Below are 144179 nucleotides of genomic sequence, written 5' to 3'. Positions count from 1 at the left end.
CATACCCTTAGTGATGAGTGAGTTCTCGCTCTGAGTTCACAAAAGATCTGGCTGTTTAAAAGAGCCTGGCACCTCCCCTACCCTTGCTTCCGCTTTTGCCATATGACACGCTGGCTCCCCCCTTTGCTTTCCACCATGATGAAAGCTACCTGAGGCCTCCCAAGAAGCTTGTACAGCCTGTGGAACCGTGAGCCAATTAAACCTCTTTTCTTTATAAATTAACCAGTCTCAGAAATTCCTTTATAGCAACACAAGAATGGACTAACACGCAACTGAAAACGACCTATTTACAGTTTAGGTAATTAGATAAAACTTTGAAGATTATTTAAGGGAAACAGAATTGATCAAGAAGACTTTACCTTTCCCTGAAAAAGGAAATTATTTTTACTTTTGCTTAAACTGCCCCAGGCCTCCTATGGCAGGGCCAACTGGGGCAGGCAGTGGGAGGCTCAGTTCCTATCCAGTGGCGTCAGAGCAGAGAAACTGCCTTAAAAGTCTAAGATATTTTCCTCTTCCCATTTGAATTTAAGTAAAGACATTTTTTAAAAAGTGGAGAGAGGTCTTTCTACTTTTTTCCTATTGCAAAACAATGTCAAAGTCTTTGTTCTTAACCTGCTAGAATATTTTGATAAATATTGAAAAAAATTGGATTTAATTAGTTATAATCAACGATTGAAATCATCCATAGAGTCCTTGACCAGACTCTCATGGTAAATATTTTGAAGAAAAGGACAGCAGAGAACTTATAAAACTATTGTTTTTTTCTTAGGATTTAAAGAACATTTTCAGCCTGGGAAACATGGTGAAATCCCATCTCTTCAAAAAATATAAAAATTAGCTGGGCATGGTGGCATGTGCCTATAGTACCAGCTACTCAGGAGGCTGAGGTGGGAGGATCACTTGATCCTGGGAGGTCAAGGCTACAGTGAGCTGTGATCACGCCACTTCACTCCAGCCTGGGTGGTAGAGCAAGCCCCTGTCTCAAAAAAAAGAAAAAAGAACATTTTCAATATTTCTGAATTCAGTTTAAAATTGTTAAAAGGAAAAAAGGATTTGAATTTATTATTGAAGGTTTAAATATTCCTACATATAGGAATGCATTCATCCATTTTATAAAACATCTATTTTTCTCTTGCTTCCTTTTCCATTTCAGAGAATTATAGAATTTCAGAACTGAAAACACCTTTGAGTTTTGGGGGTCTTTAGGTTTATTTTGAGACAGGGTCTCACTCTGTTGCCCAGGCTGGAGTGCAGTGATGTGATCACAACTCACTGCAGCCTCAACCTCCTGGACTCAAGCAATTCTCCCACCTCAGCCTCCTAGGTAGCTGGTACCACATGTGCACACCACTGTGCTGGCTAATTTTTAAAATTTTTTGTAGAGTTAGGGTCTCATCATGTTTTCCAGGCTGGTCACAAACTCCTGAGCTTAAGCTGTCCTCCTGCCTCAGCCTCCCAAAGTGTTGGGATTATGGGGTGAGCCACCATGCCCAGCGACTTTTGAGATTTTTAAGCAGTTTCTTTTTGTGTCATAGACCCCTTTGGCATTCTGGTGAAGCCTACTGACCCCCTCTGGAATAATTTTTCAATGCATAAAATAAAATGCACAAAATCCTAAAAATGTAAATGATGCTGAAATAGTCATCAATATATATTTTTGATTATTATTTTTAATTGTGGCAAAATACATAGTATAAAATTGACCTACTTAACCATTTTTAAGTGTACTGTTCAGTGGCATTAAGTACATGCCCATTGTTGTGCAAATGTCACCACCATCTATCTCCAGATCTCTTCCTGTATTGCAAAACTGAAACCTATTCCCATTAAACAATAACTCCCCATTCTTCTCTCCCTGCTAGCCCTTGGCAACCACCTTTCTACTTTCTGTCTCTATGAATTTGGCTATTCTAATTACCTCATATAAGCGAAATCATAAAGTCCTTGTCCTTTTGTGACTGGCTTATTTCACTTAGCATAATGTCCTCAAGGCTCATCCATGTTGCAACGTGTCAGATTTTCCTTCCCTTTTTAAGGCTGAATAATATTCCAATGTATGTATCTACAATATATTGTTTACCCATTCATCTTTCAATGAACAGCTGGGTTGTTTCCATGTTTTGGCTATTGTGAATAATGTTGCTATGAACATTAGCAGACAAATACCTGTTCAAGTCCCTGTTTACAATGCTTTTGAGTATATATCCAGGAATGGAATTGGTGGATCACACATTAATTCTAACTTTAATGTTTTGAAGAACTATCATCTGTTTTCCATAGTGGCTGCACCATTTTACATTCCCACCAGCAGTGTACAAGCTTTCCAATTTTTCCACATCCTCATCAATACCTGTTATTTTCTGTTTTTTGGTAGTAGCTATCCTAATAGATATGAGGTGGAGTTTTCAATATATTTTTAAAAACCAATTTGTTATATAGTAATTTATAAGCTTTTACTAACATATGAGTTAAAAAAAACTCTAGCAGCTGGTCTAATAGCTACCATAATATCAAAGCAATGATAAGCCTTAAGAATATTTTGAGATATCTGCAACAACTGCCATATAATATGAATGTATCTGTGATTTCTGTTTGCCAAAACACAGCTAATACATTGCTAATTCTACTCTGGTTTGTTACTTACAGCACAACTGAAGGAAATGCCTATTTGCAATGAGAAATTAGTGAAAATAAAAAACAATTTTCCCAGCACTTTGGGAGGCCGAGGCAGGAGGATTGCTTGAGGCCGGGAGTTAGAGATCAGCCAGGGCAACGTGGCAAGACCTTATCTCTACAAAAGATTTTAAAAATTATCTGGGCGTGATGGCATATGCCTGTAGTCCCAGCTACTTGGGAGGCTGAGGTGGGAGGATCGCTTGAGCCTGGGAGGTCGAGGTCACAGTGAACTGTGACTGTGCCATTGCACTCCAGCCTGGGTGACAGAGGAAGACCCTGTGTCAAGAAAAAAAATAACAAACACAATTTTTTCTCCATACAAGTTTATGGACCCCACATACTATCTTTGAACACCTTGTGGGTCATGAACTCCAGGTTAAGAAATACTGATCTAGTTTCTCCCTTGTTTTATAGGTGAGGGAAGCAAAGCCTCCAGGGGTTAAGTGATCTGCCAAGAGCCAGCTAGTTGGTGGTAGAGCCAGGACTAGAACTCAACCACCCAGTTCCTAATCCTGTGTGCTCCTTGTCCTAGACATCCCATGCAAAATGATCCATATCTGAGCAATCTCTATATGCACCAAAGCCCTTAGCTCATTTTCCTGAACATTGTAGTTCTCAGTAAATATAGAGGATGAATGGTGTAGATTATGGACGAGAGAGACCAAAGCTGTCCACATAATCAGACTCCTTTGCTGAGCATCTTCATGTGGGGGCATATTTTTCTATCCGGCAGCAAGACAGAAATTATTATTTTGCTTGTATGAATGAAGAAAAGGAGATTAAAAATTAAAGATGTTTTGGTTCCAACATGCATAATGAACATTTTTTTCAAGTAAATTCATGAAAGCCTGGTGTTTTATTTATTTATTTTTCTCTGTAGTCTAATCTTGGGAAAAGCCTGGTGTTTTTAAAAGTTGTCTGACATTAATATTTAGACATAAGTCTTAGAAAATAGTCTCAGGCCAGGCGGGGTGGCTCATGCCTGTAATCCCAGCACTTTGGGAGGCTGAGAAGGGCAGATCACCTGAGCTCAGGAGTTCAAGACCAGCCTGGCCAACATGGTGAAATGCCGTCTCTACTAAAAATACAAAAATTAGCCGGGTATGGTGGTGCACACCTATAATCCCAGCTACTTGGGAGGCTGAGGCAGGAGAATTGCTTGAACCTGGGAGGTGAAGGTTACAGTGAGCCGAGATCAGGCCGCCACTGCACTCCAGCCTGGGCAACAGAGTAAGACTCCATCTCAAAAAAAAAAAAAAAAAAAAAAGAAAGAAAAGAAAATAGCTTCAGATTTCAAACTATTTTTAAAAATATTCTTTGTCATTTAAGTCATGTGTTTTAGAAGATATCTCAACATTGTATGTATGTCCCTATATCTGCTCTTACCCATTCTTCAGTTTCTAAGACATTAAGAGAGGACTTGCTACAGCCTGGAAGCGAAATAAACAGAAGTAAAGGCGCAAAGAAAAATAAGACAATGGACTCAGCCTTTCTTTACATTTCCTTATGTCATCTTTAGACCCTTATTTACCAACTGAAGTAATTTGATTTAACTTGTTAGTAGTTTTAAGTTTGTTCTTAAAACCTATGATGACATGATAAAACTTAAAAGATGACAATTCTTCTAAAGTAGATATCTACTGATTGGTATACATATTTAGATTAGTTAGATTTATCATTCATATGATACTAATTCTGCTGCAGTTGAATATTTGATACCAGTTTTTCTAGTCCATATTGAGCTGACTGATATAAACAACTTTCTGTGTCTTTGATTGTGAGAGAAGCTACAGAAACTTCTAAGCTTTCCGCTTCAGTTTTTATCTGTCTGACAACAGGGTGCTTACCTGTTCATTTGCCAAATGGCTAGACTGATGTTTGTTTTTGGAGGGAATCGCCTCCATATTTGACATATCTGTAGGCTTGGTGTGCCTAGTCTGAGGCACAGGGCCACATCTCTTAAGATTGCTTCCTGTGTCATGGCCAAGGGACAGGTGTTCTTTTGTCTAAACAAGTGGACTTTTCCCTAGAAAGATTTTAAACTCTCTGGCAGAAAGAGTAATTTGGCATCACTTTTATTTTGCTTCCTTGGCTTTGGGGAGTAATATAAAATCCCTCCCGGCACCCCGATCCCGCTTTTTTTCCGAGACACAGTCTCGCTCTGTCGCCCAGGCTGGAGTGCAGTGGCACGATCTCGGCTCACTGCAACTTCCGCCTTCCGGGTTCAAGCTATTCTACTGCTTCAGCCTCTTGACTAGCTGGGATTACAGGCAAGCACCACCACACCGGCTAATTTTTTGTATTTTTAGGAGAGACAGGGTTTTGCCATGTTGTCCAGGCTGGTCTTGAGCTCCTGGCATCTGCCCACCTCGGCCTCCGAGAGTGCAAGGATTACAGACGTGACCCACCGCACCGGACCTCAAAAACCCTTTAGATTTTTAAGCTTCCAGCTTCTTAGACGCTTCTAGTGTTTGCTCTCTGGCAGGCAAGTCCTATCTGGTTCATGAATCCTATTGATATGACAGCACGAGTCATATTTTTACGTTTTAATATTTGACAATCTCGAGGTATTTTAAGATGAATAAATGCACAGATTTTCACAAGGCGAGGAAGCGACCTCACAAGCTTGCCAATACCACATGTGGTGATGTACTTAAGAAACCTGCTGTTCTTGAAACATGTTTGACAAGAGTGCTGAGCCCTGTGGCATATATTCAACTCTGATTTTTAAGGTCCAGAATTACCATTTTATTTGATCTACAGCCCAGCTGTTTTCTTTTTCTTTTGTTCTTGGCACCTGAATAGGCTTGTCTGCTAAAAATTATGAAAAAAATATATTGCCCTGGATTCCACTGTGTTCTGGCAGATCATCAGCATTCTAAGCAGGTCAATGTACATCTCCCTTTAAATCAGGCCTGCTACTGTGTATTTCCAGATTGAAAAATAATAATCATAAAATCAGTAGGTGGGTTATACCCCAACATTAAACAGTTAATTCTAACAGGCTGTGAAGTCCATGCTGGAACCTGTGAGGGGTCTTAACCTGTGAGGGCATTTTAACCTTTGCACCTTTGAATTCTGATAAAAGAGGGCTGCTGACCAAAGATCAAATACCCAGCAGCAATCTCCGCAACCTCCACACATGAGGATTTAGAAGCAGAAAGGGAAGATGGGACCTAAACTCTGTTTATGCAAAATGATTCAAAAGACAGACAAGTTCCCTTTTTTATCCTCCTCTTCTGCCCACTCCAATCATCTCTTCCACAGATGTTTGCCTTTCCAGCAATAGCACTGTCCTCTCCCTTTGTTTTAATTGAAATGTCTCACACTCCTGAGAAGCTGCAGCGGGAGATGGGACCAGCCAGTGTGATTGACATCATCGGCCCCTTTCCTTTCCCTGGGTCAGCAGTGTGCAGAAGAGCAAGGGCAATGGGGCCCTGGAGATGGTCTTGGGTTAAGCTATCATTCATGCATTGCCAGTCAGTCATTCAACACATATCTATTGAGCACCTACTACTGTAGCATTGTTCTAGATGCTGGAGTACAGTGGTACGGAGTGAATAAGAAAAACAAAAGGTTCCTTCTCTAATGGAGCTCACATTCTAGTGGAAAGAAAAACAAATTACAGAACAAGGTAAGTTCATATAGTGAGAAACACTGTGATGAGGTAACATGGAATCTGTAAAGGATACCTGTCTGGTTTTGAAACCCAAAATATAGGTTTAGGCTCTGTCACACTGGCTGCCTGGCTGTGGCTTGGCTTTGCTCCTGTGGTTCCCTGCTGTGGAACACTCTTTCCCCAGATTTCCAATGTGACTCATTCTTAGACAGGGCTTCCTTTACCCACCTATTTAAGAATGCAACCCCCCACCCACTACCTTGCTGTATATCTGTCCTCAGCATTTGTCACCTTCTAAGACGCTGCTATGGTCTAAATTCTTATGTCCCCTCCCAAATTCATATGCTGAAACCGAACTCAGAAGGCGATGGGATTAAGGGGTGGGCACTTTGGGGAGTGATTAGATCATGACAGAGGAGACTTCATGGAGTGGGTTTGCGCCCTGATAAAAGAGGCCTGAGGAAACTTTTTTCTTTTTTTTTTCTTTTTTTTTTTTTTTGAGATGGAATCTCACTCTGTCATCCAGGCTGGAGTACAGTGGCACAATCTTGCCTCACTGCAACCTCCACCTCCCGGGTTCAAGCCATTCTCCTGCCTTAGCCTCCCGAGTAGCTGGGACTACAGCCATGTGCCACCATGCCCAGCTAATTTTTGTAGTTTTAGTAGAAACGGGGTTTTGCCGTGTTGGCCAGGCTGGTCTCGAACTCCTGACCTCAAGTAATCCACCCACCTCAGCCTCCCAAAGTGCTGGGATTACAGGCGTGAGCCCCTGTGCCTGGCCAGCCTGAGGAATCTTGATTGCCCCTTCCACCAAGTGAGGATGCAGCCAGAAGCCAGCAGCCCACAACCCAGAGAGAGCCCTTGCCAGAACCTGACCATGCTGGCGCCCTGAGGTCACACTTCCCAGCCTGTAGAAATGTGAGAAATAGTTTTCTATTGTTTATAAGCCACCCAGCCTATGGTATTTTGTTATAGCAGCCCAAAAGGATGAAGATACATACTATATAATTCATTTTCACCAATTTATTTAACATATTTGATTTACGGGAATGGAAGTTTCATCATGATGTGAATTTATGTCTTTTTTGTTCATTGCTATATCCCTGGCTTCTAGAACTCAATGCTTGATAAGAAATTGTTTAATGAATTAATAAAATAAAATTTCTGAGAAGTTGCGATTTTTAAAAATAAATTTAATTCTGTAAGCATTTTAAACACATGAAGAATTTCCTTTTAAAGTAAATTACCTTTATTAAATATTCAAACAGAGTGGTATGAACATTGTCAGAAGTGTTATAGAGGAATTCCTGCACTGGGCAGTTTAAAATTTGAATATTTAAATCACATGTTAATGTATCTGCTTCTCATACTGGCATGTTCATACATGTACAGACCACTGAGGGTGGGGGAAGCTGTGTGTGTAGCCCAGATCCTAAACCCCTTTGGGGTTTCCCTTCTTGCTCTTTTATTTTCTCATTGTAATTGCTGTCATTTTGGGTTCCTAAAACCGTGCTTCTTCCAACAAGGGGTCCCACTGTTTAAAATGAACTAATTTTTAGAAAACAACAATTTAAAATGTGAACATTGACTGAATGTTTGCTCTTAAAGATCCATTGTTAGTTGTGTAAGCTGTGGTCATTGTATTATGGTATTTGAAAAAATCATTGTCTTTCAGAGATACATACAGAGATATTTAGGGATGAAATGATATGATGTTTGGAAAGCAGAACTGTGCATGTCTTAATGGTTATTGGGGCTGGGTGATTGGTACATAAAGCTTATTACACTGTCTACTTTTATATCTGTTAAAAATTCTTCATAATAATTTTTTTTAACTACTGGGTAAAGTAGTATTGGATTATAGCCTAAACTGCAAAATAAATATCCATGAGTCAATAGTGATATAAATAAATGTGGGAGAAGCAACAAATCTCCCATTCAGAGCTCCAGCTAACTAATGTAGATACTCCATCGTTAAGGAGGTAAAGTCTTCACTTCCTAGTGTGGGCTGCACATAGTGACTTCCTTCCAAACAGCATAATGGAAAGGGGGAGAAAAAAAGAGCATCTTTACAGTGGATAAACCTGACAAATACTACCTCAAGCCAGTGATTAAGGTCAACATCAACAGTGGTGAAGTTATATTGATAATAAGTGCCCTTGATATGATATAATGAAAATGACACTTTACCTCTTTGATCTTCCTCCTAAAAACATATTAACCCAGTCTCATCTTGAGAAAGATGTCAGATACACTCAGATTGAAGAATGTTCTACAAAACGCCTGACTCTTTGAAATTGTCAAGATCATCACAAATGAGTAAAGTCTGAGAAACTGTCATAGCCAAAGGATTCTAAGGAGATATTAACAAACAAATGTGATGTGTCCTGGATGGAATCCTGGAACAGAAAAAGGACATTAGGTAAAAACTAAGAAAACGTGAATAATGTGTGGAGTTCAGTTAATAATGATGTATCAATATTTGTTATTTATTTATTTATTTATTTGTTTTTACTCTTTGGAGACAGAGTCTCACTCTGTCGCCCAGGCTGGAGTGCAGTGACACAATCTCAGCTCACTGCAACCTCCGCCTTCCAGGTTCAAGTGATTCTCCTGCCTCAGCCTCTCAAGTAGCTGGGATTACAGGTACCTGCCACCACACCTGGATAATTTTTGTATGTTTAGTAGAGACAGGGTTTCACCATATCTGCCAGCCTGGTCTCAAACTCCTGACCTTAGGTGATCCACCTATCTTGGCCTCCCAAAGTGCTGGGATTACAAGTGTGAGCCACCACAGCCGGCCAATATTTGTTAATTGTGCAAAACGTACCACAGTAATGAAATATATTAATAATAGGAGAAACTGGGTATATGGACATTCTCTGTACTATCTTCACAATAATTTTCTCAGTCTAAAAGCATCCTAAAATAGGAAGTATATATATTTTTAAAACCTATTGGTTGCAGTACGATGTATTGAAGTTCTTAGAATTGGTCATTTCTACTTTGAATATTTTCCCCCCAGCAATCCCTCATCCTTATCTAAAACTGTTTTAAGTACATTTGTGTGAGAAAGATTAAAAAGGGGTGTATTAGTCCATTCTCAGGCTGCTATAAAGAACTACCTGAGACTGGGTAATTTATGAAGAAAAGAGGTTTAATTGACTCACAGTTCTTTAGGCTTAAAAGGGAGCATAACTGGGAGGCCTCAGGAAACTTACAATCACGGCGGAAGGTGAGGGGAAGCAAGCATCTTCCTCACATGGCAGCAGGAGAGAGAGAGAAGGAGGAAGTGCTACACACTTTTAAACCATCAGATCTGGTGAGAACTCACCCACTATCACGAGAACAGCAAGGGAGAAATCTGCCACCATGATCCAGTCACCTCCCACCAGGCCCGTCCTCCAATTCGACTTGAGAGTTGGACGGGGACACAAATGCAAACCATTTCAGGGGGAGAAATGGAAAGTGAGTGGAAGTTGACATTTTATAGTCATTCTGTCTTTGTAAGTTTGAGTCCTCTTTGCTTCAGGAGAAGGAACAGGTAGGTGGCTGCTAACCTAAGATTCACTGCTGGCTCTTGCCTCAGGGTTGCAGCCTTTTTGGCAGGCCTGCATCTTCCTGATGGTGGGAGTTGCAGGGGATTGTAAGGAGAAAATTGTGCTATTAACACAGTAATGTTGTTTTCTAGTAATTCAAGCAGACTGAGCCTAATCCCTTTCCCCCATCTCTTGCAACAGTTCTTTTCACTTATAGCTTTGTCATGGTAAACAGCGAACACCTCTTAGAGAACTCTCTTGAAAAACCTTGGTAGCAATTTTACTAGAGGAATAAAAAAGATGGTGAAGTTAGGGGATAAAGATAAATTATGCAAAGAAAGCTTTTTTTTTTAACTTTTCCTCAAAATGAGGAGGGAGATATATTAAAAGAATAGTGAATTCATAGGCTTCTGAGTCACAACTGGCTCCATTTGCCTGAATGCTAGCTTCTTGCTCAGGCATTTATGCTGTATCTCCTTCATCCCCACCTGGTAATGCCTGCTTAGAGAGAAACACTAGGCTAGCAGTGAATGATGCTCATGCACTTAGATGATCTTTTTTGTATTTCTTAGCTGCAGAGAGAATGCAGCTCAATATTCTGAGTCTTCCTGTCACTCAGCAAGGTCCTGGGTGGGGCTTGAAAAACAACCAGACTGCATTAGGATCATGGCCTGAGAGAGAGGTTGGTCCCCTGGGTGGGGTTGTTCCTGCATGGACAAGGTTGAACAAACTTACATAAAGACAACTGTCTTTTTTTTTTAAGAAAGGAAATGGGTGAGTCCTTGAACCAATTTTTCAATGTCTTTGGAAGCTCTAGGTATTTGTTTTTTCTAAACGTATTCTTTGGAGAAGCCTGGAGAGAAAAGGAAAGTGGTCCAAGTGCACACAGATTGTAAACCCACAACTCCCATCAACAGCAGCAAAGAAATCATCTTGACTCAAGCAGGCCACCTCTGAGATAGGAAATGAAGCCTCAGGGGGACATAGGGAATGAAAGTCCCTGAGTCAGAATGATACGCTGCTCCCAGGAGACACACAAAATGGCACTGAGTCCTGTCTTCCCCCAAGGGGGACACTTTCTAAATGGCAGAAAAGTAGATATTGTGCTGGGCAATCAATCAAGTAATTGGATAAGCTCTGATTATCTGTAGTTTTTCTCATTTGATCAGAAAGTCATTAAATGATATTGCCTAAAAAGAACGCTAGGACAGTGAATTTCTTTTGAAATACAGAAAGGCTTTCCAAGCATGGCATTAAAAACAGAACATAAGGGAAAAGGTCAATTAATTTGTCCAAGTAAAAACTAAAACTGTATTTTTTTTTTTTAGAAAACATTATAAACAATACTAAAGGAAAGGCAAATGACAACCTCTTTTATTCTAATTTTTCATTGACACATAATAATTGTGCATATTTATGGGATATAGTGTGTTTCAATGCATGTATACAGTGTGTAATGATCCAATTAGGGTAATTTGCATACCCATCACCTCAGACATTGATCATTTCTCATTTTAATTCTCAAAATTAAAATTTTGGTGTGCACATCCAAAATTTTCTCTTCTAGCTCTTTTGAAATATACAATACATTATTCTTAACCATAGTAACCCTACTGTGCAACGGAATACTAGAATTTATTCCTCCTATCTGTACTTTGAATCCATTGACCAACTTCTCCTCATCCTCTCTCCCCTCTTCCCTTCCCAGCCTCTGGTAATCACTATTCTACTCTCTACTTCTACGAGATCAACTTTTTTAGATTCCACGTATGAGTGAGATCATGCAGTATTTGCCCTTCTGCACCTGGCTTATTTCACTTAACATAATATTCTCCAGTCTTATCCATGTTGCTGCAAATGACAGGATTTCATTCTTTTTTTAAGTCTGAATAGTATTCCCTTGTATAAATATAGCACATTTTCTTTATGCATTCATCCACTGATGGACACATCAGTTGATTCCATGTCTTGGCTGTTGTGAATAGTGCTACAGTAAACATGGGAGTGCGGATGTCTCTTTGACATATTGATTTCATTTTCTTGGGGTGTATACCCAGTAGTGGGATTGCTAGATCATGTGGTAGTTCTATTTTTAATTTTTTGAGGAATCTCTCTACTGTTTTTTATAATGGTGGTACTAATTTTCCTTCCCACCAACAGTGTATAAGAGTTTCTTTCTCCGCATCCTCACCAGCATTTATTTTTTGTCTTTTTAATAATAGCCATTCTAACTGGAGTGAAATGATATTTTTTGTGGTTTTAATTTGCATTTCCCTGATGATTATGACGTTGAAGGATTTTTTCATATACCTCAGGTATTATGTCTTCTTTTGAGAAACATCTATTCAGATCTTTTGCCCATTGTAAAAATTCGATTTTTTTTGCTATTGAGTTGTTTGAATTTCTTATGTATTCTGAATATTAACACCTTCTCACATATATAGTTTGCAAATATTTTCTCCCATTCTATAGGTTATCTCTTAATTCTGTTGATAGTTTCATTTGCTGTGCAGAAGCTTTTTAGTTTTATGTAATTCCATTTGTCTATCAAATGACAACCTTGAGTAATGTTTCCCACATACATAGCAGACAAAAGATTTAAAATCTTAATGCAAGGAACTCTTACAAATAAAAGAGTATAATAGAAAAATATGTAAGTATGGGCCGGGTGTGGTGGCTCATGCCTGTAATCCCAGCACTTTGGGAGGCCGAGGCAGGTGGCTCACTAGAGGTCAAGAGGTCGAGACCAGCCTGGTCAACATGATGAAACCCTGTCTCTACTGAAAATAAAAAAATTAGCTGGGCATGGTGGCACATGCTTGTAATTCCAGCTACTTGGGAAATTGAGGCAGGAGAGTTGCTTGAACCTGGGAGGCAGAGGTTGCAGTGAGCCAAGATCACACCACTGCACTCCATCCTGGGCGACAGAGTGATACTTTGTCTCAAAAATAAAAATAAAATAAAATAAAGAAAAATATGTAAGCAAATGAATTATTTTTAAAACAAAAATGCTCACACTTTGGGAGGCTGAGGAGGGTGTATCAGTTGAGCTCAGGAGTTCAAGACCAGCCTGGGCAACATGGTGAAACCCTGTCTCTACCAAAAATACACACACACACACACACACACACACACACACACACACACAAGCCAGGTTTGGTGGCAGACGCCTGTGGTCCCAGCTACTTGGGAGGCTGAGGTGGGACAATCGCTTGAGCCCAGAAGGCAGAGGTTGCAGTGAGCCGAGATCGCGCCACTGCACTCCAGCCTAGATGACAGAGTGAGACCCTGTCTCTAAATAAATAAAGAAATAAAACAAAAATGCAAAGTACCAATAATTTTATTTTAAAATTCTATAAAACTAGTAAGCAAGAAAATGCATATTAAAACAATCATGAGGAAACATTTCCACCAAATAAATTACAAAGAAAAATATAACCAACATTAGTAAAAGTTCATTAAGAAGTAGTGTTTCTATATACGCAGAACATAATTTGGTATGTTTCTAAAGTTTGGCAATATGTATCAAAAGCCTTAAAAATAAGTTTTCCATTTGGCCTAGGAAGTATCATAAGGAAATAATTTAACATGTGTACAAAAGTATGTATTTAAGAATGTTCAGGCCAGGCGCAGTGGCTCACGCCTGTAATCCCAGCACTTTGGGAGGCCAAGGCGGGTGGATCCCTTGAATCAAGGAGTTTGAGACCAGCCTGGGCAACATGGCAAAACTCTGTCTCTACAAAGAGTATAAAAATTAGCCAGGCATGGTGGCAGGTACCTGTAGTTCCAGTTACCTGGGTGGCTGAGGTGGGAGAATCACCGGAGTCCCGGAGGTCGAGGCTGCAGTGAGCCATGATCACACCACTACACTCCAGCCTGGGCAACAGATTAAAAAAAAACAAAGAATGTTCAAGTCAACATTGTTTATGATGGCAAAACAGAGCCCCTGAGTCAGAATAACACCCAACAATCAGGAATAGGTGAGGTAAATTGCATTGCAATGTGGGTTAGTGGTTCAGAGCCTGGACCCTGAGACTGCCTGGGTTCAAATTCTGGCTCTCTGCCTAATAACTGTGTGGAATCTCTGTGCTTCCGTTTCCTCTTTTGTAAAATGAGGATAATTTTATAGTATCTGACTCAATAAATTATTGTGAGAATGAGTTACTCCATGTAAAGTGTCTGCTGCCTTCTAAGTGTTAGCTACTATTATTTTTTCTGTGCATACAACATGGCCATTAAATATGCTGTAAAAGAACATCTGAAAACATGGGGAAATGGACACAATATATTAAGTGAAATAAGCAGATCACAAAAGAGTATTCATAATATAGATAACAATGTTATAAATACATTATATGTATATAGGCAAAGAAAAAAGACTGGCAACAGACTAAATGTTAACAGTGTTTATTTCTGAGTGATAAGGGCTTGGGATGATTTTATTTCTTCTCAGTTCTTTTCAGTATTTTACAAATTTTCAGTATAACAATATTTTTGATTGTTTTCTAAATTTTTAAATGTCTCATTTATTCTATGTATTTTTTGCCTATTATTTTTTCTGCTTCAGATGATCTACAGGAATATTTTTGCTTTTAATTGGAAATTTAAAAAATAAGAATCCAGTTTTAAATGAGAGTGACTTAGATGTGGGTCTGTTTCATGTTCAGTGTCTGACTGGTAGAATGAGGTGGAACATTCTTCCTGCTTTTCATTGATACCCCTGCCTCTTCCTTTCCCTGGCCCAAGGCTGGGCTCCACTCTAGTCCTGGAGGAGCAGATGAAGCTGGTGGGAATCTGGGTCTTGTGATAATCCCAGGCAAGGAAGTGGAGCCAGGGGCAGGCATCTCCAGAGTGAAACTGTGATGAGTGGGGGCCCCTGCTGGGTCGCTAACTGCTAAGCAGTGGGAGGTTGCAAAGCCTCTGGTACCTAAAGGAGCTCCTGCTGGGGCAGGGCCTGGTGTTAAATTTGTTATAAAATGCTCATTTTCCTGTTGCTGTAATGAATAGCAAGAAATATTATGCAAGTAGCATTCCTCCCCACCTCTAGATTTGGCAAGGTCTTTAAGTGACTTGATACCCTGCACTTGCCTTATTGCCCAGAATTGCTAAATGATAGCTTTACTCATGCATCCTTGGGGGAGAACTGGACAGGAGAGAGAAGCCTGAGATCCTAATTGGTCGATGCCCCAGCATTGACGTCTGTGAATAAAACAGGTTTTTCCCTTTCTCTTTAGCTGAAAGCAAAAGATAATTTAGGCGTGTCTAGGCCTCTGAGTCACTGATGGGCTAGTTTCAGTCTTTCCTGCGGCTTTCTCAGTGTTTTCGTCTCTTATTTCTGGAGGCTGGCATATTGTGAGTGATCCACAAATTTTGTTGATTGGATGAACAGATAAATGAAAAATGAAGAGGATGAGTAAATGAATAGATAGATGGATGGATGACTGGCTGTGGAACGAGGATCTCTAGGTTGACTTGCTTCTTGAATTCCCTAATCTTTCCTCTTTTTTTCTTGAGACGGAATCTTGCTCTGTTCCCCAGGCTGGAGTGCAGTGGTGCGATCTCGGCTCACTGCAACCTCCGCCTCCCAGGTTCAAGCTATTTTCTTGCCTCAGCCTCCTGAGTAGCTGGGACTACAGTTGTGCACCACCACACCCAGCCAATTTTTGTATTTTTAATAGAGATGGGGTTTCACTATGTTGGCCAGGCTGGTTTCAAACTCCTGACCTCAGGTGATCTGTCCACTTTGGCCTCCTAAAGTGCTGGGATAACAGGCGTGAGCCACTGTACCTGGCCTTTTTTGTTGTTTTTTTTTTTTAACAGGGTCTTGCCTCTGTCATCCAGGCTGGAGTACAGGGGCACAATCACAGCTCACTGTGGCCTCGACCTCCTGGGCTCAAGAGATCCTCCCACTTCAGCCTCTTGAGTAGCTGGGACCACAGGTGTACACCACCATGCCTGGCTAATTTATTACAGTTTTTTGTAGAGATAGGGTCTCACCATGTTGCCCACGCTGGTCTCAAATTCCTGGGCTCAAGCAATCCTCATGCCTCGGCCCCTCAAAGTGTTGGGATTACAGGCATTAGCCACTATGCCCCGCCCTTTCCTCTCCTTTCAGCTTCCCAGAAGGAAGGGCTGCACCCCACCTACCTCTGCTCTTTATCACAGTCTCTCCTGCTCTCAACACTGAAGCCAAGACAATGCATACTAAACTAACCCAGAGAGAGTCTAAAGCTAGCTATTTGGTGCAAATAAAATAGTTGTTTGCTAGCTGTGGGTTTAAAAGGTGATTTCCATGTAAAGTCTCTTGAAATTAGGACAATCAGCAAAATTTTCAAACCAAATGCCAAATCTACAGAAGCAAAGCTGGGGTTCAGTAGAAATCTGGGTTGACAAATGCTCAGTACTTGGAGGAGCTGTCACTGGAGCATTCCAGTGTTCAGGACTGGGAAAACCAGTTTCCTGAAATCTCTAGATCTGGTCAACAGTTTGTTTACAAGCCAGAACGCAGACATTCACCGAGAAAACTGGGCTTTAGACCACTAATTCACTCCCAGGGAAATGCAGCACAAAGGAGAAACCACTGATTAGGGCCTGATGGCTCCAGGAGGACTAGGGACCAGGGTGCTCTGAAGGCTATAGTGCCTACCCCTCAAGGGCAGCAACCACAAGCGAGGGTTAAGTGGTGCTGTATGAAGAGCAGGTAAGCAGCCAAGCAGAGTTGACACACTCTCCATGGAAGCTATTCCTTTCATTTTCTCCTCAATCCGTGAACATTTCCAATGTTTCCTTCGTCCTCTGGTTACTAACATGCCTCAGACTCTCTTATAATCCCACCCCCCAAAATTCCTAAATTTCTCTCACCTTGAACTGCTGACACTCATTTTTCCTTTTACTACCAAAATTCTCACAAAAAGAGGTATCTACACTCCATGTTTCTCCACTTCCTCATAACTCTCTTATTCTGTGACTTTCTCTGATGCTTTTTAACTGAAATTGCTGCCAAAGATGACCACAACTTCACCAAGTTCCCAAATCAGCCATCTCCAATTCATTGTTATTCTTCTTGACATTTTGTTAGCGTTTGACACTGATGACCACTGCTATCACTTCCTTTTTGACCTCAGGGACTTCTCAGTATCTTGATTTCCTATCCCTGGGGCCTTTCTCTATTTCCTTCTCTGACTAATTTCTCTCCCACTGCTTGCCGACCTCACTGAGTGGGACAGTGTACTCCAGTGGTCGCAAGTCTGCACTTGGCAGTGCTCAAGCCAGTCCCTGGCACATTGTGAGCATTAGAAAGATGTAAGCTTACAAGGAAAGAATCTACCCACTCTGGGCTGTCCCTCCTCAGTGCTCTCATCTACCTAAGGGTTTCCCCACCTCACTCTGCAACCCCTTCCACTGCAGTGCTGGAATCTGTTAAAGCAGGAGGGGCACGTTTCCTCCATGGATCTGACAACTCCAAGGGGAGGAACCCCATCTTTCTCACTTTTGTAGCCCCAGTGAGTAGCACAGTGTAGACTACCAGAGAGTCTCATGTTTTTATTTGCTTGTTTGTAGGAAAAATGAAATAACTCAGTGTGGGTAACCTAAATATCTGTCTCCAGGAGGCCTTTGCTTTTTCTTTTTCTTTTTTTTTTTTTGAGACAGAGCTTTGCACTTGTTGCCCAGACTGGAGTGCAATGGCACGATCTCACCTCACTGCAACCTCTGCCCCCCAGGTTCAAGTGATTCTCCTGCCTCAGCCTCCCAAGTAGCTGGGATTACAGGCACCCGCCATTACGCCTGGCCAGCTTTCATATCTTTAGTAGAGATGGGGTTCCACCATGTTGCCAAGGCTGGTCTCAAACTCCTGACCTCAGGTGATCCACCCCCCTTGGCATCCCAAAGTGCTGGGGTTACAGGCGTGAGCCACCATGCCCAGCTGAGCCCTTTCGTTTTAAAGCTGCAGATTAATGTCTCTGCCGGCCTGCTGGACATTTACACATAAGTGTTTCAGTTTAACTAAAACCAAACTCATGGTTCAGAACTGCCATTCTCTCAGAAAGACTCAGAATTGCAGCATGATCATTGTCCTCTCTCCAGCACCCCTGACATACAGATACCCGGTCCTGGGGTGTCTTCTTCCCCTGTTCCTTCATCTAACCTACACTTTCTATCCCTGGAACTCCAACCTGGCCAAGGTTTGCACACCTCAATCGATACAGTGGCCTCCTACCTGTTCTCTTTACCTCCTGACTCACTCCACTGTTCCATCAAAGCATATTGCCACCAAATCAACCATAAAGCACCATCTTGGTTCTGATGTCTGTATCCCTAATTAGCTACCAAATATCATTCAGGTGGTAATGAGTCAACACAGGCCTCTGGCCTCCCTTCACATCCTCCAGTTCCATTCCTCCTGACATGAAGACTGAGACTTCCTTTCTCCAAAGACACACTGGACATTCCTATCCTGTGGCTTTACTCCAGTCATTCCTTCTTTTTGGAATATTTCCCTTGCTTTTGCCCTAGCCAGCTCCCAGCTGTCATTCAGGTAACCACCACCTGCTTTCCTGTATAGTTTGTACCTCTGGGCATAAATGAGTGCTATATCAGTTTGTGTCTTGCTCTCCCTTGAGGGAAGGGACTGTATTCACACTGCCTTGCACGTTTCAGGACATAAACATTCATTTGCATGATTGAATGGATCACTTTATCACAACTTTGCATCCAGAGATCTGTGGTTTCCACAGCTACCAGTACCAGCTCATTTCCACCCTAGATGGGTCTGTGATAGTTGGGCCCCACAGAAAAAAGATCCTATTCAAGTTATCCCATAACCCATTTTTTTCTTTTTACCTGCATCCTTGCAGTCCACCTGTTTTCACCATAACCCATTTTGCAGTCGAAGTTCCAAACTTCCCAGGAACCAAGGTACATTATAAGGCAGCAAACAAGAGAAACAGTAGATATTTTGCCAACAGGAGGCGCTGTTCTTGACAGGCTAAAATCTGACGCCACCTAGCTTTAACACCAATCCTAGTTTCAAGGGAGCACTTGAGGTATTCAGTAGGAGGTCGTGGTTAATTCAGAATAGCTGCAGGGGATCTCCAGGAGAGAAGACGACTTGCATTAGCCTGTACTTAGTAGAGTTTTATAGATAGTGATTAAACCCTTGTTAAAAAGCAATTATTAAACAACTAAACACCTGCGAATGACCCCTTGAAGTGTGCAGTCTGAAGACAGCAGCATCCAATCATCTGTGAGCTTGCTGGAAATGCAGTCTCAAGTCCCGTCCCTAGCCAACTGAATCAGAATCTGCATTTTACATGACCCTCTAATGATTTGTGTCCACATCAAAGAAGCACTGCCATAAACATTCTTTATTAATCTCTTTAAAAACATATTCTAAGAGTCAGTGTTATAAAAGTTGTCAGCAACCTACTGCTCTACAGGGACTTGCTTTGTCCTCAAAGGGCAAACTGTGGGAAATACTCATGAAATGAAAGGTGTCACTATTGACCTGTCCCATCCCTCCCAGTTGCTATCTGGTCCCTTCTCTTCCTGGCTCAAGTCAAGGGGCAGTTGTGATCTGAGAGGCTGTTGAAATAGAGGTGGTGGGGAGGAGCAGGGAGAAGTGGCGGGGTTGTATGGAGATGCGACCACCTTTCCTCACAAATCTTCCTGCACTCTGTGGAGTAACTCTCCTGCTCCCACTGCAGCAAGTCAGACGCGGCCAGAGCAAGAAGCCTTGGCAGCAAGGAGTGCTGGGTGTTTTCTGAAGGACCACCAGCCCAGCTGGTTGAAGAGAAAGGCTTCCCCAAACCTGGAAACAACGTAAACGTCCACCAACAGATGAACAAGTAAAGAAATTATGGTATAGCCATATGATGGAATACTACTCAGCACGAAAACAGAATAAATTGTTGATACATGCAGCGATATAGATAAATCTCAAGATAATTTTTCTAAGTGAAAGCAGACAGACCAGAGAGAGAAAGAGGGAGAGAGAGAGAGAACACATACTGTATGATTGTATTTACGTAAAACTCTAGAAAATGCAGACTAATCCCTAGTGACAGGCAACAGATTGGTGCTTCTTGGGAATGGGGGGCAGGCAAGGGCAGGAAGGAGGGATGACCGAGAGGGCTCAAGGAGACTTTTGGGGGCAATGGATGTGTTCTCTATCTTGATTTGGTGGTGATGGTTACCTGGGTATATATGAATGTCAAAATTTATCAAATCGTACAGTTAAATGCTCAGCTTATTTCATGTCAATTATGCCTTAATAATGCCATCTAATAAACAAAGAGAGAGAGAGAAAGCTGCTGGTCAGATTAGCCAAGATCTAGGAACAAACGACAAGAGAAGAAGAATGGAGAGAAGCCTGGAAGCCCAGAGCTGGGGCAAGGTGGAAGCAGGAAGTCAGGTGCACATCCTGGCCCCCACTGGCCTCCGTGCTGTAGGGAGGTGGTCTGCCTCAGTAGGGCTCCACCCTGGGCATGGCTGACTGGACAGGAACTCATCTGGCAGAGCAATCCAGGCCCCACTTCATCTCTGGTCCAAAGGATTCTTTCCAGAACCAGTGGAAGGCTAGCTTCCAGAAACATAAGCTTCCTGTGATGGAGAGAAGCCACCTTCCCAAACTGGCTCTGAAATGGACCTTGCCCATCATGGAAACAAGGGACATTTGGGGCCTATCCATTTGGAGTGATGCCTGGCTCTGTCTTTTCTAAGTCAAAGTCAGATGGCTGTTTGGCTGAAGAGTGCAGCATTGCTCACAAGGACAGTGGCCCCATGCAGTGTCATGCAGTACTTTTTTGGGATGAGGGAAGAATGGAGTTAGCTGGATTTGGGGGCCTACTTAAGCTTGTCAGGTGCTGACCACCTGGTAGGCAGGGCTGCCTCCAATCCCTTTCACCCTGGAGCCTAGGTGAGAAACGGCTTATGATGGCCATGCTCAACCTCAGTGACTTCCACTTTCTGTGTGATCACTGAGGATATGTCACTGTGTATAAAGGGCAGCCCTGACAGAGCCCCTTCCCTGTCTATTTAGCTAGCATCCCAAGCTGGCTTTCTTTACTAGTGTTACTTCTGCTAACTAAGCAGCCATAGCAATTTCCTCCAGGGCTGGAAGCCTGTGGGAAAACTGCATTTGTCTTCAGTGGCTCTGAGAGGGGAGAGAGAAGCATGGACAAGCCCCACTGAAGAAGACTGAACATAGATATGGCATCACAGGAGTGTACACGGTCTGCTGAAGACAAATGCCAATGCTGGCTTCATATTTTGACGATTAAAGTGTAATTTCCATATGGTAAAATTCATCCTAAGTGAATAGGTCAGTGAGTTTTGATGAATGTGTACCATAGTGTAACCATCACTAAAATTAAGATATAGATCCACTCCATTACTCCCAGGATTTTCTCAGATTCTTCTAGTCAATCCCTCTCCCCTACCCCCAGTCCCTGGCAACTACTGGTCTGTTTTCTGTCCCTAAACATTTTCTTTTGCACAAATAAAACTCCAGAAAATGCAGACTAAACCATAAATGTGTAATCAAATACTATGCAGACTTTTGAGTCTGGCTTCTCTCATTTAGCATGTTTTTGAGGTTTATCCATGTTGCAGCATGAATCACTAATTCATTCCTTCATATTACTAAGTAATATTTCATTGTACAGATGTACCATAGTTTGTTCATCCATTTCAGTTGAAGGACATTTGGGTTTCCAGACCTTCACAATTTTGAATAAAGCCACCATTAACATTCATGCAAAGGTTGTTATGTGAACAAAGGATTTTATTTCAGTTAGGAGTGAGATTGTTGGGTCACATGGTAAATGCATGTTTAACTGTAAAAAAAAACTGTTAAACTGTTTTCCAAAGTGGTTGTACCATTTTATATTCCAATTAGCAGTAGAAGAGAGTTCCAACTGCTTCACAACATCCTGACCAGCACTTAGCATTTATTGTTAGTTTTTATTTATTTATTCATTTATTTAAATATTTTTTTTTGAGACAAGGTCTTGTTCTGTCACCCAGGCTGAAGTACAGTGGCAGAATCATGGCTCACTGTAGTCTCCACCTCCCAGGCTCAAGCAATCCTCCTGCCTCAGCCTCCTGAGAGGCTGGAACTACAGGCCTGTGCCACTCACCGTGTGTGGCTAATTTTAAAATATTTTGTAGAGACAGTGGTCTTACTATGTTACCCAGGCTGGTCTTGAAATTCTGACTCAAGAGACCTCACTGGTATGAGCCATTGTGCCCAGCCAGTTTTTTTTAAAAAGCCATTTGGATGGTCGTGATGGCTTATGCCTATAATCCCAGCACTTTAGGAAGCCAAGGAGGGCAGATCACTTGAGTCCAGGAGTTCGAGACCAGCCTGAGCAATGTGTTGAAACCCCATCTCTAAAAAAAATATTAAAAAATGGGTGTGGTGGTTGGTGCATGCCCATAGTCCCAGCTATTTGGGAGGCTGAGGTGAGAGAATCACCTGAGCCCGAGCCCAGGAGGAAGAGGTTGCAGCCAGCCGAGATTGCACCACTGCACTCCAGCCTGGGTGACAGAATGAGAGCCATCCTAGTAGCTATGTGGTGGTATCCTGTTGTGTTTTTTGTTTGTTTGTTTGAGATGGAGTCTTGCTGTGTTACCCAGGCCGGAGTGTAGTAGCTCAATCTCAGCTCACTGCAACCTCTGCCTTCCAGGGTTAAGTGATCCTCTTTCCTCAGCCTCTCAAGTAGCTGGGACTAAAGGAACACACCACCATGCCTGGCTAATTTTTTTTGTACTTTTTGGTAGAGACAGGGTTTCTCCATGTTGGTCAGGCTGGTCTCGAACTCCTGACCTCAGGTGGTCTGCCTGCCTCGGCCTCCCAAAGTGCTGGGATTATAGGTGTTAGCCACCGTGCCTGGCCTTGTTGTAGTTTTCATTTGCATTTTGCCAATGGTAAGTGATGTTGAACATCTTTTCATGTGCTAGTTTGCCATCCATTAAGCATTTACACATTAGGCCAGTGGCTTGATTGGGGTTTCTGAGGGAATGTCAAGGCAGGGCAGGGTGGACAGTGTGGTATTGGCTGGTTTGGATATAATTTTGGTGGGCTCCGAGCTGTAGTGGTGGTCCTAGGTTCCTGATACCAGGCCTAGGGATGATTAAATAGTGGAATATTGCCTCCTGAGGGCCAGGTAGAGGAGATATGGCTCTGGATTGGTTAGTCTGCTTATCAAAGGCATGTTCCCCACTGGATCCTTTGCTACCTGTAAGAATTGGCTAGCTCCTGGAGGGGCAGTCTCTCCCCAGCCAGAAAGGTTAAGATATCAAAACACCACAATATACAGAAAATGTTAAAAATATTTACAATACACCGTGGGAAACCTGCTACAGTGTTGAATTTGCAGTAGAAGAAAAACTGCAGTGGAGAGTGGAAGATCAGCAAAAGATCATCTCAGAGAGGACGTGAGTCTGGGTTGGAGTTGGTTCAACATTAGGACCAAGATATTATTCAGGAGAAATATTTTCAGCAAGCACCCAGTGGAAATGTAGCAGTGTGGTGCCTGGCTCTCAGCCATCAGATGCCCAGCTGCCAATAGATGTCATGCTCCCTAACCTGCGAGGGAGGGGCTGTGAAGTCATTTTTAATCTGCATGCTCCACTCCCACAAGACAGTCTGACAGTGATGGATACGGCTCAAGAGAAATGCTGAGAATGCCACAGGCTGACTCTCCCAGATAAAGAACATGAAATGATTTCATTACTTTTGCTCTCCCTGAGAGCTCTCTAGAAAACAATCATTGGTTTAAGCAACCAGCCTTCAGGCCAGAACCAGCAGGCCTAGGGAAGGAGTGACTTTTTTGTTTTTCTCAGGAGGATTGTCTAGGTGAAGTGCTTAGGGCATGAGACCTGGGCCAGAAATTGCTTTTACTCTCATGGTCCTATTTTGAAGATTTATTTGCAGGCTTAGGGATGTTCTAGTTCCCCATCCTCATCCCTTACATGAATTCACATGAAAGAAGTCATATTTCTTCCCTTTCTAGCCCCAATGGCATTAGAGGTCACAGTTGGTTTTATTCTTGGGGATACAGGAATAGCCACCCACTCCCTTTAACTGGGTGCATGGTTTGGCCCAAGGCATGGGGTGTGACCGAATGAATTTACCCCAACCCAGGCCATTCACCTGATGGTTTGTGTTCTGCTGGAGAAAGATCTCCACTGGAAAAGGCCTGGACCTGAGGCTCATTCCAAAGGGCCCTGGCTTAACACTGCAGAATCCTCCTTCCAACCTGCACAGCTTTGAGCCTTCACTGTACCAGGGTCTCTAGCAGACTTACACGGATAGAGAATTTACTACTCTGTCGAGGGCTTTGAACTGTAGCTATTAATTTTTGAATGTTTTAAAGGCACTACTGCAAAGTGTAAGTTTTGTTCATTGATTTCTTTAAGTATTTATTGTGGTATATATGCTGTTGTTATAAATCATTTAGATTTATGAGTTGGTGTATTCCACTCTTAATGCATGCCCTGCAGAGCCTAAGAACCCTAAAGAGATAATTATTATATATGCTCAGTTCTTAGATGTCCTTGAATAGTGTTCTCACCATGCATAGAAAACATGAGCCCCAGGGGAGTTTTGGTAGCCAGCTTGTTTTCTCCTTGAATTGGTCATAGGTGGGAGGATGTTTTTTTCCTTCCTGCTCCCAAAGAACTCTTCTTTTCTTGCATAGAGAAGAATACAGAACTAAATATTTAATTAGGAGAATAAACACCAGGAGCTTGTAAAGAACTCAGTGTGAAGAGAGAAGGATAAGAAGTTTAAGGCAGGTGAAGAAGCTTTCTTACACATATCCATCAAGAAAAATCATAACTTTTTGTCCAGTCGTGGTGGCTCACGCCTGTAATCCCAGCATTGAGGAAGTTTGAGCTGGATGGATGGCCTGGGCTGAGGAGTTTGAGACCAGCCTGGGCAACATGGTGAAACTGTCTCTAATAAAGAGACAGAAAAAAAGAAGAAAAATCATAACATTTAGAAAAGCGAAATAAAGAAAATGTAAAAGTCACCCATAATTTCACCACTCTGAGTTCATCATTGCTCACATTTTGGTGTATACTCTTCTAGGCTGTGTAGGTTGCAATGTGTGAATGTGCATTTTTGCATGCATGTGGTTTTTTTTTTTTAACAAAAAGTAGTACACTGTGCATGATTGTAACTTGCTTTTAAAAATTCAAATATATTGCCTGACAAAGACAAGTAAAAATAAAATAAAATAAAATTCAAATATATCACAACCATTTTTTATGTCCATGTACAACAGCATATGGATGTGCTACAATTTACCCAACTAATTCCCTCTAGGTTAGGTCTTTGCATCGAACTAAATAGACAACTAATAAGTCCTAAATGATTCTGGCACCAAAGTTCAGAAAAGAGCTTTATGAATTAGAAAGAAATTAAGGGCAATGCCCATAGGCCGAAGACGGGAGGCTCACTAACCCTGAAGACTGGGGGAGAGAAATGTGCTGAGGGGCTAAAAATTAGGGTGGATAAAATGCAAGTTAGGGAATGGATCTAAAATAGTTGAATCTGTGATGTCAAAAAAATATAGTTTGGAAGCTGAATATTCTAGTTGTCTTCCTAGGAAAGTTGTGTAACCCTTTTGAGCCTCAATTTCTTCCTCTGTAAAATGGGAATAATTGTTTCTCTATCAGAGTGACTGTAAACATACAATAAGGAGTTATATAAGACTCTGAACACTGCCTGTCATAGAATAAGTGCTCAATATTTCTTAGTTCTCCTTCTCCACTTCTACCTCTTTGGGTTGTATTGCTCTGGGAAAGTGTGTGGAAGCGAGGCTTGGACTCTGCACTGTGAGTGGACTTGTGTGCTAATGTGTTCTGATAACACAGGGGCCAGTTGCTTGGAAGGTGGTCAGAAATTAGTGAGTTTCATGCAGATGATTTTTCAAGTTGAATAAAACTTCTCTGAGTCTGAGGTCTTAATGAAAATTCTCTGGGTCTGAGGTCTTACTGAAGTGTTTTCCTTTCACAGCTTTAGTTGGCTGGCAGGTGTGGTGTAACACAGTCATTCTCAGAGTGTGGTTCCCAGACAGCAGCAGCATTACCTGGAGCTTGTTGGAAATGCAAATTCTCAGGCCCCACCCAAGACCTACAGAATCAGAAACTCTGGGGCTGGATCCAGCAATCCGTGTTTCAACAAGCCCTGCAGGTGATTCTGATCTCAGAGATTGACTAGTGTGGCAAGAGTCCCGGAAACCCAGAATCCCTAGGTCTGGAATATACTCTAGCTCACCATTCACTGTGGGGCCTTGGGCAGGTCACCTCCTTCCTCTAAACCTTCATTTTCTCACCTGGACGATGGGAAGATAATATCTTCCTCGTGACCTCAAATGATTGTTTCACAGGCCCAATGAGTTTAGAAAGGAGAAAGACGTTCAATTAATGTGTTCTAGAAATGGCAGGTATACTTATTATTCTTGGTTCTTAGGCAGGGCAATGTAGAAAACATCCCTATGTGATGAAGAATGGTTCTATTTTGATCGTTAAAAGAAGAGTCTGTGCCCTCCTTGGAAAATCTCGTTGGATGCTTTAACAGCCACCACAGCAGTTTCTCATGGGTAAACCTAAATCCCCGTGCAAGGCCAGCCAGTATCTCAAAATGTAAGGATGATATCAGCCACTGGGAAGAAAAATATTCTGGCAAAGTAAAAAGCTCTTAGACATGAAGAGTAATGTTTATGATTTGTTCTCCTTTTTCAGTCCTTAGTGAAAATAGAGAACAGCAAGTCACCCCTTAGAGGTGCACACCCCTCATCTACATGAATGGTATTACGTTGTCTCAGCCCTCCTTTCTTTCCGGCCGCACAGTTGTGCTTTCTTTCACCTCTGCTCAAAGGCTTCATTGTGCTCCCCTTTATTAGTCATCTGGGTTTCTCTTCTCTGAACCCTTTCCAGTTTCTTTAGCCACAGCCTCCTATGACGTTCAGTCCTCTTTAGTTCTGGAGCCCAGTATATACTTATTAGGCTGGTGCAAAAGTAATTGCTGTTTTTGCAATTAAAAGTAATAGAACCATCAGAGAGGGTGACCACCATCAGAGAGGATGACCTCATCGTTCTAGCACACTCCACGGACAAAGCACTGCCCTGATGCCTCAGATCAAGGCTATGGCTCCTGGAGAAGCACTGGTGTGGATCAGTTTTACCCTAACTTCTCTTGTCATTCATGTTTTATTTTCATTTCCCTTTGTGTACTATCTTTTGTTTGTGTCTAACAGTCTTTTCTATTCTCCCAACTTCTTTGATTTCCTAAATAGAAAGTAAATTTAATATATTTATATTTGCACAGATATTTAGAATAAATGCACATAAAAAGGTTGGAAGGAGAAACACCAGTATCTTAAAAGTAATTTTCCTTGGAAAGTGAGATTACAAGTGATTTCATTTGTTTTCTTCTTGCTTCTCTGAATATTTTTTTTGATGGTTGACACATCTATTGTTTAATTTAAAAAAAAAAAGAAAAGAAAATTGGAAGATTAACTCTCTGCATGCTCACAAAACAAAGAAAATATAAAATGCTTGTGTTAAGTGAGGTCTCATAGACCCACATGAAAGTGTCTTCTCCTGTAAGACACAAAGCTGTGCTTGGCCATAGGACTGTTCAGCACTATCTCAGTTTTAGCCCTTGGAACTAGGCAAACCAGGACAGGTGGTCGCCCTCTCTCCCACCCCCCTCCATCCTCTTTTTGTCTGTTAAACCGCCATGGCTGCCCACTGGTCTGTTAGGGCCCATCTGTCTTGTATCTTCCTTTGTCATTTCTAGGGAAGTTCAGCTCAATGGAGCCTTGAGGTAGGAAGACACCTCAGGAGCAATATTTGTGTCTGCTGGTCCAGGTGAGGCTTAGCGGGAGTCAGAAGGCACATATGAAGAAGCAATGGAACCAAGTTCCCTACCAGGGAGAGAGGGAGAGCAAAGCCTTTGGTCCACCGTGAAAAGATGAAGGTCCAGTGGAAGAATCAATGTTGCGACGGGAGCTATTGAGAGGGCTTTGTGGACACACCTCTTGAGAGCGTGAAGAGAGAGTAAGCAAAGTCCACGCTTTCTTCCCACTGACATTATTTGGGAACTTTTGTTACCTGTATTTCTCTCTTCTATTTTAAATATGTTATATTTTCTTATCCAGAGATCTGAGTTTACGAATGTTTCACTCTAAATCAGTGGTTCTCAATGCTGGCTGCCCAGGAAAATCACCTGAGAACCTTCTAAAATGCTCAGGCCCCATCCTAGACCACTAAAATATATATTATTTTCATTTTTCATATGTGTGTATATATATGTATATACACACAAATATCTAATAATTACATATAACATATAATTATGTATAAAAGAATTTACTTATAATATTATAATTACATAGTATATAGAGATGCTCCTTGCTTATGATGGGTATATGTCCCAATAAGCCCACCATAAGTTGAAAATATCATAAGCCGAAAATCCATCTAATATCTCAATAAACCCAGTGTAAAGTAAAAAAAATCATATGTTGAACCATTATAAGTTGGGGACCATCTGTATAATATTTTATACATATGTAAAATTAGGGTTGCTCCCTATGAGGTGGACTGGCCCAGGCTGGAAGTGAGGACATTATGTTCCCGTCAGTGTTTATTTATTTATTTATTTATTTACTTATTTATTTTTAAGAGACAGAGTCTCACTGTTGCCCAGGCTGGAGTGCAGTGGCGAGATCATGGCTCACTGCAGTCTCAACCTCCTGTGCTCAAGCGATCCCCTTACTCAGTCTCCCAAAGTGTTGGGATTATAATCATAAGCCACCATGCCCAGCCCCATCAGTGTTCAGAAAGCACAGGAGACGTCAGTCGAGAATTTCAACATTGGCTATGCTTTTCCATACTGAGAGCCACAATCTGGGATCCAGATGGAGTAATTTGAGGGTCAGATGCTGGTATACAGGGCAGGTATACGTAGACCTGCTGGAGAAAAGATGTGAGCTGCATGCATACTTGTTTTATGTTTTCTCCAAAGCTTATAGCCAGGCTGTTGAGGAACATGGGCAGCAAGTGTGAGGTCAAGGAAGCTATCAAGAGCAAGAGGCCTCTCCAACCCTCAGCTCTCAACCCGGAAGCTCTAAGCCAATGGTTCAAAACCATGGTTGTACAATGGGAGCACCTAAGAGATTTCCTAAAAATACAGAGGCCAGGTCCTCACCCTCAGGATTCTGACTTGCTTGGTTTGAGGAAGGGGCTGGTTTATCCACATTATTTAAATATTCTCCAGGTAATTCTAAAGTGTAGCCAGAATGAGAAACGCTCATTTTAACTTTGGTAGGGCAACCAAAGGTGGTCGGTCAGGACATGGGGCAGGGGAATGGGGAGGGGTAAAGTGGCTCAGAGAACCGTGTTTGCCCAGCAGAAGGATGTTAACCCTGGAATCGGTCTAGATGCTGATTTTTATTTGGCCCTTTTGCCTACTGATTTTTTTTTCATTTTACAATTTTTTTTTTTTTGACACAGAGTCTCGCTCTGTTGCTCAGGCTGGAGTGCAGCGGCACAATCTCGGCTCACTGCAACCTCTGCCTCCTGGGTTCAAGCAATTCTCCTGCCTCAGCCTGCCAAGTAGCTGGGATTACAGGCATGTACCACCAACCTGGCTAATTTTTGTATTTTTAATAGAGACAGGGTTTCACCATGTTGGCCAGGCTGGTCTTGAACTCCTGACCTCAGGTGATCTCCCCTCCTGGGCCTCTCAAAGTGCTGGGATTACAGGCATGAGCCACCGCGCTGGCCTCATTTTATAATTTTTAATGTTTTAAAGTGTCTATTTTTCTTTTGGATTCACAGGTGTTAGCTACATCAGCTCCTGAGGATTCTGTTGGTTCTGGAGGACTTGTTAAAACAGATTGCTGGGCTCCACCCCCAAGGCTTCTGATTCAGTAGCCCTGGGGTGGAGCCCAGTATTTGCATTTCTAGCAAGTTCCCAGTTTATACTGGTGCTTCTTGCCAAAGAACCATCCTTTGAGAATTGCTGGGCTTAATTTATTTTATCGTTTCATCTTTTTGGTATCTTATTTTTCCGGATTTAATGTTTCAGTTAGATCTCAATTTTCCTCAGCTTTTGTTTTCCTGTTCTCATTAAACTATGCGATACTTAAATTTTTTCTTAATCTGTATTTTAATCTAGATTCTTATACTAATTTTAACTCTAATTTTTACTCCATTTTTGTTTTACTAGTCATTTCCCCCACTTTTTAAAGTAGTTTTTGAGAATTCAATACATTGTTATTAACTATTCTCACCCTGTTCTAAAATAAGTTCATGATAGCTCTCTTGAACTTATTGTCTATCTAACTGAAATTTTGTATCCTTTGACCAACATCTCCCCAACCCCCATCAGTAGTTTTTAAATTTGCCCTTTTAAACTATATATGACAGACACCCTTAGTTGCCCACTCAAGAATCATTTTGCACCCACTTCTTTCTGTTAACCAAACCCCTATTTTGTTGAGGTATTGGGTAACAATGTGTTTCATGTGCCCCTCTCCAGTCTCAGGGGTGATTCTTGATTAGGCTAAACCAATTAGGTAATTCCATTTCCGTTGCCAGTGACAATGGTGATGGAGTGTGAAGGGAAGCCAGCTAGTGGTCTCTGAGAGTTTTTCTTATAACTCAGAAACAACATCTTTTCCAAACTTCAGACACTGTTGTGTAAGGGTTTGATCCTTGGAAGAGAAATAGTCACCTGGCATCTATGAGGAAGCAAACCTTAGGACCAAAAGTCAATAAAATTTTGAAGATGGCAGAGCAGAAAGACAGAAGGAACCCATGTCCTTGATGATGTTGTTTAGGCATTCATTGGACCAGTAAGCCCTGAAACTGCCTTATCTGCAGACTTTTTTTTTTTGTTAAAGAGATGGAGTCTCGTTATGTTGCCCAGGCTGGACCTGAACTACTGGGCTCAAGCAATCCTCCTGCCTCAGACTCACTAGTAGCTGGGACTACAGGTGTGCCACCATGCCTGACTGGGACTTTTTTTTATGTGAGATTCTCTTTGTTTTTTAAGCATTTTAAGTGAGGTCTTCTTGAAGCCAAAAGCATCCTCAATGAAGTATGTCATTTTAACCTTCTTAAAATAACTATATTTTTATTTGTCTGTAGATATTTATAGTTATATCTCATAATAAGTTCCTTGAGGTTGGGAATCATGACATTTTACCTGGAGTTTCCCAAGATCTTGAATACAGTACAATGTTGTTTGAGTGAACAGGTGAATTATTTCATTTGCATAAACATTAAGATTTACTTCATGTCCATTTCCTGCTAATGACTGGGAACACTAAAATAAAATTGAGCACTTTTTTTTCTTTTTTTTCTTTTTTGAGACAGGGTCTGTCTGTTGCCCAGACTGGAATGCAGTGATGCTATCTTGGCTCACTGCAACCTCTGCCTCTCAAGCTCAAGAGATCTCCCACCTCAGCCTCCGCAGTAGCTGGGACCACAGGTGTGTGCCTCCAAGCTTGGCTAATTTTTGTATTTTTTTGTAGAGCAGGGTTTCATCACATTCCCCAGGCTGGTCTTGAACTCCTGGGCTCAAGTGATCTTTCGACCTCAGCCTCCCAAAATGCTGGGATTACAGGTGTGAGCCACCGTGCCTGGCCCATGTGGCACTTTTGATTGTACAAAACAAAAACAAAGTGTCTAACTGCCTTAAGGGGAAAAGAAAGAGGGACTTTATTATAAGGCTGTCTGTGGATGGACCTAGCGCACTCTCAGCCCTACCGCTGATTCTCTCTGTTTCGCCCTCTCATCTGACCCAGGTGTTCTCTCTCGTTGTCCTCTCCTTCTAGCTCCATGTTTGTGAGTTTCACCCTTTTCACTGCCAATTGGCCAATGGGCCACAAATCCTTCAGTCCAGATTTCAGAAGGACAAGTTAGATTTGCTCATTATCACTCTTCTGGAGCAGAAGACCTCAGGCCCGCTACCTTGTGGATCACTGGACAGCTTTGGGTCAAGTGCCATCTTTGATCTAAGCAGTGTTTACTTTAGAACAATAAAGTATCCTGATGCATCTTCTCTGAAACTGTAAGAGGAAGTTAGGAATAAAAGGCACCATGATTAATGTGTTTAGAAGGGCAATTTAGATAATAACTCTGGAAAGAATTGTATTGTGGTGAATAGTGGGTGACTTTTATTTTCTGCCTTTTACTTATCTGCATTTTTCCAGTTTATCTACAGTGAGCATGTAGTACCTGAAAAAGTATTAAAATGTTTATTAAAATATGAGTTGTAAGTAATTAAAAGGTAAAGACAGTCACTATTGGGTTTGGTGTACAGCATGATACCATGAGTAATTAAGTGCTTTCCTTTCTTACACTTTTTAGGGTGATGAACTCCATTTCAGAGACAGCAAATGTAAATGACACTAGATACCCTGTGTACACACTGTAGGCTATTTTGGTTCATTTGAATGTAGCATTGTAGTAATAAATCTATTTGTGTTAGCGTCAGGTGATGGCTGCTCGTAAGAGTGTTTGTGCTATGACTTCACTTACTATGTATTTAAATAGGCACCCAAAAGGACAGCCTGTGCAGGATGCTATTTCCATCTGCTTCCAATTTCTCTGTAAGTTCTGTCATCCAAATTGTAGCAGAGTACTCAGCCCTCAGTGAAAACCCACCAACATCAAATGCAATGCTTTTAAAAGCAATCAGTTTTATAATATGGGCAAGAGGAATAAATGTGATTTCAAAGAAAATGTCCTTCATGGAGTGGAGACTTTCCAAAACACTGGTCAAGTCATGTCACTACTGCCCTTCAAAATGTCTAGGGCTCGTGGTTGCTGACTCTGATCTACAATACCAAAATAGATGCTCCTTTACCAGTTATGATTGACCCCAAGGTTAAGGAAACAAAAGTTTCCTACAGGTTGAGGGTTCAGGACCTGGCTGGCGTATAGAAATGTCTAAATTTCTATAGCTACAAACACACACACACACACACACATACACACACACACACTCTTATTAAACACACTAACAATACCCCTCCTAACTCTGATTTACAACCCAGGCCACTGTTACTCTGACTGGACGGAGGACCGGCCTTACAAACATTCTTTTCTGATAAGCAATTGCAGACCTTAAGCCAGTTTCAGGCAGCTTATAAAGGCTGCATACAAATTGTTTTTGTGTCCTATAGTTCACTTTTTGATGTAAACAGCCAAATTCCACCTCATTTTAATGCTAAAACCCCACCCCAAAGTGAACACAGGATGTATATTACATATGCTTACCCATTGTGCATGCACTTTGCTCCCCTTATAAATACGTACAACTTTTGCCCCCAAACCTGCTGAATATGTGTGATACAGGCTGTGCAAGGCATAAAACCCAACCTGTCCTTCCCCTCTTCAAAGAGATAGCACCTTCAATCCACACTTTATCTTCTCAGCTTGTAAACCAGTTATCTCCAATAAAGCTCTCCTTTCTACAGTTTGGCCAATTAAGTGTTTTTTTGGGTGACACCACCTAATCTGGTTCTATTTTTCACTTGATCTCCAGGATCGTGTCTCTGCTTTCCAACCTCGCTGCTGCCACATCTCTTTCAACACCTCCACTTTCTAACTGCGTGTAATTGTCCTTCCTTGAACAAGCCAAGCGCTTTCAGGTCTCTGTGTACCAAAAACTCCTGTGGGTGTATGACAAAATGTGACCAAGAGCCACCACCAAAGGGAACCCATTGTAGCTGTTTCACTGGCACTTGAGCAATTTTCCATCAGTCCCTTTCAGTAATGTCACCCCGACACTGTGACTTTTCTACTTTTGCTTCATTGTCAGCCCCTCTCCCTGTCACCTTCTGGGGCATGGCACATATTCATCCAAGCATTTAGTTCAAAGATGACTTTGGTATGCCACATGGGACAGGAGAGTCAGCAGAGTGTGGAGACAGGGCCAAACACCTGGACTCCAGGCTGTATGCCCTTGGATCAGTCTCTGAACTTCTACTTCCTCAGCAGCCACAGAGAAATAGAGACGTCTGCCCTGCCAACCCACTAGGTTTGTGATGAGGAGCAAATGGATACGGAAACACCTAGTAAACTGTAAAGCACACACAATGTGAGCCATTAACAGCTCAGCAATCTCATTATTCACTTTTTAGTACAGGGTTTCTCACGCTCCATACTTCTGACATATTTGGGGTGAAATAATTCTTTGTGGTTGGGGGCTGGCCTCTGTGTTACAGGATGTCTACCCACTAGATGCCAGTAGCACCACCAAATTGTGACAACTGAAAATGTCACACTCCAGACATTAACAAATACCCCAGTCGAGAACCACTGGGGTTTGGAATGAGCTTTGAGAGTTGCATTCTGGTCACCCTTCCGTCTTTTCCCTCCAACTGTGCCTCCAGGCTCACCCACAGTCTTTTCTGGTCATCAAATAAGGCTTTAAAAAAATTCCATGTTGGGATGCCTTCCCCTATCCCACACTGATATTTCATAAAGATATGCTTCCAGTTATCTATGTACGGACTCAGTAGCTTCTCTGGATTCTGTCCACAGAATCTTCTGAAACAAAACTTCATGGCCGGGTGCCGTGGCTCACGCCTGTAATCCGAACACTTTGGGAGGCTGAGGCCGGTGGATCACCTGAGGTCAGGAGTTCAAGACCAGCCTGGCCAACATGGTGAAACCCTGTCTCTACTAAAAATACACACACACACACACACACAATTAGTCAGGCGTGGTGATGGGAGCCTGTAATCCCAGCTACTCGGGAGCCTAAGACAGGAGAATCGCTTGAACCTGGGAAGCAGAGGTTGCAGTGAGCCGAGATCGTGTCATCGCACTGCAGCCTGGGCAACAGAGCGAGACTCCATCTCAAAACAAAACAAAACAAAAAAAACTTCACTTCCTGACTTAAAGATGCTTTCTCATTTCTTTCTCATCCCTTTGGTTTTTGTTTACTAGGCAATCCTACTTTTGACTTATAATTTCTGACTTTGATACATAGTTTCTCTTAAAAATCCAAGTTTTTTTAATTGAGTCATCTGTCTTCTTTTCCACTGGCATCACCAACCTACCTATGGGCCCAAAAGTCATTCCATAATTGTACGTCTTTTTTTTTCTCCTTACACATCTTTTCTTATTTGGTTTTTAACATTAAGAAGGTAATACACAGTATTAATCTTTTTTCAAATAGTACAGAAGTGTATTAGGGGAAACCTGCTTCCTTTATTTTCCCTCCTCCTCCTCCCTGCCCTGTCTCACCTCAGCTTTCAATCTCCTTCTCCAGAGGTACACTCTTAATTCCTGGAGGATCTCATCCTTCCAGTTTTCTATGCATATGCAAGCATATATTTTCTCCTTGCTTTTTCAACATGCTAATGTTTTTATGTGAAGACAATGCTTTTTCTCTTATTTTGTCCCCAGCCAGAAAAATCCTCAATCCCTAAAGATGATCAAGGAAGGAGGTTTTATGAGTGCTCTGCAAGCATCTAAAATAAGCTTCCTCTCCTGCCAAAGCCCCACAGGAGCATGGCATGCACTGTAATTGATGACAGCCTGAACAACCTCCAGACATAACCAAGCAAACACCTTTAGGTATTCACACAAAAAAGCCAGGCATTCAAACCTCCATCCTATTGGGTCTGATTTTTTTTTTTTTTTTTTTTTTTTTTTTTTAAGAGACAATGTGGCAATGTGTTTTGCAAAGGACCCTGGGGAGAAAGGACAGACAGGTTTATGCAATGGAGAAAAACAACTCAACACCAGAGGAGGAGAATGTAGGCAGGGTGTGTGTACTGGGCTCATTCCAGTGAAAGGCCTCCCTTGCAAAGGTTCAGGAGTTAATCTCCTAGCAGGGAGACAGTAAGAATTATTTTGTTTGTCCCTGATTCAGTAACTTGTGACCATCTACAAACGTAGGTGCCCATATGCAAGAAGAGACTTTTTTTAATCTCATTTGAATAAGGGCCATTTTAAGATTCTTTAATTCTTGTATTCATTTAACATGTATTACTTGGCGCTAGGCTCTCCTGGAGGGCAGAGCTTTGAGTAGAAGGAAGTCATAAAGTTAACTCAGGTATGGATCCTGCTATCCAGAAGCATTCCCAGAAGCATATTATCAATTAGTGCAGAAAGAGATCATCTAAATTATATCATCTGAATATAATGTGATAAAGATCACGAGTACAGCTTAAATGCTGCAAGTGCTATTAATATCCTTTCAGTCCAACAAACACTTCTGTGAACACGGGTTCTAACACAACTGTCCAGTGACTCAGGAATCCAGGAGTGCCATGGGTGAAAACATAGCATGACCCAGCTGAATATAATTGCTGGCTCTAGACTGAGCAGTGGTTCCTGCAGGAGAAGGGAAAAAGATGACCGTGGCAAGTTAAGTGTGAACAGTCTTATCTTCCAAAGGCTTTACAGTATAACCTGAGAGCCAATTTCTCAAAGTTTTTCTCTGCTTACCAAAAGCAGTTCTTATTTTCTTCTCTGACTTTCTTTACTCAGGTTTGCAACTCCTGAATGAAGAATCCTAAGGGACAAATCAATTTGCTATTGCTGCACTAATGCTACGGAACACTCTTACATCCCTCTATAGCTCATAACCATAACCATTTCGTTTCATGCTCATGGGTCTGCAGCTGAGGTTTGGTTGACTTAGGCTATACTAGGCTGGAGTCTGGGTTTCTGATTTTGTGTTCTGCTTCACATTATGGGGCTCATCTTCAAAGATCATAGAAATGCAAGATCACAGAAAAACAAGAAGGCAAGTCAAAGTCTGGGATGGCTCTTAGGGACCTTTGCCCACACCCAGCACACTGTCTCTCCCATCCACATATCTTTGATCAGAGCAAGTCATACATGGCCTGGCCCAGCATCAGAAAGGCAGGGACATAAACTTTGCCAACTCTAGTGGAAGGAACTACCAAGTTGCAAGGACATAGATGAACAACTGTAATTCAGAAAAGGCATGAAGAACTGGGAACAATGATCTAATCTACTCCAACGGATTGCCATTTTTCACGAAGAGAGAATATAATAATGAGATACGTAAGCAAGTGACCTCTTGCTGCATAGCAAAGTTGTTGTGGACCTTTGGGTGCTAAAGCATGGTTACCAACACCAGTGCTTATTGTTATGTGTTCGTAGCTGAGATGATCATCACTGTAGACATGAAGACTTTTGTTCCTGGCCTCAGATAAGCTTTGCACTTGCTGCTTTGCAGATAGCGAAGCAACCATGTCATGTTTCTTTTCGGTGTATTTACCTGTTTATTTCCTTCCTCCTGCCCTGATTTCACAACTGTCATGCTTCTCCAACCCACCCTGTTTATGGCTGTCTATTTCAATTCAGTGATACCCAGCTGTTTGGCAGTTCTGGAAGGCACCACCCTCTATTCTTATCCTGACAGGACTGTGATGTTGCTGTAAATACGGGCCTTCGTTTCTGGATCTCAGTGATGATGGAAAGGCTTGAGGACCTGGCTGGGTTGTTTGTAGCAGGTCCATGTCTTTAGAAGCTGAGGTCTACCTTTGCCTCTGAAAATCTTTGTATCTGCCTCCTCACCAGGAATCTGATAGACTCATGGAATGTGAGTGCTGTGTCTTAGAGATCATCTACTCAGCCCTACTGTTTTATATATAAGGCAAATGAAGGCAAGAGAATCTAATTAGTGAAAGAACTAAGACTGGGACCTTGGACTTCTGGTGCTCAATCCAGCGGACCCACCATGTCTCACCACATCCATCTTTCCCTGGAGAGAGTGTGTTGCATTGTTACTGAAATTATCATGAATATAAGTGGCAGGATAGTAAATGAAATTCTATAAACATAATATGCATTTGGGAGTCCTGGACACTCTCTGTTTGTACACCTACCTGAACCCATCCAAACTAGGAAATTAGACCATTTGATCTACAAAAAGGAGGCCATTCTAAAATATAAACATAAGGAGTTAATTCTTAGCTCTTGGTCCTCTAAGGACTGAAAAACCAATGTTGTATTTTAGAGACAACTTTCCCTATCAACTCTTTGGCATGCGGGAGGCAATTCTAGAAAAAAACGGAAGTGGGGGTAAAGGGTGGAGCAAGGGAGGGATCCGGAAATAACTGAAGTTAACCCCAAATAATTGGGAAATCACTAAACTGATTGTATTAGTAAGTGACTGCATTTGGTTTACCACTAGCAGAAGAATTGGAATTCAAAGTTGATGCTGTAATAGAAAACTAGAGCAAGTTACCATTTTCCCATATCTGAATTTGTTACCTGTGAATTCTATACCTCCGGCCAGTTAGCAGGATTGTAATACCAACTGCTAGTACAGGAAACAAAGTGGAATAATACTGCTAGTTAATATGTATAGAAAAAGATCTGGAAGAACTTAAAAACAGAATAATTTTGATTCTGCTTTTTATGTATTTTTAGTTTTTCCACAACAAACATGTATTGTCTCTGTAATATGAAAAATAAGTTATTTAAATTGAAAACCTGTTACCTTCTCTCACCTGATACAATATCCTCTCAAATTTTGCTTATTTCTGGCACCACCCACATATATACCCTGGCAGTGGAGTTCCCCCTAGCATCTTTCCTAATTTATTTTATTTTGTTTTATTATTTTTTGAGATAGGGGCTCCCTCAGTTGCCCAGGCTGGAGTGCAATGATGCAATCATAGCTCACAGCAGCCTTGAACTCCCAGGCTCCAGTGATCCTCCTGCCTCAGCCTCCTGAGTAGCTGGGACTACAGGTAGGTGCCACCATGCACGGCTAATTTTTTTATATTTTGTAGAGACGGGATCTCACTGTATTGCCCAGGCTTTTTTTTATAATTTGCTACATCCTCCAAATCTTTGTTCCTTTGTTTTTTCTAGTTCCATTGGTGTTGAAGATTTAGTTGGCAAGGGCACTATCAACTGTGAATCGGGAAAGTCAAATTCAACAGAAAAGCAAAAGAAGCATTGAGGCCATCAATCTGCATGTATCATTCTGGAGTGTACTTTGGTATAAATACTATGTATTTATTAATGAGGTATGTCCTACTTACGAAATAGAGAGACTTGGCGGGAAAAGTCCTTAAGATATGATTTGATCAAAAACAAAACAGCAATAGAAGAAGAAGTCTAGTTCCTTTTAACAGATGCAGGAGACCACAGATGAGTGAGACGAGGGTAATCAAGGTGGGGAGACAGAGACACAGCCAGGTCTTCTGGATGTATTCCGATGGGTGTTACGTGGGTGGCAGTAAAGGATGAGCATTTTGTTCAGCTTGGGTTAGGGGGAGGAGGAAGCCTTCTAAGATAGCTCTCTGGTGGAGATGTCTTCTGAATTAGGGCTAGACAGATGAGTTACAGTTAGCCAGGAAAAGAAATATTCCTAGAAATGGTAAAGACACCTGGGCTAATAAAAGTTACACAACCAAGTTTAAACTTTTAGTTCCAGGCTTCCTGGCAGTCAAGGCAAAACAGAAAAATACAATGTGCTTTTTATTTCTTACCTTTGGAGAAAAGGGACCTTTCTAGGAACTAGCAATAATTTCCAGGAACTAACTTACAATTGATTCTCAAGTTTTATGTATCATGCATAAAAATTCCTTCAAACATTACAAATACAGAGTTCTGGACCTCAGCTCTAGGGATTCTGACTCAATAGTTCTGGCATAGGGTCCAGGACTCCGCATTTTAACAAGCTCCCCTGAATAGTTCTAACATAGGTGGCCCCCTCCAGTGCACTTAAAAAAATACTGCTGTAAAGGGATTTTCCCCCCATTTACTCACTTCTCTGTTCTCTGTCCTAAATGCTGAGGATAGACTGGAGAGCAAGACAGAGAATGCCATTGCTCTCAGAGGGCAATTAGAGGAGGACCATGGATGTTCACCAGTGAGCTGATGCTCTGTCTCTTGGATGCACCACAGCACCCTCTAGCCCAGAGCTCTGCACTGTGTCCCACGTGTCAACTGCCACTTTAGCTCCTAATCACAATCCTTTACAGTTTCATGTTGTGGTGACCAGGCCATCTACCTAGGCCCTGGAAGACCCTGTCATGGAAGCCCCTAGGATTACCCAAACCTTGCAACAGCTTCTCTGAAGAGTATTGGCAGCCAGGATGCGGAGACAGAGACCCCCAAGGGTGGAGATAGGCTGGCCAAGATGAAGCCGGCTGTGCAGGCTCCAGCTGCTCCCATTTCACACGCAGTGAAATCGCTGTCAGCCCCTCTCCTGGCTGTGGCTTCTCTGCACACCCTAAATTTCAGCCTAATCCTTCCGCCCCAGCCTCTGCCCTGCCCGGCTACCTCTCTGGGCATTCCTTCAGAACCTGGGACTTCAATCCGCCTCCTCCCTGCACCTTCCTAGCTGGCTTCAGAGTGATACACAGACCCCGTCTGATGTTACTATTATCTTGTCTGAGGGCCAGCCCACAGCCAACCAAACACCCAGGAGCCATCCACTGCCACTAGCTGGCATTTAGACAGAGAAAGAAGCCCCAGAATATTTGTGTGTGAGTGTCGATGTGAGAGTGTGTGTGTGTGAGCATGTGTGCACATTTCTGAGTATGTGAGTGTGCCTGTGGGTGTGTATTGGGAGACTGGGTGTACAAATGGACAGTGGCCAAATAATATATGCAAAAACAGAACCCTGACTCCCAGCTTGCAGCAACCAACCACGGAAACCAATTCACTATCTTCAGTAGCAAGTCTAGGAAGCCAGCCTGCTAGAAATCAAACTTGTAGGAGGTCAGAGCACCTTCTGACAGACTCCCTCATTTTTATCTCCTCTTCTGATCTAGCAGCAGCGAAATATGCACCCCCTCACCAATCACTAGAACTTGCTGCTGGTTCCTCATGCCAGCAGCCTCCCTTCAGGCCATACCTGAGCCTTCCTATGTTTTTTTTTTTTTGAGACGGACTCTTGCTTTGTTGCCCAGGCTGGAGGGCAATGGCGGGATCTCGGCTCACTGCAACCTCCACCTCTCAGGTACAAGTGATTCTCCCGCCTCAGCCTCCTGAGTAGCTGGGATTACAGGTACCCTGCATCATGCCTGGCTAATTTTTGTATTTTTGTAGAGATGGGGCTTTACTATATTGGCCAGGCTGGTCTTGAACTCCTGACCTCAGGTGATCTGCCCACCTTGGTCTCCCAAAGTGCTGGGATTACAGCATGAGCCACTGCACCCGGCCCCGACCCTTCCTTTTTATCCACTATAAAGTTTTCCCATTCCTTGGCCTGCCTTTGGGTCTCTGCCAAAATGCAGCGATGGTGACTGACTCTCTTGCTATGGCAAGCTCTGAATTAAATATCCATTGCTTGGTTTCATTTGCTTGTGATCATTTAGTCTTCATTTATTTCCACCATGTGCATGAATGTGTGTGTGAGAGACAGCTGTGTGTGTATCTGAGTGCATGTGCACATCTGTGTGTATTGGGAATGGCAGGATTGGAGTGTGAAGAGGAATGCAGAGAAGGCTGTCTGCACCCACTGGAAGATCCTATCATTTCTCTGGATTTGTTCCCTTGGAGTCCCTCTTCCTTTATGGGCCATGGAGTTGGTGGTGGGGAGGCGGCGGGGGGAAGGGAGGGAAGATTGGATGAGAGTCACTTCTGTAGTACAGACAGTTGATTGTAAAAGTCACACTCCTTTGTGTAAAGTAATAAAGAGTCCCTAGACGTGGTTCCCAGTGTCCCTTCCTGCCCTTCTGAACATGATGATGCACCATACTTCTTTCCTGCTTTCAGACAGCCAGTGGCAGGCTCCAAAGTGACATTACCCCTGCCTGTGTGCCACTCACTCCGAGGTTCCCCTGTGCCCGACATCTGGGACTGAGGCCCTGACTTCCTGCCACCAGTGCATCGGGATTTAATCTGAGGCCGGATGGCTATTTGCCTAAATTAATGGTTGCTAAAATTAAAACAGAGGTAAATAGCCCTTTACCTACCACACAGCCTCCCTGGGATTTGAACTGCAGCAAAGAGATCATTGAGGTGCTACCATTTGCTGATCAATCATGGTAATTTTCTTCCCCCTAAGATCAGCTTAATCATACTAAGGGTCTTAGAGAGCACAGGGGTCAAAAGAAAATTACATGGTTGGGCAGGATTTCTCTGCAGCACTGGTTTATTTTGTACCCCACTCTGATTTAGTGTTGCACTGCCCAGAAGCAATGCATAGTGCACTTGTTGAAACTGTAATGAACTGTTTGGCCATGTCATGGGGCTCAGCAGAGGTCCACAGAATAAGACAGTCTGTGGTCCAATCCACAGATACCTGACTGCAAAAGCTTCCACAGGGAACTGAAGTTTAAGATGAAAGAAACGAAGGCTGACAGCCTTGCCCTTGCCAAACATTTGCCTCCAGCCTGGGATTCAACAATGTTTTAATAACATTTAATAATATTTTAATAGGGCATAAATGGTAAAATGGAGAGAACTCCCAAGCCCTGGGCCTGCTCTCTTGCACGTGTGTGTCACAGCTGCAGAAACACGTGCTTGTACAGGAATAATTGCCACCCCAACTAAGTACCAGCGGGTCTTGGAGCCCGTGGTCTATTCACATGCTCAGCAAGTGTTTAATTAATAGTTCTTTCTCTGTTGCTTTCAAATCAATCACCCAGTTTTGAGCATGTCTGTTTTCTCCTGCTGTTTGTTCTGTATTGTCACCTATGGTGCAAAAAGCATATTTTATCAAGAGTTGACTTAATTGCCAGTTTAAAACATTAAAGTGCATACTGTAAATCCATTAACAAACTGATCATTACATCAATCACCAACCTATTTCTTGTGGATAATAACTGAGATAAACAGTGACTAATGACATTGAAAAGCAGCAATACATTAAAGAAAAAATTAACAGCTATGTCAGGGGCTAAGGAATTCCAGTCACCTCATATGTTTGCACCAACCAGATCACTGAAGACAAACGACGGGAAGTGGTGACTCAGATGGTAATCTTCAGGGAAAGGTTTAGAGATGAGATGTGTCTGATGCCTCAACACTACCCCTCTCTCCATCTGTCTGTCTCTCTTGGCACCACGATTATGAAACTGCATTCTGAATGCTTAGGCCCTAAACCTAAACCAAGGGAAGGACCTCCAACAGAACACCCAACACACACTAATCTCCCCTGTATACTAGACACGACCTTTCTGTATTGTTTTGATTGGATAGGATTTCCACCATTATTCTATTTCAATTCAGTCCTGTTTTGTTTGTTGTCTGAGAACTTGATCGTCAAGTAAGAAGGAAGGAAGGTGAGATGCAGATTCACCGCTACCTCCACCCTCAGAGCATATCCTCCTTTGGAAATGGACCTTGAAAAGATCATTTCTCTCTGGGGAAGCGGAACATAACCTTCAGGTGTGGGTGTGGCATCCACCTCCATCTGGCGAGGGCCTTGGTGGGAGGAGGGCATTCGAGGGTGGAGAAAGGAGAATGGGCCTGGCAGGAGAGAAGTGGTCTGGCAGTTTTCTGATGATGCAGTTGTCCCTGCTGTCTGGCCTGCGCTATCCAACACAGCAGCCACTAGCCACTTGGAGTTATTAAAATTTCATAAAAATTCAATAAAGTTTAAAATTCCATCAGCACTAGCCTCATTTCAAATGCTCAGCGGCCAGCGTGGTTGATACTGTACTGGACGGCGCAGACTTGGAACATTTCCATCAGGGCAGAAAGTTCTACAGGACAGCTTCTTCCTAGGCTCTAGGCAGCCCCGGAGCCTCACCTGGGGGATAAGCAAAATCACAGAGTGAGAATGCGTGTGGTCCAGGACCCCTCCCAGTCCCAGATACCGAATGACATCTGAGCAAGGGACTCTGTTGTCCCGGGGACGGTTTCAAAAGCTGGAGGCCGAGACTCCAAAGGGCTGGAGAGGCGTGCTAATAGAATCAGTGCTTCAACAGCAACTTCTCTTTTGCAATCCTTGCTGGTCTGACAGGCTCCTGCAGAATTACATCACTTCCTAAAAAACAGGCACACACCTCTCCTTCAAGTCAGCACCGACCCAAACAAGCAGGAAACAGGAAATGTTCACGTTTCAGAGAGGCTGCAGCTCGGCGCAGCATCCTGAGCGCGCCTCTGCCGAGGCGAGCGGACATGCAGGCTCCCCGCGCAGCCCTAGTCTTCGCCCTGGTGATCGCGCTCGTTCCCGTCGGCCGGGGTAAGCCGCCTCCACTTCCTACTCCTGGGAAGGAGGATCGCAAAACCTGGTAGGGTGCCCGAGGCTACAGAACTCTGCCGGGGGGGTGACACCCAGAAAATCTAATCCTTTCTGTGAAAGAAGTGGAGAAAATTAAAACTCCTTTTTTGGGGGGGTGGGATGGAGAGGGGACTTCGCTTTCGCTGCAGCTGTCTAAACTGGCTCCAGCTCTCTCACTTCATTTAATCCTCTTTCAGTCTTTGTCCTCTAGGATGTGTGCGTCCCTGTAATTTACCAGCTTTAATGGGCATATTAAGAAAACCATAAACTTTTTGGCAGTTTATGTAAAAAAAAAAAGCTTCAATCGGCTGAAACAGAGACATGATTAATTTGCTTTTAATGGTGTGGGCTGAGAAGTCTGCTGGTTCCAAAATCTCCTGGAAAAACTGGGGTGTGAAAATTTACTACTAGAAAGCATACTAAAGAAACGACATAAACTTAAAAAAAAAAAGGAAAAGGGAAATTATCCGAAGAGGTACCAAAGAGCTATGTGTTAGAGGGTATCCCTCTAACACATCAAGTAAGGTCTTTCATCCACTTTTATTGCACCTTGTTATTTTTACAGATTTTTTTTTGCATTGATTGTTACTAATGAAGATTTGTTTGAAAAAGTAATATGATTGGAACCAATCAAAGGTATTGGAAAAAACAAAATATTGAATCTCATTATTATGGGCTAAAAGCAACAACTGATTTACACCCTTGCCAGTTGCTACAACAAGCACAAGCACCCTCAGCTGCCTCTCTTGTTGACTTGCCCTTGGGCAAATACACTCGCTGCCCGTTGTTTCTGTCGATGAACACCGACTGCTTCTAGTGTAGGGCAGTATTTACCAAGCAAAAGGAAAGTTCTCAAGCTACAGTTCTTTAGATAGAGTGAGGGACATCAGCCACAACCTAACAGATGTGACAACTTCCTGGAGGTCAGCAGCCAGCACCCAGCCACCCCACCCCATCAATTTCTCTTCCCCTGGGTGTTCTCCATGTGGTCCCCCAGGCATCTGAGGTAGAAAACAAAGTGGAAGGCAAATCATTCCAGCTGAAAAGATGTCTGGTTAAATTGAGTTTAGTGTTCAGAGTGGGTTTGGAAGTTGATGTGTTGTTTTATGCCCAGTGTTTTGGAGCTGGAAGGGAACTTGAAGATGATGCAGCTGAAACCATATTGGGCACACAGGTGAAGAAACAGAGGTGGAAGAAGGGAGATGTCTGGGTCTTGCTGCTAGTCAGCTCTTCTGGCTTCTACTCCAGAGTTCTTTGAGCTCCTCCACCCCCCCACCACCACTGCCCCCCTCCCCCCACCGCCGCCCCGAGAACCGATCACTGTCTCTGCCAAGAGTTCTGGAACCTTTCATAGTAGGACATCAGGGAAGAAAAGCCTAGCCATCCTCCTTCCACCTCTTCTATTGCGCAACGCTGCCACAGGTGCCGCAAACACTCCCTTAATACTAATTTATCTTGCCTGAACTTTTTTTTTAGCTTCTAAAAAATGATTGAGTCCTAGTGTCTGCAATTCAGGAGATGCAAAAAGAGAATCCGAAGAGACTCGGTTAAAGTTGCCTTTCTGACACCTGAATCCGATCATACACATCTTCCCCCTTAAGGACCCCTCATTTATGCCCTTTCACTTGTTCCTCATTTTTGCCCCTTAGACTCTCACTGCAACCTCCTTCCCAGTGGCACCTCCTTTCAGTTGTCTTCCCACCCCCGGCTCTTGCCTATAATGAATACATTCTTTTTCCTACCTAGCAAATTCTTGTGTCACCTTAAAAGTATCAAACTAAATGTGATCTCCTCCTTGATGTCTCCTTTCTCTGCCCCTTCCCTGGAGCTCTACTTGTACCTGCTGCTGTGCCCCCATAGACCTAAACTTCTGCTAATCACTTTGAACCATATTTGTGTCCATGCCTCCTAACTGGCTGTGAACAACTCCAGGGAAAATCCTCTGTAGTTCACCTTTGACTTTCCAAAATCCTGTAAGGGCTCAGCATAAATTAGAAAATAATTGTTGATAAATATGAAAATCATCCCTAGAATGGATATGAGGCTGATTACAAAACAAAACAAAACAAAACAAAACAAAAAAACCTGATAGCTCCTGTAAACAGGTAGTGTTGGAATGTAAAGAGAAGTCAAAGATGAAAAGTTGCATTTCAGTAGAGTGCAGGGATTACCTAAATAATCCAACATGCTCATTGGGCCCTGCCGGGATTCCCAATGTCTGAAAAATGCCCACTTGCAAAAAGCTGTTGAATAAAAGCTATGACTTTGAGATGATTCATCATGGAAAAGGTGATTTTAAATTAAAGATTTTTAAGATTAATTAATGTACACTACTTTTAGCTAATAGTGCCTAAGGCTTCAGGATATGAGTTACTTTCTGGGTGTCACAGGTATATTTCCTTGAATTTTTCAAAAAATACCTGGGGATGTTTGTTAGAAGAATCCAACCTACTGAACGGCCTGACGCTTTGTGAGTATACTCTGAGATGCATCTCAAATTAAGCCTTTATTAACAACGAGCAGGCAACATAAGATAATATCTGCAGTTGCATGAGACCAGCACTCTTAGCTCTGAGTCAGAGACCTCTTCTCTTTTTAGAGATAGATAGTCTGACATAGAATTGAGTTCTACCCCAAGAGAAATAATTCACTTGGAAGTCACCAGGAGAGAAATAAGAAAGCAGCTTTTCTGGGACTATAATCAAATGGGTGAGCATAGTTAAAGGAAAGCTTGGGCCTAGGTGTCTTGGCCAGTGTAGGATCCTAAGAAATTTCAAACTCAAGGAGACATTCTGCTCATGGAGTAAAGCGGGGCAGGGGTGTCCCCATCTCTGTTCTTTATGCCCTGTCAATGTCAGCTTAATACTATCAGAAAACCAAAAGCAATTTCCTAAATATCAAAAGCATGGGATTTATTAGTTGCCACAAGCAGAATTGTTGCAGAAGGGAGAGCTAAAGGCCATGAGGCAGAAACAAGGATGCTGTGAGTGTTTTGGTGGCCAAACAGAGAGAAATGGGAGATTTTCTGGGCTGGTTCAGAAGAATAAGAATTATGTAAGTATTGGATGAATCTTGACAAGGAGAGAAAGAATAGTAGAAAATACTAGCTATGTAAGTAAGGCTACACATTCTGACACTGGTATGGCATATCTTATTTTAATGAACACGGCTGACATCTGCTGTTTCCTGGGACAGTCCCAATTTCAAGTATTAATAACAATGGTAGCTAACATATATAGAACTCATTATACGTCAGGCACTGTTCTAAACGCTACATACACTAACTCATTTAATTCTCAGAACAACCTTATAAGGTAGGCACTATTATCCCTGTTTTTACATTTGAGAAAACTGAGGCACAGACAGGCTAAGTGACTTGCCCAAGGTCACACAGCTAATTAGTGAATCTAAGTAAGATTCTGCCTCAGGAGTCCATACTGTAATCGTACTCCATACTACCTCTGGGTTTCCAGGCTCTGGCCAGGCTACTCGTCTAGTTTTGGGTTTAGAAAACTGTGGTTGTTGAACCTTTCCAGCTGTAGGTGCAGCACAGAACTCTTGACTAGGCTTTGCGGTTGCTGCATGTCAATTATAGAGCTGCATTTGTTTGCACTGGATCAGAGACTGGCTGAAAGGAAGAGGAATGATGAGAGTTGGGTTAAAACTCAGACTGCTGAGGAGGAAGGGAGGGGCTGAAAGAGGTGCAGAGTGAGCACAAGAGAATCTGGGGATTTAAGACTAGAAGCAGGAAAAACGGAATGTTGAAGTCACTGGGTAAGAGGCTTCAGGGTGTGGGAACCAGCGAGGAAAAGAACAGCCTTATGTCAGGCAGTCACTGTGGGAGAGCCCTACTGAGAACTGGCCATTACGACCAAATACTCTAAGGGACTCCCCCAGAAAACAGACAGAGAGGATGAGCTTTAAAGTCCTTCTGTGTCTGAAATTTGGAATCTCAGAAAACCAGAAGAGAGAAGATATTGACTGGGATGGGCTCAATTCTGTAACGAAACAATGCAAACTGCAGCTTGCCTATTCGTATGTAGTTTGTACCACTCTTAAATGTTGGCAAAGATATGGAGAGACAGGAACTCTGCACTACTGGTCTGAGGGTAGATTAGTGCAATCACCTTGTCTATCTTGATGGTCAAGCCATCCACTGGGCTTTTAATTTTAGTCATCATTATTTGGCATTTCTAGAAAATTTATTCTTTTTTTTTCTTTCTGAGACAGAGTTTCACTCTTGTTGCCCAGGCTGGAGTGCAATGGCACGATCTTGGCTCACCGCAACCTCTGCCTCGCGGGTTCAAGCGATTCTCCTGCCTCAGCCTCCTGAGTAGCTGGGATTACAGGCATGCGCCAGCACACCCGGCTGATTTTGTATTTTTAGTAGAGATGGGGTTTCTCCATGTTGGTCAGCCTGGTCTCAAACTCCTGACCGCAGGAGATCCACCCTCCTTGGCCTCCCAAAGTGCTAGGATTACAGGCGTGAGCCACCGCACCTGGCCTATGTGTTCTTTTTTTATACACATTGTGCTTTGGGTTTTTTTTCCCTTGTGTTATTTATTCCTTCTTTTATGTCATTATTTTAAACATCTTATTATCTATTTGGTAACTTTTAGCTAAAGTTTGTGTAGACATAATCTTGCTGCTTGTCATATCTGTTGCCTCACGTTCTTTTTTTTTTTTTTTTTGAGATGGAGTCTCGCTCTGCTGCCCAGGCTGGAGTGCAGTGGTGTGATCTCGGCTCACTGCAACCTCCACTTCCTGAGTTCAAGCCAATTCTCCTGCCTCAGCCTCCCCAGTAGCTGGGATTACAGGTGCATGCCACCACACCTGGCTGATTTTTGTATTTTTAGTACAGACAGGGTTTCATTATGTTGGCCAGGCTGGTCTTGAACTCCTGACTTCAGGTGATCCACTCACCTCGGCCACCCAAAGTGCTGGGATTACAGGTATGAGCCACCGCGCCTGGCCTTGCCTCCCATTCTTGATGGAAATCCTGGGGGCCCTGAGAGCAGAACCTGGTACACCGAGGATGGCTTACCCTACTTAATAGAACCCCAAATTATCTGATCCCGTCACCAAGCTACTATAAAGTGCTCTAAGCCCCAATTCTTTTCTAATATAACCCCAGCCTTGTCATCACAAACTAGGATTTGCAAGAAACTGATACAGGGGTGTGCTTAAGGGAGCCCTTGATTGGACCTCAGGCTCAATGCCCAGCCTTGAATGGGAAGTGGCAGGCATCAGAGGTCAGCTTCCAAGAGCTGCAGGAGGAAGCAACAAAGCCTCCATGAGGGGGTAAGCTGGCAGACCAGAGCCGGCAGTGGAGCCAAGCCAGGCGCCAGAAGTAGGTAACCAAGGAGACTGAACTGGTTGCCCTCAAGAAAGAAGAAAGGAATAGACTAATCCAAATTGAAAATCAGAGGAGGGCCCAGGTTCCTCAGGTGTCAGGATGATGGCAAGATCAGCCTGGGGTAGCTGACCTGACTCTGAACTTTGCCAAAGTCATTTCAGTGACTTTTTTTTCTTATACCATGGTCTGAAGTTTTAGCTTTAACTGTTGACCCAGTGAATGGACAGGAGCTCCCTGAAAACATTATATAGCCTGTTATCTCCCTGGGCCCACACCTTTGTTGAGGAAATCCCCATTGGTAGATATAACTCCAAATTTCAACTTTCTCTAAGCATTTAAAAATACATATCTCTTCTAAGCCTTAGGCATTTTCTTGCTTTCTTGAGATTTCTTTATGCATTTAAAAGATTGCCTGTTATGTTTTATTCAACATTTCTAGGTGTTGCACATTGGGAGAATTTTCAGGTTACCACATTTATCAGATTATATGAAAGAGGAAATTTTTCTATACAACCATTCTGGAGAATAATTTGGAAATATTACATAAGCAGAAGATGTTCATGCTCCACAATCCCAAGAATTGACTCCTAGCTCACTCACAAATGTGCAGTCAAAAGATATGGCTGAGGTTGTTGATGACAGCATTGTTTGTAAAAATGAAAAACAAAACAAAACAAAATGAAAGCAACCTAAATATCTATCAACAAAAGGAAAAATAAAATTTAGTATAGTCACGGAATGAGTACAACATAACAAGTAAAATTAATGAATTCCAGCCAAATGTATCAAGGTGAATCAGTCTCAAAAGTCATGTTGATACATGTATCAAATGTATCAAGCCAAATGTATCAAAAGTCATGTTGACGAAAAAGTCAGTTAAAGATTATTATGCCACCAGGCATGGTGGCTCAGGACTGTAATCCCAGCACTTTGGGAGGCAGAGGCAGGCGGATCACTTGAGGTCAGGAGTTCGAGACTAGCTTGACCAATGTGGTGAAATTCCATCTCTACTAAAAATACAAAAATTAGCTGGGCATGGTGGCGCATGCCTGTAGTCCCAGCTACTCGGGAGGCTAAGGCAGGAGAATTGCTTGAACCTGGGAGGCAATAGTTGCAGTGAGCTGAGATTGTGTCACTTCACTCCAGCCTGGGTAACAGAGTGAGATTCTGTCTCAAAACAAATAAAGAAGTAAATAAAATTATTATGCAGAGGCGGGGTGGGGAAAAAAAAGAAAAAAAGATTACTGTGCATAGAATAATTATACTTATTTAAACATTTTTAAACATCCAAAATTATGCTATATATTGCTTAGGGACATAGACATGTTTGAAAAGTGGGAATGATACACAGTAACTTTAAGACAATAATTACCTTTGACGAGTGAGGAAGAGAAATGAGATCAGGGAGGGGTATAATGAGGGCTTCAATTATATCCAAAATATTGTTTCTGTCAGCGAAAAGATGGTAGTCCAGGGCTCAGCAAACTAAGACCCATGGGCCAAACCCAGCCAGCTTCCTTTATTTCCAAGCTAAGATTGATTTTTACATTTGTAAATGGTTATATCTTTAATGTTTATATAAATAAGTGCTTTCATAATAGCTGGTATTTGCCTCTTGGCCTGCAAAATCTAAAATGTTTACTCTCTAGCCTTTTAAGAGAAAGTTTGCCAACCTCTGCTCTTGTCAATATGGAAAAATTTAAGATAATTAGGGGATGAGTGCCTTGTTACTTGTTAAATCATTCTCTATTCTTTTCAGTAGGTGTACTTTCATAATGGAAAATAATGAGAGAGCCTGTGAGTTCTTCTTGCTCTCCTCCATCTTTCTTTTCCACATCTCCCAGTATCTTTGAAGATGGTCAATACACTCTCATTTTCTCACATTCCATTCATTTCTCAATCCTCTGCCATGTGGCTACTGTGTCAGGTACAGATTTCAGATCGCTCTGTCTCCATCATCAGTGCCTCCTAAAAGCTAAACCCAAAAGACCCATTTCTGTGCTTATTTTATGTTTTTCTCCATAGCACTTGTCCTAATTAATCAGTAATTGCAGCTCTCTTATCCTTGATCTTCACGATGCTCTTTTCTTCTGGGTCCCCTCCTCGATGCTCTTTTCTTCTGGGTCCCCTCCTCGATGCTCTTTTCTTCTGGGTCCCCTCCTCGATGCTCTTTTCTTCTGGGTCCCCTCCTCGATGCTCTTTTCTTCTGGGTCCCCTCCTGTGACTCTGATTGCTTCTTTCCAGTGTTTGGTTATGAATCTTTCTCTACCACCTGCTCATTTCATGTCAGTGTTCTTTTTCTTTTCTCACTCCTTACACCAGTCCTGAGTCATGACAACCCTTTTTTTTTTTTTTAAGGGTTTCACTTTGTCACCCAGGCTGTATAGTACAGTGGCACGATCTTGGATTCAAGCCTCTGGGTTCAAGCAATCCTCCCACCTCAGCCTCCTGAGTAGCTGGGACTACAGGCACATGCCACTACGCCTGGCTAATTTTTGCTTTTTTTTTTTTTGTACAGATAGGGTCTCTCTATGTTGCTCAGCTGGTCTTGAATTTTTGGGCTCAAGCCATCCTCCCACTTAGGCGTCCCAAAGTGCTGGGATTATAGGCGTGAGACATTGAGCCCAGCCACACCCACTTTCATGTCACTCCTGGGTTGAGGATTCCCAAATAACCACCTCCAGCCAGACCTATCTGCCCAACCTGGTATTTTCATCACCAGGTTTCCCTGGACATGTCACAGGGGCCTTAAACTCAGTTCCAAAACAATACTCATTCTTTGCTCCCTGCCAGTTCAGACTCCTGTGGGCTCTCACCTAGGCTATTTTGATAACTTCTTAACCAGTCTTCTTGCCTCTACTCTCATCTGCAACCCATTTTCACATAACCTCCAGAGTGATGGTTCTGCAATAAAAATCGAATCATTTCCTCCTGTACTCATGCCTCAGTGGTTCTTCATCTCCTTGAGATAGAGTCCAATCCCCTTGGCATCATTACAAGCTAATGATGAGCTGGTCTTGAGTTCCTTTCCTGCTTTACATTTGTTACTTCCTGCTTCCCACTGTGAGCCCTATAATACAGCCACTTGAGTGTGCCAAGCTCTGTCGGGCCACTGAGTCTTTCTGTATGCTGTGCCCTCAACTGTAATGCCTTTCTCTTCCCTCTTTGCTTGAAGAACTCCCAAGTTTCAACTGACTGGTCCACTCCTCTGCATCAAATACCTGAGTACCCCTTAGCCTCAAACGCAATGAAGGTCTTCCTTTCCCATGTGCTCATGAGACTTTGTATGCAAACACATGATGGCTTTTATTAATCTGTATTATAATTACTGATTTGCATGCCATCGTCCCTACTTAACAGCCACTTCCCTGGGAGGCAGAAGCTGGTCTCATTCACCTTCACTTGCCAAAGCTTAGAATGGCGACTTGCACGTTAATAGGCACACAACAAAAGTGTAGTGGCTAACTAAATGAATGCATAAACAACATGAAATTTATCAAATGCCCCGAGATTTACTTGTATTTATGAGGAGATTATAATCATTTAAATAATAAAATCAAAATATAGCAATACTTGGATAAATGTTATTTTTAGTTAACCCAGCTTTATAATTTTATTCCAGAATATTAGCTAACTATCTCAAATCTTTTATTTATTTAGTTGGTTATTTTATTTTATTTTTATTTTTTTGAGATGGAGTCTCACTTGTTGCCCAGGCTGGAGTGTAGTGGTGAGATCTCTGCTCCTGCAACCTCTGGCTCCCAGGTTCAAGCGATTCTCCTGCCTCAGCCTCCCGAGTAGCTGGGATTACAGGCACCTGCCACCAAGCCCAGCTAATTTTTTTGTATTTTCAGTAGAGATGGTGTTTTACCATGTTGACCAGGCCGGTCTTAAACTCCTGACCTCAAGTAATCCACCTACTTTGGCCTCCCAAAGTGCTGGGATTACAGATTACAGGCGTGAGCCACCGCACGCGGCCTCCCAAATCTTTTAATGTATGAACAGTTCACTTCTGCCCCTTCAAACCAAAGCAACTATTGCACTCCACCCCCGCCAGCCTTCCTGGAGAAAATACTATGTAGCTGCAGAGAAAACGTTTTTACCCACCTTCTGAAAATATGAACACAAGTTCAGACCCAGGAAAATACACATTAAGTGGCAAAATTATTTACAGAAAGGACACACAGTTACAAGCATTTTGGGGAGACATTTGAAAGGAAAACAAAGGAAATACAAGTTCCATAGATACTTAACCTTAAGCCAGTAAGAGCTGATTTGATAACTTTAACTAAACTTTTTGTAATATAAAACTCATGGGAAAATCTACTTCAGTTGTTGAGGAAAACAGAAATATTTCCTGAGTAATTAAAGAAGGTGGTTAAAAGAAGAATTACCTAACAGAACAGTATTCTGGTCATTGTTCTGGCTTCTTTTCCTTAAAACCAATAAATCTAGTTTGTTTTTGAATTTTTTCTGTTTCATATGAGTTAAAACCATCATTGTTATTTTCTACTTCACACTACACCGTAATTTTCAGAAATGGGATTTCAATGGTTGCCAAGGTTTGCTGACATGTTGTTATTATTCCCTGACAACACTAAATTCATTCATTTAAAAGTTGACTTATTCTTTTCTAAGACTTATACTTGTTTGCTTATTTGTTTATGATTAAGATTGCCAAATTTAGCAAATAAAAATATAGGACAACCAGTTAAATGTGAATTTCAGATAAGCAATGCTTTTCTTTAGTATAAGGATGTCCTTCACAATTTAGTATAAGTATTTAGTACAAATATTACATGGGACATACTAATACTAAAATTGTTTCATTGTTTATCTGATACCCAAATTTAACTAGGCATCCTGTAGTTTACCTAGTAATTTTATTTCAGATTGTGATTATCTTTTATCAGGCAAAGACCATCTCTGTGTTGGTTCTGGTTCATCACTAACATCATAGACATGTTGGTTATGTACAGCTACATATTAGAATAATGTTTAGGCTGAGTCCTAGATCAGCCATTCAAATAAAAAGAGACCATTTCTGAAAAAAAAAATACTGATAATTACATAGAATAAAACCAGGAATTCAAGAGCAGATCAACTTTTAAAAAATCTATGAATGTAATCACATTAAAAACTAAGTTAGGAAAAAATAATAAGTTTGTATTAATAAATGCACAAGAGAGGTTGACAAAGAGAGTGAGACTAGCACCACATCGATAGCTCCACCCATGATAGGAAAATTCAGAGTGCTTGAGCCTAGGAGACTGTTCAGGATGGAAAGGCAGGATTGATTCTCTTTGAAGGTAAAACAGGACCAGAAGCCCAGTTGCTTTAGGGATCTGTTCGGGGCTTAGCTGATCCAGGGAAATGCGACCCACGATTCTTCAAAACCTCAGCAACTTGTTTCCTTCTTCAGCCTCTTGTAGGAAAGCATCAAACGCTGTTGCTCCTGTGCTCCTGCTTAGGCTGGCGATGGGTACTCTGGTGCACATCCTCTCCCTGTTGTTCCTCCTTCACTCTTGGTGACGACCAAGCCTCTGGGGTGGCAGCCCACAGCGTTCCCTGGTTTCCTGTTCTTTATCACGAGCACACACCTACCAGTTGTTGTTTTGTTTGTCTCTGTCTTCCAGTTTTTCTCTCTGGCAATGCTGAGCTTGTGCTGAGCTGAGCAAGGAGTGGGATGCCTATGTACCCCATGAAAGAGCTCCTCACCTATGGAATGGGGTGGCGGTGTCTTCCCATCCTGCCTCAGAGGCCAGGGAGACGGCAGATGTCTTGAGGCAAGGGCATGGCTGGAAGTATCTGTTTTCATGTTACTCTTTTCAATTGTAATTTTGAAATTGGCCCTTGAAAAGAAGAAATATAATAAAATAAGTAGAAATATAATAAAATTAGGAAAGTATTCAGTTTGGCAATAACGGTCATTTAATAATCCTTTTTTTTTTTCATTTCAAAGCACTTTCATGTTGCTTATCTCATTGATGGTACGAAAAACTTTTTTAAGGTTTTAAAATATATTTATATTCTGTCTCCTAAAAATACACATTCTTTAAAACTGCCAGGTGCTACAGGCTACCATAGGATTCCAGTGTATAAAAAGGTAATCAGGTTGTCAAAAATGCAGCTTCCCCAAGTGAGTGACTTCAAACCAGAAACAGCCTTGGGGCCTGAGCAAATCTGATTAAATGTAAGCAAGCTTCCTCTTAAAAAGACATCAAAATAAAAGTTTAAAATGAAAAAGACATTGGAACATTGTGGGTCTCCCCATTGTAAAACATGTTTTAATCTGATAGTAAATTACAGTTGCAGGTGTGCTTCTCAATTCAAGGAGGTAAAGATACAACAAACTCTCACAAGTAATTTCCCAGAGCAGACTACTGGCTGAAAGTGTTTTACCAGACAACCTCCTCAAAACTAGAAAAAAGAATCCTTTCTTTATGTTCTTTTGATGCAAGGCATCATCACCTCTAGTTATCTGGTGGTTGAAGAGAAAAAGTGTACAAAACACAGGCATTGCTTGATGATCTCAAATACCTTTCTATACTTACAAGCTGCCATTAACCTTCGATGCTTCTGCCTTATATCTGTTCAACCACCTATTTACTCTGTCCATAACTTCTTCAAGTAAATTAGTCAGAAAAAACATATTAGGTGAAGGCTTTCACTTAATAAAATCAGCAAATATGTAGAACAACTGAGCTTATAAGAAAACAGCAATCCCTCCTCTTCTCGAGTCCTGCTCCCAGAGAGAATCAAGTCACCTGAACTTTACATGGGGGCAAATGCATGAACCACCCTCATTGCTCCTGCCAAAAAAAAAAAAAACTATAAACATGAAATCTCATCATTTAGGATGCATAAGTTGTTATTAAGCAATTCCTCCATTCCCTAGTATGTTTGAAAAATTTAGCTTTTTGAGGGAAAACCACTTTAGATTTCTCTTTCTTTGTGACTAGAGATACACCGCGTATGTATGACTGAAAGGAAGTTGTTAGGGGAAGGAGGAGATCAGACTCTGGAGAAAAAGGTGAGAGCCTGACTGGCAATTTCACCACAGACCCACCAGGCCTATTGGACATTTCCTTCAGTCATTCCTTCAATACACAGCAGATGGGTTTGCAGGTGCTGGGGATACATACAAAACAGTGAAGGAGACAGATGGTAGACAAGCACACAAATGAAGTAATACCAGATAATAAATAATAAGTTAGTACCGTTTGGAAATGAAGTGAACTAGAGAAAAGTGCAGAGCACTTCAGAGCAGCATCTGTAGTCCATGAACATCAGTGTCCTCGTAGCACTGTCTGCAGGCCATGAGCAATGGTGTCCCATCACCACCATCTATAGTCCATGAGCATTGGGGTCCCAGTGCCACTGTCTGTGGTCCATGAGCAACAGTGTCCCAGTGGTGTCATCTATCCACTTGGAGTTAGTATGTCTCTATGCAAACACAACCTCCCACAGCCAGGCTGTGTCCTGAAGAGTCTGGCATGGTTATTCTCATTTTAGTCCCATTCTGTCCCTGACCACATCACAATCAGATTCCATACATGCTGAACAATTGATTTTTAAAAAGAGATCAACTGAAGAGTTAAACTGTTTAATGGTGCATACTCCAAAATGCAAATTCTGGTAGGACTTGGTGGCTCATGCCTGTAATCCTGGCACTTTGGGAGGCTGAAGCAGGAGGATAGCTTGAGCCCAGTAGTTTGAGACCAGCCTGGGTAACAAAGTGAGACTCCTTGTCTCTACAAAATTTAATTCTGTTCCCAAAGGCTTCTGTGGAGGGTTCTCTAATCGCATTTAAAACTAATGAGGATTGTCTTCTTGAACAATGACAAATTAAAATAAAGTCCACTCAGTTATTATTTAACTCAGTCATTCTCAACCTAACATACATACTTACTAGAGTTATTTGGGGAGCTTTTAAGAAATACTGTTACCCAGGCCACACCCTCAGATATTCTCAAATAACTAATTTGGTTAGGGCTTAAAAACTTCCCAGGTGATGCTGATGCACAGTAAATGTGGAGAACAACAACAGGTGTGACTGATAATTGGCCACAACTAAATGAGATTGTTTGAGCAACTTCAACCAGTATGCCCTGCAGACCAGCGGCATCAGCAGAACCTGATTACTTGTTCAAAATGCAAATTCTGGTAGGACTTGGTGGCTCATGCCTGTAATCCTGGCACTTTGGGAGGCTGAGGCAGGAGGATTGCTTGAGCCCAGTAGTTTAAGACCAGCCTGGGTAACAAAGTGAGACTCCCTGTTTCTACAGAAAATGCAAAAATTAGTCAGGTGTCGTGGTGCACGTCTATAGTCCCACCTACTTGGTGGGCTGAGGTGGGAGGTTTGCTTGAGCCCAGGAGTACAAGGCTGCAGTGAGCCATGTTCATACCACTGCACTCCAGGCTGGGCAGCCGAGCGACACCCTGTCTCAAAAAAAAAAAAAGCAAATTCTTGGGCCTCCTCCCAGACCTATTACATCAGAAACTATAAGACTACGCCCAGCAATCTGTGTTTTTAGAAGGGCTGTAGGTGTTTCCAATACACACTGAGGTTTGAGGACCACTGGCTTAAAGCACCAATCAAAGCTATTGCTGATAGCTGTTCTATTAGCCATAACATTTTCTGGATATGCAGGGTTTAAACCCTGGCATGCATCTCTCTAATTCAGACTTATTCAGGAAAGTGTGATGGTTACAGTCCACTCTCATATCCTAGCTAGACTCTTCCAGGTTCTTGAGACTTCAGTGATGATTTTTAAGCTATTGTGTTCTGGTGATACAGTTGGCAGCTGCTAGGCAAGCCTTTGGCATCCAGCTCCTTGACCTCTGATTTTTCTCAAATTCACCAAGGAGCATAGAGAACAAGACAGGGAATGATCTGGTGTGGCTCAGGGGAGGCCAGAAGTGGGCAGAGTCTAGAGAAGTGAGTCTCAACTTCCGCTGCGTCCTGGAGCCACAAGGAGAACTGTAAAAATTATTGAGACCTGGGTTCTACCCCTAAATATTTTGATTGATTGATATTTAGAACAGGGTCTTGCTCTGTTACCCAGGCTAGAGTGCACTGGTGTGATCATAGCTCATTCAACCTTGGACTAGACTCAAGTGATCCTCCTGCTTCAGCCTCCCTAGAAGCTGTACCCTCAGGTATTTTGATGTAATGGGTTTGGGGTATGGTCTCAGTGATTCTATGTGCAGACTAGGCTGAGAACCACTGGAAGACTTCTTGGTTTGTTTTTCTCTCTTCCTTCTAATGCTAATCAGGCTCTTCATTGTATACTGAGGTACAGAGAAGAATGAAAAGGAGTCAGGCTTTTGGGTTTGATTTCTTGATCATCCTGAAATTCAAACATGTCAGTTACTCCACAAAGCAGGGAAGAGTTTGAAGGCTTGACATCTGACATGTTTTCTTTCATTTCACCGTCTTAACTATAAAATTGTTTAAATAATTTGCGCATGGAGTTCACATAATTGACAAATGAAAGAATGGGGCATCTGACTGTGGTCCCACATACTTCATGACATCCTGAGTTTAGTAGTATTCTCTTGTCATTGCTTTATTTCACATTGTATTATTAATGTGACAGTATTTCAGTCAATTTATAATACTTTCTTCTTCTAACTTTAAAAGCTAGAGCTTGGTTGCAGTTTTTAACATATTTTTGTGTTTATTAATTAAGCTTTAAAAAAATTTTACTTTAAATTTCAGTGTGCAGGTTTGTTACTTAGGTATACGTGTGCCATGGCGGTTTGCTGCACCTATCAACCCATCATATAGGTTTTAAGCCCTGCATGCATTAGGTATTTGTCCTAATACTCTCCCTCCGCTTGCACCCCACCCCCTGACAGGCCCCAGTGTGTGATGTTCCCCTCCCTGTGTCCATGTATTCTCATTGTTCAACTCCCACTTATGAGTGAGAACATGTGGTGTTTGGTTTTCTGTTCCTGTGTTAGTTTGCTGAGAATGATGGCTTCCAGCTTCATCCATGTCCCTGCAAAGGGCCTGATCTCATTCTTTTATATGGTTGCATAGTATTCCACGGTGTATATGTACCACATTTTCTTTATCCAGTCTATCATTGATGGGCATTTGGGTTGGTTCCATGTCTTTGCTATTGTAAATAGTGCATGTACTTGTTGGTTGCACATTTGTTTCACTTTCAGAAAAAGAGAAGTTAGCTAGTTTGCTTCCTGGAGAAGCAGAGTCATTTCCACTTAGTGATGATACCCTGAGCAGGGATAATGGGGACACTGTGCTGCCCAGCTGTTGGGGCTGCCAGGCGTTACCTCAAACATTTCTTCCCATTTACAAGGATTTCCCCATACATCCTCACCAGATGTGTGAAAGATGAGTCCCAGATGTGTTTGTGTGAATATTGTCTATAAGTATGTGTAAGTGACTCTGTACAGTGCAGTTTATTATCGAGTGATCTCAAGATTTTTGGATTAAGAATAAAGTGAAGTATTGCAGCTTAGTTTCATCATTCACATGACTGACCACTTCCATTATCTCTTTAAAATGCTACATTATCTGAGCAGAGAGAAAGAGAAATGGTGAAACGGAGGGAGACTTCCTGGGAGAGTTTGTGTTGGGGTCACTTGAGTTGACTGTGACTTGGCCACCTAACAGGAGGGGCTTCTGCCAAATCTGCAGCTGATGAGGCTACCAGCCTCGGCCCTCACACCCAGTGATCTGGGAGTTGGGTCTCATGCAGGGCATGAAGCCACGCAAGACTGACCTTTATACACCTTTCTGCTTCTAACCTGTTGTCTTCCTTATTTCTTCTCTTCTATTCTTTTGCTTGTTAATGCCTCTGTCTTTGCCCTCTAACCCTGTGTCCTATTTCTGTCTTCTGCAGCTTTGCTAGTTTTACCTCTAGCCCCACCTCTTTTACCCTGAAATATGCCCAAATTTAGATAAGGAAGTAAAGTAGCAGTAAAATGAGGAAGTTATACCAGGCAGATTAACCTTCTGGGGAACAGCAGAGAAACAGGCAAGTACAGAGATGGGGGAAAGAGAACAGGTGATGGATGAAGAAAATAACAAAGACACAAATACCTGGCCTATGTGTGGTGCTTTGTGGCTCCTAAAGCATTTTAACAGTTCTTATTTCATTTACTTTCATATGAACACTATGGGCTAGACAGAGCAGAAGGCTTACTTTTTTGGCTTTTAGGAAATGGAGAATTAGAGAGGGAGGGAATTCTTCCCAGGCCCCAAGGGTGCAGAGGGCAGCAGCCAGTCTCAAGCCCAGCTCTTCTGAATTCAAATCCTGTCTTCCTTCCACGATGCTATGGTTCTGTCCTTGGAGTCCTGGAGCGCAGCACAGGAAGTACCCCTGCATGTTCTGGAGGGTTCACCTCCAGACTTATTTCCTATGAGAGAGTTCTGCCTTCCTCCACAGTGGCTGGACTCCCAAGGTTGTAAAAGATCACTTTCACCCAAGAAGCCCAGGATGCCGCCTGCAGGAAATCTCCATGGATGATTATGGGCCCTAGTAAGTGTTTCTTTAAAAAGGCTGTAGCCCTACAGAGGGTGTGTGAGGCTGTACAGCGGTTTTAGGGGGCCCCATGTCCACTGGATTAAGAGTGGCTGTTAACCCATAGGCCATGGGAGGGACACCTGTTATGTTTCGGGGGAAAATCCCTCGAGCTGCCCTCTGCATCCATACTTTTGTGGCCTTTGGCACCTCCTCTGGTTTCCACCTTGTTGGTGTACACTTCTGGTTTTCTTCCTAACTCTTACCCTTGTCACCTTGGCAACCCACTCCTGGCTGCAGATCTGATTCTATGGCTCATCGTTGTTTGCCAGCTCACCTTTTGATGACATTTGATTCCTCCTTGCACAAACTCTTGGAGCTGATCCCCAGTGTTTTCAACTTTCCTCCCTTTGACATCCCAGACTCCCTGCACACCTGGTTCTTCCCTTAGTTTCTGCCAATTCTCATTATGTGAAAACTGGAGTACTAGGGTTGTCTTAGAGAATTTTTCAGATCAGACCACCAAGAGTAGTTTGATGCTGTCCCCCCTTACCCTGCACCTAACACCCTCTCATGCTCTCCCCATTTTTAGATACACTGTAGAACTTGCTTGCCTGTGTGCAAACTGAAGGATGAACAGAGAGGTTTATTGCAGTATTGTTGGAAACACAACAGAACCTAAATCTCTATCAATAGGAATAGATTATAATACAAACAATGGGGAAAAAAGCTCTCTATACAGTCGTGGAATGATCTTCAAGATAAAATTTTAAGTGAAAAAAGCAAGGGGCAGAAAGTATATAAATTGTGCTACCATTTGTGTCAAAAAGAGAAAACAGGAAACAATACTTGTATATGCATAGAGTTTCTCTCAAAGGAGCAGAAACAGTGGTTACTTCTGGGGAAGGAAACTGAGTAACTTGGGGAAAGGGTGGTAGTGAAACTTCCTTTCTGAACTAAGAACCATGTGCAGATTACCTATTCAAAAACTTTACTTAAAAACAAGGTAGAACACTTTGGAATCAACAGAGACGTGGAAATAGATGGGACCTTGGGGATCACTCCTTAGTTGTACAGATTAGAGCATTAAGTCATTAAGGGAAAAGTAATTTGTCCAAATTCTGTAAGTACGAAGTGGCAGAGCTATGACCAGACCCTCATCTGTTATTTGTCACCTATGCTTGAGGAAATGCACCTTCAAAACTCAGTAGAAATGAACAATATAAATGACAGGATTGCACCCCAGGGCAAGAGATTCAAGATTCAGTTTCTTCATCTGTAAAATGTGGGCAATAAAGTTGTGAAGATCGAATTAGACAGCACATGTTTATCCTAGCAGCTAGTACATACTAAGCATTCAATACATCCCAGTTACTGTTATTGATTATTTTGAAGCTATCATAGAGTTGGGGAGAGAGAGATCGAGAACAATCCCTTGATTCTCATTTATTTAGCCACTAGAGAATCTGAGAGAGCAAATGATGCTTAATACAGAAAACATATGTGAGGGCATGTGGGAGGGGGACATTGCAGAGAGAACTTTCAGCCTCTTTAACTCCACCGTTCCATCACCATTCCTCCAATGCTGTGAACGGCGTTGTCTCATGCTGAAAAGTAAATGTACATAGGCCAGGACCATCTGTTATGCTTCTTTCCATTTCTCTTTTATTCCCGATTGTCTAGATGTCCCCATTATTCTTGTTAGCTTGTTTCCTTTCCTATTTTCTCTTTTCCTGGGGCCATGGGTCAAATCGTGACTAAGAGTGCAAAGTGTTCTTCTAGGGACTTCATTCACCTTCCTCAGAGAGGCGCTGAAAAGACCCTGTCCTTCTGGGCAGCTTTGCTGGCAACACATCTGAGCTGAGCAGCCTTAGCATGAGCCCCAGTAAAGCCGAGGTTTCTGGGAACCCTTTCCTCTATCCTGCCTTCTGCCAGAAAGCCACCTCCTAGTATAGGCGGAGGAATGGGAGCAGGAGGTTCCCTCTCATTCACCACTTTATGGCCAGACTTTATGATCTGCAAGCATTGCATTCCTCCCTGAGGGAGGGAAAACACTGTGTGGGGTTATAAGCTCTGGTTCTGCCATCGGCCCCCTGGTTTCAAATCATCACTCCTCCATGTGAGCTCTGTGATCTTGGGCAAGTTGTGTAACCTCTTTGCCCTAATGTCTGTCTGAAAAAATGGTGAGGACGAAATGAGATAATCAATAATCTGGGTACAAGGCAGAGCATAGAGATTGGTTCTTAGTAAATTCTCAAAAAAAGATGCTGAAATAGTAGCAGCAGCTACAGTATTCATAGAAGTAACCAAAAGAAGTAAAGTGAAGGGTGGGCGGGGTCTGGATACTCAAGGAAGGTTCACTGACCTCTAGGTATAAGGATTACTACCACCAACCACACCAACCACCAACCCCATTCCCCACCCCACACCCAACCTCATCATACCCATATGTACCAGTCTTCACTGGCCGAAGTTACCAGTGAAAGATGCTATTTGATCTGGCTGCAATAGTTCTGCAAGCAGAATCATTTTAATGAGGAGGTTTTCTGGAAGACAAATGTCCTTTACTAGTCTGGGGTGATACATGATATATCAAAGGCTTTAACATATATGTGAATACATTATTGACTTACCCAATTTTAAAGACTTATACAGTAGTACCCTCATCCACGGTTTTGTTTTTTGTGGTTTCAGTTACCCATGATCAACCGTGGCCAAAAATAGTACAGTACAATAAGATATTTTGAGAGAGAGAGAGAGAGACAGATCACATGCACATAATTTTATTATAGTATATTGTTGTAATTGTTCTGTTTTATTACTAGTTATTCATTGCTTACTGTGCCTAATTTATAAATTAAACTTCATCATAAGTATGTTTAGAAAAAACACAGTGTATGTGGGGTTCAGTACTACCCATAATTTCAGGCATCTTCTAGGGCCTTGAAACATGTTCCACTTGGATAATGGGGGACTACTGTAAACGTAGGACAAAGCCACTTAACTCAGAAGGCAGAGATCAATAAGTGGTAGATTTTTATTGACACATAATATTTTACATACTTATAGGGCACATGTGATATTTTTTGTTACACGGATAGAATCTATAATGATTAAGTCAGTGTATTTGGGGTATCCATCACTTTGAGTATTTATCATTTCTATGTGCTGAGGACATTTCAAGTCCTGTCTTCTAGGTACTTTGAAATATAAAATATATTATTGTTAACTACAGTCATCCTACTCTACTATTGAACATTATAATTTATACTGTCTATCTAACTGTATGTTTCTACCCTTTAACCAACCTCTCTTCTTCCCCTACTCTTACCCACACATCCTTCCCAGCCTCTGATATTTATAATTCTACTCTCTACCTTTGTAAGATCAACTTTTTTAGCTCCCACATATGAGCAAGAACATAAGATATTTGTCTTTCTGTGCCTATCTTATTTTACTTAAAATAATGACCTCCAGCTCCATCTATGTTGCAGCATAAAACATGATTTCATTGTTTTTTATGACTGAATAGTATTCCATTGTGTATATATACCACATTTTCTTTATCCATTCATCCATTGATAGATACTTCGGTTGATTTCATATCTTGGCTATTGTGAATAGTGCTGCAATGAACATGCGAGTGCAATTATTCCTTTGATATATTGATTTATTTTCATTTGGATAAATACCCAGTAGTGAGATTGAGGATTGTATGGTAGTTCTCTTGTTAGTTTTTTTAAGAAATTGCCATACTGTTTTCCATAGTGGCTGTACTAATTTACATTCCCACCAACAGTGTATAAGAGTTCCCTTATCTCTGCATTCTTGCCAGCATCTACTGCTTTTGCCTTTTCAACAATAACCTTTTTTTTTTCTTTTGAGATGGAATCTTGCTCTGTCACCCAGGCTGGAGTGCAGTGGTGTGATCTCAGTTAACTGCAACCTCCAGCTTCTGGGTTGAAGAGATCCTCCTGCCTCAGCCTCCCAAGTAGCTGGAACTACAGACATGTGCCACCATGCCCGGCTAGTTTTTGTATTTTTAGTAAAGCTAAAAATTTTGTATTTTTAGCTGGCCAGGCTGGTCTCAAACTCCTGACTTCAGGTGATCCTCCTGTCTTGACCTCCAAAAATGCTGAGATTATAGGCATGAGCCACTGTGCCCAAAAATAACCATTCAATGAAATGATATCTCATTGTAGTGTTGATTGTTTTTTGTTTGTTTGTTTTTAGTCTCTATTTCATTTAGTTCTGCTCTGATCTTTATTATTTCTTTCCTTCTACTAATCTTGGGTTTGATTTACTCTTGCTTTTCTAGTTCCTTGAGATGCATCACTAGATTGTGTTTAAAATCTTTCTACTTCTTTGATGTAGGTATTTGTTACTATAAACTTCCCTCTTAGCACTGCTTTTGCTGTATCCCATAGGTTTTAGCATGGTGTGTTTCCATTTTTATTTGTTTCAAGCCTTTTTTAAAAAATTTCCTCCTTAATTTCTTTCTTGACTCAATGGTCATTCAGGAGCATGTTATTTAATTTCCATGTATTTGCACAGTCTCCAAAGTTCTTATTATTGACTTGTAGTTTTATTCCATTGTGGTCTGAGAATATATTTGATATGATTTCAATTTTTAAAAATGTGTTAAGCTTGTTTTGTGTTCTAACATTGTTTTCATGATGATAAATATTGTTCTTTTGCTTTTCAGTGGACTCCCTTAAGCATTTCTTTTAGGGCCAATCTAGTGGTAATGAATTCCCTCAGCTTTTGCATGTCTGGGAAAGACTTTGTTTTTGAAGGATAACTTTGCTGGGTATAGAATCCTTGATTGACAGGGTTTTTGTTGTCGTTGTTTTGTTTTCTTTCAGCCCTTTGACTATATCATCCCGTTCTCTCCTGGCCTGTAAGATTTCCGCTGAGAAATTAACTGTTAGTCTGACAAGGGTTCCTTTATAGGTGACTACATGCGTTTCTCTTGCTGATTTTAGATTCTTTCTTTGTCTTTGTTGTTTGACAGTTTGACTATAATGTGCTGTGGAGAAGTCCTTTGTTGAATTGTATTTATTTGGAGAATTCTGGGCTTCCTGTATCTGGACGTCTAAATCTCTTGCTAAACTTGGGAAGTTTTCATCTATTGTTTCATTAAACAGGTCTTCTTTTTCTTTTTCTTTTTCTTTTTAGGCAGGATCTGGCTCTGTTGCTGAGGCTGAAGTATAGTGGCACTATCTCAGCTCACTGCAACCTCTGCCTCCATGGCTCAGACGGTCCTCCTGCCTAAGCCTCCTGAGTAGCTGGGTTTTCAGGAGCATGCCAACTCACCCAGCTAATTTTTGTATTTTTAGTAGAGATGGGGTTTTGCCATGTTGCCCAGGCTGGCCTTGAACTCATGAGCTCAAGCAATCTGCCCTCCTTGGCCTCCCAAAGTGTTGGGATTACAGACATGAGCCACTGCATCTGGCCTTGTTACATTAAATAGGTTTTCTAACACTCATTTTATCTTTGCCTTCTTGCTTTATGGTATCTCGTATGTCACACAGGCTTTTCTCATTCTTTTTTCTTTATCTTTATCTGACTAGATTATTTCAAAAGACCTGTCTTCAAATTCTGAGATTCTTCCTTCTGCTTGATTTAGTCTATTGTTGAAGCTTTCAAGTGTATTTTATTTTATTTTATGAATTCTTCAGGCCCAGAATTTGTTTGGTCCTTTTTTATTATCTCTATCTCTTTGGTGAATTTCTCTCATTCATACCCTGAATTGTTTTCTAATTTTGGGTATTGTTTTTCTGTATCCTCTCATGGCTGGAGTGCAATGGCATGATCTCGGCTCACCGCAACTTCCACCTGCCAGGTTCAAACGATTCTCCTGCCTCAGCCTCCCGAGTAAATGGGATTACAGGCATGCACCACCACGCCTGGCTAATTTTGTATTTTTGGTAGAGATGAGGTTTCTCCATGTTGGTCAGGCTGGTCTTGAACTCCTGACCTCTGGTGATCCGCCTGCCTCAGCCTCCCAAAATGCTGGGATTACAGGCATGAGTCACTGTGCCCGGCCTCTGAATTTACTTTCACAGGAGAGGAAAAAGTTCTCCCCTATGAAAGTAAGGTGTTTCTATGGTGTTGGTTAGGTAGAGTGCTTTGGCTTTGATTCTGGGTAGGTACATTAATTAGTGTAGTCTCTGTATGATTTATTCTGCTGGAACCAGTGCCGGTAGTATCTGTGGATTCCCCAGAAGCTTAGGATGTAGTTGTTAGTGGAGGCTGTGGTGAAGTATTGCTGGGGACTAGGATACCAGGTGGGCCAGTCTTCAGGCCCCAGTGGTGACAGAGGTGGGTTGAGCATATCTGTCCTTGGATCCCAAGGCAGCATACACTGGCACTGGTGTTAGTGTGTCCAGGCAGGCTGGTTCTTGGGCTTCCAGGTGTCTTGCTTGGGTGCTAGAAATGGTCGTGGTTAGCCAGGCAGGTAGGCAGATTGGCGTGGGTGTTGGCAGTATCAGTGGTAGGACAACACTCTGGGTCCCAAGTACCCGTGCTGGTGTTGGCAGTGGTTGCAATGGACTGGGCAGGCCAGTCCCCAGGCCTGTAGCTGTTACATGAGGGTGGATGCCAACTATGATGGCAGCAGCAGAGTGGGTAGTCCCAACCTCAGGCATCTGGGAGGAATGCTGTGGTGCCAGTGGTGATGGACTGGACTGTGCTGGGCAATCACCAGGCCCCAAATGGCACACTCAAGTACTGCACTGGGAGAGAGCTGGCCTGTGCAGACCTGTTCTTTGACTCTCTGGTGGGGCATGCAGTATCTGGCTGTAATAGGCAGGGGTGAAGCAATCCCCAGGCTGCTGACAGAAAGCTCTGGTGAAGGCAGCAGTGACTACACTGTTGCCCGCTACTGCAGAGGATGCGATTGCTTTCAGTGGGAGCAACCATAGGCAGCCAGCTGGGGCAGGGGCATGCTTTGCTCATGCTTTGGCCCTAGCAGCAGCAGTTTACAGCAGCAATAGCTGTGGACAGTGGAGTTTGTCCTTGAGGCACATAAACATGTGTGAGCGCCCCTCTGCTGGCCGGGGGTGGGGGGGAGGGGTGCTGCCAGTGGCTGCTACCTTGGCCCTGGCAGCAGCAGCCAGCAGCGGTGGTGGCTGCAGGCAGGGGCTCTAGAGACGTGGAGATGCAGGGGCTGTTGGGCCCTAGGGCAAGATACAGTCTGGTGGGGGCTGGGCCCTCAAAGTGGCACTGTGCTGCAGCCACTAGGGCTCAGGGGTGTGTGGGACTCTGCATAAAGTCCCTCTCTGGAGCAATGCCATTGCACAGTCTACAGGCAGCTCTCAGTGTTAGTCTCAGGGCCTGTGAGAGTTGAGGGGCTCTCCCATGGCTAGGCTGCAGGAGTCGGCAGTGGAAATATGGACCACTTACCCTTTCCCCACATTGGAGAGCTTCTCCTGGCTCCCAGCCAGTCTCAGCCAAGAAGGATGCCTTATTTCCCTCTCCTTCCTTGCTTGAAGTGTTGTCTGTTACTACTCTGCTGAATTCCAGTGTTCTCCCTTAAATGGTCAATTCAAAATGTAGCTTATCTACTCACTATTTTTGTTATTTTTTGTGAAGAGATGAGTACCAGATGCATCTAGTCAGCCATCTTGAAGCCCCTCCTCTCTTCAAAAATCGGTAGTTTTTTTTTCAATCCTGCCTTTGGCATATACATGTGAGAAACACCAGTGAGTTTCCTCTGCAGTTTGTAATTGATTCTGATGGTTTGGGGTTGCGTTTCCTAAAGGGATTATCAAATGAATTCCCTGATGTGGGAGACTGAAGTATTTATTCGTACAGTCAACACAATTAGATTCTTACTGTCTTAGCTCAGATGCCATAACAACATACCACAGACTGCGAGACTTAAACAACAGACATTTATTTCTCGCAGTTCTGGAGGCTGGGAAGTTCAAGATCAAAGGTGCTAGAAGATTCAGTATTTGCTGAGAACTCTCTTCCTGGCCTGCAGTCGCCACCTTTCCGTATCCGCACATGGCAGGAGAGAACTCTGGTTTTCTTATCTTCTCATAGGAGCAATAATCCCATCATAGGGTCCCCACTCTCATGACCTCATCTAAACCTAATGACCTCTCAAAGGCCTCACCTCTTAGCCCTAATCCGTCACATTGAGGATTAGGGCTTCAATATATGAATTTGAGGGGGAATGCAAACATTCAATTCATAGCAGTGACCAAGCATTTTTATTGTTTCAACCAAAATCCAAGGACTCCGTTGTCATGGGATTATGAAGATAGATGAACTACTGAATTGGCTCTGCAATGTCCAGTTTGATCATGCTATAAAGTAATTGCCTAACCTATACTGCAGAGTGTGGCTTCTTGCATAGTTCCTTTCACCTTAGAATAACTGTCTTATAAATTATCTCATTTGATAAGTTTTCTGTAGCATCAACTTACAAGGTATTTTCCTCAGTTGGCCCCTTCTGAAAGGTAGACAACATTATATGATATTAGGACAAAGACCTTCAGCTTACCTTACCATGCCTACTGCTTAGACAGGTAAGGAAAAGTTTTTCAGATAGTCATCAAGTCAGTAGTCCTTTCTCATCCTGATGGTTTTTATTTTCCTTTTCTTTTTTCTTTTTCTTTTTTTTTTGAGATGGTGTGTCTCTCTTGTTGCCTAGGCTGAAGTGCAATGGCACGATCGTGGCTGACTGCAACCTCTGCTTCCTGGGTTCAAGTGATTCTCTTGCCTCAGCCTCCCAAGTAGCTGGGATTACAGGCATGCACCACCACGCCCAGCTGATTTTTGTATTTTTAGTAAAGACAGGGTTTCACCATGTTGGTCAGGCTGGTCTCAAACTCCTGACCTCAGGTGACCTGCCCTCCTTGGCCTCCCAAAGTGTTGGGATTATAGGTGTGAGCCACTACGCCCAGCCAGGATGGTTTTTCAATATACTCTGAGGTTCAAATAGAATAAAGTTACTTACAGTTTGACAGTAGGGAAAGCTCTACAGATGCATGTAATAAATAAATTTAAATATTGATATCGTTTCCTTAGTCCCTAAGGGAACTGCCCCTTGAGAATTTTACTTTACCAATGAGATATGTATCATATTTTTATTTAGAGTCCAGGAGGATTTCTGTCAGATAATCTCAGAAGCAGACTCAGCTCTATGCAGAAAGTGAGACCTTAAACTGAAATCTGAGCAGTCAATTCATTTTCTTTCTTTCTTTCTTTCTTTCTCTTTCTTTCTTTCTTTTCTTACTTTCTCTCTCTCTTTTTTTTTTTTTTTTTGGACAGAGTCTTGCTCTGTTGCCAGGCTGGAGTGCAATGGTGCAATCTCGGCTCACTGCAACCTCCACCTCCTGGTTTCAAGTGATTCTCCCACCTCAGCCTCCCAAGTGGCTGAGATTACAGGCAGCTGCCACTATGCCCAGCTAATTTTTGTATTTTAGTAGAGATGGGGTTTCACCATGTTGGTCAGGCTGGTCTCGAACTCCTGACCTCAGTTGATCTGCCCACCTCAGCCTCCCATAGTGCTGGGATTACAGGCGTGAACCACCATGCCCGGCACAGTCAATTCATTTTAAAAGAATTATTTTCCATTGATAGGTAACCTTTTATTTAAATATTGGGACACAGACAGGTGCAGTGGCTCACACCTGCAATTCTAGCACTTTGGTAGGCTGAGGCAGATGGATCACTTGAGGCATGGAGTTCGAGACCAGCCTGGTCAACATGGTGAAACCCTGTCTCTACTAAAAATACAAAAATTAGCTGAGTATGGTGGCACGTGCCTGTAATCCCAGCTACTCTGGAAGCTGAGGCACGAGAATCGCTTGAATCCAGGAGGTGGAGGTTGCAGTGAGCTGAGATCATGCCACTGCGCTCCAGCCTGGGTAATGGAGCAAGACTCTGCCTCAAAAAAAAAAAAAAAAAAAAAAAAAAAAGGACACAGAGTGCATTTCTTTACATCTAAAAGTGCTGTATGGCATGTACTTAACTTTTAGTAAATGTGAATTTAAATTTATTCAGACATTTTATTAAAATATTATCATACCCTATAGGAGATGTCCTGTAATATCACATAAATTGGCTTGGAAAATCACCCTTAACATGAGGAAGCTTCTGAATCCACTTTGCTTAAGCATATCTAAAATGTCTGGTCAATGCAAAACTGCCTATGTTTGTGCAAGGTTTTTCTCTGAGCTCTGATTCCATATTCAATATACTCCCAGCTTGAGCTTCATTTATGTTAAATCAATGTTCTGTGTCACACTTAGCTTGGAGGCCAAGTATAGTGGGTCAAATTTATCACAGAATGTATCTAGGAATAATTTTAAAATCATTGACAATATAACATACTAACTTTGTCTCTATGGCAATTTCAATTTTGTATCTGTTCCCACAGGTAACTATGAGGAATTAGAAAACTCAGGAGACACAACTGAGGAATCTGAAAGACCAAATAAAGTGGCTATTCCAAGCACGTTTGCTGCAGTGACCATCAAAGAAACATTAACTGCAAATGTAAATTCTACAAACATTGTTCCAGACAAAAATCAGTTAGAGTTTATACTGATGGTGTTGATCCCATTGATTTTATTGGTCCTCTTACTTTTATCCATGGTATTCCTTGCAACATACTATAAAAGGAAAAGAACTAAACAAGGTAAATATTTGGTGTATTCCCATTTCCAGAAAATTGCTTCATGTGTTAGTGAACAATCAATAAAACAAAATATTCTTTGCTTTGATACAGAACCTTCTAGCCAAGGATCTCAGAGTGCTTTACAGACATGTGAGTATTATCCTAAAACCTGCCTACAGGTGGGGGTGGGATTGGAGAAGGAGCAGAGATGTTTTAAAATTAAGCAACAAGGACTACATATAATAGTAATGATAAATAATACAGTTCAATGAAATTTTCCAGAAGTGAATATATGCATATTCTTTTCTTAAAAAAAAAAGTTTAATTGAATTTTAAAATACAGGCGTGCCTTGTTTGGTTGCACTTTGCTTTATTGCACTTTATAGGTATTGCTTTTTTTTTTTTTTTTTTTTTTAACAAATTGAAGTTTTGTGGCAACCATTGCATCGAACCAGTCTATTAGTATCATTTTTTCAACAGCACATGTTTACTTTATGTCTCTGCATTACATTTTGATAATTCTCACAATATTTCAAATGTTTTCAATACTACTATGCCTGTTATGGTGATCTGTGATCAGTGATCTTTGATATTACTGTTGTAATTGTTTTGGGGTGCCTGAAACCATGCTCACGGAAGACAGTGAACTTAATTGATAAACATTGTGTGTGTTCTGACTGCTTCACCAACAGGCCATTCCCTGTCTCTCTCCCTGTCTTCAGTCCTCTCTATTCCCTGATACAGAGCAATATTAGGCCAGTTCATAACCCTACAATGGCATGTAAGTGTTCAAATGGAAGGAAGAGTCACATATCTCTCATTTTAAGTGAAAAGCTAGAAATGATTAAGCCTTGTGAGGAAGGCAAGTTGAAAGCTGAGATAGGCTGAAAACCAGGCCTCTTGTGCCAAACATTTAGCCAAGTTGTAAATGCAAAGAAAAAGTTCTTGAAGGAAACTAAAAGTGCTACTCAGTGAACATACAATGATAGGAAAGTAAAGCAGTATTATTGTTGATATAGAGAAAGTTTCAGTGGTCTGGGTAGAAGATCAAACCAGTGACAGCATTCTCTTAAGCCTAAGCCTAATCCAGAGCAAGGCCTTAATTCTCCTTAATTCTACAAAGGCTGAGAGAGGTGAGGAAGCTGCAGAAGAAAAATTGGAAGCTAGCAGAGGGTGGTTCATGAGGTTTAAGGGAAAAGCCATTTCTATAACATAACAGTGCAAGATGAAGCAGCAAGGACTGATGTAGGAGCTGCAGCAAGTTATCTAGAAGACCTAGTTCAAATCATTGATGAAGGCGGCTGCACTCAACCATAGATTTTCAATGTAGATGAAACAGTCCTCTATTGGAAGAAGATGCCATCTGACTGGGTATAGTGGCTCATGCCTGTAATCTCAGCACTATGGGAAGCTGAGGCAGCTCATTTGAGGTCAGGAGTTCGAGACCAGCCTGTCCCTACTTAAAAAAAAAAAAAAAATGCCATCTAAGACTTTAATAGCTAGAGAGGAGAAGTCACTGCCTGGCTTCAAAGCTTCAAAAGATATGCTGACTCCCTTGTTAGAAGCTAATGTAGTTGGTGACTTTAAGTTAAAGTCAATTCTTATTTACCATTCTGAAAATCTGACAGCTCTTAAGAATTATGCTAAATTTACTCTACCTGTGCTCTATAAGTGGAACAACCAAGCCTGGATGTTAGCACATTTGTTTATAGCATGGTTTACTGAATATTTTAAGTCCACTGTTAAGATCTACTGCTCAAAATACAAGATTCAACTAAAAATATTACTGCTCATTGACAATGCACCTGGTCACCCAAGAGGCCTGATGGAGATGTACAAGGAGACTAATGTTTTCATGCCTGTTGATACAACATCCATTCTGCAGCCCATGGATTAACGAGTCATTCTGAATTTCAAGTCTTATTGTTTAAGACATGCATTTTGTAAGGCCATAGCTGCCACAGATGGTGAGTCCTCTGATAAATCTGGGAAGGAACCTTCTGGGAAGAATTTACCATTCTAGATGCCATTAAGAACATTTCCGATTCATAGGAGGAGGTCAAAATATCAGCATCAACAGTATTTTGGAAGAAGTTGATTCCAAGACCCATGAATGACTTTGAGGGTTTCAAGACTTGAGTGGAGGGGTCACTGCAGATGTGGTAGAAAAAGCAAGAGAACTAGGATAAGAAGTGAAGCCTGAAGATGCCATGGAATTGCTGCAATCTCATGATAAAACATTAAGTGGCTGAGAAATTGCTTCTTCCGAACGAACAAAGAAAGTGTTGGTTTTTTGTTTTTTTTTTTGAGATGGAATCTACTCCTAGTGGAGATGCCATGAACATTGTTGAAATGACAACAGAGGATTTAGAATATTCCATAAACATAGTTGGTAGAGCAGCGGCAGGTTTTGTGAGAATCGTCTCCAATCGTGAAAGAATTCTATTGCGGATAAAATGCTATCAAACAAAGCATCGTATGCTACAGAGAAATCTTTGTGAAAGAGAATCAATCAATGTGACACATTTCATTGTGATCTTACTTTAAGACATTGCGACAGCCTTCCCAACCATCAGCAACCACCACCCTGATCAGTCAGCAGCCATCAACATCAAGGCAAGACCCTCCGCCAGAAAAATAATTACAACTCGCGGAAGGCTCAGATGATCGTTAGCATTTTTTAGCAATGAAGTATTTTAAATTAAGATATATACATTGTCTCTGTAGACACAATGTTGCACACTTAATAGACTACATTGTAGGAAAAACATAACTTTTTATGCATTTAGAAACTAAAAAATTAATGTGACTTGCTTTATTGCAATACTCACTTTATTGCAGTGGTCTGGACCTGAACCTGCATATTTCTGGGGGATGCTTTTCTACTGCTGCCGTCTTTGTCCCTAATCCAGATGAGGATCCTGTATAATTTTAGCCAATAAGCCAGTATAACATTTCCCATCACTGGGGAAAGAGAAAGGCTGATCAAGGAGTGGGTCAGATTAGGGTTAGGGATGGGAAGGCTAGAGGCCTTGGGGTCATCACCACCAGAAAAGCATTCTTTCATCTATATTTCTGTTACAGATTTTATTTTCTCCCCCACCCCACATCCCAATTTGATCTTGAAAAGTCCTGGAGGAAGCATTGTTCTTGTTTCCATTGAAGCTATCCTAACTTTTATAATCAAATTCTTCAACTGTCTAAAGATTACTAACATCAATCTGAAAACCAATTAGAGAGAAAATTCCCTCAGTCAGAGACCCACTTTGAGAGTATTCACTTGTGATTCAAGGAGCATCACATGCTAGGAGTCAGGGTAGTTCTAGGTCCAAAGCAGACTTGGGTACTTTTGGCTTGTGCTGGTAAAACTCACTCGGATTCGATTTTTAAGTTGAAGCCTTTATAGTCTTTCCAAAAAGTTACTCAAAGGATAGGAACATCTCTAATACAATACATAGTCATACATGTATACAAAACTCACTTTACGTCCCTCACACCCATGACAGGGCACCTCTGGCTTTGGGGCCATGCCCTTGTCCCACATGCCTACCTCATTGTCTCTGTGCTAGAGGAATCTTTCATAGCCAGCAGATGAGGCAAACGTGAGCTGGGGAAGAAGCCCCGAAGAGTATTTCCTTTCATGGCAGAGGCCCATATAATAGATTCCAAAGAAGTAGGAAATACACGTTTCTCCACTGCTTGAAATTTCAGGACTTCCTAATAACATGGTCATATGGAGGCTTCTTTCTAAGCTTAAGAAAAAAAAGCAAACAGAGCTTTTTAAATTTTTTAAAATTCAGGAAAAGTCATAATTTCCTTCCCCAAACCATGGCTGGTTTTACCTAATGGAGTCAAGGGGTGGGGGGATGTTGGAGGTATCCACTCACATGATGAGGCTCTTAGGCTCCAAATCCAGAAATTGATTTTTCATTGAATTTCGTTGTGAAAGTCTCAAGGTTCAAAAGCCATTTACAAGCGAGAGCCAGCCTCAACCTCAGACATGGTCCATGCATCCTCCACTATTACGACACTTGAAGTATTTGCTATTCCCAGAACTTGACTTGACTTTCAGGATGCCTCCCTGCCTGGTTGATACCATTTCTTCTGTCTCGAATTTTCTTCTTGTCTGCTTGGCAAACTGCCATCCCTTTTTCCAAGGCCCAGGTCTGTTTTCGTTTTGTTTAAGAGACAGGGCCTTGCTCTGTCGCCCAGGCTGGAATGCGGTGGCACAATCATAGCTCACTGTAGCCTCAAACTCCTGGGCTCAAGTGATCCTCCCACCTCAGCCTACAGAGTAGCTGGTATCACAGGCCTGTGCCACCATGCCTGGGTAGTTTTTGACATTTTAAAAAAATGTTTTGTAGAGATGGAGTCTTGCTGTGTTGCTCAGGCAAGTCTCAAACTCCTAGGCTCAAGTGATCCTCCCACCTCAGCCTCCCAAAGCACTGGGATTACAGGTGTGAGCCACCACACCCCCCTACTAGGGCCCAGTTTTTAGGAAGCCTTGAATAATCCTCCCCTAGGAAAAATTAATTACCATCTCTTCTGTGCTCTCAGAATACTTTGTTCACACTCTTTGTTCACAGTATTCACATTGTCATAAGTTGGTGACTTGTTTCCCTCCCTTCCTTCCTTCCTTCTTTTCTTTTTTCTTCTTTTCTTTCTTCTTTTCTTTCTGGGTTATGTGGTCGTTAAGGTCCAAGAGAACCAAGAACTAGTCTTATTTGTCTTGTGTGACAGTGTGGCGTTGAGGTTGAGAGTCCAGACTCAAACCACATACACTGCTTGGTTGGCTTGCACTTCCTGGCACTGTGACTCTCTGATTAAGTTTCTTCATCTGTAATATGGGCAAATTCAATACCCACCTCATAGAGTTGTGAGAATTAAATGGTTTATATAGGCAAATCACTTAGAAAACATCAGTACCTGTCATAAGTGCTAAGTGCTAGCTTATTATCATCCCTTTACCTAACTCAACGCCTAGCCCAACACACACTAGCTGCTTGTATATGTTTGTTGAATAAGTGACTTAATTAAAGAATATTAGAATGTTTTTTAAAGAACATCTACTCTCAGAGGGAGAGTCAAATTTGTACATTATCCTTACTAAAAATTGGTACATTATTTTTACCTTAAATATGCCTAACTTTAAAAAACACAACAGAGAAAACTTAGAATTTCAAAACAATTGGCTTACCACAAAAGTTTTTGATAGAGAGTTTTATTTGAATTTTTTTCTCTTATCAGCCAATGCTTTAACACAGACATGATCACTAGCTGCTTAATAGATGGACAGCTTTTCAGAAAAACTGAATGCTAAAAGTTAATAAAAGCAGAATATTTACATTAGCAAAATTTGATTTTTTTCAGGTAAAATACAACTATCATGGAAGGTCAGACCAGCGTTTTGCTTGGAAAGCTCCCACAGAAATGCTTTATAGGAGGGCATGGATACCTGCACACTGTGTCCCCTGGGAAAGTTAGAAGCAGACATACTGTTTCTTACCCCACATGGATAGAGCCTGGTCTGTTATACTATACCAGGAAATAAGTCTTTAAATTTGACAATGGGAGAGGACTTGGCCAAAACTTTTAGAACCCTTCATCTGATTGGAAATTACTTTTTCCTTTGGGCTTGTCCATTTCATGTCCAGGCAAAGGGAAACATGATGTAGTAACGTGATGTTCTGCTATCATTCTTCCTAGACCTCCCAGCATTAAATTTGCAGTGTCTTGATGTGCGAGGTCTCTCTGAAAGAGCTGCAGGGAAAACAGCTGGTGATAAACTACCACTTTAAACAGGCTGTGGCTACATGATGCCTGGCTTACTTAGTAAATCTTCCGGAAAGAGAATCTTTCTCTTGCTCACTGCTCAGCGTGGAAACAAGATAAGGAAGCCAGAGGCTCTTGTAGCTCCTGCCCTCCCCTATCCTCCACCAGACAACCCCACTATCGAATGCACAGAGGAGAGGATCTGAGAGGAGGGTACTGTCAGGCTAAGTGGGGGTAACGTAGGAACTGAAGGAGGAGGACAAAGTGGGTCGGAGGAGACGAAATGGAAGGATTGTTGGAGGGAAAATGGAACGGGGGGCTTGAGATGGAGCTTTGTAAGAGCTGCATTTGCCTCCTGGTTGCAAAGGGAATAGGTGGCTATTCATAAATATATATAGGCCAGGTGGAGTGGAGCGGGCAGGGCTTGATTGCCGAGGACAAGTAATTGGTCTCCCTCCTGGTTTAATGCTGTGCTCTTTGTGTGCGCTCCCAAATGTTTTTCTGTTGCCATGGTGGCTGGAGCAGAGGTAATAGCCATGGAGCAGGGAAGATGAGGCCATAGAAAGCTTTTTGCTCTGTTTTAATACTGATTACAGGAGCTTCACATTTGGTGCATCTGGAGCACTTTTGTAGTGGCTTTTAAAAGTTTTCCTTCATCTGCATGCGGGCTAGCTTTTGCTCACCCTGAAGCCTGTGGGGAACCCGGATTATAAAGATAAATCCATGCCCACAACGGTGGGGCCATGCAGCCACATGCTGTCTGGGAAAATAGTCAGGGGTTATTCAGCAGGGGAAAAGGGAGAGGGAGGAGGAGGGAGTGACAAAACAGGAGTATCTTTACGGGTCACCTGTAGGGATGTTCAATTGTGTAGGAGCTTTATTTATAGTAAAATTCCTTAAGGAAATAGCCTGTATATTTTAGATAGAAAGTGTGGGTTTGTTGTGTGTGTGTGTGTGTGTGTGTATTCTCCTTTCCCCCATCTAAGTTTCTGAGGAGTCAGGCATCTGCAGGAAGCTTTAGATGCCTACTGGAGGGCAGGAGGACGTAGCCTGCAGCTCCTGGAAGGCAAGCGGTGATGGCATGAAACTTACATCTGTGCCCAGCTTTCCTGGATTAGCAATGCCATTCAAGCTTGCCAACCCACAGGAAATTACAGCAGCTCACTGCTGCCAGGAACTCCGTTCCAGGTGTCTGCTGGTTGTGTTCCTTCACTGAGGACCTCCATTTCTCCAGGACAGACAATAGGAGGCCTTTAATTGCCAAGGATCAGAAACCTCTGACTATTTGGTGGGCCCCTACAAAGTGGTTTGCTTTTCAATAGTTTTCACATGATAAATGGTGCAGCAGGCCTGTGCTATCCACTCAACATCATTGCCTCATTTCTCTGGATGTGTTGGTTCTCCTGCCAAATGAAACAGGGCTTCAGCTGGGACAGGCTCCAATTCTCACCACTTGTTCATTTGGAGTCTGATGTGCATTAGAGCCATTTTGTAAACAGTTACCTGACTCTCACCTCAACCAACAGGAACTAAAAACAGGCTTGTTGGAAGTTTCACTATGCTAAGTCTGAAATATTGGACATGAATTGAACCCCAGTGCTGGACAATTGAGGTTAACACCTAATCATTTATTCCACTGATATTGACTAGGCATTTACCAGGTACTGTGCTAGCTGGCTCAGAGCTGAGGGGATACCACAATAAATAAGACAGACACTATCCCTGCCCCTTTGTACTTTGTCTAGTGAGAGAGACAGAAAAAAAAAATCAAACAGGTTGACCAATGAGAAATTGTGGCCAATATTATGAAAGATGCAAGCAAGGTGCTGAGCTGGGGAGCAACAGGAAAGATGGGCCCTTCTTTAAATAGAGTAGGTGGGGAAGGCCTCCCTGAGGAAAGAGTATTTAAGCTGGGACCCTGAAGTTATGAGGGATCCAGCCATGCCAAGAGCAGGGGTAAAAGGAAAATTCCAAGGGGATCCCTTGATGGAAGAGCCCACATCCTCCGCCAGGAGTGAGGCAGAGTGCCACAGTGCCACAGTGCTCAGCATGGTGTATCACAGGAGATGAAGCAGCAACCTTTAGATCTGGGACATTTTACTGAAGGAGGCCAAGGAGCAAGCCCTCTTGTTTCACCCTCCCTTGCCTTTCCTTACCAATGTTTTCCTCTTCTTGTGGATGTAAAAAATAAAGACGGATGAACATCTGATCTGAAGTGAGCGTTCTCAGCAGACCATCCACATCTAAAAGAAAGCAGATTTCACACGGATTAGGACCTCATTTTAATATGGCAATCCGCACTTGTTTGACTCTAAGTTAATGATTGCTCCTTTAAAAATGTTACTTAATGTCATTTTGCTCTCTTTGTAAAGGAGACTTCAGCTGTTGTTGAAATTAAAAGTTGTTACAGAAGAACACAGCTAACATGACCTTTATGTTCATTTCCTTTTAGATGAACTGGGAAGTGAAAACGTGAAAGTGTAAGTTTTCCTGCTGCTTCTGATCCACCTGAGGTGTGAACAGCAACAGTTAAGGCAGACAGCTGCCTTTTCAGGTGTTTTTGTTCTGACACCTTGTGGGGCTCTCCTGCTTCCCAGGCGGGGCTGGAGATCCCTGGCAGCCTAAGGGAGGATGTGCTGGCATCCCCAAACCCTATCCAACATGTGAGTGTGATCTGGGCAAAGACAGCTTGGCATCTGCTTTATTTCATTGTCCTACATTCAGAAAAGAATCCTGACTGCTACCAATTTCAAGTGCATAGCAGTTAAATATTCTATCCCTAGCTGTATTTCAGAGACATTGGTTCGTTTACTCTGATTAGAAATTTTATCACCAGGAAAGATACTTGAGCTGGTATTTAGCAGGGAGCCCTGGTCGAAGCAGAAGTTCACACAGCAAGAACCCCCAGGGATGGGAGAGAGAGAGGAGGAGAAGGGAGGAGTGGGAGGAGCAGGAGGAAGGGAGAGGAGGGAGGGAAGGAGGGGTGGGAGAGAGAAAAACAGGCCTCCACTCAGAAGCATGTTCTGGGGTGATGCACTCAGAAGCATGTTCTGGGGTGATGCCATATCCTCCCCATCTTCCAAGCAGCCTCCTGGTTTAGAAACGTTGTAGCTTCCTCTACGCAGTGTACCGCCTACGCTGCTTTCAGAGCTGGTGGTCCCTCCTTCCCGAACCCCATCCCACTAACCACAGGCTCTGTCCCCTAACTGTGCACTTTAAGCTTCTGCAAGTGAGGGCGGTGAATTTCTGAAAGCAGCTGCTCCATTTCTCCAAGAGAGAAAGGCCTGGGAATTGAAGGGACAGGTGATAACTGTAGCCTGTTGACAGTGGCCTCTTGACTTGGGGCACTGATCAAAAAACCCCAAGGAACAGGAAGTGAAATTAAGCAAGGCTAAAATGCTTAATGTGGCAACTCCCCGGAAGGGCCTCACCCTGGAAGGCTTGCAGACTTGACTTTGCACCTTCAGGGGAGCAGTCAGTCTCCTGGATTCCCTTTTTAGTCCACTTGCTGGGCCTGTGGGCACCCCACTGTTGAACCTGTGATAAATGTATGTTTGTTTGTGTAGTAGCCTTTCTTCCTATTAAAGTTTGATAGTTTGGAATAGGGCAAGCCCCCAGGCTTCCCTAGAGCATAAGGCACTGAATCAAGTTCATCTTCCTCAGGATCAGCATTCTAGTCTCTTTCCAAATGAAATTAGGCATCTTTCACATTTCTTTCTAACAAGCCTTTTGCTCTCTATTTCTAGCCCTATTTTTGAGGAAGATACACCCTCTGTTATGGAAATTGAAATGGAAGAGCTTGATAAATGGATGAACAGCATGAATAGAAATGGTATGTGGTAACCTAAAGTTGTTTTTTTTCTTTCCTCTCTAGTAACAGAAGGCTGCAACAGCTTTATAAATATCTCAATAAATCCTGGAGTGAGACAGAGCCCAATCCCACATTAGGTCTGGTACATGCAGATAATAAACTTGGTCTGACAATACTTAAATATTCAGCTTAATTGTTGCCACTTGTTTTTATTTCTGTACAAGTTGTTGAAATGGTCTTTTTGAAGCAGAAAATGGTATTTTATTCAAGAAAGGAAATCTCTGAGGCCAAATGATCTGGAAAAAGTTAGCATCTGGCATTACCTTATACATTACAGAATTTAAAGATCTATAATTTTAAACTGACTATGGATATAAAACTTTATCAAATGTAGTATCCATAGATCTGTGCTGTTCGACATAATAGATAATCACCAAATGTGGCTATTTAAATTTAAATTAATTAAAACTAAAATTAAAAAATATTGAGTGTTTAGTAGCCAATGGCTACTAAGTGGATAGTGTAATGTAGAATATTTCTATCACTTTAGAATGCTCTATTGGACATTGCTCATGTAGATGGTGATATACATACCCCATATAACAATTTCCAATTGATATCTGGCAGTAATGGAAGTATATGTTCCTTACTTTTTAGTAAATCAATAATAGGACTTTAAAATGATGACAGCTGCTTTTTCTTTTTTAAATTCCCTTTAAAAATTAATTATTTTTATTACTTAGATTAAATTAATAAAACCCAGCATTATCATATCATTTGTATTTTTTACCATTTATCTTTAAAAAATACCCTAGGGTCTGTAAAATTCAACACTCTACAGTAGAGTTAGAAAATTCAGAGTCTGGTTATAAGAATTATTAGTACCAGGCCAGGCACGGTGGCTCACGCCTATAATCCCAGCACTTTCGGAGGCCAAGGCGGGTGGATCACCTGAGGTCAGGAGTTCGAAACCAGCCTGGCCAACATGGTGAAACCCCATCTCTACTGAAAATACAAAATTAGCTGGGTGTGGTGCATGTCTGTACTCCCAGCTACTAGGGAGGCTGAGGCAGGAGAATAGCTTGAACCCAGGAGGCGGAGGTTGCAGTGAGCCGAGATCGTGCCACTGCACTCCAGCCTGGGTGACAGAGCGAGACTCCATCTCAAAAAAAAAAGAATTATTACTACCAGAGGCTTATCAAGATGTGATTTCAAAAAAGAGCCACTCAGCTAACTTGTACAATTTCTAACAGTTTTTCATATTGAGGAAAGAAGGACTCTGTAAAGCCATTCTATTTGAGGATGGGGCGGGTCATTGAGATAGTCCTTCAGGAGTCTCATTTTCTTGTTTTTCAGTTGCTAAAAGTAATGTGCATACATAGAATTTGGAAAATGGAAAAAAAAAAAGAAAAAAGAAAAAAATTCACTACAGAAAGGCAATCTCTTCTTACTATGTTGTTGTATTACATTTTGTGCCAGAGATTTTGTGAAATATAAACTCATGATTCTGTCATACTCACTAAAACCGGAAAACTGGAAAAAGCCTTTCTATTTGACAACTGAAGCTGAGTTATTTTGACACATAGGTGATAGAATCAAAGAATTTTTTTGCCCTTAAAAATAACGAGTGGTGTAATAGAAAAGAACTCATGACTGTAGGAAGATCAGCTGTTTTCCCAATTTACCCAATTCTTTCCTACCGTGCAATCTGATGGAAATCATTCTGCAGACACATTGGGACCTCAGGCGAAGCCATCTTATTCCAGTGTCTATCCTGAGATGTGCAGATTCTAGCTTTTGGAGCACTGGGGTGCTATAGGGACAGAATAACCAAGCCGTGATGAATTGTGTCCTTTCCAGGGTCAGAGGCATGTTGAAGTTTTGTATCTGTGTTATTAGTGCTCTTTCCATTTCAAGAGCCTCAACATCATTAATCTTTTCACCACTGTCACTCCTTGGTGAGGCCATTTTTGTGCAAGTAACCACACAGATCAGAGAACCATGGTATTCAACTGTATCAGGTTTGTGGATAGAAAATACAATTTCAGTAACTAACAATGAGTTTGCTTTTATTCTGTCCTAGCCGACTTTGAATGTTTACCTACCTTGAAGGAAGAGAAGGAATCAAATCATAACCCAAGGTACTTCTCATTTCTACCACAGATTATATGTATATGGCAGGGGGGCGGGGGGGGGGGGGGATAGGGAACCAGGGTGGAACACTTTTTGCTTGCCTTCTCCGTGCCTTTAAATTGCATGAGATCATTTACATGGGTGGATATGTGCATAGTGTGGAGAAGAGTAAGTGTGTTACAGAAAATAGAAGGCTACAAAGTAAATATCCTAGGACTCTTTATCTTTAGAAATAAATGAGTATTGACATTTTCTTGCCCTTCTAAAGAGACACTGTTGCTTCGGCTTCTGTTTTAGTCATAAAGCTTTCCAATTATGACAAACTGTAGGTTTGTTTACCTTGGATAAATAGATGTTTGGTAAGGAAAACAGATGGAGGCGACAGTCTTAAAGTGGGTAACTGTAAACTAGAGTGAGAAAATAAATGGGAATTTTAAAAAAATGTTCCGTTTTACCTCTAGGTGGCTCTGCTTGATAGAAAAATTTTAGTGCTTTGGGGTTTGGGTGTATAGTTTAGCATTCCACAATCTCATTTAAATTATATTATCTTTTGTGAGGATAGAAATTACCACGTTTGGGGTGTTTTGATTAGAGAACTGTTTTGTCAGGACATGGGAAGAGTTCTAAGGAAAAAGGATTGATGGTTCAGAAGGTTGGGGACTGGCTTTGCAAAGCTCTGCTGTGACCTTGGAGGTACTGAGTTGTTGGCAGCAATCACTCATGGACACCCAGAGAAAAGAGAACTTGAGCCTATGCCTGAGATATCACACTTCTGTTGGAATAAATGGAATAAACCTTCAGGCAAGATAAATCCTGTCCCTCCATGTTCACCAGAAGTCTGGTGCCAGTCAGTCACTTGTCACCGGGCAATCCCTGAAGCCTGAGCATCACGAGGGAGTACTGATTATTAGGCAGTGGTTGGGGCAGTCAGATGTTTGTCTTCAGACCCTTTTTCTGCATCTCCCCCCTAAACCTTACTTAAGAATTCACCATCCCAAATCTCTCCTCACATCACACCACCACAGCCTTACTCAGACAAACCTCAGCTCTGATGCCAAAGTCTATACCTATTGTAGATGTAGGTCAATATCACCACCCTAGGCATTTTCATGTTAAGATTATCGCCAGTTCAGGAAGGATTCTATCCTATTTAAAAGAGATTCCAGGTCATGCTTGGTGGAGCTTGCTTGTAGTCCTAGTTACTTGAGAGGCTGAGGTGAGAGGATTGCTTGAGCCCAGGATTTCAGGATTGTAGTGAGCTATGATTGTACCACTGCATTGCAGCCTGGGCAACAAGCAAGAGCAAGACCCTGTCTCTAAAAGAAAGGGGGGGGGGGGAGAGAGAGAGAGAGAGAGAAAGAGAGAGAGAGAGAGAGAGAGAGAGAAAGATTAACAAGCAGGTAGAAGAAAACAAAATGCCAGGGGGAATATTACAAAGGAATATTTTCCCCATGTTTTGACCTTACCTGGAAATATGTAACTATATATGTCTGGTATAGGGCTCAGATCACTACTAAAACTCCATAAATATCTTAAGTTTCTTATTACTGTATCACTGATGAGCACCCTCAGTGATGCTAAAAACCACCCTCAGTGGTTTTTACATTCCTGCCTTTTGCTCTTTGAAATTGTTGGCAACATGAAAGAAGCTTAACATTACAGAATTGTATGGCAGTGAAAACTCCTTAAAAATCAGATTTTTGGCCAGGCAATGTGGCTCATGCCTGTAATTCCAGCACTTTGGGAGGCTGAGGCAGGCAGACCACCTGAGGCCAGGAGTTCGCGACCAGCCTGGCCAACATGGTGAAACTCTGTCTCTACTAAAAATATAAAAATTATCCAGGTGTGGTGGCAGGTGCCTGTAATCCCAGCTACTCAGGAGGCCGTGGCAGGAGTATCCCTTCAACCCGGGAGGCGGAGGTTGCAGTGAGCACTGATCACACCATTGCACTCCAGCCTGGGCAACAAGAGTGAAACTCTGTTTCAAAAAAAAAAAAAAAAAGTCAGATTTTTGAAATAATGAGAAAATGAGCCAGAGCCTTAACATAGTTAAATTATTGTTTTAAAAGGGAATGTCTACATTCCTCTGTGGGTCCAGAGCTGTGCGGCATTCACAGGATGGCTGTCAGGCCTTCACTTTATGCCCTCTCAGTGATGCCAGCACCAGCATTCGAGAACCAAGAATGGCAAGTCCCAGATCTTTGTACTACTAGGCACTTTCTGATTACTTCAAAGGTTATTATGATATTGCAAAGTAATTTTTTTATTCACTAAAAAATCTAAGAAAAGTACATTGGATTTAGAACAAAGCCCAGCACAAAGTAAGTTCTCAATAAGCACTGGTTATTGCTAGTATAATTATTCGGAAGTTAAAACTGATGTACAGAAACTCACTGCCTTTATACTAAGACCCAGCTCACCGGATTAAAAAAAAAAAACAAAAAAAAAACCACTCACTTCCTTTATCCTAAGCCTGTATCCTAAGACCCAGACACATCAATATTGGTGGGCGAAGCATTATTTTTGTTCCTGTGTTCCCTAGTGGTTTCTTTCTGGACCTACCAATCCTGGAAAATCAGGAATTTGTTTGATACACTATGAGACTTTCAGTTCTCCTTAATTACTGGCATAGGCCCATTAATGTTGATGATTTCAGAATAGTCCACTTATCACTCTGGAGTTTTTTGGTGTTTTGTTGTTTTGTGTAGAGGCAGAGTCTCATTCTGTTGTCTAGGCTGGAGTGCAGTGGTGTGATCACGGCTCACTGCAGCCTCAACCTCCTGGGCCTAAGTGATACTCCCAACTTAGCCTCCCGAGTAGTTGGGACCACAGGTTTGTCCACCATGCCTGGCTTATTTTATTTTACTTTATTGTGGTGACAGGGTCCTTATGTTGCCCAGGCTGCTTTCAAACTTTTGGGCTCAAGCAATCCTTCTGCCGCCTTGGCCTCCCAAAGTATTGGGATGACGGGAGTGAGCCACCGTGCCTCACCCAGTCTGAAGTTTTTAAAAGGATATTAACACCTTATAATTTGGATAATCTTTCTTTTCTGTCATAATTTTATTTACATTTCTTTTTCCTATCCTAATGTTTTAATTACATTGATAATCCATAAAATGTTTACTTTGAGTATGTACCCTGGGACAAAAATAAGATTTCTTTTTTCTCTAAAAGCTTGTGAATTGTTACAGATACAGGTGGAAAGTGCAATAGTGGGTCATTGGACTTAGAATCAGAAGACTCATTTTCAGACCTAATTTGAATGCTTGTTTGTTCTTTAGACTAAAACAAGTCACTTTAGCTCTCTGAGTTTTAATTTCTTCATCTTGAAAAATGGAAATAAGAACATCTGTCCTTCTAGTTTCACAGGGTGATGTAAGAGAATGAAACCACCTAGCTAGGTTTTATTTTTATTTTAATTTTTTTTTGAGACAGAGTTTCACTCTTGTTGCCCATGCTGGAGTGCAATGGTGCAATCTTGGCTCACTGCAGCCTCTGCCTCCTGAGTTCAAGCAGTTCTCCTGCCTCAGCCTCCCAAGTAGCTGGGATTACAGGTGCCCACCACCACGCCCGACTAATTTTGTATTTTTAATAGAGACGGGGTTTCACCACATTGGTCAGGCTGGTCTTGAACTCCTGACCTCAGGTGATCCATCCACCTCAGCCTCCCAAAGCACTGGGATTACAGACGTGAGACACTGCACCTGGCAGTAGCTAAGTTTTAAAGCAACATGCAAGTGAAACTAATTATTCTTATGCAGTGGCAATAGTTCCTCCCCCTCCCACACTGGGATTTTAAAAGATTATTTTTAGGGCAGTTTTAGGTTTACAGCAAAATTGAGCAGAAAATACAGAGTTCCCATATACCCTCTGCCCTCACACATGCACAGCCTCCCCCATTATCAACATCCCCCATCAGAGTTCTACATTTGTTGCAATCAATCAACCTACATTGACACACCGTTATCACCCAATGTTTTCCATTGGCTTTTACCTTGTGCATGATTCTTCCTCTGTCGTTGAAGTAGTATACAGGTGAATTTAACGCTTCATAAAGTATGTAACAGTCATTAAAAATTGAATTTAGTGGAAAACACACTTCTCCTTTCTCCTGATAAACAAAGACTTCTGGAATTCATTTACAGGGTTCCACTTTCCTTGATGCTAGAAAGACATCCCTGACATAGGACCTCTGTTATCTATTAAGTCCATAGAACCTACATCCACCATGCTTCTGGGAAAAGGGAGTCAATCTGATAACCATCCTACACTGAATATACCACATTGTGTGCAAAGACTTCAACTCTTCAACCTTGTCTTGTTAGGGTCTATAATCTCAGGCCTTTCAGAACTTTATCCTTGTCTCATTGGCCAGTCCTTGTTCATTACTTTCCTCTGTCCTCATTGAATGGATATATTTCCTGAGTTATGGAATCCAAAAGACAGCACAGGATTTTAATAAGGACCAGAGATGTACAAAATACTGTGGGAAGTGGACACTATGGTTTTCATGTTTTAAAGAAATCAATAGGAAAAGCAACAAAGGAATCATGGGGGAGGGGAGTGTTTCATATTCTTATTTTCCATCTTAGCATCTTTTCCGTGATTTATACCTGCTATGTGCCTGGCGCTGCACGGGGGCATAGTGTCAGTGGAAGGAGGGTGCTAGGAGGGGTCTGCCCTCAAGTTGAAGAGAATTTCATCCCTGATCTCGTTAAGCATTGCCAACACATGGTAATGACAGAAAACAGATCCTTTTGGTTGGTTTTATTATTGTTTTAACTTCTGTGTAGAAAACACACTCCCTTATTGCCTAACCCCACCCTCACAACACCCTCCCAAATGCCACTAGATAGTGGTGCAAACAAGAAAAAGTCCCTTTTATCATGACTCTTCCAATCTAGCCAGCCTCTTCCTTCTTCTGGAGGCATTTGTAGTTAGACCGTTTCCTGAAAGCTTGGTGTTTCTGTCTCTGCAGTCTCAGATGAATAGCCACAGACAAGCAATCGCAAATATTAGCCAAATGCCTGTCTTCTTTCCTCTTATATGTCTTGACCACAGGGATGATTTTACATTAAGCAACAACACAGGGAAAGATTAGGGAAAGAATTAGATTTGGTTCTGCTCAAGTGGATTTATAATTTTGAAAATACAGTAATAATTACAACAATAGTAAGATATTTACATCACATTTTCTATATGCTAGTGCCTAAGAAATTAACTAAGAGAGAGTGACAGTATATCTGTTCTTATAATAATTCTACTGTTTATTCTATAGTTTATGTTTCTGAGCTCAATGTCATTATAAAAAGGGGTCGCTTCACTATTTTTCAGGAAAAATTTAGGTTAGTTTAATAGAGAATTTTGTGGATTTCTTCCTGTTTCATCCCTTCTCTTTGTCATTTTTTGAGAGAGTATAATTTTTGATGTAGGTTTTCAAAAGACAGTTATTGAGCACTTAATATGTGCCTGACACTGTCTACATCACATCAAAACAACCAGTTAAAAATAAAATAATTTGAGTAAACTTAGAACTCAGAGAGGTTAAGTGGCTTGTTCAAGTTCACATGGCAGGTTCGTAGCTGATAAAGCTCAATCTAGAGAAAAGTTTCTTTTAAAAATGTATTTTCATTCTCTTTTATTATTTTGTTAAAATAAGAGATATTTCATAAATTAAAAGACAAATTATAGATTAGAAAAAGAAGAACACTCAGCAGCAAGAAAGCCAGCCACCATGAGGCTAATACAGGAAAGTACTCGGTGAATGGTGTGTCTGTCACTCAGCACGGTCATTGACAACACTTAACCATTAATTGCAAGAAAACAGCAGTTTTGTGTGAGCTTTTTTTGGCCTGTCTGCTCAATTAAATCTTTGTGACCACTTCTAATTTTTTTCTTTGTGCAGAGGCTTCTTTCCTCTTTTCTTCTTTAGTCTCTCAAAGTCATTTAAAAGTATATAGATCCTTCTTGACTTACAGTGGGGTTAGGTCCAGAGAGACACATTGTAAGTAAAAAAATCTTAAGTCAAAAATGCACGATATTTTCAAATTATAATGTTTATCTAGAGATAGCCCCATCATAAGTCAAGGAGTGTAGTGAATACATATCAATTTTGCTCCATTGTAGAGTCAAAAAAATTGTAAGTTAACCATTGTAAGTCGGAGATCATCTGTAATTCAAGTATTAAGTGTCGGATTCTCTCAAATCTGAGCTTGATATTATGAGGGATACAAAGTAACAGTTTATAATCCTACAGGATGATAACCTCAAATAATATTATTAAAACACAGATGCACGTGCGCACGTGTGTGTGTGCATGTATGTGTTGGATGAGGGAAGATGTACTTACTTTTAAAAACCACAGCGTTGCTTCAATAGTGGCCCAGATTATATCTACAACATGGGCATGATCTATGTACATGACTAGGCTTGCCTCTGATGTTAGCCAGATGCATTACCTCAATCATTCCACCTGAGACCAGGCCTCTTGCAGGAAGGAGAAAGGACATTCTATTGAAGAGAAAGGAAGCCTGATCTAATTGTTATGTGACTTTGTGCTAAACTGAACTCTGCACTCCCCCCAAAAATGAGTTAGAGAGCATCATAACACAAGAAAGTTTTAACATAGGTTTATTGCCATCTTTGGAGACAGAGTACATGAGCTGTGGTCATAAAGAGGGATTGTTACAAGATAGACTGGTCAGGAGAACAAAGATGACTTATCTAATCCTGACTGCAACAAAGGGGCAATTATGAAACAAGGTATTACAGTTGCATCAGTCCTTATTTAACTGGTAGCATGCCCATTACATGCCTTCTTAAAGAAAACAATACAATGATGCTTTCTAATCAATTAAATTTGGTTTTATTTGTCAGCCTGTTACTATACAGGCTTTTGGGAAAGGTGTTCTACATTCTTTTTTTTTTTTTTTTTTTTTTTTGAGATAGGGTCTCACTCTCTTGCCCAGACTAGAGTGCAGTGGTGTGATCTCAGCTCACTACAGCCTCAACCTTCCCAGTCTCAGGCAACCCTCCCACCTCAGCCACCCAAACATAAGGTATAAGGTTGGTGTAAAAGTAATTGTGGTTTTTGCCATTACTTTTAATAGCTGGGACTACAGACAAGAGCCACCATGCCCAGCTAATTTTTGAATTTTTTGTAGAGACAGTGTCTCACTATGTTCCCCAGGCTGGTCTCGAACTCATGGGCTCAAGTGGTCCTTGAGGCTCAAGTGCCCTGGCCTCCCAAGTTGCTAGAATTACAGGCATGAGCCACCACACTTGGCCCACATTCTTAAAATATCTGTCTAACATTCCTAGAAAAATTGCTCGCTAATGTTACCATCATAGTTAAGTTACCAAAACTGCTTTCAAACTGAAGGTTTGAAAAGGGATCACTTATTTGATTTGTTGCAATTCTGTGACAGTTTGCTAAGATCTTTTTAACAGAGAACTCTAGGACTTTTCAGAATTAAAAATGTCTAGGTTTATTCGATGATTCCACAGAGAGAATAAATAGCCAAAAAGACAGCAGGAAACATATCTAACTAAAAAAAGGAATGAGCATTTGGGAGAGAATGCCTCTAGGCACAAGTGGCGGACCAGGTCCCAGCTTGCTGCTTTACCAACATGCCTGATGTCCATCCCAGCACCAGTAAGAGCTGCTACACTCTGGGAGTGGCCTGATGTCCCACAGGCGAGGCAACTAGTAGCAGTGCTTTGTCAATTGCTCACGGTCCACAGAGCTGTGGCAGTGGGCACCACAGCTTGAGCTTCTTTTCCTCTTTGGTGCTTTAAGTTAAACAAGTTCTTGTTGATGGACAGTGTCCCACACTGAGCCTTCAAAATGCTTCTCCTTAGAAATTTAAAGTTTGTTTTGGAAGATGGTTGCTGAAAGCCTTTGGATATTTGAAACAATATTCATGCTAGTGTTTTACCAACAAACACTGGCTACTTATGTAAAACCTGCAAAATAAGGATTACTAACATTTATTCATGTGTCTGTGTGTCAGGCCTGGAGTATGGTATTTCTCATTTTCTCATTTATTATTTACAAAACAATAAAGCTCATGGTATAGTTATGTATGTTTTGCAGGTGAGATGAGATAAGAACGCTCCAGCTAAGAAAGGTTAATTTGCCCAATGTCACATAGCAAGAAAGTGAATCCTGATTCAGACTCAGACCAACTGACCCAGGGCTCTTATCTACTATGCTAAAAAAGCCACTTGTTAGCACACAGCAACGTTGGTAATATCATAAAAACAGCACACACGTAAACTACCCAGGGATAAACTTAACTGAAAAAATGCAGGCGATAATATAAAATGTTCAGATTTTTTTTGTGGGACATAAAAGACTTGAACGAATGGAGAGGTATACTGTGTTCCTGATGAAAGACTCAACAATGTAAAAATGGTCATCTTAAATTCAACCCAGTCATCTTAAAAATCCCTATGCACATTTAATCTGGAAGAATAACTGTGTGCAAATAGCCAGGACAATTCTAAAAGAAGGAAAAAGTGAAATTGTAAGATGGAATAAGGGTGGGGAGTTCACAGGGAGCGTGTCATGCTTGATCAACAATTAAAACAGTGTACACTTGGAACCAAATTAGAATTAACATTTCATAGCACGTGCATTATTTAATAAATAGTCTTGGGACAACTGACTAACATTTGGGTGGAAATTTAGAGCTCAGCCTCATGCTTTATACTAAAATATACTCCAGGTGAGTTTGAGTGTTAAAAAGAAAGAAAAAAAGCCAGAAAAAATATAGAAAAATATTATATAGCTTTACGGAGGGAACCAGTTTGGAAGCATGACACACAAGTCAGAAATCATATTTGAAAAGGATAGATTTGGCCGGGCGCAGTGGCGCACACCTGTAATCCCAGCACTTTGGGAGGCCGAGGCAGGCGGATCACGAGGTCAGGAGATCGAGACCATCCTGGCTAACACGGTGAAACCCCACCTCTACTAAAAAAGTACAAAAAAATTAGCCAGGCGTGGTGGCAGGTGCTACCTGTAGTCCCAGCTACTCGGGAGGCTGAGGCGGGAGAATGGCGTGAACCTGGGAGGTGGAGCTTGCAGTGAGCCGAGATCGCGCCACTGCACTCCAGCCTGGGCAACAGCGAGACTCCGTCTCAAAAAAAAAAAAAAAAAAAAGGATAGATTTAACTACATTAAAAACTCAATGTTCTTGTACTTCAAAAAACACAATAGGCTGGCTGGCCATGGTGGCTCACACCTGTAATCCCAGCACTTTGAGAGGCTGAGGTGGGTGGATTGCTTGAGCCCAGGAGTTCGAGACCAGCCTGGGCAACATGGCATGACCCTGTCTCCATAAAAGTTAGCTAGGTGTTGTGGCACACAACTGTAGTGCCAGCTACTGGGGGAAGGGGAGATGATGTGGTAGGATTGCTTGAGCCCAGGAGGTCGAGGCTGCAGTGAGCTAAGATCTTGCCACTGCAGTCTAGCCTGGGTGACATGGCAAGATCCCATCTAAATATATAATAATAATTGTTCCACTTTAAATATGAGCAGAGACTATTAATAAGCAATTCAGCAAAGGATGAAACTAAAATTACCAACTAAGCTTTGTAAAAGGTTTATTCTTTGTAGTAATAAAAAAAAACAGTAAATATGAAACATTTTCACCTATTGGACTCACACAAAAAAAGAAAATAATAATATTCAATGTTGGAGAGGACGTGGGGAAAAGGATATTTCCCTAAAGAGTAGTGTTGGAAGAATGTAAATTGTAAAAATTTCTAGGAAAGGGGGATAATTTGACAATGGGCCGTTAAAGCTTTAAAATTGTATGTACTTTGACTAACGATTCCTTTTCTAGAGATATATGCAAAGGTAACTATTGGAAGTTTCCAAAGAAGTAGCAATGTTTATAATAAATAAAAATTAAAAATTTGAAGTAGCCTAAATGTTTAACAATAAGGGATTGGCTAAAAAAATGTTTTTGATTTAGTGAGACAATAGAAAGCTATGTAGCCACTAAAAAGATGTTGTATATTTATTAGCAGAGACAGATGTTTACATGTGAATGAGAGTGAGAAAAGCAGATTACAGAACAATATATAAAATATGATCCCATTTTGTACAAAAAGGATATATATCATTATCACAGAAAAATCTTTGGGAGAATAAATACCAAAATGTTAATGTAGTGAGATTATTGGTATTTTTGTTTTGCTTATTTGTATTTTCTGTTTTTTAACCAATGAATATGGATGAATTTTATAATAATTAACTTTAAAAATCACTTCTATTATAACAGCTGGACAAAGATTAATGTTGTGGACAAAAGAGGGCTTTGCCTTTGTTGTTCAGCTGTATATTATACTCTGCTTCAAGTGGCTGAAATTTCAAGATAAGGTCACAAAGGAAAACATGCAATTCAGAGACTTATGTTCTATAGAGATAGACTCCCGGATCTTTCAAATATTCTCCTACTACCACCCAATTTCTAAGAAATTAAACCTCCTTAGCTAATTTAAAAGTTATTCAGGGTGACATAAGTGAAAGGGGTTGTCATATCTACTCTTCAGATGAAACATTTCTAAGTTTTCAACCAGGCTTTCATTTGAAATACATTTTGACATGGTTTGTCTTTTTTTTTTTTTTTTTTTTTTTGAGACAGGGTGTCTCTCTTACCCAGGCTGGAGTGCAGTGGCACAATCACAGCTCACTACAGCCTCGAACGGTAGGGCTCCAGCAATCCTCCCACCTCAGCCTCCTGAGTAACTGGGACTACAGGTGTGCACCACCACACTTGGCTAATGTTTAATTTTTGTAGAGATGGGGTCTCACTGTATTGCCCAGGCTGGTCTCAAACTCCTGGACTCAAGCAATCCTCCTGCCTCAGCCTCCCAAAGAGCTGGGATGACAGGTGTGAGCCACCACGCCCACCCTAGTTTGTCCTTTTGTTCACTTCCCTGCCTCAGATAAAATTCTGTCCTCCCCCTTCTTTCCCATTGTTCTTCCCTCCTTATGATAGCTTCTGCCTGTCTTCACAACATGAACAAACACCACACACAAACATATACACAATGTCTCCTGCCCTTTCATGGATAGATCCATCCATTATCTATCTACTTATCTACCTATTTATCTATCTGTCTATCTATCTATCTATCTATCTATCTTTCTATCTATCTATCTATGTGTGTCTCAGTTGCTCCGAAGTCCCTTTAGAAACACATGGAGTTTCACTGAGTAGGAGAGCACTGAAGTAGGAGTCAGAAGAATATCACCTATTGCAGACTATCCACACCTGTGAGCGAGGGAGATACCAGATCTCTTGATCATTATCATTCAAGCACTCCCTTGGAAGCAGAGGTCACTTCAAACAGAGGCCTGCTAGGATGTGAGTGAAGGGAGTACAGAACTAAAAAGAGAAGCACGAGGAAGGGAAGTGCCACCTGTTTTCCAGGAGACTTGGTGGAGCTGTGGGCCCACCAGGAAAAAGCTGTGGAGCCAGATACTTGGCAAAGACAACCAAGTTAGAAGCAAAAGACCAAATTAGCCAACAGCGTGGTCATGTTCAAATACGATGTTCATCATTTATGTCTGCTCACACCCCAGGATGCCCAATGTTTGAATTCTAAATGACACTGAGAAGGCCCCTCCAGCTCCTTTGTAGGTATGAACAAAACGGGCTATTGAAGACCTGCCAGGACCACAAACTCTTGAGAGAAAACAGCATGTGGAAAATTTGTTTCAGAAAAAGGCAGTTTGGCATGTATTCATAGAGAATGGGATTAGATTTATTAATCGGGGAACCCCCAACTCCATCTGGTTCTCTCTGCATCAGCACTGGGGAGGGCTATGAGGAGAAAGAGCTAGGGATTATTTTTTGGCTTTCATGGATTTCTTCCTCAGGGATCAAATATAAAATTCAGACTGACCTTCGTTTCAGAAATTGTAAGCTGGACACCACTGGCTTCCTGACGGTTTGTGATCTCTTCAGTCACCTCCATAATGGAGTGACCAGCTCTCTTTAGCTTCTTAGAAATATGTTACCGTTGGCCGGGCGCGGTGGCTCACACCTGTAATCCCAGCACTTTGGGAGGCCGTAGGTGGGCAGATCACAAGGTCAGGAGATCGAGACCATCCTGGCTAACATGGTGAAACCCCGCCTTTACTAAAAAAAAAAAAAATACAAAAAATTAGCCAGGCGTGGTGGTGGGTGCCTGTAGTCCCAGCTACTCAGGAGGCTGAGGCAGGAGAATGACCTGAACCCGGGAGGCGGAGCTTGCAGTGGGCCGAGATTGTGCCACTGCACTCCAGCCTGGGCGATGGAGCCAGACTCCGTCTTGAAAAAAAAAAAAGAAAGAAATATATTACTGTTTTGTGTGTGTGTGTGTGTGTGTGTGTTTTTTTTTTTTTTTTACAGTGATAGTGAATCCTAAACCTGAATGGCGCTCATGTTTTCCAAGAGAAGCAGCCCCTGAGGAAGTCTGCTGAGGCTGCCAACAGAGGATGAAGAGGATACAAATTTAATTAATTTCAAATCAACATAGACACAAGAACCTTTGCTGTTTCTTCCAACGCCCACTCTTCCTAATGATGGCATCACTTGCACTTGGAAGAATGTGCAATTGAGAAGTACTAGGAAAAGGCCTGGCTGCCATCCATCGCTGCCTCTGAGGGTGGAGAAGGAGGCGGGTGATGTGCTCACTTCTGATCAACATGTGTTGCCTCCTTTCAGCCATCTTCTAGCTCACTGCACTCACTCTGGTCATGATAAATGTTCCTCACCTTTCTGCTTCATTCCTTAGGGCCTTAATCGGGAAGCTGTTTTATCGATGGTTTCCTTTTGGGTCACTAACCAGCTTTGGATAATTTCCTCTGATTATTCAAGTCCTGGGACAGGTAAACTACATTCAGCAGTAACTTTTCTTGAGGAGTGTTATGTCATGGAAAAGACACCAAACACAGCAAGTATTTTAATGAATACACCATCCCAGGGGGTCAGTAAGCTCTGCCTGCCAAGAAGACACAGTGAGAGGGGTCCACAGTCCTGATGAGATGGCGTTTGGTAACTTAGACCCTGACATGGCCAGGTCTGGTCACCCTTAAGAACTTCTCAGAGAAACTAGGAATCTTCATGAAAGAACTAATGTTCTCCTGAGCTGAAATTCCCTTGCTTGTCAGCATTTCTGCAAAGCTCACACTTGTTTCACCATACCTCCCTTGGATGTGACATGTGGGTAGGAAGTATGTGCAGGTGGGAGTCATCTGTCAGCCTTCTATGTTTCAGAGATCCTGAAGGTGGTTTGAAACAAACAGAAGAGGAGCAGGAAATATCCGTGCCTGTGGCAGATCTCGCTCATCATGCTTAGCATTCTCTCCTGCCAAGCTGGGATAAGCCTCATGTCCTAACACAGCACAACAGGAGGTCTCTGTCAGTCCATCAGAGATAACATTCTATGTGATATTTTTGACATCCTTGTGCTAAAAGCAATGGCATAAAATGGAAAAGGGCCTATTGACCACACCTACTCCAATAAAATCGATCTCCATTTAGTCCTTAATTTTCTAAATCTGACCCCTTTAAAGCAATCTAGCAAATTGAGAATCCTCAGCTCTCCTTGGATACCTGATATTTTATTTCAAGAAAGAGACAAAGAAGGAAAATTTTATTTATTTTACTACCCACGTATAAACCGAAGGGAGATGGGACTACCCAAACATTTGCTGCTCAATTTTGTGTCTTGTGCTTGAAAGTCTGCCCTAATGCATAACAAAAACTGCTTGTCTCCTACCTTTTGGGATCCCTTTAACAAGTATTTGCCTTCTGAACTACGTGGATAATTTCAAAGGCAGAATTCCAGACCAGAGAGGTCTTTCCATACAATGAAAGCTATAACTAGCTGGTTGTGTTTAACCACTGCTATCACGCTACCCTGGGACTGCATAGAGCTTTGACAAAAGACAGACTTCATGGTACATAACTTCAACAGATTTTCTGTCATATTCTCACCAGCACATCTGAATGAGGCTTTGTGTTTTCCTTGCTCTCTTGCATGTTCCTTTTCAACTCATGGCCCACAGTGACTCTCAGATATTTATGCCAAAATTGCATACAATTGTTTTCTGAATCATAACTTGTCTATTTTTCTGCCTATGTGTGCTACTTTCAGTTTGATTCTCATCAACATTTTGACTCTCAGAAGAGCCTCCATTTGCCTCTTTCTCTCTTTAGGTATCTAAGATCTTTGAATACCTGGGCCTTTACATTTGATCCAACCCTATCAAATAATGAACTTTTCAGAGAAGTATCTGGGGTCCTGGAACTTCATGTTGATAAAGTCATATTATATAATATGATAAAAATATTCTCATGCAGTATTTTAAATAATTTCAAATTCTAGAAGAAGCAAATTTCAGTGACATGTCATTGAGTTTTTATTTGGTAAAGCTATAATTGTGCAGCGTACAAAGCACTTTTTAAAAAGATAGTTTATTCTGTCAAGGTATATGAAATTAGTATACAGCCAGAACAGTCAAGCCTCAATTCTTGTACCTTGTGTCTTTTTATTACTGTTTAATCAATAGATATCATATGTTTATGACAGTTCCAAGAATTGTTTTTAAACCCAAACTTAATTTTATGTTTCAGACTATTGTTAGAAAAACAAAACAAAAAACAAAAAAACCCTCACTAATTTGCCCTAATTGGGTAGCCAATCAGAACAAAATCTGACTTTAGAATATTTAAAAGATATGTAAATTTGATTGCATTTTTGTACATTTTAAGCAAACTAGGTTAACAACAACATAGCCTAGTCAAACTTCTCAGGAAACTTGTTTTAATAAATATGTAAAAATATCCATTCGTGACTCTTGACCCACTGGTGTGACTCCTCCCTCTGGGAAGGGCTTTGTTACCCAATGCAAGACCACAGCCTGGATCCACCTTGATGTAGGTGGCTCCTGGATAACCCACATCAAACAAATGTGATAAAGATGAGTAAAACTGGTCTTGGGAAAATAATTTCGTAGTTTTTTTTTGTCCCAGTTATGCTGTATAATACAGGAGAACCAAAAGCTGTAAAATTATTTTATTTTATTTTTTAGAGACAGGGTCTCACTGTGTAGCCCAGGCTGGTTTCAAACTCCTGGGCTCAAGCAATCCTCCTGTCTCAGCCTCCCAAAGTGCTGGGATTACAGGCATGAGCCACTGAGCCCGACCAGCTGTAAAATTATTATGTTCATTTTCACTATGTGCTACTTCTCACCTGACTTTTTTTTTTTTTGAGAGGGAGTCTCGCTCTGTCACCCAAGCTGGAGTGCAGTGTCACAATCTCGGCTCACTGCAACCTCAGCCTCCCAGGTTCAAGCAATTCTCTTGCCTTAGCCTCCCGAGTAGCTGAGATTACAGGCCTGTGTCACTATGCCCAGCTCATTTTTGTATTTTTAGTAGAGATGGGGTTTTCACCATGTTGGCCAGGCTGGTCTCAAACTCCTGACCTCAAGTGATCCACCAGCCTCGGCCTCCCAAAGTGCTGGATTACAATTGTGAGCCACTGTGTCTGGCCACACCCTGACTTTCATTGTAATCTCTGGATGTTTTATGTAACATATCTGGGCAATAGGGCTCATGGCAGAATTGGCCCTCGTGGTGCAGGCCTTCCAAGTTCCAAGTCTCATTTTTGGTAAGTCTTCCTCTGTTCCAACACCTGGATCCACCAGTTCCAACAGCCTGGATCGATCTTGATACTGAGAGCCAGGCAGATGCTTCTGCTGATCACCGCAGCTCTAGCAATGGAAATGCATGTGTTAAGAAAATACTTGTCTATTCTTTTGTTTTGGTTGTTTAAACTATTAACTCACACTGTCTCTGAAAAAAGGCCTTATGTTGACTAAAGAAAACATAGGCTGTAGTTTCAGCTTCTGTCAGAATTAGTACCAATTCTGAATCTGGTGGAGTGATAAGACGTGGTTTCATGCTGGGAAGACACAGCTGAAATCCTCTTTGTGGGAGAACATGGAAATTGTATACGAATTAAATGAACACATGTGACTTTTCACATTCAGAGACATTCAGGATGAATTCTGGGGTTTCCACTTAATAGCTATAACAGGCAGTCCAGAACAACTTCACATATAGAAGCATTTCTGCTATGTGACAATGACCAAAAGAGTTCCTGTATATTAGTGTCGAGTGGAATTTGTCAAATTGCAGAACCCAGACAACCAATTGCCTGAATTATTATTATTTTTTGTTTTTAGCAACTCTTTGGCTTTATCTTGATACTGTCTTGTCTGGCACCAAAGTTTTATTTCCTTCTTAGTCCTCCTGGGGATTTTTTTGGGGTTTTTTAAAAATTTTTCTTCTTTTGAGACCGGGTCTCACGCTGATGCTCAGGCTGGAGTGCAATGGTGTGATTATGGCTCACTGCAGCCTCAACTTCCCAGGCTCAGGTGATTCTATTACCTCAGCCTCCCAAGTAGCTGGGACTACTGGCGTGCACTACAGGACTGGCTAATTTTTTGTATCTTTTGTACAAATAGGGTTTCACTATGTTGCTCAGGCTGGTCTTGAACTTCTAGGTTCAAACAATCCTCCCACCTCAGCCTCCAAAAGTCCTGGGATTACAGGCATGAGCCACCATAACCGGCTGGAATTATTTGTACCTGGACCTGGTGTTTTGTTTTTTGCCCTACTATCTTTTCTAAATAACATATCATGTTCCTGAGATAGCAGTACATACAATTATGTAAAATAGAGCTTTATATGAACTCTGTACATGCGCTAAGCTCTTTTTGAATGATATTTTAAGAAGTTTCTAAACCAAAGTGCTTAAGATAACATGAAGACGTTAATTTCATGAAGACTGTACAAGTTTAGAAGTACAACGTAGACCTGTTTAAGACAAAGGTGGATGGGCTTTGGGGTTTTTTTTACAACTGGACTTCAGGTACAGAAGGCTTGGGTAATGGTACTCCTCAGTTCATATCACCTTATCATTAGCCTTTAGTATTTTGTAAATACGTAACTGGACTTTTATGAAAAGCATATTCTTAACAGTTTTCGATTTCCTTTTTTTTTTTTTTTAAGATAGGGTTTTGCTCTGGTGCCCTGGCTGGAGTGCAGTGGCACGATCTTGGCTCACTGCAGCCTCCACCTCCCAGGCTCAGGCGATCCTCCTGCCTCGGCCTCCCAAGTAGCTGGGATTATAGGCGTGCACAACTACATGCACAACTAATTTTTGTGTTTTTAGTAGAGACAGGGTTTCGCCATGTTGGCCAAGCTAGTCTCGAACTCCTGGGCTCAAGTGATCCGCCCACCTCAGCCTCCCAACATGTTGGGATTACAGGCATAAGCCACCATGCCCAGCCAGTTTTCATTTCTTTGGTCTGCATGTAAAAGACTAAAGAATGATATGTAGCTACTACACTGCAGCAAACAACATTTTTCCAGTGTAAAAATCAGTGGAGAGGAAGCAATGTATTACTCTGACTTTGATGAAACACCTCAAATTATCAAAAATGCCAGGAACATGTGAAAACTCCACATGTTCAATAAATGCCAGCTTTCAGAAAAAGCAGAGATTATAGGTATTCAACAAGTTAAAAAATAATCTGGTAGATTAGTAATAATTTAACACATGTGTATCTTGTATTTAAAGTTAACTGAAAATTACGTTAAAAAAAAACACTGTGTTTGACTTTCTTTTGTTTTACAAGTGATGCAGAGTATCTGCTGAGAACGTCAGTTAGATCATCTGATGTCATATTTACCAGTTAGCTTCTGTCCCAGCAGCATATAAATTCTACCTTGTAAGCCTCATGTTAGAAGTGGTCCCAGCCAGGCACAGTGGCTTACTTCCCAACACTTTGGGAGTCCACGGCTGGTGGATTGCCTGAGCTCGGGAGTTCGAGACCAGCCTGGCCAACATGGTGAAACCCCATTTTTACAAAAATGCAAAAATTAGCCGGGTATGGTAGTACACACCTGTAATCCCACCTACTCGGGGGGCTGAGGCCCAAGAATCACTTGAACCCAGGAGGCGGCAGTTGCAGTGAGCCAAGATTGTGCCACTGCACTGCATCCTGGGTGACAGAGCAAGATTCTATCTCAAAGAAAAGAAAAAGAAATGGTCCCGTTGCTACGGATTAGAACTAATTTGTAAAACTATCAGAATTTTAAGACTGATTAAAGGTTTTAGGTGTTTTTCTCCTACTTTGCATACTGAGAATAATATGTATAGTATTTTTCCAGTATGATTTACAATTTTATAAATGTCAGTATATATATGTATATATAAATTATTCTCAACTCCGTTTTTTTTAAATAAAATAAGTACATGTTTGTGTGCTAAGTTGCTCATTTGGCAGTGATAGATTGAAAAACATTTATAAATTTAAAAATAAAGCACTATAAGATATGAGGAATGAATAGCTTCTACATGAATTTCTATGTAATTATTGAATATCAATATTTAGAATAAAAGCGTATTTCAGGGTGAGATTTGTTTACTAAAATGTTTTATTTACTAAGAGTAGAGGTGAATTATGCATCTTTATAAGGAAAAGTTCTTTTAATTTCTGTCTATGAAAAAGAATTCATAATTCATAATTCTTAATTGCCCTCTTTTGATCCATATAATTCTTTAAATAAATGAAACAATACCAATTCAAAAAGGGACCTGCTTTGTGTAAAATTGTCTAACCTAAAAATTAAGTAGACTTTCTGCATATCTAAAATATATTATTACACATTCTTGTCTTTATTCTTCCTTACAAAACATTTTTAAATGAAGGAATGAAATTTTAATTGTTTATGAGAATATAACTTTTAAAAATATTTCTAATAGGCCAGGCATGGTGGCTCATGCCTGTTATCCCAGCACTTTGGGAGGCTGAGGCAGGTGGATCACCTGAGGTCAGGAGTTCAAGACCAGTCTGACCAATATGGTGAAACCCTGTCTCTACTAAAAATACAAAAATTAGCCAGGCATGGTGGCTGTTGCCTGTAATCCCAGCTACTCGGGAGGCTGCGGCAGGAGAATTGCTTGAACCTGGGAGGCAGAGGTTGCAGTGAGTGCCAATATTGAGCCACTGCACTGCAGGCTGGGTGACAGAGTGAAACTCCGTCTCAAAAAAAAAAAAAAAAAATTCTAGTAAAAATGGAAAAATCCACAAGAAAACCTTCTCTTTTTTTCCTGATTACTCACTTTTCTTCATGCCTTTAATTTTAACCTCATCTCACACCTTGATATTAGAAGAAAGCAAGGCTGAACGGCAGATTCATAAGATATAGATAACATGAAGACTTCCTTGAATAAGGATTTATTCTTTCGGCTCACAAAGACCAGTCAGTATTATTGACAAACAACAGGCAGGAAGATTTCTCCTAAAAGTCTCAACTAAAGTTAAACCTGGTCCATTATGGCATCAATCTACCCCTAGAAACTGATGCAGAGTCTGTTTCCTCCCTGTTTTATCTAGAACTTAGCCAGACTGGAGACAGCATGGACCCAAAGAGTATGCAGTCCCACAGAGTTAGGGAAAGGATGCATCTTGACGCATTCATCATGTGGATCAGTTAGGAATTAAGTTCCTGATTCAAGGTGAGCTGGTATGGTCGCTCCCTGGTCATCCAGGACACGAGTTCCTTCTAACTCTTCCCCACCTTCATTAGTACAGGGCTTCTTTCCTGTGTTGCCACATGATCCAAAATGGTAGTTGTAACTCCAGCATGATATTCACAAGACGGAAAGAGAGGAAACCAGCACAAGGGTGAGCCTCCCAAGTAGGTCAGCCACTTTTAAAGAGCTTTCCTGCCAGCCCAGTGAAGCAACTCTGCTTACATCTCATTGGCCAATCTTTGCAAGGCAGCAGGGGGCAGTCATCTCTATGGTTGGTACATTATCACTTCCAACAAGAAGGGATTCTGTCTCACAAAGTGGTGGAGGAATATTGGGTATCTGAAGAGGTAGCCACCCTGGCCAGAAGGTGCTAAACATTAAACATACATCATCTCATTTTAATCCTAGTAATTACTTATGAGGTAGGTTTAGAGAACTTATACCTTGTTCCATGTCTCTCCAACTCCAAAACACAAGTTTTTAATCACTGCACTGCACTGCATCCCCAATAATTAGCCATAGGAAAGTGTTTTAAAAGGCATCACTTGGCGGGGTGCGGTGGCTCACACCTGTAATCCCAGCACTTTGGGAGGCCGAGGCAGGCGGATCACCTGAGTTCAGGAGTTTGAGACCAGCCTGGCCAACATGGTGAAAGCCCGTCTCTACTAAAAATACAAAAATTAGCCAGGCATAGTGGCACGTACCTGTAATCCCAGCTACTCAGGAGGCTGAGGCAGGAGAATCACTTGAACCTGGGAGGCGGAGGTTACAGTGAACCGAGATCACACCATTGTACTCCAGCCTTGTCTAAAAAAAACAAAAAAAAAAACAAAAAAAAAAACAAAAAAGGTTTCAGTCATTGTCAAGGATTCCTTAAGGTGAGCATAGCCTGAGATAAGAAGTAACAGAGGCTGCAGGCTGAGATAAGAAGGAACAGAGGCAGTGAAGGCAGGACCCTAGGCCCAGAAGCAATGGTCTATCATGCTGAGAAAAAAGCCAGGGCTTAGAATAGGGGTGATAAGTAAAAAGCCTAGTTTTAAAATCTAAGTACTGGTAAAGGTTTGGTCACCAGGTGAAAAAATAAAATTCCCACTTACTAGAGCTGACATAAACAGCATATGATCCTTTTTAAGGTTGCAGTGGAGAGGCATGTCCAGGGACTCTCAAGTTAGAGACAGGTGTGTTTAGTGCTAGAATTGGAAAGACATTCAAGCAGACTGGCATGTTGCCTCTTCACAGCCATAGTCATGCTGGCTTGCAGGATACTCCAGCCTAGAATGTATATAGGACTGTGGAGAACAGCAAAATCAGCATTGCTTGGGATTCAGCCTGAGCTCAAGTGGCCCACGCCTGGAGGCATCCAGTGTTCATACTTCCCAAGAGAGAAAACCTGATTGGATGGGTGTTTCAGCAGTCTATTGCTGCTTAAACACCTCAAAACTTAGCAGCTTAAAACAACAACACTCATTTATTTTTCACACGAATCTGCAATTTGCATGAGGCTCAGTGCAAATGGTTCAACTCTCTCCCACATGGCATTGGCTGGGCAGTTCAACTGGATCTGGGGGTCCCACTTTCAGATGACTCACTTACATGGCTGGCAAGTTTGTGCTGGCTGTCATATAGGAGCCCAGCGAAGCCTGTGGTCCAGGGGCCTTGGCTGTTACCATTTGGGCCTTTCCATAGACTCCTTGCGCTTCTTCACAGCATGGCAGCTGAGTTCCAAGAGCAAGTGTCCCAGGAGAGCAAAGTAGAAATGCATAGCATTTTTGTAATCTAGACTCAGAAATCACATCGCATCACTTCTGCCATACTTTATTGTTTGAGACAGTTACAAAGTCTACCTAGGTTCAAGGTGAAAAGGACATAAACCCCACCTGTCCTTGGAGGCGTGTCAAAGCCACATTACGAGAAGAGCAAATGAGATAAGGGATTTGTTGCAGGCAGTGTTGGAAAATATGATCTGCCCAAATTGGTGTGTCTTCATGCAATATCGAGGAAATATATTAGGTAGTTTCGTGTCGAGGAACATTGTGGGTATTTGACCTCCCTGAATCCAGTGCCTATATGCTCTTTGGCTTGGACACAGACCCCTGGTCCAGTAGTCTGTAGTAGGTGGTAGAACTAGTTTTACCAACTACATGAGTCATGAGCCATGGGACTGAATGGGTTGTAGGTGGATCAGACACATAGAAATGTATGACTACTCTCAAAGCATGAGGTTAAAATGGGAGCAGATTAGACTGAGCACCTTGAGGGTAGGGATCCGTCTTACTCATCTCTGTATCCTGAAAAGTGCTTGGCGCTACTGCATGCTCAATAATAATGGAAGACCCAAATTATTTAATGAGGTAGGGGTTACATATCATCTTTCCTTAAGTACCTAATCAGTCTTTATCATCAGTGAGTGCAGAACCCAAATGTGGTATTGTTCATCTTCCATCACCATTTTCTCCCAAGTTTCCTGGTTTAATTGCATTTTCCTCACTTTCCATCTAATGGATCCTGATGTCATTCTTTATCTTTATTTTATATTGTCCTATTGTGTGTATTGTATTTTATTTTTAGCTACATTAAATCCAATGTGGAAGGAAGCAGAGAATGATCATAATTGAACTAACAAACAAGTGGAGGTGGAGAGAAAGTGGCCCCAATTTGGAAGGTGAAGGAAAACTGGGGATGGAGCCTAACAGATCATTAAAATGCTCAAAGCGGCTCTTTCCAACCCAGATCTGGGCTTCTCTTCTTTGCCCTCTGGAGGGTCCACAGAGAAAGGAAATACAAGTTTCATTAAGAAAAAGAGGAAAGCATCTATTTTAGGTGACAATACAAGCACAAAAGAAGGATTGTTTCTTCTCTGGGCAGGAAGACAGATTCACAAAATAAGAGGCACTGTAAATCCTTCCTGAGATGTTCCCCAGCACCTCCGAATGTCACTGAGACCAATTAAGCCAGTTAATGGGCTAAGACCCACTCACCTCTTAACTCCATGAAATCCATGAAGAAATACTTCCATCTTGTTACAAGTGCCAACTGATTGCTTTTTACCTGGCGTGAAGGTGCCTTTCCATTCATAACCCACCCCGTCCCATTCCTAAGGGACACCCATCCTTCCTCTTGGCTTGTACTGTCAGACCCTCTGCCTTCCGGCAACGGAGATGAAGATTCTAAGGAAGCAGCCACATGAATTCACGTCAGGATCAGTGTTCCAGGGGCGTCCAGAGCATGAGCAAGAGAAGCAGGGTGGGAGGATGTGAGTTAAACAGGAAAAACTAAGATTAGTTGTTAAAACCAAAGGGGCAGGGGAGGGGTCAAAATCTGGAATATAAATTAGAGGTGACAGGGAATCAGAGGCAGACTGGAAGGGACAGGAATGAGGTGAGGAGAGGCAGTTTCCACAACGGAGCTGAGCTGTGCAGTCTGCCTTTATTGGCCGCTGGTTGCACAGTGAACGGGGTCAGTGTGGCCTGAGAGTGCAAGGCTGGGAAGGACGCTAGATAGCCAATACCTTCTTTTTGTCAGCATTGCCCAGTTTCCCTGTTAGGTTAGAAAGCCCAGTTCCAGAGAGACAGTGTGAATCACAGACCCTAAACTTGAACCCACGCTCCCACAGCATCAGGGCACACATGCTGACTCCCATAAGAGCCATGCAAATGCTAGGAGCTAACTGGGTCAACTGCGGGAGAGGGCAGCTCCACCCATATATTTGGCCTTATCCAGAGCCGGTGACATGAGGCCCAACACTTTTCTTTGCATTAAAAAAAAAATATATATATATATACACACACACACACACACACACACACACACATAGCATTATATATATACTAAATAAATACACTTCTAATTGTCTCTCTGTAAGTGTAATAGTGGTGTGTTTGTTTAAACAAGACTCTTGGTTCCAGTGAGAAAATGTCCAACTCAAACTAGTCCAGACCAAAAGGAAATTTATTGGTTCATGTCATCATGCTGGGAAAGGGCAAGAAGTTGCCAATTCCAGGGACAACCAGAACCAGGTAAAACTGACATGAGTAACAACTAGACCAGGGACTCAAACCCCGTCAGACTTCTCCAGTATTTTGTCTTTCATTCATTCTCTGGGACCAGCTTTCTCTACAGGGCTGTAATTATTGCATCTGGGAGCTCCAGGAGTCTTCCGTCTTTACCACCAGAGTAGAAGGAAAACTCCTTCCCTGGGTCTAATATTTAAAAGCTCCCCCCCAACCACCAGAGGAGTTTGATTAGACTATCTGGGTTTTACGCCTAACCCAGTAAAAATGCGTACAGCGATGGAGTGGGCCTGACATTTTTCTCTACTCCTGCAGGTGAGTGAGTGAATGGGCGGGTGGTGGGTGGTTAGGTGGTTGGCAGTGGGGAGGAGATACAGGGGAAAGCAGTTTCTAAAGGGAATCAGAGTGCTAGGAACAGATGCTGGGACTCGGGAGCAGCCAAACGCAGAGGTATCCACCATGCATGTTTCTTTCCCTCTGTACTTACTTATCCACATCTAGAGAGTCAGAAGTTGAGAATGAGCCAGGTTCTCTGGATGGTGGATTTACTAATGCTTTTCATTTCCTTCTTTGTGCATTTTTAATATTTTCCAAATGTTCTACAACACAGACATATTGCCTTGTAGCATATGGTTTTTTTTTTTTTAAATAGGGTGAATACATTTTATTAACCAAAGAAGAAATATTAAGAACCAAAACAGAAAAATCCTAATTTTAGGTCTAATATTCTTATAGCATAAATGTTGCTTGAAAATCATTTGCAAAACTGAACAAATATATTGAGGTGTATGTGACCAGAACCATTTTTTGTAGGAAGGAGAAAGGATCCTGAAAGGGGAGGTAGAAAACCCTTAAAGATTTGCTTCTTGGTATGGGAGGTACAGGTTTTTTCTGCATGCATTCGTTTAATCCAGGCTGAACACTCTGCCCATTTCCCTTTGGAAACTATGGGAGAATCGGGGAACTTTCTGGGTCTCTGTATTCACCTTGTGGCTCAATTCACCAGTTAGGGCAGGAGAGGAGGATGTTAAGGCAGTTGTGAAGACCCTGAGAAGCTAAATGGGAACAAGGCAGAACTGGAAACATTTTTTCTTCCCATAATGCATAATGTCTAATCACTTAGATTCTTTTCATGTTTTTGCTGTAAGGATCATTTAACATGAAAGAATATTTTGAGTAAAGAGCAAAACTAACCTCCATTTTAAATTCTGTTCCTTGTATACTTCTGTAGTTGCTATAATTTCTACAATTAACATATACATATTTCACAGAGTAAAAAAATGTATATTGCAAATAAAATCCAGTTAAATTTTTTAAAAAATCATTTTGAATTCCACCAGCCTAGCAAAGCAATTTTCATTTTTAGGAGTGTGTCGGAGTCTCCATCTATCTCTTTCTAAGAAAGAGAAAGTGAGAAGGGTCTGGAAGTGGACCACAGCATGGAGTTACACAGGATGACTTCCTCCAGCAGCCCAGAGGGAGCATGCAATGGTTTCCTGAAAAGAGAAGGAGCATTTATCAGCTGCAGTGGAAGGGTCAGTGGGAGAGGAAGCTAGTCAGAAATCCTGGACAGAGAAAATACTAGAAGGCTTCCCTCAAGATGCCACTGGGATTCACTCATTCTGCAAACATTTTCCTGAGTGCCTACTATGCACCAGGAGTTAAAGATACACAGAGGAGGTGAGATATTGCAGAAAAGCCGATGGCCCCTGGAGCCAGACTGCCTGGGTTTAAAGCTGCTTCTGTGCCTCTGGACAGGTTACCTAACCTCTTGGTGCCCCAGGTCCCCCACAAGACTTTAGGAAAAACGACTTGAGTTAATAGATACGAATGCTCGTATCTATTGAGAGTGCCCAGAGTGTGGTTAGGATTCTGTCATGCTGGTTGTTACTATTGCAGTCTATGCACTTGAGGAGTTCACAGTCCAGTAGCTGAAAGAGCACAAACTGGAAGTCTGTGGGACAAGACGGAGGATGTGACAGGTGCACTTTTCTAAGATAGAGAGTTGCTGGGTGGCTCCCTCCTAGACGGTTGATAGATCATGCTGCCCCAAAGTCTGAGCCCAAGTGTTATTTTGTAGGTCACTGGGTCACGGCAGGCATTCTCCCACAGTGAGAGTCATTCTAAGCAGGAATGATGAGATGATGATGAAGACTTTTATTGAGTACTCACTCTGTGACTGGCACTTTTCTAAGTGCTTCATGTGAATTAACTTGCTTAACTCCCCAGGACACCAGTAAACTATTGCCCCCATTTTACAGATAGGGAAACTGGGGCACAGAGAAATGAGGCGATTTGTCCATGGTCACACAGGTAGCTGGTGGACAAGCTGAGAGTTGAACACAGGTAGTCTGTGTCCCACATCAGCCTGCATGTTACCAGCATCATGTTGAAGATATATCGTGGACATCAACTGCAAAAGAATTGTGCCAAGTGTGACCCTGGATACTATTCACCCACTTATTTGAGTGTCATTCATTTGTTGCTTCAGTTGACATTTCCTGAGCCTCTTGTCTAAGTAGGGCACAGTGAGCCCTCTTGGGTACAAAAAGGAAGCCAGGATCCTCCTGTCAACAAGTTGGTTCGTTAGATAAGGCTTATGCCCAAACACAGAGTAGCAGGTTCCCCACGAGGAGCATTTGCAGTGCTCAGACACAGGAAGAAGGGATGGATGACTCTGGGTTGGAGAGAGCAGTTGAGCTTGAGCTGGGTTTTAAAGGACAAAAGGCCCTTCAAGAAAATGGCATTCCCGCCCTGGGGAGGGTGTGAAGAAGGTGTGAGTCGGAAAGCGCAGGACTGCACAGCTTGGCTGCAGCACTCAGGGTGCATAGGGGGAGTGGCAGGCAATGAAGGCTGCACTGGTGGCTAGGGCCTCCTTGAAGAGCCCTTGAACTCTGGTTTGGCAAGTTGGATTGCATTTAGTAGGAAGTGAGGAGCTTCTGGAGGCTTTTAAGAATGGATCCTCTTCCCCTTATGTAGTCTGGAGACAGTGCACAGAAATGGTCCCTCTAAGAGGAAGAAGAAAAAGGAAGAACAGGTCATCAGCCTCAGATCTCAGGTGGCTGAAGGAGAGAATGTATTTGGTGCCTGCCACATCTTTGTCTCCTTCAATGACACTTTTGTCCATGTCACTGATGTTTCTGGCAAGGGAACTACCTGCCATGTGGCTTCTGCGATGAAGATGAAAGCTGACAGGATGAATCCTCTCCACACACTGCCGTGTTGAGTGCCCAGGAGGTGGCCCAGCAGTGCAAGGAGCTGGGGCATTACTGCCCTACACATTTGCAAACTCCAGGCCACAGCAGGAAATAGGACCAAGCACCCTGGACCTAGGACCCAGTCAGCCCTCAGAACCCTTGCCTGCTTGGGGATGAAGATCGGGGCAGATCGAGGATGTCACTCCCATTCCCCTCCGACAGCACTAGAGGAAGGAGGATTGCCATGGTCACCACCTGGGAGCAGGAGTCCTCAAAATATTGTCTGTTAATAAATTGCCTTCATGTGTAAACAGCAACAACAAAACAAATAATGGGAGTCAAATGATCAACACTGGGATTTGAAGAATGATCCCCAGCGTGTGGAGGGGGAGTTCAGGAAGAGAAGGCAGGGGAGAGAAAATGAGCGCAGCAGCAGGGGGAATCAAGAAAAGAGGAGGAAAGAAAGAGGAAGGGCACTGCAGAGTGATCAGGTCACTGCCAACCCTCCCTTTGCTGCTTAAAACCTTTCAAATGGCTTCCCATTGGTTTGAAAGGAAGCTCAAAGTCAGCACGGTCTGCATCGTGCCTTTGCCTCTTTGGCTCCTAGAGCTTCAGCCAACAGCCTTCTTTTCACTCATGGAGTATATCAGCCCCTTCCTTCTCACCTGCTGTTTACTCTGCCAGAAGTGTGACTGCCTTCCCTACTCTTTACCACATTAGGTTCCATTCATCCTTCAGATTTTAGCTCAGTGTGTGTTCTCAGTACTTTTTCTTTGTAGCACTTGACCCAGTGGCAATTTTACAATTGTTTGCGTGATTATTTAAGTAATGCCTGTCTTGATTGTAAGCTTCCTGACAAGGGGTAAATGTCTGTTTGGCTTATTCTTGTATCCTCAGCATCAATCATCTCTTGAGATAATATGCTCTTAAAATATTAGATCAATGAACGGAGAATCTGAAAGATTTGGTAACTGAATGAATAAGAGGATGAAAGATAACACCAGGTTTTTAATCACTAGTGACAGGTAAAGTGGTGTTGCCATTTACAGCAACAGGGAACACAGGGGAAACAGTTTCCCAGGGGTGATTATGAATCCGGCATTGTACATATTGACTTGGAGGTGCCAGCAGGTTGTCAATTTGTCCAGCAGACCATAACAAATTTACCACCACAGTTTAAGGGAAATATTACAGCCAGGGAAATAAAGAATGAAGAGTTTGAAGATGTATCCGTAAGAATTAGTTTGCCTTCATGTAGAAAAAAAAAAATCCAAAAGGATAAAGGCTTAATATGTAAGGGTTTATTTTTCTCCCACATGAAAGCAGTTTGGGGCTGGGCTCAGCGGCTCATGCCTGTACTCTCAACACCGTGGGAGGCTGACGAGTGAGGATCACTTGATCCCAGAAGTTCAAGACTACCCTGGGCAACATAGTAAAATCCTCACCCCCAATCCTCCTCTCTACAATTTTTTTTTTTTTATTAGCTGGGCGTGGTCACATGTGCCTGTAGTCCCAGCTACTCTGGAGGCTGAGGTGGGAGGATTGCTTGAGCTCAAGAAGCAAGTCTGCAGTGAGCCCTGATTATGCCACTATACTCCAGCCTGGGCAACAGAGCGAGACCCTATCTCAGAAACAAAATAAAAGAAAACCAGCAGTTCAAAGATAGAAAGTCCAGGGCGGGTAGGCCAGCTCCATGGTCATCTGAGAATCATGCTCCATCTCTCTGTGCCGCCGTTGTTAGCGTGTGGGTTCTATCCTCAAATTCTCCTTTGGTAGTCATCAAAACTTCCTTCCTGGCAGTAAGAAGGAAGAAGGGGGAAGGTGAAATGAACTCTCCGAAAACTCTGATCCACTTACATCTCACTGGCCAAAATTTAGATAAGGGTGCATTTACTTCCAGGAAAGCTGGAAAATGTGGCCTTTTAGGAGGTACACTGCTACCTTAAAGTCAGGGATTCTATTACTAAAGAATAATGGACCGGGCACCGTGGCTCACGCCTATAATCCTAGCACTTTGGGAGGCCGAGATGGGCAGATCACTTGAGGCCAGGAGTTTGAGACCAGCCTGGCTAATATGACAAAACCCCATTTCCACTAACAAATGCAAAAACTAGCCGGGCATGGTGGCGTGGGTCTCTAGTCCCAGCTACTCGGGAGGCTGAGGCAGGAGAAAATGCTTGAACCTGGGAGGCGGAGGTTGCAGTGAGCCGAGATCATGCAATTGCACTCCGGCCTGGCTGATAGAGCAAGACTCTGTCTCAAAAAAAAAAAAAAAAAAAAAAGCTATTGGGTGGGCAATGGCTTATTTTACTACTACAGGAGACAGCCAAGGTCTAGAGAGAATGTGCCCCTGACTGAAAGGAATGACAGTAGCCAGTAATAGACATACAGAATTTTAGAAGGAGCAAGGAATCTCAGCAATCACCTAGTCCAGTCCCCGCCTTGGCCAAGACCACACAGCACATGTGTGGCAGAGCTGGGGCCAGAATTAGCTCCCCCTGAGGAAGTAAGTGACGGAAAAGACTGTGGGGGAGTTTGCAGAAGCTCCACCTGAGCATGCATGAGTAAGGGCTGACTTTAGGCGACACTACAGCAACTCAGAGGAGAGTCTGGGATGGAGCAGGCTTGGGGTTGAATCGCAGCTGTGTGACTTTGGGTGAGTTACCCAGCTTCCCTGAGCCTCATCTGTGTAATGGGGTAATGGCATAAAATAGGCATGCTATAAATGGCAGTCATTCTTATCACTATTTTTAGAAAGCAACCAATATTTTTGGAATAATTGAATCTGAACAAATGAAACACTAATGAATGAAATTAGAACAGAAAGCTATTTATCTTAGATGGTTTGGTGATTTGCTCAATGACAGATATAAAGCTGGATAGGTGGTTTCTTATATACCCCAGCTTTAAATTTCATTACTCTAGCTTCCCATATTTGCCCTACAAGCATTGAGGTTTCCTTGGACTTCCTGTAGCCTTCCTGCCAAACCATGCCGCTCTCCTCTGTGACATTTGATCCCCTTTTCAATACACCAGTCCCATAAAGAAGAGTTAGACACAGGCTTCCTCCACTCCTTGATTTAATTTTCCTTCTCTCACCCTCACATATCCTCATATACCCCCTTTCTCACTATTCCATCTTTATCAGCTTCTTCTCCCATTCATGCAACACATTTTGAGTGTTTACAGAAGACTGAACTTAGTGTTGAGGGACAGCCTAAAGAAGACAGAAACCATAGAATCTGGCCTCAAGCTACTTGCAATATGAAGAAAAATGCACGGCCTCAGTACCTCTTTATCAGACATCATGAGTTTGGGGCCAGATATACAGATATCTGCCCTATAGCTGTACGTTTCCCACCTTCCCCCTTTACCTCTGTCATTTTCCCATCTCTCCATCATTTGCTACTTTACCTAGTTTTGTGTTACAATTAGTAACTATTTTGAAATTTAAAAGGCTAGGAAACAGTTATATTTATGGTCTCTTCTTTATTGTCTTAAAAGCCACTTCATCAACTTTATATCAACACTCAAGGTAAAATAGTATTAAATTACCAAATGAAACATGCAAAAATCTGTAAACACTATGAGTGAGATTCTCATTAAAATTAATTTATTTTCATTGGGCATAAACTAGATTCCAATTTTATTTGGAAATGCAGGATTTATGTCTGTTGTAAAATATGGCAATAAGTCCCACATTGCTGTAGCCAGGACTATATGCCAGCTGGAGAGGAAATGGAACTCAATATTTGTTTGTCTGTGAAGGTTTCACATCCAGAAAGCCTGAACATTCCTGCATTTCCTCTCCTACGGGCTTTTGCTTCTGCCACTAACTAGCTGGGTGGCTTTGGGAAAGCAGTTTCATTTCTCTGAGCCTCAGTTTCCCCATTGGCAAAATAAAGAAGCTAAATTACTTCCACATCAACAGTTCTCATGCTAAAGTGTGCATAAAAAGCATCTATGCAACTTCTTAAAAATGCAGAGTCCCAGTGCACCCCCTGCCCCAGAGTCTAATTCAGTAGCCCAGGGTTTGGCCCAGGAATCAGGAGTTTTAATGAACACTCCAGATAATTCTCAAGCAGGGAGTCTGATGACCACACTTCGAGAAAAGCCACTCTAAGCTCTTATCCAGCCTCAATATTCTGAGTCTTTCTCTGAAACATATGGCAAATAAATTCTAGAAGAAAGAGGAGAAGGAGAAGAAAATAAGAGAAAACCTTATTATCCCTGAGAAAGAGGTCTGAAGGGCAAGTGTTGAGATTAGCGGGGCCGAGCTGTTTGCACTGACCTCTCTCTCTCCTGAGCACCTGAGCACCCCGCTCTCAATCACACACTGGGGAAGCTTGATCAGAGGCTGCCTTCTATATTATCTGACTGCTCCCTATGAATGAATGTCTTATCTCCTTTAAAGTGTGAGTCCTCCAGCCGCAGGATCTGCTTTGACCTATTGGGCATTTTTAGCAGTCCCTGAACAGTGCCAGCTGAGCCCCCAAAGGCCTGATGAGACAACAACACAAGTAGGGTGATGGCCAACTTTGAGTCCTGGAAGAGGACCACTTTTCAGTTTCCTGCCAGAGGGAAAACATCCCTCAAGCATTTCTCCCCTAGTATCCAAGGACAATTACTTTATTTATTTACTTATTTTATTAATTTTAATTTTAATTTAATTAATTTTTTTTTTTTGAGATAGAGTCTCGTTCTGTTGCCCAGGTTGGAGTGCAGTGGCATGATCTCGGCTCACTGCAAGCTCCACCTCCTGGGTTCAAGAGATTCTTCTGTCTCAGCCTTCTGAGTAGCTGGTACTACAGGCACACACCAGCATGCCCAGCTAATTTTTGTTTTTGTTTTTTTTTTTTTGAGACGAAGTCTCACTCTGTCACCCAGGCTGGAGTGCAGTGGCGCCATCTCGGTTCACTGAAACCTCTGCCTCCTGGATTCAAGCAATTCTCTGCCTCAGCCTCCTGAGTAGCTGGGATTACAGGCGCCCGCCACCATGCTGGGCTAATTTTTTTGTATTTTTAGTAGAGACAGGGTTTCACCATCTTGGCCAGGCTGGTCTTGAACTCCTGACCTTGTGATCTGCCTGCCTCGGCCTCCCAAAGTGCTGGGAGTTTTCTGTCATTTACGAACCACCTGGTCTATGGTATTTTGTTATAGCAGCCCAGGCTGACTAAGACAAATGGCACAAAGTTTTACCTACTGTTATTATCTCAGCTTCCCATATCAGGCAGTTCCTGATTTAAACACCAAGAAATGCCCACTTGTGCTTATCACCCTAAACTTCACCAGCAATAAGAAGACCCCCATCAGGGAAAATTAAGCATCCCTGTCTCACACTCTCAGATCCATAATGAAGAGAGCTGGTCTTTTAAAGTAATTGTCCTTGGCCAGGCTTGTGCTTGTAATCCCAGCACTATGGGAGGCAAAACTCCCAGCACTTTGGGAGGCCAAGACAGGCAGATCACAAGGTCAGGAGTTCAAGACCAGCCTGGCCAAGGTGGTGAAACCCCATCTCTACTAAAAATACAAAAAAATTAGCCCGGCATGGTGGCAGGCGCCTGTAATCCCAGCTACTCAGGAGGCTGAGGCAGAGAATTGCTTGAACCCAGGAGGCGGAGGTTGCAGTGAACCGAGATGGCGCCACTGCACTCCAGCCTGGGCGAAATTTATTTCTCACAGTTCTGGTGGCTGGGAAGTCCAAGATCAAAGTGCCTGCAGATTTGGTATTTGGTGAGGGCCTGTTTCCTTGGCCACAGATTATACCTTCTTGCTGTGTCCTTATGTGGTGGAAGGGACTAGCTAGCCCTCTGGAGTCTTTTTATTTTTATTTTTAGAGACAGGGTCTTGCTGTGTTGCCCAGGGTAGTGTAGAGGTGCAATTATGGCTCACTGCAACCTGAACCTCTCAGCTTCAAGCAATCTTCCCACCTCAGCCTCTGGAGTAGCTGGGACTACAGGCGTGGGCCACCACACCCAGCTAACTTTTTTTTTTTTTTTTTGAGACAGAGTGTCACTCTGTTGCCCAGGCTGGTGTGCAGTGGCACCATCTCAGCTTACTGCAATCTCCACCTCCAGGGTTCAAGCAATTCTCCTGCCTCAACCTCCTGTGTAGCTGGGATTACAGGCATGCACCACCACAGCTGGCTAATTTTTGTATTTTTAATAGAGATGGGATTTCACCATGTTGGCCAGGCTGGTCTAGGACTCCTGACCTCAAGTGATCCACCCATCTCAGCCTCCCAAAGTGCTGGGATTACAGGCATGAACCACCTTGCCTGGCCTAACTTTTTTATTTTTTGTAGAGACCGGGTCTCACTATGTTACCCAGGCTGGGAAAACCCTGGACTCAAGCAATCCTCCGGCCTCAGCCTCTCAAAGTACTGAGATTACAGGCGTGAGTCACTGTGCCCAGCCTGGCGTCTTTTTTAAAAGGGCACTAATCCCATTCATGAGGGCCCTGTCCTTATGACCTAATCACCTCCCAAAGATCCCAGCTTCGAATACCATCATCTTGATGATTAGATTTCAACATATGAATTTTGGGGAAACACAAACGTTCAGACCATAACACCAGGTAATGTTCTAAGTAATTTACCTGCATTAACTCATTTAAACCTCACAACAAGCCTATGAGAGAAATACTATTATTCTATTCATCTCCCAGAAACTGAGGCACAAAGAAGTTAAGCGACTTGCTGAGGGTCACATATCTAGTCAGCAGACACCCAGGATTCCAGGCAAGGCAGTTTGCCTCCGCAGCTGAAGTTCTTAACCACTTTGCTCGGCTGCCTCTCATCTGTTTGAGGAGTCTCAGCTCTCCTGCAGCTGTGGCCTGTGAGCCCAAAGAGCTCCTTAACCATCCCTTTTCCGGTGTTCCCCTTGGCATCTGTGTTCCACAGGATGGCTATGTGGAGGGAGAGCCAAGCAGAGAGGAAGAAATGTTCTGGGGGATAACCAGGGGCAGGCCCAGTGCCCTCCTGCTGAAGTGCTGGTAAACACTGACACTCTGGGAAAGCGAATAGCCTGGTGGGCAGACAAAACACAGAAACTGCTTAACGGTGTTGATCAGACCCTTCAGGACTCTGCTGTAAACGTAGGGGCAGCCGCAAGAAAAACTGGAGCAATTGACAGCCTCTCTCCATCCTGCCCCAGTGACTTTGAAGACAAAAGTCTGATGCATTTTTCTTTGAGGGTTGTACCTCAAATGAGAGTATGCTCCTCTCGTTCTTCAGTTGATTAGATGAAAGAGATAAAACGCCTTATGCATATTAAGTTCCCCCTGCAGGAGGTGAGCAGGCAGATCTTCACTGTAACCATGCATCACTGCCTGGATTTGAAACAAACACACCTACGAAGACACACTGGGCGTAGACTCAGTAAATAACCAGCTGACTGGCAGCCAATTTGTGCCACTGAGTTGTTTTCCTCATCTTTTTTTCTTCTCATTTTTCACTGCTTTGGAGCTGTCCTGGGTGGCAGCTTCCTCCCCATTAGCATGCAGCGCCATCCTTCCTCTTCCACCTTCAGAGTCCTGGGACCCAGACTTAGTACGGAGGGGAGAAATGAGGGCAGGGCTAAAGAGGAATGCATAAAAAATAAATGAGCCATTCATAAAAATGAATATTATTACCAAAAGGAACTGTCTGCCAGTATCTCCATGTATATATTAACTCAGCTGCTATCTCTGTAACAACAAGGAGTTAAGCCAATGCCTCATCTTTTTAGTGGCTGCTCAGTTGATTTAGTATTAACTTTAAACAACCAATTGTGAAATGAGCACTTCACTTTGCCATAATGATGATGAGGTTTCGCCTGTACTATTTTTTATAACGTAAGCCTGAAAATTGGTAAAATAAATTCAGCTGTGCTTAGAACGTTTTTACAGCTCTCCCAAGGAGCCAGAAATTCAGGTGGGGGGAAATTGCTTAATTTAACCAGCTTCATGAAGTCATTTCCACAAATTCTAAAAACTGGCTTTATTTTTCTTTAACTTGGCATATCTTTCCCAGAAAATCTGAAATGCCAAGATGTTGGACTTTTTGCTGTCTACATGAGTAACCACAGATTGCTTCTTTTTTTTTATCCCTTCACACTGAAAGGCACACATCTTGGATGCCTCTCTTTTCCTCTGAGGCCTGCAAGTCTGTCTATGAAAGAAGCCTGCAAAGAGCCCTCATGTTGACAGCTCTGTCCCAGAGACCGTCTGAGCACCTGTTTCTTATTTCTTGCCTGGCGTTCTGCTGGGTCGCATGCGTCTTTTCGTTCTTTGCCTCTCCCAGTTGATGTTGTGTTCTGCCCCCTCATGAAAACTGTGACTATACAGAAAAGGCGACTGACTTCCACATGCGGCTCGTGGAATCAGTGTCATACTTTGCAGTCACCCCTTGTAAATCTCTACAGGCTGCAAGCCTGTGTCTGTCCCCTGCGGTTCCGAGAACAATCCGCAGCAAACACTGACAGGAAGGGCCATTATGATCACTGATGTTCTCACCATCTGGAATGGTTACAGTTGTCAGGCTCCGAGATGACTCACTGTGCTGAGGAATCATTTCTCTAATGGCAGCACTAATCAGGAGGGATGAAGCCGTTGCTAAGTGCTGCTGCGTGAAGAAAATACCCTGCCAGATGAAAAGGAAGGGCCGTTGCTTTGCTTTTGCCCATTTGAAAATGAAGTGGCTCCGAATGTCATCTTTGCATCCATCTAGTGACGGGCCATCCTTCACGTTGGAAGCTGGCACCTCTGTTTTCATGGACAGAGGACCTGCGCCAGGCCCTCTGTCCTTCCTCTCTGTGGCCAGCTAGGTAATTCTCTTATAGAGGCTTAAAGTTTGGCGTGGAAAGGGCAGCAGAAACAGATGGGGATGCAGTTTTTTATGCAATCCCCTCCCTCAAGCGTCTGCCCCAGAGCTGGTCTGTGCAAACCCTAATCTCACCACAGGAGCCCTCCACCCTACTGTTGGAGTTGGCTCCTGTGGAAATTCTCATTGGCACCCGGAGAAAAGGGCTCCACAGGTGCGCCCTGAACCTGAACTGTGTGCTGGGTGCCTGGAGAGCCCTGGAGACAGGGCAGAGCATAGGGCAGAGCATAGGGCAGGGTTCCTGCCATCAAGGTGCTTACCAAACTGCACTGCAGGGGCCCTCCCCTCAGGAAGGCGGGCTTCCCAGCCTTCTCTGACTGCAGGAGAAACCATTTCATAGGTGTTTCTAGGAAGCCCACTGAAAGGCATCTTGGGGGAGAGATGGGTGTTTGCTTAGAGCAGAAATAATGACTGCAACCCAGATCCAGAAGGGCAAGATGCTCCCTTTCCTTGACAGGAAACCTGTCATGTCAAGAGGCCTATCTGCGCCAGAACTTTCCATTAGTAGAGTCTTCTGCAAATAGTAGGGAGCAGGCAGAAACAAGCCAGAATCACTAGGCAGCAGCTTCTCCCATGGGCTGTTTGCCTGGCAGGAGTTAGAAAGGAATGTCTATATCCTGAGGGCTTTCCCACTCAGGATTCCTGGAGTGTAACAGGAGTGGATTCAAATAAACCAACCCTCCCTATGGAATGAAAACTTTCTGTATTTTACAATAGAGTGACCTTAAACCCAGACTCTAAAGCAGCAGTCCCCAGCCTTTTTGGTATCAGGGACTGGTTTCATGGAAGGCAATTTTTCCACGAGGCAGAGGGGCATGGATAGTTTTGGAATGAAATTTTTCCACCTCAGATCATCAGGCATTAGATTCTCATAAGGAATGCTCAACCTAGATCCCTCGCATGTGCAATTCACAGTAGGGGTCATGCTCTTATGAGACTCTGTTGCCGCTCTGATCTGGCAGGAGGCAGAGCTCAGGTGGTAATGCTCACTCCCCCCACTGCTCCTACTGCGAGGCCCAGTTCCCTGCAGGCCACAGACTGGTACCTGGTGAGGGTTTGGGACCCCTGCTCTAAAGGATAGCTGGTGTGGCAACTCCCAAAGGAACTGATGAAAACCCTTAATTATCAGGGGAGTCTGGTTCTCATCTGTGCTTTTCGTGTGACGTACAAGGTCTGCTGGTCCCCTACTCTGTCAGTTTCCTAGGGCTGCCATCACAAATTACCCACCAACTGGGCACCATTAAAAACATACATATATTCTCTCACAGTTCTGGAGGCTGAAGTCCAAAATCCACACATCGGTAGGGGTTCCCTCTCTGTTCCAGGCCTCCCTCCCAGCCTCTAGCAGCTGCAGGCAACCTTGGCATTCCTTGGCTTGTGCCTGCATCACTCCAGTCTCCACCTCCATCTCCACAGGGTCTTCTCTTTGTATCTTTGTGTCTTCTCCTCTTCTTACAAAACACTTGCCTTTGGATTTGGGGTCCACCTGGTTAATGAGGTGAGAATAATCTCACCTCAAGATCCTTAATTGAATCATATCTGCAAAGACCATTTTTTCAAATAAGGTCATATGTACAGGTACCATGGCCAAGGACTTGGACATATTTGTAGGGGGCCATAGTTCAACCCACTACACTCACTATGTGGGTGTTCTTTTTCCAAGCCAGGCTTTGCTGGGATGCCCCATGGACCTTGAAATTATGTAAATTGTATTACTTGAAAGAGATGCTTCCTGTGACATGTTGGGGAAATTGCCTGCTGCTAGTTGTTCTCACTCTAGGAACAGAATCTCCATTTCTACAGGCTTGACCCTCCAACCTTGGCACTCTTGCTCAACCCCTCTGGGCTTCTTTTTGTGGCAAAGGAGAAGAGTTATCCTCTGCTCTGTTTAGTGGGAATACTGCAGTCCAAGCTGAAAGCCCACCCTGCCCTTTTCCCCACTGGGCAGAAACAACGATGCCATGACATTTCCCCTGGAGGTGAAAGCTTAGGGTGTCCTTTTTATTTATTTATTTATTTCTGTTTGTTTATTTATTTATTTATTTATTTTTGAGACGGAGTCTCACTCCGTTGCCAGGCTGGAGTACAGTGGCGCAATATTGGCTCACTGCAACCTCTGCCTCCCGGGTTCAAGCGATTCTCCTGCCTCAGCCTCCCAAGTAGCTGGGACTACAGGCACGCGCCACCACGCCCCGCTAATTTTTTTGTATTTTTAGTAGAGACGGGGTTTCACCATGTTGGCCAGGATGGTCTCGATCTTCTGACCTCGTGATCCACCTGCCTCAGCTTCCCAAAGTGCTGGGATTACAGGCGTGAGCCACCGCGCCCTGCCAGGGTGTCCTTTTTAACCTTTTCCCACCCATTGCCATGGGCGACCACATCTTCCTTTTCTCTGATATTCTTCCCACCCTTCCTCTTCTTTGGCTTTGCTTCCACAGCTGCTCACCCTTCACCAGTGTTCCTGCGAATCCTGCTGTAAGGAAATCACCAGCATTCTTCATCTTAAAATAGAAGCCAACACTACACAGCATTATAGGTTACCAAATAAACTCCTTTAATTCTCACAATCGACCTGTTACTTATTATGCCACTTTCACAGACAATAAAATGGAGGCCCAGAGAGGCTGTGTAACCTGCCCAAGGTCAATAAGTAGTAGGTAAGGGGAATGAGACATAAATCTACAAAATCTGGCCCAAGTGTCCCATGCCCACCTGCTCTGCAAACTGTCTCAAGGTTAGCAACAGAGGGAAAAGCCAGATGCCTCCCCTCTGCTCCCTGATGTTCACCATCCCTTGAGATGGTCCCACTTGAGACAGAAGCTAACCCTTGTAACACACTGAACCTGGTGAAGACACACAACTCTACCTTTAATTCTTCACAGCACAACCGCAACTGGGCTGAAATCCTTAAAGCAGGACTGAATGGAAACTCAGAGTAACAACAGGTCACCACCTCCTCTGGCTCTCGGACAGAGGTACCCCGACACCTTGCTCCTGGGCTGCCTCTGCAATGGAGTCTGTCTTATTCCCTTCCCCAGAGGGATGGGGCCAAAAACACTACTTCTAAAACTTGGCTTGAAGAGTAAGGGAAGGGTATGAGACGAACGGGCTGCTGGTGCTGTTCGCCTGCCTGCCCTTGAATTTCTGGTCCTCTACTGAAGGCCAGCCTTTTCCCTGGGATAGTCCCCCCAATACACAAACGCACACACACACACACACACACACCCCATTGAGAAAATTCCTCCCTCTGACCTCAAGAGTGTAGTCTCACCACATGCTTTCAACAGGAGCCCACATCGTGATCCAACACAATAAACCTGGCATCACCCCCGAGACCCTCAGGCTCATCCTTCCTATCTACCATGGAGGAAGAAGTCTCTTACCATCTCATCAGCAAGGTGGTGCTCATCACCTTTCATCCTGTTTTTGTTTGTTTGTTTTTTGCTTGTTTGTTTGTTTTTTTGAGACAGAGTCTTGCTCTGTCACCCAGGCTGGAATACAGTGGCATGATCTCGGCTGACTATAACCTCCACCTCCTGGGTTCAAGCCATTCTCCTGCCTCAGCCTCCTGAGTAGCTGGGATTACAGGCATGCTAATTACACGCCTGGCTAATTTTTGTATTTTTAGTAGAGACAAGGTTTCAACATGTTGTCCAGGCTGGTCTCAAACTCCTGACCTCTAGTGATCCGCCAACCTCAGCTTCCCAAAGTGCTGGGATTTACCAGGTTCAGTGTGTTAAGAGGCATGAGCCACTGTGCCTGGCCCCTTTCATCCTCTTGTAGGGATTTGTCAGCATAGGCTTCTTCATATCTCAATGAGCTATTTCCTCACTGCTATAATGAAAAAGATGTTTCTTTAAAGAGGTGACTAGAGAACAAAAGGAACTAAAATTATTGAGGAGTATTAGGAATGTCCAATTCTTGTTTCATGTATTCATTGCAGTGTGAAGACACAAGGCGTCAGTGGGCTCACGGTACTATCCAATTAGCCCAAAACACTCAGAAAGTGAACTTGACAATGACACTGGCAGGAAAAAGCTAACACCTGGCTTCCAGGAAGCTGTCCTGAGCATACATGCTTTATTTTATTTTGTCTTCACAGCCAAAAATGTTAGGGCTTGGCGGCACTGCCTTCTAGTTCCTGCCAGTGCCAGTGGCTCCAACAGTTAATGCTAGGGCGTGGCATGTCAAAATTATTTCAAATTTAATTACATATCAGTGCTGGTCAAAGGCTGCACAAGCTGCAGAAGTGAAAGTATGTTTTTGTATTTGGGACAACCTGCAATTCACCTTCCTAAGCCAGTGCCTATGAGCAACAGAAGTTTTCTGGGGTTTTTTATCCCCCCAGCAGAAACGTATTTCTGATTTTCATTTTCTTTATTTTTTATTTTTATTTTTATTTTTTTGGGGCGGGGGACAGTCTTGCTCTGTTGCCCAGGCTGGAGCACAGTGACGCAGTCTCGGCTGACTGCAGCCTCTGCCTCCAGGGTTCAAGTGATTCTCTTGCCTCAGCCTCCCAAGTTGCTGGGGCTACAGGCACATGCCACCACACCTGGCTAATTTTTTTATTTTTAGTAGAGATGGAGTTTCACTATCTTGGCCAGGCTGTTCTCCAACTCCTGACTTCAAGTAATCCACCTGACCTGGCCTCCCAAAGTGCTGGGATTATAGGTGTGAGCCACCTCGCTGGCCCTATTTCTGATTTTTAAAGTAAACACAAGTTATATGTTATGTGCTGAAAATAAATTTTTTTTTTTTTGAGACAGAGTCTCGTTCTGTCACTCGGGCTGGAGTGCGGTGGCACAAAAATGGCCCACTGCAGCCTCCACCTCCTGGGCTCAAGTTATCCTCCTGCCTCAGCCTCTCCAGTAGCGGGGACCACAGGAATGCACCACCATACCTGGCTAATTTTTAAAACAATTTTTTGTAGAGATGAGGTCTCACCATGCTGTCCAGGCTGGCCTCAAACTCCTGGGCTCAAGCCATCCTCCCACCTTGGCCTCCCAAAAGTGCTGGGATTCCAGACGTGAGCCACTGCACCTGGCACATTTATCTCTCTTAACCACTTCTGGTTAAAAACAGCAGCTTGCTATAGTGATTATGATAGTGTTTTAGGATCGAGTTCTTCAAATGATAAATATGATATTCCCAAATATGATTACATTTAAATATTACATTAAAAACTCAATTTACCAACAGTTCATAGTCCGAGTTATTATGAAAGCAATTTTGTTAACTATAAGGCAGCCTCTTGCAGACTCAAAAAAGATGCTTAGAAAATGAAGGTTATTGATCTTTTAAGTTAGGGAGCAGCAAGGAAACTTAGTGATTCTGGGCCAGGCACTGGTGGCTCACACCTGTAATCCCAGCACTTTGGGAAGCTGAGACAGGAGGAGCACTTGAGCCCAGGAGTTTGAGACCAGCCTGGGCAACATAATGAGACCCCCAACCCCCCCCCCACCAAAACAACTCCATCTCATTAAAAAAAAAAAGGGAAAAGAAACGTAGTAATTCAACTTCTTATATTACAAATGAGAGGACAAAAGAGGTTTGTTAAGTTTGGAAGGATTCATCAAGCCGCAGAAGGGACACTTTTTAGCCCTGTGAATAATTCACATTTGGCCTTGGAGCAACTCAGATTGCATCTAGAGCCATGGCTTATTTCTAGTGGCTGACCTGAACTGAATGAATGCCACCGTGAACCAGACAAGGGCCTCTTGACCGTTTTTAACACCTCCCATCCAGTTCACTTAAGGTTAGAGATATTTAACATTTTTTGCTTTTTTTTTTGGAGGCGGGGTCTCTCACCCTGTCACCCTGTCTGGAGTGCAGTGGCATGATCTCACCTCAGTGCAACCTCTGCCTCCCGGGTTCAAGTGATTCTCGTGCCTCAGCCTCCCTAGTAGCTGGGACTACAGGCATGTACCACCATGCCCAGTTAATTTTTGTATTTTTTGTGGAGACAGAGTTTTGTCATGTTGCCCAGGCTGGTCTTGAACTCCTGAACTCAGGCAATCTGTCCGCCTTGGTCTCCCAAAGTGCTGGGATTACAGGCATGAGCCACTGCACCTGATCTGCAATATTTTTTAAAAACCTCAGGACTCAGTGGTTGCATTAACCATGGCAACCACACTCCTGCTCCGTCTAGCCAGTGATGCGGGAAGGCCAGTATTTACAGCATCAGTTCTTGTTTGCTTGCTTCCTCTCCCTTTTTGCTGTTGATGTATTTTATTGCCATTTAAATTCCCCCTAACCTTCTGACTGGCTTTGTTTTGGCCTACGTACTATGCTAGGAACCAGGAGGCTTCGATTTTAGCTTAATCCTGCTATAATATCACTTTTTGAACTTGGAGTTGGCATTTAAACGCCTTTGCACCTCATTTCCTCATTTGCAATATAGAATTCATGAACCAAGAATTTTTAATTTGATAAGATCTTGGATGCTTTTTTGTACAGCAAAATATTTTCTATCTCTCTCTCTCTTTTTTGAAGATGAAGAAATTGAAGATCAGTGAAGTTCAATGAATTACTCAAATCTACCACCTCCCAGGGTTGATAATGAAAATGAAGTAATAAGCAAACAATTACGTAATACTCTGAATTGAGTTGCCTTTGGCAAAATATTGTGGTAAATAAAGCCTGTTTTTTTATATCGCCTTTCAGCTCCCCACTCATCTCTGAATACTATTCAAATTTGCAGCCAGTTTGCCAGAAAGGAATGGAAATGCTATCTAGTGTGGCTTTTGACATTCTACTTCAGGACAGCTGTATTTGTACACCTTGGGAGATATGCACAAGAAGTATTGTTAGTTAAGCAACTTTTAGAAGTATGTAGGTTGCATGCTGGTATCTCCTCAGACTTAGCGCTTTACTGCTACCATAGAATCGTAATCATAAAAAGTCTGGTACACAGTAAGATGGTGCCTAGAGAAAAACGGACAAGATTTTGGCAGCTTAGAAGACAATCTCCGGGTATGAAACTAATTCTCTGTTTTTCCTAAAAGCTTGATCATTTTGAAGATAACCCAATACGAAACAAAGTGAATTTAGAATGTGCACGTGAATAAAGTGTGATTAATTTTCAAATACTTTCACTTTGACTATTTTAGTTCAGAAATGCTGGCCTAAATTCTTCTTTTATATTTTAATTAATTAATTTTGTATTTTTAGTAGAGATGGGGTTCCACCATGTTGGCCAGGCTGGTCTTGAACTCCTGACCTCAAGTGATCTGCTTGCCTCGGCCTCCCAAAGTGCTGGGATTACAGGCGTGAGCCACTGCACCTGGCCGTTTTCATTTTTTAATTTTAGATTCAGGAGGTACATGTGCAGGTTTGTTACATGGGTATGCTGAAGTTTGGGCTTCTAATGATCCCATTGCTCAAGTAGTGAATGTGGCAAGTGATAGGTGGTTTTTTAACCCTTATCCCTCTCACTCCCTCCTGGCTTTTGGAATCTCCAGTATTTATTGTTTCCATCTTCGTGTCCATGTTTAGCTCCCACTTATAAGCAAGAACATGGTGTATTTGGTTTTCTGTTTCTGCATTAATTCACTTAGGATAATTGGCCTAAGTCCTTAAAATAGACCTAGAACTACGTCTTGGGTCAGGGCTGCAAAACAAGAGTTGAAATGGCAGGGACTCATATTAGACCTTCCCAGCATTAGAATCGCTGAGAAACATCTTTATAATGAAAATTTTCCAGGTCGTAGCACTAGATATTTTGAATCAATGGCAGTGGAAAGAGGCCTGAGCATCGGTATTATTTTGAAGTTCCAGATGTTTGTCAGGATCTACTGATGGGAGGCATTGGCCATATACTCAGTTACATCTTGAGAGGTCTAAAGTGAAGACAGTTTACAGCAAAATTTCTGTGAAAGTCAGAATCCTAGCAGAGAATAGATGGCATACTCAAACTGGGTAATTTGAAGAAATTAATAGAGAAGACGTAGAAAGTCATGGATAGAGCGTAGAGAAACCCACAAGGGATGATGCCATCCTCCAGGATTAGAAACAGTAGGGGGCCGCCACTGCTTTAGGTCCAAAGGGCCAAGGAAAAGGAGCAGTTATTGGAACAAACACAGGGTAGCTGAATGGACAGGGCCACCTGGCAGGATTTCTGGCCTTGTAAAAGGATGCAGTCATTGTACATCAACATTTATTGCAGCATCATTCACAATAGCCAAAAGGTGGAAACAACCCAAATCCATCAATAGATGAATGGAGAAACAAAATGTGGCATATATACATACAATAATATATTATTCGGCCTTAAAAAGGAAGGAAATCCTCCTGCATACGACAACATGGATAAACCTTGAAAACATTATGCTAAATGAAATAAGCCAGACATAAAAGGACAAATGTTATATGATTCCCCACTTATATGAGGTACACAGAAAAGTCAAATTCATAGACACAGAAAGTAGAATAAAGGTTACTGGGAGCTGGGAGGAGGGCGGATAACGGGCAGTTATTGTTTAGTGGGTATGGATTTCTGTTGGGGATGATGAAAGGTTTGGGAAATGGGTAGTAGTGATGGTTCCTTGACATTGTGATTTGTACATCTAAAAACGGTTCAGATGCTAAATATTATGTATATTTCACGACACCAAAAAAATGCAGATAAGAAAAGAAAAAGATCCAGACCACCCACAACAATTCTTCAGGGAGCACCTGAGGAATAAAGTCCCTTTTTCTTCATCCTCTCACCCTCCAGTCCACAGCCAGAGTCTCCCGTTGGTTGAAACTGACTGAGATGCATCAGCAAAGGGAGCCCGTTAATGTATTTCACAAAGATCAGCATCCAGGGCACAGAACAGGGTAGAGATGAGAGGAAGAAGATCAGAAGGAACAAAAGGAAGCTGGACAGCATGGGTCCCTTCAGTCCATCATCTCCCCTCTACAGAAAGCATCAAACCAGCTACCTTAGTGTTAAGAAGAGTTGGTATGAGGAAAGCTGATGGCAGTGTTTTTTCTTACCCAGAAACAGCGGTATACAACCAGTAAGCCCAGCAGTGTGTTTTCCAATGAACCCAGAAAATCTTTGTTTAAATGCCACACTGTTTATTTATTTATTTACATCTTTTGATCTAGAAATCCTACCTCCTGAAATCTGCCTTAAAGAAATAATCAGAGATATAGACTAAACATTGCATAGAAGAATATTCACTGGAACATTATTTATAATCACAAAAAGAAGCAACTAAATGTCCAGCATGTACAAGATAATTTTACATAAGAAAGCAGAAGGGCAAATTGATTTTATGTTATAACGCCAATAGTGTAAAAAAAAAAAACGGTACAAAGTACACTACAATGTTAGAATGGTTATCTTTGAATGACTGAATTAAGAATGATTTTTTTCAAAGTTTCTTATTTTTCAACATTTCTTTCTTGAACATGATTTACTTCAATAATCAAGAAAAACCAACACATATGTTTTAAAACCTTATGGCTGCCTCACATGATAAATATTCCTAATATAGAGATCTCCAGAATCTACTCTGCCACCCTGTGTAAAATGCATTGATTTACCTGCTGGCTGCCTATTAATTAGAAGGGAAGCAGCCAGGGGAAGGGCAGCCATCTCCCCTGAAATAGACAGCGTGTGTGGCTGAGGGTGCAGCTTCTTTTGATGGAATATTGCTAAACGACGAAATTCTATCTCCCACAAGAAATTATTTCTGCTGGCTGTGCAAACGTCAGGCTGCAGCCTGCCCTTGGAGAGGCGGCTGCATTACTATGTATTTGTAAAATCAGCAAAGCCTATGCATGAACGGTCACAGTGGCTGACTTTACAAGCTACTCACGACAGGCATCTGCACATAGAAAACCATAGCTCAGAGTATATTCAACCTATTGTGATTCTTTCTTATTTCATGTTTTTCCATTTTGAAAGAGTGTTGATTTACATAAGGGAGAATGATCTTTTTGTGTAAAATGGCTTTGTGGACATATGAAAATATCTGTTAACCTAAGCTTGGTACAATCTAGCCTACCTTTTGTGCCTTGTTTAACCATTTCTCACCCTTGCACAGCTCACACTCTAGGACAGCAACCTATCTCATCAGCAATGCTGGGTGTGTATGGAAATGTGCCTCCAGAAGGAATTGAGCACGGTTGGGAATGACAGCTCTGGAAGGCCCTCTCCATTGATACTCAGTCCAATTCTTCCCAAGGCTTGGAGGTCCCACCCAGGAAAGGGAACATCTGCATGGCTCAGAGGCCATGCTGGGTCTCTCAGTGCTGGGCCACTATGCTTAAAACTGCCTGTTAATGACAATGGCCAAGTCAATACATGGTGGCACAGAGGCACCTGTCTGCTGCTGGCTTGACACCAAGTCATTTCATCAAGTCAGCAGATGGTAAAAGGTTTTAACCTGCACACACTGTACTTCTTTCAAATTGAAACTTGGTGAAGTCCCCAAACTTTCCATCCCATCTTTTTCCCCAAGGATCATTTGCTGTCAATTTTACCCTTCAAATCATCTTCTGGAGTTATTATTATTATTTTTTGTTGAGACGGAGTCTCAATTTGTTGCCCAGGCTGGAGTGCAATGGCGGGATCTCGGCTTACTGCAACCTCTGCCTCCCAGGTTCAAGCGATTCTCCCGCCTCAGCCTCCCAAGTAGCTAGGACTACAGGCGCACACCACCATGCCCAGCTAATTTTTGTATTTTTAGTACAGACAGGGTTTCACCATGTTGGCCAGGATGGTCTTGATCTCTTGACGTCGTTATCTACCCGCCTTGGCCTCCCAAAGTGCTAGGATTACAGGCATGAGCCACGGTGCCCAGCCTGAAGTTGTGATGTTTTAACCAGGAAAATTAATTTTGGCATCAGTGGAATCAAGAAAAAGTTACAAAAATGCTTTAGGGTTTTGTTTTTGTTTTAAACTAGGATATCAAAGAATGAACCATTGAGAGCAGTTGTTCTTAGCCAATTAGGGTAGGCACAGCAGAAAACCTTTACACATACTGCTTGGGACACATCCCAGTAGATTCTGACCTAGGAGGTCTTGGGTGGAGACTGAACATCTGTGTATTGAAAGTATTCCACTTTACGGCAATTATATTAGAAAACTGCTGGAAGAAATGAGGCAATTCTAATAGCATTTATGGTCCATAGACTAAATTTTAAGGGACAGTATATATTTTCTTTTATACTTGGCTGCATCTACTTAAGAAGGCGTTTACTTGCTGCTCATTCCTGCCCCAGACTATGACATCAAGATTTGAGTGAGATCCAAGAAAACAGCCATCTGAACATAAAGCAGAATTCTCTTCCTTTGTTAATAATGTCTTTCATAAATGAGCAGCTCACTTTCCCCACAATAATGCCATACCTGTGAATTCTCTCTTGAGAATTCCTACTTCTTAATGACTCGAATGGCATTATTTCTAGAGAGAAATTAAGTGTGAGCATAAATAACTTGGCCAAGTTTACAAAAGACAAAGGCAGACATATCTGATGATGGCCAGAGATGCGAACATAATACTGTGGTTGCCATTTGACTGTCAATATAATGCATCTATTCATGCAGAGGAAAGGAGGATTTTAAAAAAATCAGTAATGGGCAAAAATGTGATTATTTCCTTTTTTCCTTATATCTTGCATAAATGTATCACACTATCAAAGTTATCAAAACACCATCAGACAAGGTCAGAAAGGGAGGCAAGTCTATGTCAATTTTCTCCTTTTTTTTTTTTTTGACGTGGGGTCTCCCTCTGTCGCCCAGGCTGGAGTGCAGAGGCACAATCTCAGCTCACTGCAAGCTCTGCCTCCCGAGTTCTCGCCATTCTCCTGCCTCAGCCTCCCTAGTAGCTGGGACTACAGGCGCCCACCACCACACTCAGCTAAGTTTTTGTATTTTTAGTAAAGGCGGGGTTTCACCGTGTTAGCCAGGATGGCCTCAATCTCCTGACCTCGTGATCCGCCTGCTTCGGCCTCCCAAAGTGCTGGGATTACAGGTGTGAGCCACTGCAACTGGCCAACGTCGATTTTTTTATGCATGTGACTGAAGTTATAAAAAAGTTATTAAATGGGTAATATCTTCCTAGGATATTAGGAGATATTACTCCTAATATCGCAGTGGGTGTACACCCTGTAATATTATTCATAATATCCTAGGGAGATATTACCCCTAATATCACAGTGGGTGTACACTCTGTGTTATTATTCATAATATCCCAGGGAGATGATATTACTCCTAATATCACAGTGAACGTACACCCTGTGATATTATTTGTAATATCCTAGGGAGATGATATTACTCCTAGGGAGATAATATCACAGTGGGTGTATACCAGGTATGTACACCCACTGTGATATTATTTGTTATATCTTAGGGAGATGATATTACTTCCAATATCACAGTTTGTGTACACCCTGTGATATTATTTGTAATATCCTAGGGAGATGATATTACTCCTAGGGAGATAATATCACAGTGGGTGTATACCAGGTATGTACACCCACTGTGATATTATTTGTTATATCTTAGGGAGATGATATTACTTCCAATATCACAGTTTGTGTACACCCTGTGATATTATTTGTAATATCCTAGGGAGATGATATTACTCCTAGGGAGATAATATCACAGTGGGTGTATACCAGGTATATACACCCACTGTGATATTATTTGTTATATCTTAGGGAGATGATATTACTTCTAATATCACAGTTTGTGTACACCCTGTGATATTATTTGTAATATCCTAGGGAGATGATATTACTCCTAGGGAGATAATATCACAGTGGGTGTATACCAGGTATGTACACCCACTGTGATATTATTTGTTATATCTTAGGGAGATGATATTACTTCCAATATCACAGTTTGTGTGCACCCTGTGATATTATTTGTAATATCCTAGGGAGATGATATTACTACGACCACAGTGGGTATATACCATATGATATTATTCGTAATATCCTAGGGAGATATTACTCCTCATATCTCAGTGGGTGTATACCCTGTGATATTATACGTAATATCCTAGGGAGATATTATTCATAATATCCTAGGAAGATACTACTCCTAATATCACAGTGGGTGTATACCTTGTGATATCATTCGTAATATACTAGGAATATATTACCCCTAATATCACAGTGGGTGTACACTCTGTGTTATTATTCATAATATTCTAGGCAGATATTACTCCTAATATCACAGTGCATGTACAACCTGTGATATTGTTCATAATAATCTAGGGAGATATTACTCATAATATCCCAGTGGGTGTACACCCTGTGATATTATTCGTAATATCCTAGGGCAATATTTCTCCTAATATCACAGTGGCTGTACACCCTGTGATACAAGGAGTAATATCCTAGGGAGATATTACTCATAATATCACAGAGAGTGTACACCCTGTAATATTATTTATACTGTCCTAGGGAGGTATTACTCCTAATATCACAGTGGGTGTACACCCTGTGATATTATTCTTACTATCCTAGGGAGATATTACTGCTAATATCACAGTTGGTGTACACCTCGTGATATTATTTGTAATATCCTAGGGAGATATTACTTCTAATATCACAGTGGGTGTACATCATGTGTGTATCACAGGTGTACACCCACTGTTATATTATCTGTAATATTGTAGGGAGATATTATTCCTAATATCACAGTGGATGTATACCATGTGTGTATACCCTGTGATATAATTCATAAGACTTTAGGAAGATATAACTCCTAATATCACAGTGGCTGTACACCCTGTGATACTATTTGTAATATCCTAGGGAGATAGTACCCCTAATATCACAGTGGGTGTACACCCTGTGATATTATCTGTAATATCCTAAGGAGATATTACTTCTCATGTCACAGTGAGTGCATAATATCATAATATACTAGGGAGAGATTACTCCTAATATTACAGTGGATGTACAGCCTGTGGTATTATTCGTAATATCTTAGGGAGATATTACTCCTAATATCACAGTGGGTGTACACCATATGTGTCCACCCTGTGACATTATTCGTAATATCCCAGGGATATCACTCCTAATATCACAGTGCGTGTGCATATCACAGTGGGTGTACACCATATGTGTACACCCTGTGATATTATTTGTAATATGCTTGGGAGATATTACCCCTAATATCACCGTGGGTGTACGCCATGTGTAAGAGTTCAGTTAACACAAAGGAAAGTGTTGCAGTTGAAGAATTATTTATTTATTAACTTAAAAATACAGAGCAGTAATTGTAAGTTAGTATTACTTCATGGCCACTTACTCCATCTGTCTGGTTTGAGCCCTCAGAAAAGGTCTTGATAGCGCCTGCTGTGAGGGAAGGGACACAGATTTATTTTCAAGAGGCAATGCTTTCAAAAACAATGATGCTTTGTGGGCTCTCTGCAAATACAAAGTGATCCATACAGAAGAAGTTGGAAATTTATACTCCAGAAAAAAAGAGATATTACCAACTTGCATGAGCCCTTCCAAATTTCTCAGGTGGTTTAAGTGTTCTAGCCCCTATCTTACTAGGGATAGGTTAGAAGGACAGGCTTCCAAACAATATCCAGGGATGAAATAATAGTGATAGCGGAAACTCCCCGGAAGATGAGACTAACTGAGATTAATCGGAACTGCTGCAGGTCTGATTTTGAGGGCTTCCCAGTAAACCCACCTCTGCTCTCTGGAAGTCGATGTTTAAAGCTCTGCGGTGTCTGCCCTAGATCTTTCCAGAGAAAGGTTTGCTAAGCAGGAGCAGAAAGATCACATCATTCGCACTTGAACTCAATGCGATGAGCACATTTGTTTGTCTTCATTAAGCGCAGTGTTGCACGCGCTAACTGACCTGCAGAGGCAGCATGCTGGGGCGGGGCCGGGGAGCCAGAATCTGGTGGAGCGTCAGGGAAGCTGGGCTTTGCCGGCAGCTCTGCCCCTGCTGAGCTCTGCAGCCTTGGGAACTCTGGCTGCTCCGAGATCTCGGGTAACTCATCAATAAGAAGAGACACGCAGGTGGAGGTTTCCCAGTTGTGATTTCCAGAAGCCTCTGGTGTCCGAGGAAATGCCCAAGGCCATCGCAGGGGTTCAGCAGGAAGGCCATACAGGCGCAATGCCTGCAGGCCCTTACCCCCATTTCAAACAAGACATCTCTGATCGGATCCTTTATATATACTGAGTTCCAAGTAAGACTGATTAAAGATGTGAATGCCACAGGACCAGCTAACTTTCACATCTTTACTTAGTAAAAGGCAAAGTAAAATGTCTGACCATCTTTCTTCATTGTGGAGAATGTAGAGTGGTTACAAGCATGGACTCTGGAGCCAGATTGCCTGGGTTCAACCCTCATCTCATCTTCCTGGAGCTGTGTGACCCTGGGCAAGTTTCTTAACTTCTCTGTGCCTCAGTTTCCTTATCTGTAACGTGGGATAATAACAGTACTGATCTCAAAGGATTGTCATGAGGATGAAATGAGTTAATATATATGAAACCCTTAGAACAGTACCTGGCACATAAACAAGTGTTTCTTATTATTATTGGCCCAAGCTAGCAGTGAGCTTCTGGGCCAGCAGGGTTTAATAAAGCCACAAAAGGCAAGGCAGAAGAGTTCACTTATTCTGTGTAAAGGTGCTTGGGGGCATAATTGGATTTGCTGAAAGTGCCTTTTTAAATAGTGCTGTTGGTTTCTGATTCACATTTGGGAAGAAAAGCAGAACAGAAGGTGATAAATTCCTTTATGGGAGATCTTGGCGGGAAAGGCAGATGCAACTGTAAAGTTAATTGGTGAATGGGAGGTGGAACTCCTGGGCAAAGGCAGACTGACGGCATGAGCATGTTCTCCTGCTCCCAAGCTGGTTTATGATGATTAATTCATTAGGGATTCTTTAAGGCCATTCCTGGGTGGCTGCTGGTCCTGTCTATACCCAGACAGGGATGATGTCAGCGTATGGTTTATGGAGTTCTGCAGTCCTCTGGAGGATTCCAGGAGCTTATAGAGCTGTTTCCAGGCTGTTTGCCAGCACTCTGAAAACTGAATACCACTTGAATCTTGTGTAACGCAACTTGTTTTTCTCTGACATGATTTTTTTGTTGTTGTCTTCTGTATAAGCACCAGGGCATGAGAAGTAACCTCAAAAGTTTCTAAAGCAAAGCTCCCTTTTTCAGCTCACCTTACTTGAGTCAGAATTCTGCTTCATTTCACAACCCTTCTCTGATGCATGAAGAGCATAGACTGAGATAACACACCAGGGATATACTGAGTTTAAGATGCAGAATGGAAGATCATAAAATGTATCATTATTTTTTGTATCACTAAGAAAGGGAACAGATACCTGCTAATTAAACTCGAGCATAAGCTTTTTTCTTTATAATCAGTTTGAAAATGCTCCTTCAGACTTCTTCAGACACAGATTATTTTTAGATTGCATATCACTCTTGTGCATACGTTAACAGGAAAATATAAGGCCAGGGTATTCCTGAAATTCCTACACATTGACATTGTGTAGAAAGTCAATGTCAAATCGTAGTACACACTTTCTGAAGACATTGCCAGCGGCGTAGGAGATCACATGGGTGGTAACAACCAGGCACACATCTCAATTAAAATGCCCTATGAAGAGCTACAATAGGCTGGTGCTCCTGTGAGCAATGGCAGCTCCTTGACTATCACCAGGCCAGAAGCAACTGCAAGATGCATCCCAATTTGAGGAACATTTATGTGTGAAAAACTGTGCATCTTAGAATGCATGAAATTGGTGATAAAGATTTGTAGTTGTTCTTAAAGAGGATAGATTTACCTCTCAGGAAACTTTTCAAGAGTTATTTTTTTAAAAAACTCGGCCTCATCCTATTAGCGAGAAGGTACATAGTGAACTTTGGCCTTTTCCAAGAGCTTGACAATTTCTCCAAGTAGGGTATGCTGGAGGATTGGGAGGAGCAGAAGATGCCAGAAGCAAGGGTCAGCCTTAGGAGGGGACAACTGCTCCCATGATGTATTTCACATTTGCCTAAAGTGTCTTCCTATTAAATAAGAATCATTTATTTGTGCGATGTTGTTGTTATTCTCTGCTAAAATACAAATACCCTTTAAAAGGTCATTCAGTGTTCCTCCTGCCTGATTAATGATTTCTCCCTTCTGGAATGGATTTTGCCAGAGGTTTATTTAAAGGAGCCAAACTTTCAAAAAGAAAAATTTCTGAATGTTTCAATAGCATAAAACTCAGATCATAAAAGACCACATCTTGTATGATTCTATTTATATGTCCAGTATAGGCAAATCTATAGAGACAGAAAGTAGATGACTGGTTGTCAGGGGCTGGGTGATAGGTGGAAATGGAGAGTGACTACTAATGGGTACAGGGTTTCTTTTTGGAGAGACAAAGAGATTCTAAAATTGGATTGTGGTAATGGTTGCACAACCCTGTGAATATACTAAAAACATTGAATTGTACACTTTACATAGTGAATTCTTTGGTACGTAAATTATATCTCAATAAAGGCATTTAAAAAACACTTAGAATAGGTTGTGTGTGTATTCAATAACCTAACAGAAATTTTCTACACATATCCCAATGACATTTATTTAATAAAAACTTAGTGAGAATTATTTTGTTCAAAGCAATTATTTTGTCCAACAGATTCAACAAAGCAAAATGCTAGGGTCTGTGGCAAAGGAGATTTGACCCCTCCTTTGAGGAATCCATAATCAAGCAGGAGCAGGAGAAAGAGACATGGACATAAATCACCCTGGAGGACAGAGGAAAGATTCTGAGAGACTCTGGGGATGTTTCTTGGGGAAATCAGGATTTGACTTGGCCTGGAAGGCATTGGAATGATAGATAAGTAAGGGGGATTGGGAGAGGGGATGGAAGTAGAGAAATGTCTTAGATCCTTTGCAAGCTGACAGAGGCTTTCTTGGAAACAGGCCCCAGCCCAGGTAAGTTTATGGGTCCCGCCCATGGAGAGCTTCTCCAGGCAGAGTTAAATAGAGTGGGAGTAGGCAGAGCCAAGCTAGAGAGGGCCCTGGGTCTGATGAGGGGAGAGTGCTGTCAGCAGAACTAGATTATGAAATGACATGGAAAAAATCGGAAGACTTGAACAGGGTCATTCCAGCTAGTTGCTAATACAGATCATGAACTCAAATCTGTTTTTCTAAATTTCAGCTCAGTCATCACTGCCTTGGAGTGAAGGTGATAACGCATTGCACACCATCCCCAGCAAGGGCTGCCAGTGGTCTTGGGAGATTGCAGCCTGGCTTTTAGGGACACATACAGGTGTTCCTTGATTTACGTATGATGGGGTTATATCCTGATAAACCCATCCTAAATTGAAAATATCCTAAGTCTGTTGACAGGATATGCATTGTCATGCATTTAATACACGTAACCTACTGAACAACATAGCTTAGTCTAACCTACCTTAAATGGACTCAGAACACTTACATTAGTCTGCAGTTGGGCAAAATAATCTAACACAAAGTCTGTATCTTTCTTACCAGTGTAAACTAGAAAAAAAAATAAAAGTATGGTTTCTACTAAACACATTTCCCTTTCACACCATCATAAAGCCAGAATATCGTGAGTCAAACCACTGTAAATTGAGGACCATCTATACTTTGAAAAGGTGAAAGACAAAAGTCAAAAAGATGACGCGTTAGTGTGTTTTGCATTGCCATAAAGGAATACCTGAGGCCGGGCAATTGATAAAGAAAAAAGTATTTGGCTCGCAGTTCTGCAGGCTGTAAAAGCATGGAGCCAGTATTGCTTGTGGCAAGAGCATCAGGAAGTGTCCTCTCATGGCGGAAGGCAAAGGGGGAGCAGGTGCATCACATGGCAAAAAGGAGCAAGAGGAAGTAGAGTCTCTCTGTGAGGCTCTGCCCCTATGGCAGGCTTCTGCTTGGGCACTCAGGCTTTCCCATACATCCTCTGAAATCTAGGTGGAAACTGCCAAGCCTCCTTCACTGTTACGTTCTGTGCACCTGCTGGCTTAACACTGCATGGAAGTTGCCAAGGCTTACAGTGACTTGCACTCTTCAAAGTAACAGCCCAAGCTGTGCCTGGGATCCTTTGAGCCCCAGTGGGGATGCGGGGAGCAGTGTCCCAAGGTTGCACAGGGCAAGGGGCCATGGGCCTGGCCCCTGGAGCCATTCTTTCCTCCTAGGCCTCCAGGTCTGTGATGGGAGGGACTACCTCAGAGATTTCCGAAATGCCTTCTAGGCCTCTTGGCTATAAGCACTTGACTCCCTTTTAATCATGCAAATCTCTCTAGCAAGTGGTTGCTCCTTAGCCTACTTGTATTTCTGTCCTGAAATGCTTTTTCCTTCTCCACTATATGGCCAGGTTGTGATTTTTCCAAACATTATGCTCTGTTTCCCTTTTAAATATAAATTCCAGCTTTAAGTCATTTCTTTGTTCCCATATCTGATGGTAGGTTGTTAGAAGCAGCCGCTCAGCATCTTGAATGTTCTGCTGCTGAGAAATTTCCTGCACCAGATACCCTAGGTCATCACTCTCAAGTTCAACCTTCCACAGAGCCCCAGAACATAGGCACAATGCAGCCAAGTTCTTTGCTAGGGTGTAACAAGGGTGACCTTTGCTCCATTTCCCAATAACTTCCTCATTTCCGTCTGAGACCTGCTCAGCCTGGCTTTCACTGTCCATGTTTCTATCAGTATTTTAGTCACAATCATTTAACTACTCTCTAAGAAGTTTCAAACTTTCCTGTCTTCCTCTGAGCCCTCAAAAATTTTCCAACCTCTGCCCATTACCCAGTTTCAAAGCTGCTTCCACATCTTCATATGTCTTTACAGCAACACCCCATTCCTCAGTACAAATGTTCTGTGTTAGTCCATTTTGCATTGCTTAAACGTATACCTGAGGCTGGGTAATTTGTAAAGAAAAGACTTTTATTTGGCTACAGTTCAGCAGTCTGTACAAGCATGGCACCAGCATTGCTTCTGGTGAGGGCTTCAGGAAGCTTCCACTCATGGTGGAAGGTGAAGGGGGAGCAGGTGTGTAACACGGCAAAGGGAGGTAAGAAGTAGGAGGGACCCCAGACTCTAACAATGTCACATGGCAAAAGGAGGCAAAAAGTAGGAGAGACCCCAGACTCTTTAACAATGTCACATGGCAAAAGGAGGCAAAAAGTAGGAGGGACCCCAGACTCTTTAACAATGTCACACGGCAAAAGGAGGTAAGAAGTAGGAGGGACCCCAGACTCTAACAATGTCACACGGCAAAAGGAGGCAAAAAGTAGGAGAGACCCCAGACTCTTTAACAATGTCACATGGCAAAAGGAGGCAAAAAGTAGGAGGGACCCCAGACTCTTTAACAATGTCACATGGCAAAAGGAGGCAAGAAGTAGGAGGGACCCCAGACTCTTTAACAATGTCACATGGCAAAAGGAGGCAAGAAGTAGGAGGGACCCCAGACTCTTTAACAATCAGATCTTGCAGGAACTCACTTATTACTGTGAGGAGGACACCAAGACATTCATGAGGGATCCTCCCCCATGCTCCAAAAACCTCCCTCTAGGCCCACCTTCAGCACTGGGGATCACATTTCAATGTGAGATCCAGAGAGGACAAACATCCAAACTATGGCAGATGGTAAAGTAAGAACCTTCTATTAGTCCTTTTCCTTATTTCTTCAGCCTCTCACTGTACAATCAGAAGCTGTCATGTTCATTAACCTCAATTCTTATAAGTATGAAGTAAAACAAGTATGAGCAGGCAGGAATAAACCTCCTTACATCCCTGTTCCCGAAGAGGTGCTGCTTACCTGGTTTTACCACTCTCCAGGGTGGTCTGTCCACTCTGGAGTCTGGATTGCAGTTGGCAGTGGGGTTCATGAAGGACAGCTTTCTTTCTTTAACAAAGCCTCTAAATTTTTTTTAACTCAGAGCTTTACATACACCTCAAAAATAAGTTTAGACTGATTGAATCCATACTCTGACAACTAACAATATAGAGTTAAGCAAATAGTTAACCCAATCAAAATGTATATCTACTAAACATATAAAAATGTATAGAGCAGTTCTGGTATTAACCTTTAATCTCTCCTCACTAAGGATTTAATTTGATTCTTAGCCAGATTTCACAGGGGTCGCTGTGTCTGTGCTGGGCTCTCAGGATCTACTTTCCCTAGATATTTTTCATTCAGAATCCTCTTCCAGGCTCCATGCTGTTCTTCATCCATGCCTGTCACCATCAAAATGGTCATTTCCTTGCATGAAGGCTCTTCATTAATTTTCTTTCCCCATCTGCAGTTGTCCAAAGCACTCCCTTTAAGAACAGAACCTTTGTCAACTGTGTTTCTGTTGTAAGCCAGATATGTATGAGTGTGGAGCAGAAGGCAAGTGTTCCCTCTGTCAATACACATGCAGCAAGTGCCTGCAGCAGCCACCTGTTACCCAGGAAATTCTTTCTCTCTCTCTCAGTTGATCCTTTGCTCTGTGTTGAGCTGTCCCCACAAACTCTCACAGAAGTAGAGAGGATGTTTATAACATCTAGTTTTAGTACAATCTTAAAAAAAATCTCCTATTTTGCCCGGAAGTCATGGCTGATATAAACACCCTGGTTTTGCTATTCAACCCTTCTAGGTGTTGGCTCTCCTCTCTTTCTGTTTTTAATATGGGCGTATTTGCTCCCTTGGGTTGGTAACTTTGCATCTTAACAAGTCCCTGTCTCCCCACCACCCCACACACTCAGGCAAAAATGCCACTTCTGCTGTGGGGATTATTCCATTTAAAAGAAAAACTGAGGGCCTCTGGGAGGGCCTGCTTGGTCACTCAGCCCAGCTCTTCTTAGACCTGATTATATATTTGAGCTATTTCCTTTTTGATCAATTGAAACATGCTGATACAATGTGTGATGGTTAATACTAAGTGTCAACTTGATCGGATTGAGGATGCAAAGTATTGTTCCTCGTTATGTCTGTGAGGGTGTTGCCAAAGGAGATTAACATTTGAGTCAGTAAACTGGGAGAGGCAGACCCACCCTCAATGTGGGTGGGCACCATCCAATTAGCTGCCAGCACAGCTAGAATAAAGCGGGCAGAAGAAGGTGGGAGAGGTTGACTTGCTGAGTCTTCCGGCTTTCATCTTTCTTCTGTGCTGGGTGCTTCCTGCCCTCGAACATCAGACTCCAAGTTCTTCAGCTTTTGGACTCTTGGACTTACACCAGTGGTTTGCCGGGGCTCTTGGGCCTTCGGCCACAGACTGAAGCCTGCACTGTTGGTATCCCTACAGTGAGGTTTTGGGATTCAGACTGGCTTCCTTACTCCTCAATTTGCAGATGGTCTATTGTGGGACTTCACCTTGTGATCGTGTCAGTCAATACTCCTTAATAAACTCCCCTTCATATATACATCTATTCTATTAATTCTGTCCCTCTAGAGAATCCTTATACATAATGCTGCAGCCAAAGATACACATGTAATTAATTAAATCAATACGTATTTCTAGGCCAGGCACAGTGGCTCACGCCTATAATTCCAGCACTTTGGGAGGCCCAGGTGGGTGGATCACCTGAGGCCAGGAGTTCAAGACCAGCCTGGCCAACATGGCAGAATCCCATCTCTACTACAAATGCAAAGATTAGCCGGGCATGGTGGCACACACCTGTAATCCCAGCTACTCAGGAGGCTGAGGCAGAAGAATTGCTGGAACCTGAGAGGCGGAAGTTGCAGTGAGCTGAGATTGTGCCACTGAACTCAAGCCTGGGTGACAGAGTGAGATTTTGGCTCAAAAAACAAACAAACAAACAAACAAAAAAACTCTGTCCATCTTTTGCCATTAAGGTAGATAATAAAGAATTTGCATACGCTTTGTATAGTTAAATAAAGTGATAAATATCTAAAGGAATATTATAAAATTATCTTGCTTTCTAGTTCTATAATGTCACTCACTGCACACTCCTTCCCTTCTGAAACATTTGAATAGACTGGTTAATTCACACTATTTGATATTTTGAACTGCCTACCAAATTAACAAAATGGAAGGAATTCAAGCCAAGTATTTTCTAAAAATGCATTTTTCATAAACCAGGAAGGGATATCCAACCCTGAGAGAATCCCAGATGTTTGAACATTTTATCAGAACCCATTTCATGATGATAAACCCCTTTTGTCATTCATTTTGTCAGATCAAATGACTTCTTTATTTTTGCTGATAATTCAACAAGAGCAGCCTTGTTTAACGCAGTTATTGACATTATCTCTTCCCATAAACACTGGCAGAGGAAAGTTCTGAATTCTTAAAGATGGCCTTGCTCTATGATGCTTCTGTGATTATTTCCACCAGCGTCTTCCACCTTCAGTAAAACAAGGGAAATGGCAGGTAGGCAGTTTGATAAGTAGGGGTAGTGTGAATATGTGGGGTATATGAGCCTAGAGAGGAGGGTGGGGAAGTAATTAAAATGAGAAGAGATGAACTGCCCTAGGGAGAGGATATTGTGAGAGAAGAAACGAGGGCCCTGGATTGGAGCCTGGAAAATCCCAACGTTTAAAGACTGTTGCGGAGGAGAAGCCGGAAAAGAGCCTGAGAAGGAATGGCTGAAGAAGCAGGAAGGGCGCGAGGGGAATGTGAGGTCAGGAAAGCAGGCAGGAGAGTGTCTGGAGAAGGTGGAGAGGGATGGTCTCTCATTGCAAGAGGAGAAACTGTAATGGAGTGGTCAAAGCTGATGCCATATGAAAGCCAGGGAGAACCCGAAAGGCACTGTGGTTTTATTTATTATGTTTGTTTGTTTGTTCTTTCCAACTTTTGTTTAGGTTCAGGGGTACATGTACAGGTTTGTTATATAGGTAACTTTGGTGTCACAGGGGTTTGGTGTACAGATTTTTTCATCTCCCAGGTCATAAGCATAGCACCCAATAGGTAGTTTTTTGATCCTCACCCTCCTCCCACCCTCCATCCTCAAGTAGATTCCAGTGTCTATTATTCCTTTCTTTGTGTCCATGTGCGCTCAGTGTTTAACTCCCACTTACAGGTGAGAACATGTAGTATTTGGTTTTCTCTTCCTGCATTAATTCTCTTAGGTTAATGATCTCCAGCTCCATCCATGTTGCTGCAAAGGACATGATCTTGTTCTCTTTTCTGGCTGCGTAGTATTCCATGGTGTATATGTACCAAATTTTCTTTATCTACTCCACCCTTGATGGGCATTTAGCTTGATTCCATATCTTCGCTATTGTGAATTCACTGTGGTTGTAAATGCTCTGTTTGGTTCAATTGTGTTTAAAGTTTAGTTTACAAGTAAAATCCCCCTGACAGCACAAGTCTGAAAGTTAGGCAAAATGTCTAATGTCCTGTAGGAGCCTTCATTCCTGGAAAGAATAAGAATAAATGAACTTATGGAGAATTTGTAAATTAAAGGATCTGGCAATGTATATAGTAAACTTTAATGAACAGAAGTACAGATTTTTGTTCAAGTGGGTGGATTTATTTACTGTTAAATATTTCTGCACAAAATGTATGTACACTATAAATAAAACTATATTTGAACCATGCATGTGGGAGGTAACAAGCAAAAATGAAGAAATTTTGTTAGTTACAATATTTACATGTTTTTTTTTAAAAAATGATGTTTATATTGCCACTGTATTATCTTTTTCGAAAAAGAATGCAAAGAAAAATTTATTTTACATGACATGGAAAAAAAGGAACTTGGGTTTTTGTAGTTTCTGCTTAACATATGTATATATATATTTTTGCCTATGTGAAATCATCAGACCAGATAGATAAGAAATGACCCTGGGTCAGAGTGAGTCAGTGTGGGAAGACCAGTAACAGGTCTCCCTCATTATGTTGTATAGTCCTTTTCCCGCCATTCCTTAGTATTGCAAAACAATCAATTTCAGTAGCCCTAAAATCTATTTCTCACCCCGTTTCCTAACTGCTTCTTCATAGAAGATCAGAGTTGGCCACCAAAGGATCAATCGCTATCTGCGTAATTTCCCTCTTTGATTTTTACACCTAAACATGATTCCATGGGTTTGCTCCTCCTGCTGGCTGGACCACCATGGCATCCTTAGCAGCTGTCCAAGCCCTAGTTGTGCTAGCTGGGAGAGGAAATTAAGGGGACCGTTGCTTTAATGCTATCAGCTAATTCTTCATTAGTTATTGGCACCTTTCCATTGTGAACAAGCAGATAGAATGTCAGTGTAGTTCCTAAGGTCAGAGGTGGGGTTGGACAAGGGAAGAGAAGGAGTGGAAGGAAAGTGGAAGAACCAACAGCCGACCTTCACTGATATCTAGGTATTGGCAAGGGCAGCTTTAGCC

General features: G+C 42.3%; 1 protein-coding gene and 1 pseudogene across 1 annotated transcript; both read left to right on the top strand.

Annotated features, from left to right (window-relative positions):
• Positions 1 to 43824: 43824 nt before the first annotated feature.
• On the top strand, positions 43825 to 98103 carry TMEM154 (transmembrane protein 154). The gene is made up of 7 exons (XM_002815217.5): positions 43825 to 44008; positions 71295 to 71555; positions 71646 to 71684; positions 79759 to 79786; positions 81053 to 81138; positions 83201 to 83258; positions 95661 to 98103. The coding sequence occupies exons 1-7, from the start codon at positions 43945 to 43947 to the stop codon at positions 95674 to 95676; spliced, it is 552 nt and encodes a 183-aa protein (XP_002815263.1). The 5' UTR covers positions 43825 to 43944; the 3' UTR covers positions 95677 to 98103.
• Positions 98104 to 106022: 7919 nt separating this feature from the next.
• On the top strand, positions 106023 to 110299 carry LOC100453919 (small ribosomal subunit protein uS11-like; annotated as a pseudogene).
• Positions 110300 to 144179: the final 33880 nt, after the last annotated feature.

Source organism: Pongo abelii, chromosome 3 (assembly GCF_028885655.2).
Source record: "Pongo abelii isolate AG06213 chromosome 3, NHGRI_mPonAbe1-v2.0_pri, whole genome shotgun sequence".
NCBI classification, from domain to species: domain Eukaryota; kingdom Metazoa; phylum Chordata; class Mammalia; order Primates; family Hominidae; genus Pongo; species Pongo abelii.
This window is presented reverse-complemented; position numbering and strand designations above follow the sequence as displayed.

Bases quoted from the DNA above. Each gene is read 5' to 3' on its own strand.
- TMEM154 (XM_002815217.5), top strand. From the start codon at position 43,945: ATGCAGGCTCCCCGCGCAGCCCTAGTCTTCGCCCTGGTGATCGCGCTC. The intron at 71,685-79,758 runs GTGAGTATTATC...ATTTCCTTTTAG, and splicing joins TCAGAGTGCTTTACAGACAT to ATGAACTGGGAAGTGAAAAC. The intron at 81,139-83,200 runs GTATGTGGTAAC...ATTCTGTCCTAG, and splicing joins GAACAGCATGAATAGAAATG to CCGACTTTGAATGTTTACCT.